This window comes from Panthera pardus, unplaced genomic scaffold (genome assembly GCF_024362965.1).
Source record: "Panthera pardus isolate Hobbes unplaced genomic scaffold, ASM2436296v1 HiC_scaffold_17, whole genome shotgun sequence".
Lineage (NCBI taxonomy): Eukaryota > Metazoa > Chordata > Mammalia > Carnivora > Felidae > Panthera > Panthera pardus.
Window position 1 is genome coordinate 100,712,617 of NW_026526732.1, and position 143,229 is coordinate 100,855,845.

Here is a 143,229-nt window from a genome sequence, read left to right on the forward strand (position 1 = left end):
TCAGAGAAAGTGATATATGTGACTCATGAATGCAAAAGATTAGTTTCACAAATGAAAAATGAGGCATTGAAATATTTTCAGAACTAGTCTATTTCATCAAACATGATGAATGCTAATTTAAGATCTCTTGGTCAATTAATTCAGATTTCTATTCTAGCTAATAAATAAAGCTTAATAAAATATACCATTTGTAACGATAAATTAAGCAGCTATTTTATTAAAATGCTGTTGTTTCAGTTACTAAATTTTCTATTTTATATCAGTATCCACTGTATCCATTAGACCTCAGATTTGTATTATCTTATACTTACAGGGTTATAATTTTCCTGACCCAAACCATTTACTAGCTCAGTGGACCCTTGTTAAAGGTAGATCAAGACTGTCTCTCTTTTTTGCTGGGTAGACTTGCTTGGACAACTGAACTTGACTAAAACGGGTAATTTTAGGTATTTTAAAAATCACTTTTCATGGGAGCAGCATACAATTTGTTAGGCTACCCTTCTTAGCCCCCTATCTTTTCATTGATAATGACTTTCAATTTTCATTTGCCATATGGTTTGGGTATTATATAGGTAAACACAAAGATAGATAAATGTTACACGTTTTCCAAGTGGCCAGTTGGGATAGGAAGTCTTGTATCTTGTGGGTTTTTCTTCAATAGGAGGAAGAAGAGAGAGGGATTCAGACCCTCTTTCTTGTATCTTCCTTTCCCAGTTGGGATAGGAAGTCTTGTATCTTGTGGGTTTTTCTTCAATAGGAGGAAGAAGAGAGAGGGATTCAGACCTTTGTTATAGATTCTATTAGGAAAAAAAAAATGCCTTGAGTTCTTAGAATTCAAACATAAAAAGAGAAAATTGATATGAAGATGAGCTGGAGAATTTAAAACTCAGAGAAAGATCCACAATGTGTAAATGGGTTATTGCTGTATTGATTAAAATTGTGTTGCTCAGGGCAGTATGGTTCCCTGGACCAGCAGCATCAGCACCAGAATTCTGGGGATGAGCCCAGCAATCTGTTTTCACAAGCCTGCCAGGTGATTCTGATGCCTCCAACTAAAGTTGCTCCCTCCTGCAGTCGACTAGTTCTGAAAAATGTAAAGTCTTGGGGCAATTATGTAACTTTAAATTGGGAAGGGGGGAGGAGAAGGCTTGAAGCAGTTTCTTTTTTCAAGTCGCGTCAGAACCAGCCTTTATATGGATGACTTAAGGTAATGTCTACAATATAATTTATGACACAAGTGACTGTGTTTAACACACAAGTGTGTTAGATTACATATAACTAGTTACATGCAGAATACAATTGTTGTATGAATCATATCTAGTGTTTCCCACCTGGATAACAATCCAGTCTTTCAAAGTAAAGTTGTTAACCGTATAAAAGCTCTCCAAGTTCAAATGAATGCTAACAAGCAACCCGTTGCGTTTTTATTTCAAAACATTTTTTATTGATGTAAAGTATAATACAATCTTCCATCTTAACCATTTTGGAGTGTACATTTCAGTGGCACTGATTTCATTCACAATGTCGTGCATCCCCGGTTATGTTTTTTTAAACCGGGCAAACGTTTTCACCATGATTACCTGTAATGAAGTGTTCTCAGAACCTCTGTCCACGGCCTTCGTTTCTAAATCTTGATCCCTGATGCACAGACGTGCAACAAGGAGAGCGTGTGGAGCTGGGGGGGACGCACGGGTGGTCAGCGGACCGCAGGGATCCCTGGGCTTGGTCCGCCCCGGCGAGGAGCGCGGCGCGGCACCTCGGCGCCCCCGGGCTGCCTGGACGCGGCGGTGCAGGGACGCGCAGGGCCAGCGAGGGGAGCTGCAGGGTAACTTTTCCCAGGGAAAGCGGCCGGTCGTCCCCACTAGAAGCCTCCCTGCCTTTTGTTTGTTTTCCAGCCGGAGGCTGGAGAGCGGCCGGGTTCCTGCTGCTCCACCATGCGCCGCGCGGCCCGTTCGACTCGCCGGACCTCCCGGGCGTCCCTATACGGACCGCTCGGGCTGTCCTAGCAGGGATCGCCCCTACCCCCAGTTCCCGATCCGGCTGCTGCGCCCCAGTCGCCGAGGAACTGCGCTCACCGCAGGGGCGGGCCCCCGCCTGTGTTCGCGGCGCCAGTAAGTGGGGCCGGGGATTTAGGGGCTTCTGCTAGGCGACCTGTCACTGGGGATGAAGGAGTGGAACTGCGGAGGGACCCCGGCGCCGGGGCCTCCGCGAGGGGCTGGAAGGAGAGGGAGAGGCTAATGGGCTGTAGTTTCTCTCCGCGGTCATGTGGCTCTTTCCCTCTTGGCATGGAAACTCCGGGTTGCTCCGACTCTGGAAGATTTTGATGGGTGTTTACCTTTCGGTGTTAAAGAGAGAAAAGACCTTGCCCGATTTTAAGCCTCTTTAGTAGGATGTGGGGGACTTGCTGTTGGAATTTTCCTGACTAGGCCTGTGGCTGTCCCACAAGGGGGTCTGAGCCAGAATCTTCACACATTTATGTGCAACCATTTTTCACCGGGTTTCTTTCTGCTCTGATTTCTTCTTACTAACCTGAGTAGATATTAGGAGAGTGATGTTGAAGGATTTTCCAGAGCAACCGTTTCTTTTGGAATATACCTTTTAAAGTCTGACTTTGACACTAACATAGAGGGCTTTTACTTTAAATATAAAAGTAGTTGAAAACGTCATTCTGCAGAAAAGAGTACTCATTTCTACTTATAATTAAGTAAAGATCTGTTTTTGCTAAAGCTGGGCCAGGCTGAGAAAATACTGCCTTGAATTTTGCATGCAAGTCTAGATTTCTCCAAGGTATTGTTTTTTTATTTTGGCCTGTAACACTCTTTGTAGCAATAGAAGTTTGATAGCTACAGTTTTCATGTCTCATTTTCCAGTGAGTAGGCTTTCAGGATGTGCCCCAACAGTGAATTGTACTCTTGCTGAATGTACAATTAAAATGAGCTTGAAATTTGTGTAGTCAACATGTAAATTATTAAGAAGAATTTGTGTCTGAACCATATGCTAGCTGTACTAGGAGTTAATGTATGCATAAATATGCACATTTGAAATAGTTTCTGGACAAAGCGCTGTGATTTGGTAAAGAATCTTTAATGCCTTCCTATCTATTTGAGGATCACTAATTGTAAAATACTAGGAAGTGGGTATAGAAATGAAAGCATTGCTGTGATCCTCTATTTAAAATGATATCCTGTACCACTGCCCCCTCCGTAAGATATATGGCCCCCTACAGTGACCTTGCCCACTTTTTGTTTTCCTCTGTCCACTTTGCCTTGCCCTCCTCCAAAGTCAGGAGTGGGCAGCCACATTTCTTAATGAGATCAGTTTCGTTTTAGATGATGGAGGGATGTGTTGGAGGGTTGATGGAGCCTGTCTGAGGAGGCAGAGGTCTCTGCTCCTTGCCAAGGGAACTCAGCATTTAGCCAGAGAAGTGGTTTTTCTCACTGAAATTTCTTACCTACAGTCAATTCATAAACGAGTTGCCAGGATAAAGAACAGGTCTTTTGGAGTTTTGTTGACTGTTCAACATCATCAAAGCTCTTTTTATACTTTCATTGTTTGTTTTATTCGTAGCACTTTTTGAGGTTCCCAGTAAAGGTGGAAATCATGTCAGTCTTGAACCTTTGGAATTATCTTTATCTTTTCCTTCATTTCCTTCAGCCTCTGTATCAATGAGTCACCAAGACCTTTGAAATATGATTTGTTCAGATCCCTCCCTCCATGTTGTTATCCAGAACCTCACCCTTCCTCTCCTGCAGACTGGAGCAGTCACTTAACTGGCAGTCCAAGCAAGCCTGGCTCTTAGTAAGTCCTCAGTAAATGTTTGCTGAATAAACCAATGAATGAATGAATGAGATGTTCCCCTTTCTGGTCTCTTCAGCGTTTGCTGTCCATCTAATTTTTTTTAACTATCACTTCAACTCTCTCCTTGGCTTGCAACCTTCAGTTCCTCTCCATTTGCTATCTCAAATAATTTGCCTGATTTTTCAAGGCTTTCATAATCAGGCCTCACCCCTCCTATCTAAATCCTATTTTCAGTTCACTGTAGATCCATGTGCTCTATGCAGTTTGGTCTTGCTGCCCTGCTAAGGGGGCCAGGCTCATTCCCACTGCAGTGTCAAGGCTCACACTGCTCTCCTAGAAACTCCCTCCCTCCTCCCCACTCTCCCACGCAAATCTTACCCACCCTCTGAGGAGGAGACCAGCTCTCCTTCTTACCTAATGTCTTCTCTAGCTACTCACTCCTCTTCTCTTTCTTTAAAGTCTTAAGATTCTTGTTTGTTAATTCTTCATTATATTGGCTGTATTGATCTCTAATTGGTTTAGGTTATTTTAAGCCTCTTTGGGGCAGAAGCCATAGTTTATGCATGGTGATGTGGTGTCCTGGGCTTTGGAGTCAGGCAGAATTGAGGTCAGGGCCTGACTCCACTTATTACTCACGTGGCCTTGTGGGATACTCCTAGCATTTGAAAGGGGAAATGCCTTCCCCAGCATGTGGTGGTGCAAAGATGCCCTATGGTGCCTCAACAGTGCCTGACATACACTTAACTAAAATCTGCCCATCCCTCACAGTGACTCAAAGGGGCCTGAACATGTAGCACCTATTTGGTAGGTATTTGTTGACTGGCTTGTAGTAGACTACAAGTCATGGCTCAGAGGACACGGCGACCACGCGGTGAATCCTCCGTGAGTGTTATCCTGCCCTTACTTAACATGGCTTGAGCTGAGGTTATCCCTGGCTGCAGCTCTGCTTCTGGGATCTGTTGCTGTTTTTCCATCTGAACCTTGCCAGGAACACTACTGCCTTCTCGTTTGTTTGTTTGTTTTTCTCTCACAGCGTCTCTTGCGGAAAGCGCCTCCGTTTCATTTTGCAGGACCTTGCTGAGTTGGAGTGTATCTAGCCCTTCTTTGTTTCTGTATGTGGGGTATGTGTGAGTGTCTCTATTTACGGCAGGACTGCTTGCATGGTGCTTTCTTGGCAGAATTCTGGGTACAGTGACCCTTCTGTGGATGTTGACCCCTCAGCCTGTGAGTAGGGTCTCACTGAACTGTAAATTCTCTCATTGGCAGGCTTTGCCAACCACAGCATCCTGAGAGGGGCCCTATGAGTAGAGAATTAGAAGGACCTCAGATGTGGTTGATGTGGTTGGCTGGGATTATGCACAGAGGTGTGCACGGGATGACTGACACGCACACACGTGTTGTTTGGGGGTACGGTGCAACTGTATCATAGGTTGTGACTGTGCTCACCTTGAAACAGTTCTGACTTTCTTATCAATACACAGGTGTTCTAGAAAGTTACCTTATAAAAACAGTTGGGTAAAGCAAACTATTTTGTGGGGCGAATTGCATTCAAATGCTGTGTGTTTATGGCAGGAAGAAATCAGAAATGTCTTTACTTGCAGCCAAAGAAATGAAAGAAGAAACACAGGTCTTCTCAAGATGGTAAGGAAAGTTGATGTGGGCATTCACGCTCAATCCCTCTGCTCCTGGTGAGGTGCTGTGTGATGCTGGGAAAATACTACTATTCATCTGATCCTAGGGAATTACTCAGTCCAAGCGGAAAGCTTCCATTCCTGATTTCCTTGCAGGGAAACTGAAATGTCCTTGCACAGTGAGTAAGTGCCTGACTCGCTGCTTTGTAAGTCGGGAACCTTCATAGAAAGAGTGCTTGTGGTGGGGCTCACCTGTGCAGGTGGAATCAAACCCTATGTGTGTTGACCTGTGAGGTTGTCTCAGAATTTGAAGAAAGTACATCTTTGGAAGTCTGCCTCCTTTTTTTAAATATGTGGTTCAGGATTAACAATATATACTTTCTACAAAAGGGGAAATGGGGAGCATTTGATATATCATTAATAAATTCTTAAAACACTTCTTATATGCACACATTAAAAAGTATGCTAGTCTGGAGCACCTGGATGAGTCAGTCAGTTGAGCATCCGACTCGATTTTGGCTTATGTCATGATCCCATGGTTGTGGGATCAAGCCCCACATCGGGCTCTGCAGTGAGCATGGAGCCTGCTGTAGATTCTCTCTCTTTCCCTTTGCCCCTGTCCCCTGCTCACTCTCTCTCTCTCTAAAATGAAGGTGAAAAAAAAAAGTTATAAAAGTATGCTACTCTGAAGATAACCAAGATTCTATTCGTAGTAATGAGGTCTCAAGATCTCATTGGTAAAGTGAGAGTATTGCATAATCATTAAGGTCCCATATAGGAAAAAGAAAATCTAATTCTGTAGTCTAAAGTTCCCTCAACCTTAAGCTGTGTCTATGATCTTAGCATTCAATCTATAGTAATTAGTATTGGGTTATATATTATCTTACTTTAAATTTTTCCTGAATTTTAAGTTTGTCACCTTAACTCAATTTTTTTAAGTGAAAGGACCATGACGGTACCTCACATTTCCTTTGATATGTTTTCCCCCACACCTGGGGCTGTGAGTAGCCACTTGATAAATGTGCAGTGATGGCCAGGAACTTGTGAGAGCCCCATATTTCTGAGGAAAGATCAATGTGAGTCATATTTTACCTTGTAGGTGTAATACGACCTGTGAGGAAGTGCTGATAACATGTGACTGCCCTCATGGTTACTATGAAAGATAATGGCCCAGAGCCAGAAGGTAAAGTATTATGGTATAACGTCCCACTACTATTTGACAATATTGTGAAAGTTACTCACTGCATGAGTAATAATAATAATAAGTAATAATTAATGATTTTGGCCTCTTGGACACTGCCTTTGCTCTGAAAGCCAATTTATTAAATTTTGATTTAACATAGGCAAAACTGAGAAAATAAAGATAACATATTTCTACGTGTTATCTTAGCTGTTAAAAAGCAAATGTTTTCTCAAATTTGTGTAAAAATTTTTAGGAGGATTCATAATTTTCATGCCCTGGCCCCCATGTTATTGTCCAATTTTTCAAAGAAGGAGGGGCACAAGGGGATGGGACAGCCGTGGACGTGGGGTTGGTGGTACAGGAAAATCACCAATAGTCACAATTACCCTTTACAGACCCATCATGGGCTCATTTCATTAATTTATTCATTCAACAAATGTTTGTTGTGAGCAGCTGTTTGTGCCAGCTGCATGCCAGGTACACGTCTTAGGTGCTGGGCATGTAGTTATGAACATAATAAAACTTCTGCCCACAAAGTGCTTATATTCTCGGATATGTGGATCTTGAGAAACTTAACAGAAGACCATGGGGGAGGGGAAGGGGAAAAATAAAGTTACAAACAGAGAGGGAGGGAGCAAACCATAAGAGACTCTTAAATACAGAGAACAAACTGAGGGTTGATGGGGGGTGGGGGAGAGGGGAAAGTGGGTGATGGGCCTTGAGGAGGGCACTTGTTGGGATGAGCACTGGGTGTTGTATGGAAACCAATCTGACAATAAATTATATTTAAAAAAATTTTTTTAATTAAAAAAAAAAGCGCTTATATTCTCAGGATGAACACAATTTGTGTGAGCCACCCTGTAATCCAAGGGTACTCGAGGCGTTATTGGGGAGAGTACTTAAAATGTTTATGTGCAGATTTCCTGTTTCAGGGATAGAGAAGCTGTGCCTTGTAGTCATAGTCTGTCTGCTGCCTATTTTTTTAAATAGACTTTACTAGAACACAGCCCATTCATTTACGTATTGTCTGTGACCGCTTTGGTGCTACCTGGGCAGAGTTGAGTGGTTGTGGCAGAGACAGCCCTCAACGCCTAAAATATTTACCAGCCCTTCACAGAAAACGTTTGCTGACCCCTGCTCTATTTTATTTTTATATTAAGCCTTTACCTCTTTCATCTGTGTTACTGATTGGTTTGTTGTGTATGACAGCGTAGCATCTTCTGTGGACTGAGGTCAGCTCCTGAGTTAAAGGTGCTGTAATATCTGCACAATACCTGACATATGTGACTTGTTCTCGTTCACTGCCCCCATCTGCTCCTCACCCTACCTCGCCCACCCTTCCATCCTGAGGTGGCAATCAGGCAGGCAGCTGGGGCCTGACTATCGCCACCCTCGATGGCCTTCTTGATTAAGCTTTGGGGACCATCCCCCAGCTCATCCACAGTGTCACACGAGTCAGGGTACAGTGATTCTTCCTCCAGCTCTTCAACATTTCACTCTTCCTTCAGTTCTTCACGGTCTGCATGAGCCACACACAACGACTTGTCCCAGTTTGAAAGTAACCTACAAGTGACTGGAGACTTTTTTTGGTTCAGGGCAGGTGCGCCCTTTGGTACCCTAGGAGAAGCAATGGGAAGTCATGGATCCTACTCGTGGTGTTAAGGACCCTGGTGCGTGAGAAGTTTTTTGCTCAGAAGTGGGATTGAAGGAGGAGACGGAGGGCGAGACTGGAATAGTTTCTGGGGAATAGCAGAGATACACCAGGTAGCTGATTTTCTTCTCCCTTCACTCCAGGTGATGCAGTAGCCAAAAGCATCTTTAATGCATTCCTTTGTCGAGGTAAAGGCAAGGCGGATTCCACGTAAAAAGGCTCTTTTGGTCTTCTGGCTGCTGTCCCCAATGCAGAAAAAAGCACTATTCCAAGAGGCAAAGTACTTAGAAGACATTTTTGCTAAAATGAATATGAGCAGAAAGATTAGGCCCCAGAAAGAAAAATATAAACACAAATGTACTATTTTTAGTACCCTTTTAAAGTAAATTGACATTAACTCTTGTGAAGTTATGACACGTTTGAATATCAATACAATGTGTAATTACCTGAAGGATGAGGTAAAATGGAATTCCAAAGTGCCATGAGAAGGGCCATTTAATGATTTTGCACGTAATTCTGTTTTCCTCTGAGGATAGAAAGTTTTGGTGTAAAACGATTAAGGCTGAGGGAGAAAAGCTGCTCGGAGGGGTCTGAATTTAACATGGCTGGTAAACCACAACTGCCAGACAAGGCCAAGTTTGTGTACCGTTTTCTGTCTTCTTTCTTAAAAGAAAAAAAATAGTAATTATTACATCAATTCAATGACTCTCAAAGTTTAAGAATAAAGAATGGACTACTATTGTCCCTGCACCTATATTGTTTTCCAGGCTGTGAATGAGCAGGGTACATGGTATGAGCTGCTGGCCACAAGCAGATGTTCTTGGCCTCCGCTGAGGATTGAAGCTGGAGGGAGGGAGGGAATTGGGGCGGATTGCAGGAAGGTTTTCCCCAATGTCACCTAACCAGAGAAACCATAACATTTGTTTCAGAGATTTGCTGGAACTCTGAAAGCAAAATAAGGCTGCATGTCTGTGTTAGTGGAGTACAGCCTTTCCCAAAGGCCGAAGGCCTGATCTGATGACACTGAGGGGGCCTTTCTGTGATTCTCTGAGAAGCAGTGATTCCAGCATTGTGGTGGGAAAGCCCTGCCTTAGCCTTTCCATGGTATTTACTATTCTCCATTTCAGAATTTCACAGCATTTGTGGTCAGGTCAATTTGATTATCATTAATTTGCACATGAAGAAATAGCACTATGTTTGGAGATACTTACCAAGGGTGGTACAGGAAATAAATAGCAAAGACTAAAATTAAACTTTTGACCAAACAATGAGTACCTACTGTATGCAAGTGGAATGTGAGGTGTGAGGCCACAGAGATGAAGGAAGCATGGTGAGTGTCCCAGCTGATGCAGAGGGCAGGCTTGCATGTCACAGATCCCAGGGAGAGGCTAGCAATGAGGTGGGGACAGGATGCTGTTGTAGCTGGGGGAAAGAGCCATTAGCTGTGTCTCTTGTTGCAGGTTGGGACAGGAGGCTCTTGAGGTGCTGTTTGAGCTGGACTGAGAGGGAAGGAAAGGAGTAGATTCTGATTTGGGGGGCCTGGCTGAGTCAGTAGAGCACTGTCTTCTGAAAGAGATGTCATGTAGCATGCAGGGTCCCTCTGGTCTACTACCTTCCCTTTGCTAGCTTTTACATGGGTGACAGGAAACATGGAAACATTGGTCATTTTTTTAAAGTTTATTTATTTTTGAGGGAGAGAGAGAGAGAGAGAGAGAGAGAGAGAGAGAGACCACAAGTGGGGGAGGGGTAAAGAGAGCGAGGGAGACAGAGGATCCAAAGCGGGCTCCATGCTGACAGCAGAGAGCCTGACACAGGGCTCTCCCGATGTGAGGCTTAAACTCATGAGAGGTGAGGTTAGGACCTAAGCCAAAGTCAGACACTCAACCAACTGAGCCACTCAGGCGCCCCAGTCCTTTTTTTTCTAAGACAAAAACTAACTTGAATCCTTACACAGAGTCACAGAATCACTGATCATTAGAGAGGGAAAACCACCTCATTTCATCATGAGTCAGTTCAACATCCCGATTTCACAGAAGGTAAACCCAAGGATCAAGAGGTACTCCAAGTCACAGGGTTGGTGCCTGTGACCCTACCCATGTGATCTGGACGAGGTGGAGGAAATCCTAACTGAGAGCACTAATCTAAGTGATTAAACAGCTGTCTTACAGATGATGTATACTTCATACACCATTCTCTTTGTGTACTCTTCTCCTTTATTATGTATTCTGTAAAAGAAAACCAAGAAATCGGACTCAGAAGATACTGGGCCTGCATCAAATAGTGTTATGGGAAAAAGACTTCTGTTTAGTGTTCATTAGAAGACTGGATGTGTTGCAAAAAAATGAGGGTGTCAAGGGCATCTCAGCTTTAGCCAGAATAATGGTTTGGGGCAATCTACAATATGTGACATAGTCACAGAAAAATTATTCTGTTTGAATTAAAAAGAGGATTTTTAAATAGAGCACTAAATGATCCCAACAACAGTGACTTTGACTAAGTGGTGTGAGCATGGTTAAGTGGTCAAGGTTTCTTATCCCAGGTGGGTCCCAAGATAAAAGCAAAGGATGACTCCTGATACCAGGTTTAAAAACCCAAGGAGGGAGTGCCTGGCTGGCTTAGTGGAGCATCTAACTCTTGATTTGGGGGTCATGAGTTCAAGCCCCATGTTTGCTGTAAAGATTACATACGTACAGCTACACATACATTCAATAATAATAATAATAAAAACCTTTCCTTAAAAAAAAACAAAAACAAGACACAAAACCCCAAGGAGAAGGTGATTATTCTGCAGGACAGGTGAAGACATTCAAACATTATTACATCATTTGCTATTTAAAAGCATTCAACAAGCCTGTGAGCCCAGAGTCTATGTGACGATGCATTTGAGTTGAAAGTGGGATCCAGTCCCTCTTTATCTGCATCCACTTTGCCTCCATTGTAGACAGTTGGTGCTGGGGAGGTCCCTGCTGGGTTCGCTGATGTTTGATTGCAGAATGAGGCCACCTAGAGCATGGCGACATCACTGGTTTCCGTATTTGGACTTTGAGCTACAAAGTACTTCTAATTCCTCCCATTCTCAGATCCTCAAAAGGTTTCATGATCTTTAGATCTTCTGCAACCTTACTTTTGAGTTTGGTACAGTCAGCCTGGGTTCCTATCTTAGTTCTATCACTTACCAGTTACATAACCTTGGACAAGTCACTTATGTCTCAGTTTCCTGATCTAGAAAATTGGGGGGAGAGAGAATGATGGTAATAGTACTATGGACAAGTTGCTTGTGCCTCAGTTTCCTTATCTGTAAAATAGGGATAATAATAATAGTGTCTGTGGATAGAGTTGTGAGATTTGAATGCATTAATATATGTAAAGCACTCATAATAGTACTATACACATGCTAAGTATTTAAATTATTATTGTTACTGCCCTTTTGGCTTCATTGATATATTAGGAGGCTAAGTGTGGCTTAGTTACAAGTGCTTTATCCAAATTAATTCTTGGAGTCCGAGCAGTATTTGGAGCACTGCTCATCATCAGGTTAGCCGATTCCCACGTTAAAGATGCGTGGCTGCATTCCTTCCACTACTACGGCAGTCAGTACTGGGAGCTGTGAATTCAAATTCCGTCAGAGGCAGAGGAAGAAATGTAGAAGACTCAGGAAAGCTGGGTATGTGCTTGTTAAACAGGAAAGGAATTGCTCTTCTCTTTTTAAAAAAAAAAACATTTTTTTCTTCTCCAGTTTTTCTTCAAACGTGGCAGTTCGGGGCGGGGTGCCGCATGTGTTTCAGGCTAGTTTTTACTTTGTCTCTTTCAATAGAGGTACAGGAACAGAGAAATATTTTTCTACCAGTAACCGAGTGGTGTGAAGTTACAAAAATATATGACAACTAAAAATATTGGCGATCTATGTGGTATCCATTTTAGGGACAACAGGCAAGATGGGGACTGTGATGAGCATGGGGACCCTTGTCAAGTCTAAAAGGATGGTGACATTTCTCTAGCTACTTATTACCATAGAAGGCTAAGGATCCCGTGTTATTAGCTCTTCAGTTTTTCCAGAGAAACCCCAAATCTCATTTTTATATTAGAATTCCTACTTTTATTATTATTTTTTAATGTTTATTTATTTGGAGAGAGAGAGAGAGAGAGTGCATGTATATGAGGTGTGGAGGGGCAGAGAAGGGGGGAGGTGAATCCCAAGCAGGCTCCAGCCCCAGCATGGAGCTCCACGTGGGGCTTAATCTCACAACCCTGGGATCCAAGATCTGAACCAAAATCAAGGGTCAGAAGTTAACCGATTGAGCCCCCAGGCGCCCGTAGAGCTCCTATTTTTATTTTTATTTTCAAAGTTTCTTTACTTTGAGAGAGACAGAGAAAGCGAAAGTACAGGATAGGGGGAGAGAGAGAAAAAGAGACTACTGTCAGCACTGAGCCTGACTCAGAGCTCAAACCCACCAACCACAAGATCCTGACCTGAGCCAAAATCAAGAATCGGACGCTTAACCAACTAGCGGCCCAGGCCCCCCCCCCCCCCATTTTTAAATGTAGCCTCAAAGCATACCTCTGAATTCAGTTCTCAGGCTGCTAGTTGGCAACCCCTGGTCCACACTTAGAAATCACCATATGCTAATGTCATATATTCAGGGATTTCAGTCAACATTGTCAAGTCTTGTCCACTGTGCAAAATTAAAGAGAAATCCTCTCTGTATTTCAAAAAGGAACTCGTTGGGTAAGTAAGCACAGATTTCTCATCCCATTCCTAAAACATTCAACTTTGAATGAATGAAAAGCACTGCTCCATAATTCAGGTGATTGTTTGAAAGGCTTGGAGACTTTTGTTGGAGAGTAGTAGACTAAATAAGATCCCCCAAAGATACCAGGTCTGTGAATGTTACCTTATATGGTAAAATAGACTGCAGATGTGTATTAAATTAAGGAATTTGAGGTGAGGGGGGTACCCTCAATGATCTGGGTGGGCGTAAATGCAAATACAAGTTCTTAAAGAAGCAGAGGGACATTTGACACCACCCAGATGAGAAGGCAACATGACCACAGACTGGAGTGATGCATCCACAGCCAAGGAAGGCCAGCAGCCACCAGAAGCTGGAAGAAACCAGGAAGGGATTTCCCCTAGAGCTTCTGAAGGAAGTGCCTACACCTTCATCTCAGCCCACTGAGAAGCCCAGTACTGGTTTCAGACTCTGACATCCAGAACTGTAAGAGAATAAATTTCTGTTGCTTTAAGCCACCAGGGTACTATTATAGTAGTTTGTTACAACAGCCATGGGAAACTAATTCAGCTGATAAGGAAGAGTTTATATATATATATATTTTTATATATATATATATTTTTTTAAACCTTTTTTAAGTTTATTTATGAGAGAGAGAGAGAGAGCATAAGCAGGGGAGGGGCAGAGAGAGAGGGAGACACAGAACCCGGAGGCTCCAGGCTCTGAGCTGTCAGCACAGAGCCTGACACCGGGCTTGAACTCACAAACCGGGAGATCATGACCTGAGCCGAAGTTGGACGCCCAACCGACCGAGCCACCCAGGCACCCCTATATATATTTTTAAAGGTTATTTTTTTGTCAGCATATGGGTAAATGGCATGTCCTCAACAAGAGAAATTAGCCATTATTTAGAGATCAGTCGCCCAAAGCCTTAAGATTCCTTACCTGTGGTTCGCAAAGTGACTTCTTGTGCACCTATAGCATTCTTGTTGTCTCCACACTCCTCCTGGGAACCTACCCCAACCGCCATGTCTCCTGGTCATTGTGTACGTTCCACCTCCTAGTTACATGGGAAGGTCCTACAGGCCAGATCCTCCTCCCACAGCTCTTTGGATCTTATGTCTCAGAACTGAGCATAGTCCCTTGTGCATAATTTTTCACATGTGTGGTATTTTGTTGCTACTTTAACTTTTTGAGCATATTTCAGATATTCCTGTATATCTGAAATATTTGTATACTTCTTTATTTCTTAAGTTTATTTATTTATTTTGATAAATAAGTTTATTTATTTTTTTATTTCATTTATTTATTTGAGAGAGAGAGGCAGAGAGAGAATCCTGAGCAGGCTGCATGCTGCCAGCACAGACCCCAATGTGGGGCTTGATCCCACAAACACTGAGGTCATGACCTGAGCTGAAACCAAGAGGTGGACACTCAACCAACTGAGCCACCCAGGGGCCCCAATATGTGTATACTTCTATAAAAATATATATCTCATATATTTCTATGTTGTGCAACATAAATGTGGGTAAACCTCACAACCATGGAAAAGACAGTACTTTGCGTTTTTATCAAGTTGTAAAAAATTGTAAAATTTTTACCAGTTGTAAAGAACTCAAAAGTAGAAACTGTCTTCTCCTTATGTACTGAGATCTCAATGGAATGACTTACAGACACTATGTTGTGGAGAGGAGCAGACATGATGGGCTTGAGGGGAACCAGAATGGTACGACCATGATTTGTTTTCATACTGAGTTGAGTCAACTTGAGTTAGCTACAGTTTAAAAACATAGAGTAGTGCATAGTGGCTTTTGTTCTAAATGAGCATTCCAAAACACTCAGTTAATAAAATACACTGAAGTACCAAACTTTTTATTTCACATATGCATTTTACACATTTGATGGTTGTCTTCTTTTTGTCACTTAATTTTTGTCAAGAACTGACTCTGTAGATGTAGCTGTCTCTCAAGCATCAAAGAGGAGTGTACAATACAAGCAGTCATTAGTATGTTGAAACTTCTTTCCTGTTAAGACTCAGACTGAGAGTTCTTGGATTTCCTTGGTTGCCTTTCACTTAAGCTCTGTTGTTCCATGCGGTAAGTTTCACTATTGGTAACATCCAGAGTGGGTCCCAAGTGGGCATCAGAACGGTGTTGTCCATTGGGCCCTTATTAGAGGATTTACAGAATCTAGGTTTAGTTGCCAGCTATAGAGAATATTTATCTGGGAGCGCCATCTACCTAACTTGGAGGGACCTTCAAGGTCCAAGAGAAGTTGGGTTTGGATAAATCCTGGGGAGAAGAATCCTCAGTCCCAGCTGGCTAGTTGTGCAGGCAACTCTGAGTGACACCCAGGGCCATGTTTGGACAGTCATGTTTGTTTCACCACAAGATTTGTAGTCATTTGTTCTTCCAGAATGGAAGCAGATCATGGTCGATGGAAAATAAACCTTAGGCTAGCAGAGAATTACTTCTTCTAATTTGTCTCCAGCTATTCCTCTTTTAGTCTTCAAAACCATCCTAGCCACAGAAGTTCAAACTGTTGATTGATTAATCTACCACCTTCTGTATAGATAGAATTTTGTATTTGGCCTCTTAAGTCAGGGTAGCCTTAGTCTACTGTATCCAGAATGCTTTCGGCTGTACTCAATAGAATATCTAACATTGGCTTCAGCAACAAAGACCTTTAATTAGGTCATATAACAAGAAATCTAAAGCTGATATTTTCAGAGATCATATCATCATGGACTCAGCCTCCTCTTTCTTTCTTTTTATCCATTCTCAGCAGATTGGATTCTCATCTTTAGAGCTGATTTTTCATAGTCACTAGAAGGCTGTCTCAGCCCTAAACATTACAGTTTTATGCAACCATGTTAAAGGCAGAAACATAGGCCAGCCTCTTTGTCAATTGTCTTTTATCTTTCCTTCTCAGAAGCCTTTCTGTTTCCCTTACCAGCTCACTTTCCTTTCCATCTTCTAAGTGGGAGCCATAGTTCCATTCCTAAACAAATTTTAGTGAGAAGTGGAACTGCTTTGCTTGGCTTAGACTGATCAGAGTTCATGCCCTGGGGCTGTGGTAGGTGGCTGCCATCCCTGATTATGTTGGATCCTGAATAAAATCAGGGTTTTGTAAATTAAGCAAGAAGGGGAACATTGCTATTGGGTAGATCAGCAATGGCATCTGCTGTCTCTCCCTTCTTTTTTCTACTGCATTGTCCATTGCCCTGTTGTTTTCCCAGAGCAGCAGTGGGGTTTTGTTTGGTTTCAGATTATGACATGAGTCATCATATTTGGGCCACCACAAAAATGGTGAACTGAAAATACTGATCTCAAATGTATTTAACCAGTTCCTGCTGGGGTGTGCTCAGAATAGACTTTGGGTTGACTGATGCTTCTTGTGTGATGCTAATTTGAATAATACCACTGCATTTTTTTTAGTATGGGAAATAATCCACTAGAGTAGAGACTAGAAGGCCAAGAGAATGGCCATGGTTCTGTTCTATGGATCCAGACATAGCGTAACTAATCCTTCTCTCTTATACCCCTTTGTACACTTGAAACTATGATCATGGCTTCCTAAGTCTCTTTCACTTCAAGTATTCTTTCTTCAACTACTCTTCTTGTGTGTTTATTTAGGCCCTTGATTGTGTTCTTCAATATCTCTCAAAGTTTGTCATCCAGAGTTGTGCAATGTATCAACCTTGTCTGAATGCTGTGCTCCTAATAAGAGCTCCAATAATGCATTGTCTTTGGAAAAAATAAAACCGCTTGTAGCTATCTATGGAGCATCTCCAGTGAGAGGTTTTGTACATACATCAAATTCAACACCTTAGAAAACAGACCCATTATTTCTGCACCTTGTCTGAGTAACACAAACACACATTCCCTACTCCAAACCTGTATCTCCTGTATCTGAGATTCATCCAGTCAGGGACCTTCGTTCAGGCCTTCAGCAGGTATCACCTGGACTACTGCAGACCCTCCAAACTAGTCTCTATGCTTCTAGTGTCTCTATCCTAACATCTGTTTGTTCTCCAGAGGGATCTTTCTCCAATCATTTCCCTGCTTGAAAGCCCTGGAGAGCTCCCCCCTACAGAGTAAAGACCAAATTCTTGCATGACAAATATACCCCTTCTCTGCTGGGTCCTACCCTGAGTTTCTAGGCATTTCCTGCCATTTCCTTTACTGCCCTCCATGGTCTTTATGTCCTAACCCTATACTTCACAGCCTAGTTCCACATTAGAATCACCTGGAGAGCTTTCTTAACTACTGAAACTCATCCCCCCCCCACCCCTGCCCCCGACCTCATTCCCTAGAGGTGGGGCCTGGGCATCAGTTATTTGTTAAAAGGTGATTCTAGGGGCGCCTGGGTGGCTCAGTCAATTGAGCGTCTGACTTCGGCTCAGGTCATGATCTTGTGGTTCGTGAGTTTGAGCCCCGCGTCAAGCTCTGTGGTGACAGCTCAGAGCCTGGAGCCTGCTTCGGATTCTGTGTCTCCCTCTCTCTCTGCCCCTACCCTGCTCGCATTCTCTCTCTCAAAAATAAACATTAATTAAAAAAATTTTTTAAAAGGTGATTCTAATGTTCAGCCAGGGATGGAACCACTAGGCATTTGCCCTCCTGTGAACACACCAAGGTCCCATACCACCGACATTTCACACATAGCTTCCGCCATCTGTAATTCCTTTTTCTCCCTTTTCTGTATAACAAAACTTTGCTCATTCTTCAATATCTCCATACTACCTCTTCTCCAAAGGGTTGTCAGATCCCTCCCTCCACCCAGGAGTTGGTTGCTCTCTGTACCATATTCTCATGGTACTTTCTACATTTTTTTGGATCGTGTCTGTTGTTATTTAAGGAAAGACCCTTATCTTATCCATAATGTGCCCCTAAAGCTTTGCATAATGCTTAGCATCTTAGTAAAGGTTCAGTAAAATTATACACTGTCAACCTGACATCAGTGCCTGAAGAGACACTAGTTTGACCCATTGTACAATCATTTATGTAATTACCTGAAATAATGTAAGATTAAAAAGCAGCTATCATGGCATGGTGAGAGTCAAATTTTGCTAGAGTAATTGAATTTTGTTCTATGATAATATGACAAACTATAACAAAGAGAAATTGTTAGGGTGGCCATGTTAAATAAATGACTCTATCTTAACTTCACTCAAGTTCTTAATTCTTTCACAAACAGCTTTCTCAACGATAATCTAGGAAAGCACTATCCCAATCATACAATTTAATTGGATGAGGAAGTAATAGGACACTAACTACCAAAGAAGGGCTTCTATGATTAATAATTTATAGATATGCATCAGTAGTATGACGCCATTGCAAAAAAAAAAGTGGGGGAGAGCCCACGTGGTACTGGAATGTACATCATTATTAAGATTGGTCACCACAACTCATCAAGGGGATGGAGAAATGTGTGAGGATTCAGAGATGAATGCCAAAGATAATTAAAGGAGTGGAAAAAGGTCCTATGAGGAAAGGTTGCATAATTAAAGCACAAGAAGGCTGAGAGACACACATTGGATTACTAATTTCATGTCCACACATATTTTTGTGAGTTTCTTTATATCTGCAAAAAAACAAAGCATGAGGAAATTAGCTTAAATTAGAACAGGCAAGTTTTAGTTGGACATTAAGAAAAATATTCTATTTAATTGGATTATAAAATACAAATCTGATCATGTTATTCTCAAGTTAAAAAAAAAAATAACTAACGCCCCACTGCCTCTAACTCAAAGCCTCCTTTTTTCTTTCTTTCTTTTTTTTAATAGAGCATGTGATTTATTAGCTGATATGTGACAAATCAAGGTACCAGTGATTTTTAGGAAGATGACATACAACAATGGTTTAGGAATTTTTATTTGTTGGAAATGAAATTATGAATGATGTAGAAATCATATATGTCATCAAAAATAGATGGAGATAAATATGAAAAAGGGGAAAACAAATGCAGAGTCAAAAATTGCCTATGTTGTGGTTCAAGTACTCTTTCTGTGTTATGTTGAGACACAGCCATGGTGTATGATAGTGTTCTAATAGGGGTTTTGTTTTTAATTTTTTTAGTGTTTATTTATTTTTGAGACAGAGAAAGACAGAGCGTGAACGGGGGAGGGTCAGAGAGAGGGAGACATAGAATCTGAAGCAGGCTCCAGGCTCCAAGCTGTCAGCACAGAGCCCAGCGCGGGGCTTGAACTCATGGAGTGTGAGATCATGCCCTGAGCCGAAGTTGGATGCTTAACCGACTGAGCCACCCAGGCGCCCCTCTAATAGTAAGTTTTATTGAATAAATCTACATTTGTATGTTTTAAGCTGAAATAAAATGATTCCCTTCCTCTACCATTTTGAAGAGCACTTTTAAGCTCCTAATGTAGAGTAATTTAAAACATACAGGAAGAAACTTGCAAGAATCGTACAAAGAAAACCCATATACCTTTACCCCAGTTTACCTATTATTCACATTTTACCCCATTTGTTCCCTCTCTATACTCACACCCTTCCCTCTCACACACATAATATTTTTGTTCTACCCAGTGGAGAAGAAATTGCATACATCGTGGTCCTTTACTTATATATCCTTCAGGATGTATTTTCTAAAACTAACACTGTTCTTATAGAACCTCAGGACAAGCATCAACTTCAGGAAATGTAATACAGATGCAGTACTTTTACCTAATCTGTCATCTGTATTCCAGTCGTTTCCACTGATCCAATGACGTCCTTTGTAGTGCTTCCTTCTCCCCTAGTACAGAATCCAGTCGAAGCCTCTGTTTTTCAAAATGGCATCTGAGGCCCTCCACAAATAAAACTCTGGGGTTCTGTCTCTCCAGTTCCAAGCTCCCCACCCCCTCCCTCCCAGGTTGAAGCCCCTATGCCTTTGTTTCAGCTCCTTGGACTGCTAGAATGTCTTACCTAACAGAACACCTACTTTTCTTGTTTTTTTTTCAAGCTCCATCTTTTATCAAGACTTTGCTTATGCCCTCCTCAGCCCAGATGGAATTGACCTAGCTGGAAGCCAGGGGCAGGCTTTCTCTTTAACCCCTCCCACGTCCTGTACCTCAAATCTAAGTGTTTTTGAAATACCTTAGTGCATATTCATGAGTATATATCTGGGCCCACCCACCAGCCTCATCCCCTGCCATGAGACTAGGATCTTTGAGAAAAGGAACGATATTGTATATTCTTTGTATCCCCAGGCTTTAACATAGGGTCTATCATACAGAAGGTGCTTTATAAATATTTATCAATCAGCAATGGAATACATCACTATAAAGAGCTGCTGCAGGAGGTTGCAGGGAGTTTGATCCTGTAGCGCTTCAAGATGAAGGAAAATGCCCCTTTAACCAGGGGCCTTAAAATGGCTCTAGAGGGAGGGAAATGAGTTTGCGATGAGGGAAGCTTAATCTCAGAAAGCTCTCCAGTTATATGATAGAGTGTGGTGAAGTCAGACATAACCTTTACATGTAAAGCTTCCTGAGGTCTTGCACAACCTTCACAAGAACATAGACTGGTTTTTTTGGTTTTTTGTTTTTTTAACCCATCCCTTCATCTACCTCCCCTCTGGCAACCACAGTTTGTTCTCTATACTTAACAGTCTTTTTTGTTTGTCTCCTTTGTTTTGTTTTGTTTCTTAAACTCCACATGTGAGTGAAATCATATGGTATTTGTCTTTCCCTGACTGACTTATTTCACTTAACATACTCTCTCGGTCCATCTATGTTGTTGCAAATGGCAAGGTTCATTCTTTTTTATGGCTGAGTACTATTCGTGTGTGTGTGTGTGTGTGTGTGTGTGTGTGTGTGTGTGTGTGTCACATCTTCTTTATCCATCAATCTATCAATGGACACTTGGGTTGCTTCCATATCTTGACTATTCTAAATAATGCTGCAATAAACATAGAGGTGCATATATGTTTTTGAATTAGTGTTTTCTTTTTCTTTGGGTAAATACCCAATAGTGCAGTTACTGGATCACATGGTAATTATATTTTTAATTTTTTGAGGAACCTCCATGCCACAGTGGCTACACCAGTTTGCATTCTCACTAATAGTGCACAGGGGTTCCTTTTTCTCCACATCCTCACTAACACTTGTTGTTTCTTTATTTTAGCCATCCTGACAGGTGTGAGGTGATATCTTGTATTTTTGACTTACAGGTCCCTGATGATGAGTGATACTGAGTATCTTTTCATGTGTCTGTTGGCCATCTGTAGGTCTTTTTTGGAAAAATGTCTATTCAGGCCCCTGCACATTTTTAATTGAATTATTTGTTTCTTTGGGGTTCAGTTGTATCAGTTCTTTATATATTTTGAACATTAACCCCTTATCAGATACATCATTTGCAAATATCTCCTCCCATTCAGTAGGTTGTAACCAGATTTATTTTTTAATATTTTATTTTATTAAAAAAAATTTTTAATGTAATCTCTACTCCCAACATAGGGCTCAAACTCACAATCCTCAGATCATGTGTCACATGCTCCACCAGCTGAGCCACCCAGGTGCCCCTGGATTTATTTTTAATTCTGAACTAATTTTAGATTTCCAGAAGAGTTGCAAAAAATACTGCAGAGAATTCCTAGAAATCCTTCACTCATCTTCCCCTGATATTAATATCTTCCATAACCATAAAACAATGATCAAAACTAGGAAATTAGCATTGGCACTATGCTATTAACTAAACTACAGACCTTATTCAAATTTCACCAACTTTTCCACTAATGTCTTTTTTCTGTTCCAGGATCCAGTTCAGGATCCCATATTGCATTTAGGTGTCATGTCTCTTTAATTGCCTCCAATCTGTGACAGTTCTTCAGCCTATCCCTGCCTTTTATGATCTTGACACTTTTGAAGACTATTAGTCATTTGTTTGTAGAATGTCCCTCATTTTGGGTTTGTCTGAAGTTTTCCTATGAATAGATTGAAGTTCTGCATTTTTGATAAGAATGCCACGGAAGCGATATGCCCTTCTCAAAGCATCATATCCAGAGTTCGTGATGTCATAAGTTTTATTAATGGTTACATTGAATTTGATCACTTGGACAAGGAAGTTTTTGCTGGATTTTTCCTTATGGAGTTAATCGTCTTTCCTTTTGGAGTTAGTGTCTTAAGAGATACTTTGAAACTATGCAAATATCCAGTTTCTCCTCAACCTTTCATTCATTAATAGTTGCATCCATCAGTGAATGTTGTCTGTAACAAATCTTACTGTGGTATTTACCTAATAGTGAATTTTTTATTTTCCTCTTTCCATCAGCATTTATTCACTGGAATTCTTCTGGAAGGAGAAGCTGCATAGACTGGATTTAGGTGCAGAATGTCACATACTTCTAATCAGTATTCTCTGATCTTTTGGCTTCTCACTAATTAGTTTGACAGCTATAGGTTTTTTTGTTTGTTTGTTTGTTTTTTAATACCTTTATTTTCAAGGTGCCTGGCTGGCTCAGTTGGTAGAGCATGTGACTCTTGATCTCAGGGTCATAAGTTCAAGCCCCATGTTGGGTGTAGAGCTTATATTAAAAAAACAACTTATTTTTATTTTGGCTTTTATATTTTATTAATGTTTACATAAAAGCATTGCAATCACTTAAGTTATTACTACATATTCTCTATTACCAGGCAGACTGAATGACTCAATTTTATAAATTGAAAAATCAGTGATTTATTAAAGAAAACACAACTGAATGACTTTTTTTTTAAGTTTATTTATTTTGAGAGAGAGAGTGAGCCAGCATGAGCAAGGGAGGGACAGAGAGAGAGGGAGGGAGAGAATCCCAAGCAGGCTCCATGCTGTCAGCACAGAGCCCTGTGCAGGGCTCTATCTCACAGACTGAGATCATGACCTGAGCTGAGATCAAGAATCAAATGCTTAACTGACTGAGCCACCCAGGTGCCCCACAACTCAATGACTTTAAAAGGGCATACCCTACATATAGACCTTAAGAAATTAGTTGTTCTTTGTTTAGCTTCTGTACGTCTAGTAGTAAAAATAATACTGTTGATGCCTAGCCACAAATAGTTCGTGGAGCACATGTAAGTTCCGTATCAGGAGAGCTTTAATTTTAGCATTTCTTGGCTTTGTTACATTGGAAATCGTAGCAGAATTACACAGAACACAGTATATTTAGTACTAAATCTGGACTAAATATACAGATTCTTGTAGCTCGGCAATTTTTGTCGACCATAGTTTTCATGCAGTGTTTGCCCACAGTGGCTGGTCAGCAGAAAAGCATTGAATTGGAACGGATTCATTTCTGAGTCAGTGACGAATTCACTTTCCAAGAATGGTATCTCTCATTTTGTAAAAATTGGAAAAGAGCATTATTTAGGCCAGAGGTTGGCAAACTTTTTCTGTAAAGGGCCAGATGATAAATACTTTAGGTTTTGTAGGCCATATGGTCTTTGTCACAACCACTCACCTCTGTTCTTGTGTGAATGCAGCTGTCGACAGTATGCAAGTAGGTGGCCATAACTGTGTTCCGATAAAACTTTATTTACAACAACAGGTGGCGGCCTGGGGGGTTATAGTTTGCTGACTCCTGATTTAGATGATAAAAATACCCAAACTTAAAATGTACCTTAGCAATTACCCTTGTCTCTCATTTTTCTCTCCAGGCAGAAGACTGATCTTTGAAAATATGTATTTGGGAGATAGTCACGTTCTGTTGAATACCTTGTGCTGGTGCTGCCATCGAAAAATCTGGTTACACTCCGGGGAGGCCTGCTGCCTCTGCAGGACTGCACCGCCTCGGCCCTGAGATGAGTGTCCGGCCTGAGCGGGCACACCATGAATAGATACACAACGATCAAGCAACTTGGGGATGGAACCTATGGTTCCGTCCTACTGGGACGAAGCATTGAGTCTGGGGAGCTGATTGCTATTAAAAAGTAAGTTTTATTCTTCACTCGCATCAATTCATCCTCAACTATACATTGTCAACATCGTTTTAACTCCACCTTCTGCATTTCTCATCATTGCAAATTTTCTAAAGGTACGTGGATGGGAGGCATGGAGGAAAGTCTTAGACACTGATTTCTGTGGGCTCGATGACTGTTGGCCCTGGAATGCTCATGTCAAAGGTCTTAAACACATTCCTACTTTAGATTTGCATATGATGTGAGTACTTTTCCAGAGTGTCTTATATTGTGACATAGTAATGAGCAGGGTAAGAAAGATTTTATTGGAAAGGAAACTGAAACCCTGAGAAGGACTTAATTTGGATCATTTACACAGGTAGCAGTCTGGGGACTACTGTCTTCACCTCCCCACCCCACTTGCCTTTTGCAATCTGAGTCCAGTCTCACTGTCTTAGTTATCTGTTGCTGCATAACAATTTACCCCAAGGATTCATGGTTTAAAACTATACACATTTATTATCTCACAGTTTCTGTGAGTCAGGAGTCTTGGCATGGTTTAGGTGAGTTCTTTAGAGTCTCTCATGAAGCTGCAATCAAGGTGTTGGCCAGTGCTGGGGTCTTATCTGAAGGCTGGGCTGGGAATGGATCCACTTCTAGGCTTACTCACTCACGTGATTACGGGCAGCATTCAATACCTACTGGGTGGTTGCACCAAGGGCCTCAGTTCCCTGCTGGCTATTGGCTAGAGGCTGTTCTCTGTCCTTTACCATGTGGGCCTCCCCAGAGAGCCGCTTACACCATGATACCTTGCTTCAAGACATGGGGGCCACAAAGGCAATGAGAGAGGCTTCTACCAAGATGGAAGTTACATCTTTTTGCTTTTGTAAACTAATCACAGAAGTGACATCCTCTCACAGATTGCTGATTCCATTGGTTAGAAGCAAGTCATTAAAGGAGAGGTGTTATGCAATACCAGGAGGTGGGAGGCTTCGGGGACAATTTTAAGGCCTTCCTGCTACACCCATCTCTATATCCAGTCACTTTCTCAACATCTCCATTTTGGATACCTGCAGATACGTCAGACTCGTTATATCCCAAACTGAGCTTATATCCGACGTTTTCCCTCTCTCGCCCCAAACCTGTTTCTCTGTCAGTGTTTCCTATCTTGATAAATGACACTGCCATCCCCTCAAAACCTGCATATCCTCCTGACTTCCCTCCATAGGCCCAGCATTGGCCGTCTAGACCCATAGATTCCAACTACCATATATTTATCTGATCCACCTACTTCTCTGTATTCTCCCTGCTAACCTCCCATTCAACCCATTATCATTTACCACCTCTGCCACTAGAGGAATTTCCCCTATAGGGATCCTGGCTTCCATTCTACCCCTTCTCTATTCCAGTCTGAAAGAATTACTTTAAACACATGAATCTAATTGTCTAAAACCATTTGTGCCAAACGCTGTGTCCCCTCCGCCCCGTAAAGTTGCCTTGTCCTACCTGAATTCAGCATGCTATGTGTACAGTTCTGTGCCTACTACCAGCACCCCCTCCCCAAGTGCACTTGAGAGACTCTCAACCAGGGCACCTTCCACACAGGTCTTTAGAAGGTCCCCAGCAGGACTGAGCCCCAGTTGCCCACCTTGTTATCAGCTCAGTAACGCACCCTTAAGTGGGTTTCCCATCCCTCCATTCCCAGTTTCTCTGTTCCTTGCCCTGGCTTTCTGGAATCTCGTCCCAAATAAACTACCTGCACCCAAGTCCTTGCCTCAGGCTCTGCTTTCAGAGGAACCCAAACTACAGCAGTTTGCAGTATCTTCCTAGCAATTTTAGGATCAAGCTCCCGGTTTTTAATGGGACCTAAAACTTGCCATATCACTTGGCCACTGCCTGATTTCTTCAGCTTTCTCTCCTGTCACTACCCCACTGTCGATTTTGTTCTAGCCACTCTGGCCTTTCAGCTTCTTGAACTCACCAAATATCTTTCTGCCCCAGTCTTCACATGATATTCCCTACCTCCCACCTTCATAGGCCAATTGATCTTTCAGGTCTTAATTGAAACATCACCTCATTCCACAAGTGCTTCCTGACACACCAGGCTAAATTAGGTCACTTTGGGGTCCACTCTCACCATGTCCTGTGCCTTTCCTTCCTAGCACTCAGCACAGAAAGTGATTAAATGCCTGCCTTCCCACTGCAATGTCAGTTCCATGAGGGATGCCCCTTTCATTATATCTCCAGTGCAGACAAAGCCCCTGCCACGTGGTTGGGGGCTAAATAATATTTGGGGCATGAACAAAGGAACTGGTTACTATGCTAGCAGACGGTATGATGCTGGGGACAGAGTATGAGAATGAGGTGGAGAGATGGAAGTTGGTTTCTTATTGGCCAACAGTGAGACCTTGAGAAAAATGACATGACTTTTCTGTTTCTTCGTTTCCTCACTTGCCCCATCTATTTCCTGGGGCTGCTGGAAGAGCCAAAGGAGACCATGTGATTGCAGTGCAATGAAAGATATAACCTTGAAACTTGGATTTCTGGTTGGCCCATAGAGTTCTCTCTCTCTCCCCTCAGGCTGTAGGCCGGGGTTGGCAAACTTTTTCTGTACACGGCTATGCAGTAAATATTTCAGGCTTTGTAGGCCATATGGTCTCTATCACAACTCAGTTCTGCTATCGTGTAAAAGCAGCCATAGGCTATGTATAAATGAATGAGTGTGGTTGTATTCCAATAAAACTCTTTATGGAAGCTGAAATTTGAATTTCATAAAATTATTACCTATCATGAGATCTTATTTTTCTTTTGATTTTTTTTTCCCCACCCATTTAAAAATATGATAAATTGGGGCACCTGGGTGGCTCAGTTGGTTGGGCGACTGACTTCGGCTCGGGTCATGATCTCACGGTTCGTGGGTTCGAGCCCCACAACGGGCTCTTTGCTGACAGCTCAGAGCCTGGAGCCTGCTTCCGATTCTGTGTCTCCCTCTCTCTGCACCTCCCCTGCTCGTGCTCTGTCTCTCTCTGACTCTCAAAAAATAAATAAATTTTAATAAAAAAAAATTTTTTTAATAAAAATATGATAAATCATTCTTAGCTCACAGGCTGCATGAAAACAGATGGTGGGGTGCAGTTGGCTCATGGGCCATCATTTGCCAACCCCTATACCAGAGGGTCTAGAACTGTGTTGTCCAACAGGGTGGCAAGTAACCAAATGGCATTTAAATTTAAATGTTATTAAAAATGAAGTTCCTATATTGTGCTAGCCATATTCCACTACACAGTACCCATATGTGTCTAGTCCAGTGGCTACCATACTGGATAGTACAGAGCATTCCCATCAGTACAGAAAGTTCTATTGGAGAGCTCTATTATAGATCAAATAAGCCTGAGGGATTTGCCTCCAGGGCAAGGTTAGCCAATTAGTGATAGAACAAGACAGCAGGTGAAGCCTCCTTGGACTGCACTGTACCATCCCTTTGGGGAAGCTTTGTGATGTAGCATCAATCGCACTGCCAAACTGTCAAATAGAATGCTGTTTTGGATAGTGTAATATTTGGTAGAAATTGAAACCAACTCTAAGCACTATTCACTGGATTTAGAATGGAAACATTTTTGAACAAGAAAGTTTAGCCTGTTACTGGGAATAAGCATGCTATTTGTTTCTTTGTTCTCTTTTAGAATGAAAAGAAAGTTTTATTCCTGGGAGGAATGCATGAACCTTCGGGAGGTTAAGGTATTTATTAATACACCAGGGGATAATTTATGTATGGTTGATTAAAATAGCTTTATACATGCTTAGATTTGTGATTGATTGGAGTTAGTCATGCTGTTTGAATTGTTTCATTGATGCCAACAAAAGGGGGCAAATGACAACATTATACAGCTAATAGCTCAAGGGAGAAGGTTGCCATGCCATTATATTGGTGAATATACTTTTTTAAACTTTGGTATTAGAGAAACCACGGATTTATTTTGATCTCACTAGTTTCCCACTAATGTCCTTTTTCTTTCAAATTGTGATGAAACACACATATGTAAAATGTACCCTATTACCAGTTTGTAAGTGTACATTTGCTGGTATCACATACGTTCATACTGCTATGCAGCCTTCACCTCCATGCACCTCTAAAACTCCCTTCATCTTGTAAACCTGAAACTCTTTACCTACAAAACAGTAACTTCTCGTGACCAATCCCCCAACCCTTGGCAACTGCCATTCTACTCTCTGTCTCTATGACTTTGACCACTCTGGGTACCTCATGTAAGTGGAATCATTACAGCATTTGTCTTTTTGTGACTGGCTTATTTCACTTAGCATAAAGTCTTCAAGCTTCTTCAAGGTTCATATCTTAGTGTGTGTCAGAATTTCCTTCCTTTTTAAGGCAGAATCATGTTCCACTGTAGGTATAGACCACATTTTGTTTATCCATTCATCCGTTGGTGGACACTTGGGTTGCTCCCCACCTTCTGGCTATTGTGAATCATCCCATTTCTTTTATTTTTTTTAAGTTTGTCTGTTTTGAGAAAGAAAGAGAAAGAGAGAGAGAAAGAGAGAGAGAGAGAGAGAGAGAGAGAGAGAGAGAGAATCTCAAGCAGGCTCCAAACTCAGCACGGATCCTGACATCGGACTCAATCCCACGACCATGAGATCATGACATGAGCTGAAATCAAGAGCCTGCTGCCTAACCGACGGAGCCACCCAAGCATCCCTGGACCTTCCCATTTCTTTAAGCTCTTCCTTTCCACTGGCTCCTTCTCTTCAGCCTATAAATAAATATATGTGCCTGCCATTCTCCCTAATCAGCCTCAGCCTTCTCTCTCCGGGAGCTTCCACCCTTTCCCTTTCCTTGCTTAGTCTTCCAGACTTTTCCCTTTGCCATCATTTCCCCACCTGCCATGGACTTTCCATGTAATTGAATCAGGCATCTGCCCCTGCAACTCTACTGAAGCTGCTGTCCTAAAAGTCACCTGTTGCCAAATCCAGTTCATTTTTTCAGACATTTTTATGCCTGTGGTGTTGGATGCTGTCCTCTCCCAGGACTGTGTAACTCTGCTTTTGTCCAGCTGTCCCACCTCTTTCTTGCCTCACCAAGTGCTCCGTGGTTCACCCTTTAAATAGTGATGATTTCTTACATTCCATCCTTAGCAATTTTCTTCTTTGCTCTGAACCTCCTCCTGAGTAATTTCATATCTTTGCCTTGCTTCAGTGGTCTCACCAAATCTCTTATCCTGTGTACGCATTAGACCAAGGGTTGATGAGTGGCCACGTCCTGTTCCTGTAAATACAATTTTATTGGAACACAGCCATGCCCACTTGTTTCTGTAGTGCCTATGGCTGATTTCACGCTTTGATGGCAAGGTTGAGTAGTTGCAGCAGGGACTACATAGCCTCGAAAGCCTAAAATATTTATTCTCAGTCCCTTTAAGGAAAGCTTGCTGACACCTGTTTCAGCCCCATATATCCAGCTGCTTAGTGGATATCAGTGCCTAAATTTTCTAGAATGTCTGCTTCCCCAGTTGTCCTGTTTTCCCCCTCTTCTGTTAATTATCATTTACTCCTTCACGCACAAACTGCAGCTCATTGCAGGTGGCCTGTGTGACCTCACTCCCTCCATATCTCACCCCTCCTGTGTGCTGCTCCCAGAAAGATCTCCGTTACATTCAGCTGTTCACACACTACGTACCGTTTACTGAGAAGCTATTATGAGCCAGGAAGCACCTTAGGTGCTTTACATGCACTGTCTTATTTTATCGTCACAACTACCCCATGAGGAAAATTTTAGTATCTTGAGTTTGCTGCTGAGAATAGCTCAGGCCCAGAGACTCAGTAACTTGGCTTGAGGTAAATACAACTCTAAGCTACAGAGCTTTGTTTCAAACCCACATTTGTTAGCTTCAGTGGGTGTATACCTGGCATCCAAACAGTGCCTTCCCTGCCCACTTCCCCAGTTGAAGTCTTCTGGGTGAGCCTCCTTCAGAACCTAACTGGGGTAGTTCTCATCCCTCAGGCATAGCCGACTGCCCCTCCACTCCCCCGCCCATACCTAAGAAGGGCTTCTTTCAGGACTCACTCTTTCCCTTCCACTGACTTCTTTATCTGGATGCTACTCTTCCTTCAAGTCACATTTCAGATGACATACTCACTGACCGCTCAGAGTTTGCTGATTACTCCTTCTTGAAGTGTTTCTGATGTTCCTTGTCTCTGTCATTCTCTTGACCCTAAGAAGATCTCCCTTATTCTGTTTTATGGATTTTGTATTCGTGTCCTCTCTTCCCTATTAGGCTGTTTGCCTCATCTGGGCAAGGACTGTGTCTTCTGCCCCAGGGTACCTTTGGGGAGCAATACATTGCAGTTTTGTTAATAGTTAAGAACCGTCACCCAAACGGGGATAAATAATCTCTATTAGGACTGCTGACCTGGGTTTAATTTGCTATTTCTGCTTCTCTGCTCTAATTGTCCTGTCTTTTCCTCTCCTTGTAAACTCTTCCTGGGCCAAAATAAGATGCCTTCTATCTGTAAAATGAGTCATATGAAATTCCCCCCACACAATTAATCCCTTTTATATTAAACTAATGTAGACTTTAACTTGCCTGTGATCCTTGCTCAGAAAAAAACTGCAAGGGGCACGGGGGTGGCTCAGTCGGTTAAGTGTCTGACTCTTGGTTTCGGCTCAGGTCATGAACTCACAGTTCGTGGGCTTGAACCCTGCATTGGGCTCTATGCTGACAGCATGGAGCCTGCTCAGGATTCTCTCATTCTCCCTCTCTCTCTGCCCCTCCTCCACTCGACCTCTCAAGCTCTCTTTCTCTCTCAAAATAAACATTAAAAGAAGAAGAAGAAACAAACAAACAAACAAACAAGAACTGCTAGCCCTTCTTAGACTTCTTAGCCAGCAATTTGTGCTCAAAACATATATCAGGCCAAGCATGGAAGGTACCCTACTCCTTGCCTAGAATCCCCTTCTCGAAAAGCTTAAAAACCTACTTCATTTTCCCCTGAATTAATTTGCCCCATTCATTCTGCTTATCCACTGGGTATCTCAGCCATTGCAGTGATGCGTTTTAAGCAAATAGGTAGAAAAGAAGGCCACAGGGTGAATACTTACAAGCCAAGCAATGTTTGTGCTTGTTACTTTTGGAGAACCTGGAAGCCAACTTAACTGAAACAGGTAATCAGCCACGTTGGGTGATTCTAGAAGGATCTGTCCTTTGGTTGAGGATTTCCTGCCAGAGGGGCTCCTTGGTGGGAGCTTGTCTTTCAGGGAAGAACCTCCTGAAGAGTTTTATTTTGTTCTCATTCACTGGCCACATTTCCTCTCCCTTCCCAGCTGCTTGAAGTTACTCTATCATATTATAGCACTCCCAACCTCTGATTCTTTGGGTGCGTTATTACTGACTGTCTTTCTAGATTTGGATATTCGCAGGGGCACCTGGGTGACTCAGTCGGTTGAGCGTCCAACTTTGGCTCAGGTCATGATCTCGCGATTTGTGAGTTTGAGCCCCCCATCGGGCTCTGTGCTGATAGTTCAGAGCCTGGAGCCTGCATCAGATTCTGTGTCTCCCTCTCTCTCTGCTGGACCCCTACTCATGCTATGTCAAACATAAGGAGGGCTTTACAGTGTATTATTATTGGAGTCACTACTGTGAGGAAAAGCCTTTTGGAATTGAAGAGCTCATCCCACTGTCCAGCGGCCCTTTGAGGCTCCCTTGAAGGAGACTGTCAATCACGTTCTGACCATCTGGTGAGCAAACCAGCAGTTTCTCTAGCTGTCGTACATGAACAGGATTGCTGCTCACAAATACAAAAGTGTACTATTTCCCCATCAACAAAATTAATAATGCAAACAGAAAATAGTTTACGCGTGGCTGTACTCACATGGATGTGCCAGGAACAGGAAAACTGCATGTGCGCCAAGATGAAGAATCAGGTCACGCCCCGTCTTCTGAGCCACCCTCTTCTTTCTCATCCCCTGCCTGACGTTTTCGCCTTTGCTGTTCTTAGAAGTGGAGCTATTTCTCCCATCTCACTTCAGGGTCTTTGCAGTGAGATTTCTCCTCCTCCTTTCTCCTTTAAAACTCACATCGTAAGGAGTGCTGTGTGCCTCATGGACACACATGAGTCAGAGGGAAATTGAGAGCCTTGGGCTATGAGCCTCTTGTCTATTTGAACAATTTCCTGTCCAAAGGGTCTGCAGACTGTTGGCTGGTCATCTCAGCCCAGAGCAGCTGCCTTCTCTAATATGAACAACCAAAGCTTCAGCTTCCAGTTGGTTCCCTTCTGGCCATTTTCATGGCATGAATTCCATCATCTGGAGGGACTGCACCTAAAATAGTTCTGGCCCCTTGCCTGGCGCAGGATGCAGCCAGAAATACCAGTAATAATCAAGTGCTTACTTTCTAGTCAGCTAATCAAAACAGTTTTCTACATAAAGTTGTTATTGACTTCAGAGAAATACCATTTGTTAAATTGTCAATAAAATAGGAATTGCGGCATTTCTGAGGTTCTGGAATTAGATGTTTCTTCCTAAGTATATGTGGGATTACTTTTCTTTCTCAACAGCAGATTTCCTCCAATTTTTTGTGTTTTCCCCCTTGCCTTTCAGTCTTTAAAGAAGCTCAACCACGCCAATGTTGTAAAATTAAAAGAAGTTATCAGGGAAAATGATCATCTTTATTTTATCTTCGAGTACATGAAGGAAAATCTTTACCAGCTCATTAAAGAAAGGTACAGTCTGGTCATCATGACTTTAGAAATAAATATTGCAAAGTGGATGGGTTTTCTTTTTGTTTTTGTTTGTTGCAGTCGTGCTACTTAGGCTTCACTGTTTAAAGCTGCCCGTTAGATGAGGGGCCCAACCCACATTCCTGCTTTGGAGGCCTCATGATAGCATCACAGAAGCTACTTTCAATGCAGCCGTTTTCATGTTTCGGTGGGTTATTCACGCAGAGAAGCTCAGATTGAACAGGTCCTCTGCAGCCCTCGTTCCCACAAGGAAACATGGGCAGAACCATTACAGGTCAGGGTGTGACAGCTTTGTTTATTTTGAGACCTCCACTGAAAACTTGTAGGTTGACTGCACTTCCTTTCTTGCTATAGTGCTCAGGGGCTTGTGTGTTGGGAAGAGGACACTAATAAAAAACTCACCTGCTATGGTCATTTTTAACTCTGAAAGTGAACCATGTAGAACCCTGGGGGTATATTTTTCTAGTGGCAAGTGAGTGCCGTTCACAGCTTCTCTGCGTGGATTCGGTGAACAAATACTATCCTCATTGTCACTAGCAACACTGAAGCTGTAAGGTTTGCCCAACCAAGGGAATATGGCAGGATCCACTATGTTTCATAAGGACTTTATCTGGAAGGCCTCAGATTGTCCCCATTAAAATTTTTGAAGTTTTGTTTTATATTATGAAGAGAGAAGATTTTTATATGATAGATTGGAGGGATTTGGGGGTGGTGGTTACTATGATTTTTAATCTTCTTTGTAACATAACTGAATATACTAATTACCAATATACCAATACACCAGTGTTTACAAGGTAGCCATCTTGTGTGGACAAATGGTTGTTTCTCTTTGGTCTTTATTATCAGAGGATCTGGTCAGATTAGTGTCTGAACAAATGTTTTCTTAAAATCTTACTATATAACCAAAAGAACATGAACACAGGGTATTCAGATTCATATGTAAATCTAGACTTACAATTTTTTTCCTCCTCTGCCCCATACAGAAATAAGTTGTTTCCTGAATCTGCTATAAGGAATATCATGTATCAGATATTACAAGGACTTGCATTTATTCACAAACACGGTAGGTGATTTGGAGTACTGTGTTTTTTAATAGCAGTGAAATGTTGTCATCAGGGAGAAGATACAGGAAGCATCAGGGCCTTTTGTAATGGACTCCCAGAAAACGCTGAAAGAGTTGAGAGGCTGACAGTGGGTTTTGGAATACATTATCTTTCATAACTTGATTTCTGAATTTCTCTCATTATTTATCATGTCTGTGTGTTCTTATTCTTTAGGCTTTAACATTAAGCTTGTCATAGATCTAAAATTTATTCCTGCTCATTATCTGGTGTATTAATGAGAAACCTAAGATTAGAATTCAGAGAAATTTCACGTGTTATGTTTAATCTGCTGTTTTGCTGTGGCTTCTCATTTTCCTAATATATTTCAGTTTGTTCAAAAGCATTAAAAAATGGTCTAACAAAATTTATTCAACACAGGAAAATAAAATCAATTAAAAATGAGCAAAGAAAGACAAAGACAAAACAAGGTGTAGATATAGCTGGGGGGAGCGGGGGAGTTAATCAGCAAAATGCACGTCAGCAAGTTCTGATTAGTAAAAGAAGCAGGCTACAGATTTAATTCTGAGCATTCTGAGCAAAATGGGAAACATGACCAACTGCATCCAACATAGTTACCCACTCCCCCCGCCCCAATCCGGTAAAAACAGTCCAGTTGCCCAAGAGAAGCGGAACTGTTCTTAGAACTAAGACCAGAGAGGTTTCTCTCGTGGATCCTTATAGACGTGACAGTATGTAATGTGACTTCATGGCAAAAATGAAGTGACAAGTTACATAGAGCAGTTTCATGTTGTATCCCTCTTTCTAGGCCAGTTACATCACCTGATCAGAGAAAACAGTTCTAATGGGGCCCAGTATGATTCATTGTAGGGATGGTCTGGATAGTTCAAGGAGAGATTTAGAATATCTAGAGGAATGGATGGCCACATGCCCTTCAGGAAATTCTCCAATAAATACTATTGTTCTTGGTTGAGCTTTTGAAAGGTATTGAGTAGCAATGACTTTGAGGCTATATTTTCTAGCAAATACCTGGGGTGTTACTACATCTCTGCCACTAACTGGACGCAGACCCACCTTCTTATAAACACAGAGCCATGGGATGGACGTGTCCATTGGTGTAGCCAAGAGTTCTGTAGGGGGTCATCTGAAGTCACTTTAACTTTATAGACAGATGCGCCAAGCGTTTGATCTTGCATAGGCAGAAAGCCACTCACCCCCAGCCTAAGGATATTGTTGCCATTGCAAATATTGCGCCAGCAGATGAGTTTCATTACCCAATAAGGAACCTGGGTGGAAGCCCTTTGATAATACAGTCGGTAGAGATTTGACACAAATTGGCAGTGAGTAGAAAAGACATTGTGTCACAGCTGGTGGCATAGGTCACCTGGGATCCTTCCCAGCCTCCCTCTTCCCCTCTAAGTAGTCCTTTGGTTAGAGACTAAATGAAACACACAGAGAGGCTATCTGTGCAAATCCATGTCAGCCTTGGCACATACTGAATAATCGAGTAATATGCAAGACTGAGTCCACTTGTGAACCAATTCCAGTGAAAAGTTTTTAGTAAAAGGTCAGCCTCCACAGGTTCACCAAAAGACTGAGACCTAATCATAGGACCCCAGAGCTTCTTCATTCTCCTCAAACCTCACCAACACATTAATAAAGGCCCATTTAGAGCACTTCCATCTACCCAGCACAACATGTCTGGCTCTGAAGAAAAAAACAGAAGGCATACTAAAAGGCAAAAAATTAAGGTTGAAGAGACAGGCAAGCATCAGAACCAGTCTCAGTATGACAGTGTTGTTGAAACTGTCAGACCAGGAATTTAAGACACCTATGATTAAAATACTCGGGGCTCTAATGGATAGAGTAGACAGCATGCAAGAACACACAGGCAATTTGAGCAGAGAGATGGAAATTCTTAGGATTAAAAAAATGCTAGAGATCTAACACATTGTAATAGAAATGAAGAATGTCATTGATGGGCTTATTGGTAGACTGGATACAGATGAGGAAAAGAATCTCTGAGCTTGAGGCTATCTCGGTAAACACCTCCAAAACTGAAAAACAAGGAGAAAAAATATGGGGGGAAAAAAAACCCAGAACAGAATACTCAAGACCTGTGGGGCAACTACATAGGTGAAACATACATGTAATGGGAATACCAGAAGGAGAAGAGAGAAAAGAACAGAACAAATATTTGAAACAATAATGACTGAGAATTTCTCACACAATGTTATAGGTTAATTATAATTGATAATACTTGGATGGACCCAAGGACATCATGTTCAAATGAAACAAGTCAGAGAAAGACAAATACAGCATGATATCACTTATGTGTGAAATCTAAAAAAGTCAAATTTGCAGAGACAGAGAATAGAAGGGTAGTTAACAGGGGCTGGGGGGTAGGGAGAGTAGGGAGATGTTGGTCAAAAAGTACAAACTTTCAGTTAGAAGATGAATAAGGATACAATGTATGGTGTTGTGATTATAACTAATAATACTGTGGTATATACTTGAAAGTTGCTAAGAGAGTAAACCTTAAATATTCTTACTACAATAGAGAAATAATTATGTGTGTGTGTGGCGGGGGGGAAGGTCAGCCTGATCTGCTGGCATTGATAGAACCTTCAGTTACCAGGATTCATGAAGGATGGCATGAATTTGCAAAACATGAAAAACTTCTGGTGTGGTGTCTGAGGGACAAATAGGGGGAGAAGGGTAACTTACGAGGTTTAAGAGCCTGGGAAAAGAATATGATGAGAGATCAAAGTTCTCACTTTGGTTCTTACTATAAATTAGATTCTCAAAAGAGAAAGGTCAACCAGAATGTTTTCACACAGGGACAGTCATAGCATCTGAGTTACTGGGCTGTTTGCTCAGTACTGGAAACTGAGAAGTAGACCTAAAAGAAAGTTAGTATTCATTGGCTTTCCCTTCTTTTCCTTTCGGTTGCTTTTCATGAGATTCAGGTATTTGTTGCCAGAAAGAACTTGTAGCCTTCTACCTGGGTCTCTATCTAATCCCATCAAATGAACACACACACACACTCACACATGCACACATCCATACCCACAAATGCCCATGAATGTGTGCACATGCAATACATATTTGTATCCTGTAATTTAGCATCCAGATACTATTGTGACACAACAGCTCTTTGAAGCTCTGCACTCTCAGTTTCTCTCACACTCCTTGGACACTTGGATTGCATATGAAGACAGTGCAAGGGAAGGCTCAGTTCATGCAGCAAGTCAGAATACCTTTGCTCTTAGCACCACTGCTGCTACCAAATATTCTTGTGGACACTTCTCCCCAGCTGTTGAGTGCCCAGTTCTAGTTTAAGCTTAATAACATTTCATCTGTCACCTTTCTTATTTCCTTGCCAACTTCTTAGAAAGGACAGATGGTAGCTATTCCTTCCAAAGAAGAAGAAACTGAGGTTCAGAGAGGTTTGAAGCCCTGTCAAAGACTCCACTGCAACAAAGCAGGGAGGAGATTAGCTCAGATATCTGTGCCCATTTGCCATGCTCCACTAGAAAAACCCATCTTCTCTCAAGGAAAACAAAGGAATAAGAGGTGAAAAAAATAACAATAATAATTGTAGGTGGGATGGATATTAATTTTACAGGTCTGATTTCATTTTTATTGATACATGATTTTCAGAAACTGTATAATGGTTTTTATGTGGTATTGACTTGACTCTGGTTAAGTGCACATGTAACTCCGTAGTATCTATCCCTTTCCTCCAGTAATGGGGAAAAAAAATCATCTAAATCAGCTGTAAGATTTGTCTTGTTAGCTTGTTCTCACTGTGAGAAGGTGCATTCTGCCCCTAGAGAGTAGACTCCTTTGAGAGGGGAGAAGAGCGCTGCAGGTAGTTGCTATGGCCATAGTTCATGTCACTGAGTACTTCCCCCCCCCCCACCCCGCCCCAGGGAATGAAAACATGACTCCACTTGGTACTGATTGAGCAATGCCAAAGCATATGTACTTTGTCAGAATTAAATAATTAATGCAAGCCTTGCTTCATCCTTGACCTGCCCTTACAAATATCCAGCTCACACTTACCTGTGCAAGCAATCAAGAATGCCTTAGCTGGCTTGGACGACAGTGTTTTGCCCTAAGAAGTGGTTCTCTGCTTCTGTGTTTCACTACTGCCTTGCATTGCATGACCTTGAGTCAGCCCTTGGCCTTTCTGTATGTTGCCGTCCTAATGGCCTTCTTGAGGAAAACATTGTAGGTTTAAATCAGTAATATCTGTGAAGCTACAACTTCCACAGCAGGAAGGCGCACTGCATAAATTCAGAGTGCTTAGGTATTCACTGGTTATTTCCATATATTCATATCAGGTTCATCATTAACAGAATGTGGCGGAGGAGAGAAAGCCTTCTTTGTGGCTGGATGTTTTCCCTTGCCCAAGGGTTGTTAATGAAAAGTAAGCACAACACAGTTTCTGCCAGGATGAAAGGGAAAAATCCCTCTTTTATTCGACTGGCATGGGGTACCCTGAAATTAAATCGAAGGTCTGTTCCTGTCTTCTGGAAGCCAAGCAGTTTTGAACAGGAAGATTCTTATCTAGATAGCACTTGGCCTTTGCATGATGTCTGAATGACCCAGCTGTAAGCGTTTCCATTGTGAATCAGAAGCCCAGAGGAAGAAGTGGGCTTATTGTTGCAAGCTCCAGTGCACACATCAGCAGAACACGTACCTGGCTAAGAACTGGATCAGAGCTTAGCACTAGCTCCTCACAGGTGAAGTGCATGACTAGCTTCATAAGCCTTCATTCTTCTGTGCAAAAAATGCAGCTGTGTCTGCCCACCCCCCTGTTGGGGGGTAAAATGAAAGGATTCATACTACTAATAATGACAAGGTCTTGTAAGGTGCCAGCGTGCCAAGCACAGCTCTAAGAGCTTTGCAAAATTAACGAATTTGGTCCTGCAAAACAAGCCCTTAAGGTAGATGCTATTTTTTCCTATTTTACAGATTAGGAAAATAAGGCACAGAGAGCCTAAGTGATCTGCCAGACAGTGAACAGAATTGGGATTTGAAACTGGGCAACCTGATTGGTCTCCACACTTAACCACTATGCTGTATTGCCTCTCATATGGAAATTATAATGTTTTGTCAAAATAGAGATGAATAATAAATGTACATGACACGAGGGTCTTATAATTTTAGTTACCAAGGAATAGAAATCATCGGTATAGGGGCGCCTGGGTGGCTCAGTCGGTTAAGCGGCCGACTTTGGCTCAGGTCATGATCTCACGGTCTGTGAGTTCGAGCCCCGCGTCGGGCTCTGTGCTGACAGCTCAGAGCCTGGAGCCTGTTTCAGATTCTGTGTCTCCCTCTCTCTGACCTTCCCCTGTTCATGCTCTGTCTCTCTCTGTCTCAAAAATAAATAAACATTAAAAAAAAAAAAAAAGAAATCATCGGTATAAGGCTAATAATAGCTAATTTAGTAATGGAAAGAACAGGAGGCTAGGTCTTCTACAGATATATTCACAAATGCTTTCTAGTTATAAAAGGCTTATACTCAAATACAGTCTAACAAACAGCATATGTCAGCTGACAAATACAGTTTTCGTTAGTCATTTTTAAAAGTCTGTTTGCAGTTAATTTTTTTCCTAGCCGTTGTTCCTCTGATTGTTTTGGGCCTGAAGTATGATCTATAGAACTTGAAGCCGCTTAGATACACGGGGGACCAGAATCTTCATGCTCCTCATTTTATTAGTGCATCTGTTCTAGTAGGATTAAAGAGGAGTTAGCAGTGAGGGACCGGATAAAGCTTGACTGATGGGAGGAGGTAGTTAGTGCTCACAGGAGCATGACCTATAGTGGAAGCAAGTTACAAGGTCCAGAGTGCAAGAGGTTAGGTGTATCCCAGTACAAGTCGATGTAATGGGATGAACTGAGCAAGGATAAGGTGCAGCTTTGTTGAGGTGGGTGTTACACGTGAGTGCAGAGGGAGCTTGCCATGGGGCTTGGAGGCTGGAGGAAAAATGACTCACTATAAGGGAAATGCCACATAAGTTTGGAAATAATAATTTCACCCAAATAGAGGAGAAACAGGGAGTCTAAGAGGAGAAACAGCGTCCATCTGGACTTGAAAGGACTAGAACCACAAACCAAGATTTAACTGTGTGGATTGAGAGGGACAGAGTAGAGCAGAGTAGTACATTAGCTCTAGTACATTCTTATAAGATTGTGAATAATTAACCACCGCCCCACCTTCACCAGCTCCGGTGACTCACTTTTCCCATCTGTTCAGTAAGAAAATGATGTTTGTTATTTCTTTTTTTCACTGGTGTGTTTTTAAGGCTCTGAATGTTTAGGAAGAGAGGACCCACAGTTCATATATTTTCAGGGTGACATAAGTCTTCCTGTGTGCACTGACGAAAGGTCACTCTCTGATAACTGCTTGTGCCTTTGCACATTCTTAAGCCGGTTCCAAGATGGGAGCATACAATCAGGCCTTCTGGGAGCTGGAGCGTGCTCTGAAGAACAGAGGGTCCGAACACGATGACTCAGTCATGCTGAGTCTTAGAAACTGCCCACTCTAGTGTGCGTTAACAATCTTTAATTTGTCTGATAAGCCATCCAAACTTATCCGCATCACAGATTGTTTTTGGGGCATCAGGGTGACTCAGTTAAGCGTCTGACTTCGGCTCAGGTCATGACCTCACAGTTCGTGGGTTTGAGCCCCGCATCAGGCTCTGTGCTGCCAGCTCAGAGCCTGGAGCCTTCTTCAGATTCTGTGTCTCTCTCTCTTTCTGTCCCTCCCCTGCTTGCACTCTCTCTCTCTCAAAAATAAATAAACATTTAAAAAAAATTGTTTTCTTCCATTTTAAAGGCCATCTTTGACAAATACTGCATTACCCTTTGAATATACTGATAGCCTCAAGTTTGGTTCTTACTATAAATTAGGTTTAATTTACTATTACTTTGGTTAGGATACTTTTTTTTTTTTTTTTTTTTTTAATTTTTTTTTTTCAACGTTTTTTTATTTATTTTTGGGACAGAGAGAGACAGAGCATGAACGGGGAGGGGCAGAGAGAGAGGGAGACACAGAATCGGAAACAGGCTCCAGGCTCCGAGCCATCAGCCCGGAGCCTGACGCGGGGCTCGAACTCACGGACCGCGAGATCGTGACCTGGCTGAAGTCGGACGCTTAACCGACTGCGCCACCCAGGCGCCCACTTTGGTTAGGATACTTAAGGAACTGGTGTGAAGAAGGCCATAAGGCATACATTGGTATAATGGCAGGATAAAGAATGAGGCAATGGAATATATACATGTATTTTTTTTTCTTCCCATACAAACAAGGCACATATGCATATGCATACACATATGCAAATAGCCAACTCCCTGTGCCTATCTCTGGTCTAACCCAGGTAGGACTCCTTTGATCTTCTCTATGCCTTGGATAATGGAAAACAGAAGCAGCCATTTGGTGCAAAAGAGGTACTTCCTCTTCTCACTTGTGGCCCTCTTGAATATATATGATCCCTTCTGCACTTTCAGCCTCTTCTGTGTGCTCTGTACTTATATTTATTTTGTGCATCTTAGCCATTTGCCTGCAGATGCATCATTATGCCATAATACCATCCATTTGGAGTGTGACCTGATACCAAGCTCTGGTGTCTTCACCAGGTGAACAGAGAGGAGTGTCTTTTGATTAAAAAACACTATTGCTTTCCATAGTGCATGACATCTAGTGCATGTTCAAGTATGACTACATCACAGTTACCCTCCCCTTCCTCTAGAGCAGAGAGGGTTTTGGAGAAATAGCCTTGACTCGTAGATTTAGTCCTGCTGGAACTCTCCCCATGCTGAGGACTTCCTGCTCTGAGCCCTCAATGTCTCCCACACTACTTCAGGGTCACTGCTCTTCTCAGTTCTCAGTTGCTATCTTGTGAGACTTCCTGCCTCCTGGTCTTCCCTCTGTTGTCCCTGTCTACTTGACCAAGATAGATTTGTCTCCGTTAAGCTCCTTCATGTTCCCTACAAACCTACTGAAGTCCTTTGTTCTGTCAATAAGACTACCTTATGAAACCATCATGCTCCTGCCACAGTGCTAGGCATTCAGAAGAAATAGATCTGTAGCCTCTACCCTTAAAGTGCTCCATCTAATTATAGAGAGATGGTCAATATACTTGAAAATGGTAGAGTCTGCTCAAGTTCAGAAGGGAGAGCCTGTCATGTCCACCAGGGCAAGAACTATGCCCATTGAAGTTGCTTCTGAATCCACGGAGCCTCACATAGTACCTGGGCTGGAGTGGGCCCTCAGTGAATATTTATTGGTAGGATGAATGAGTGAAGAAGGCTAGCATAGTTTGAATCGCTTCCTGGAAGAAGGGAAACTCAAAACAGGTCTCAAAGGATGGCAAAGATTGGGATTGACACAGATAAAAAGGAACAAGGGTACAACATTGTTAATGGGAATAGACGCAGTGACCCTGAAGGAAATGAGGGATTTTATGTGATTGGAACACACTTTACACATACTGGTGATAAGTATTAGAAAAGAAGTCTATCTCTGTAGGTAGACTGAAAGGAGTTCAAGCTTCTTAAATAACTTAAAGGAGTCATGGATGCGTGTGTGTGTGTGTGTGTGTGTGTGTGTGTCAGTGACAAGGGAAAGACAGTGTTTAAATTATCAGGAAGTGTAGTAATCCAGAGAAGCTGGAGTGAGAAAGGCTTACCAGAAAGTGGCAGTGTAGGGATGGATGAGGAAAGCAAAGATTTAGGAGGAAGGAGTATAAAGGGGCAGGAGGGGTCACATGGAGATATTTGGGTGAGAAACAGAACATATTTCCATGGCTGTTTGGAAAGGATCCAATATAACTACAAGAAACTGGGATATCTTATCGAAAGGTTTGGGAAGGAGAGATGATTGGGGAGAGGAGAAAAGTGGTTTGGAACAGGTTAATGGGGGGAGACAGTGACATACCCTGTTGGAGACGCAGGTCCAGAGAAGGGTAGGAAAGGCACATCTGAGATGTAGATCTGAGCGTTTTCAGCATAGAAGTTGTCAAGGAATAATGTGGCTCTTCCGTGCTGGCTGGTGATTACTCCCATAATGTGCTAGTTGGGATCCACCTTTCACAACATTGATAATGACAGCACAGGACAAATAACACCATCAGCGGCATTCACGGAGTTGTATTTCCAGTTTTTGTGTTCCAGTGAGATTTAGAGTCACATAGAATGATGTCTCTGTCAGTGATGCTCTGTACAAGTGGAAGGTTTTAGGTTTTCAGAGGCATTTATCACCGATCAGTGGGTGTTAGAGTGCAACAGTTGGAGGTTCGTGTGTTGAATGACCTGCCCACACCCCCAAAACTCTGCTGCAACTGAGACAGGATTCCCATTTGATGAGCTGTCTTTGCCTTTCACAATGTATGCTGCAGATACACCTTTTCTCCTTCGTTAGGCAAATAATAAGCATTTAACACTTAAACATTTGTTGCAACACACCAGAATCTCAGATATGAGTAGGTCATATTCTCAGATCTCTTGTTCCTTAATCAAAAATTGCATTTGTGGTTTTCTTGTGACATAAACTCTCAGAACTCGTAAGACTTTTGTCTTTTGAAACGGTTTTAATCTCAAATTCTTTCTGGCTGACTTGGCCAGGGTAGGCATGATTTTTTTTTTTTTCCTTGAGTGACAATTTCTTTTTGCAAAGTTCTCTCAGCCCACAACTGAGTTTTGATCATTTAAAAGTTGTTTTCTCTCTGGGAGAAAAAAAAAAGAAATTATGAAGATCAGCTTTTGAACTGTTTTACATTTTGAATTCATCAGTGGGAAATGAAAGAAGTCCTGTGCATAGAGCCTTCAGTGTCATTCCAGGCTACTTTTCAAGTTACACCTGTTACAAAAAGAGAAATACAGCTGCAAAGAGCAATGTAGGAGCAAACGTGCATTTGGATTCCTTCTCCACTGTCTCCACAGGCTTCTTTCATAGGGACTTAAAGCCTGAGAACCTCCTCTGCATGGGCCCAGAACTTGTGAAAATTGCAGACTTCGGGTTGGCCCGAGAGATCCGATCAAGACCCCCATACACAGACTATGTATCCACCAGATGGTAAATACTCTTTCCTCAAAATTATTTAATTGCACTTCTTTAAAAATATACCATTATAGGGCGCCTGGGTGGCTCATTTGGTTAAGCGTCAGACCTTGTTTGGCTCAGGTCATGATTTCACAGTTTGTGAGTTCAAGCCCCATGTCAGGCTTTGCAATGACAGCTCAGAGCCTGGAGCCTGCCTCAGATTCTGTGTCTCCCTCTTTCTCTGCCCCTCCCCTGCTCATTCTCTCTCTCTCCCTCTCCCTCTCTCTCTCTCTCTCTCAAAAATAAAAAATAAAACATTTTTTAAAAATTTAAAAAATATATACTATTATGTTGAGGATAATTTGAATGTCACAAATATTAAATCTTCACTAACAAAAACAGTACAATTTGAAACACATATTTGTAGGTATATTGGTGTTGTACCAGGTTTAAAAGCTTGTGCTGTAAGTAATTCCCCCTGATATAAATAATATTTTATATATAGCCCTTACTAAAGACTATTTCCTGGAAGAGTTGTGTAGAAGATTCTCCAAAGACCTGTCCGAAAAAAGCAGCTAATTGCTATTGTTAAAACTTTCAGACCCCAAGAATTTAAGCAGCTGGCCATGACCAGAAGTGGCCTACAGACAACAAGTTTTATGTTATCTCTTCTCTCTTCCTCACTCTTACTGTTTCTTAAGGATGCTGTACAGAAGAGTCATGGAGAGAAATGCTCAGTGAAAATACCATGAAACAGAGAAGCCCTAGTATATGACAGCATCCACAGCAGCCACCAAGTCTTCCTGAGTCCACCCAGCACACTGAGCTAGACAGAAATTAGAAACAAGGTCGGGGCGCCTGGGTGGCTCAGTCTGTTAAGTGTGTCCAACTTCAGTTCAGGTCATGATCGCTCGGTTCCTGAGTTGGAGCCCCACATCGGGCTCTGCACTGAGAATGCAGAGCCTGCTTGGAATTCTCGCTCTCCCATCTTTCTCCGCCCCTCCCCTGCTTGCACTGTCTCTCTCAAAATAAATAAATAAAGACTTAAAAAAGGAAATATAGAATGCTTTTCACTGAGAATTGATTGTAGTGTGTCATTGAACTTCTGACCTGGAGAAGCAATAACCAGCAGTTCCTTTGTCCCTCCAGGTACAGGGCTCCAGAAGTGCTCCTGAGGTCTACCAACTACAGCTCCCCCATTGACATCTGGGCAGTGGGCTGCATCATGGCAGAAGTGTACACCCTCAGGCCACTCTTCCCTGGGGCCAGTGAAATTGACACCATCTTCAAAATTTGCCAACTGTTGGGGACACCGAAAAAGGTAATGCTAGGGAACAAAGGCCTGTTGGCTAAAGCCAGCAGCTTTTCCTGCTCCTTCAACTGCACCCGGGAGAGCTCTGGCCCCGTGGATCACCTGCTGGTCTTGCAGTCTTTCCCTCCACCTCAGTGATCCTTCCCTGCCCTTGTTTGCAGAAGCAGCTGCCTCCCTCCCTCCTGCTCTTCAGTGTATGTGTTTTGGTTCCCTCTGCTCTTCTTTCCACCATCTCTTATCATCATGGCTATGACTCCTGCATCTGTTCTGAAGTCTCCTGAGTGAAATCCCTCCTTTTAGCTGCATTCACGTATTTACCCGACTGTGAGATTTCCTCCCGCCCTCGCCGTCACCTTGGACTCAACACATCCGACACAGATTGTGTTTTGCCTACTCCCGGCTATCTTCCTTCCCCCATTGACCGTTTGTGCCCGCGGTCCCACGTAATCCCAGCACGCCGGCCTTCGGTCTGAGTTTCTTTCTCTCTCTCTCTCTCTCTTACACTCCTCTTCCCCTCATGCAAGCAGCCGCCGCATAATGCCTAGCTCTCACCTGGGAGCCCCACTACCGCCAGCGCAGGCCAGCCGTGACTGCCCCACTGCCTGTGTTTGCGGCATCTTCGCCGCAAGCCCTGCCCCCAGTTTATCTTGCAGCTAGATTCCCCTAGCTAAACGTCAGCCCTGGTCCCGGCCTCCCTGCTAAAAATATCTGCTGAGTCCCCACCTCACAGCCTTCTTCACTCTTATGGCCTCTCTCCCATGTGGTACCTGTGCCCTCTGGGCTCTGCTCTTGTGGCGCCCCACTTCCGAGCTCTGCGCAGGCGCGCTCTGCACACGGGCGTGAATGTCTCACCTGACCTAATTTCACTCTTTTTTCCAGGCTCCTCAGTAACTTACGTCCTCTCTGCTGCTGTAGTCTCCTCTCCATTTCAGCTGTATTCCATGTTGTAATATCATTGTCTGTGTACATCTCTGTGCCCTGGACCATAGGCTTACCCAGGGCTAGGCTTTGCCTTGTGTTTATTTTCCCAGGTCCTAGCACCATTACTGGTACAAACCAGACCCTCAAAAATTTTTTGATCGTTTGAACAAATCATTAGTGCCACGTCTTCAAGATTTCCAGAGTCTCCTGCTAGAATCTCTCCCTTTTCTGGATGCCTGTACCTCGCTTGTGACCGTGATCACTTTTTTCTCTGAATTATTGTGTTTTTAAATAAATGTTTCATTTTCTCTTTTTGGACAGTGGCATCCTTAAGGGCAGGATTTATATTGGATTATTTTTGGATACCCAACAAGGGCTAAGCATGTAGTAAGCACCCAGTAACTATCTAAGTGAATAAATCATATAATCTAGCCTTAGTGCCACTTTACCTTACAAAAAATAAAAGCAATTATATCAGAATGTGTTTTCTAAAATAGTAGAGTGTTTGAACTAGAAGGGACCTTAAAGATTATTTGTTCATCACTTTCTGTCATATCCTCCAAAATTTAGTGTCCCATGGGAATGATGCATGATGCAGTGGAGACCTTTAGACTGAGTGAAACAGCTTTTTTTACTGTTGGACTTCTTAGCATATTTATTTTGAATCCTCAAGATGGGGATATTGTAATATGTAGGGTATCACAAATTTATTTAATTAGAGACAAGGTGTTTTGTTTTATTATCCACCCCCCCCCCCCTTGCAAAATTTCTCATTAGCAGTTTCTAAAACCTCTGTTTCATGGAACACAATTAGGAAAATACTAATTTGAACCATCTCGTGTTAAGGTTATAAAACAAGTTGGTGGCAAATTCAGTGTCTTTTCCACTGTTGTCCAGACTTCATGTTCTTTGTAGTCTCTCCATTAGCATCCCCCTGGGTTTCATCACACACAGTGCTGCACTGTATGAACATGATAATGATATGATTGCTTTTCCATTATGGCTACATGTACCGGAATGTAAACTATCACAACACGTCAGCTAAGCAACATTTTTTATCTCTTCCTTGTTTCAGACCGACTGGCCTGAAGGCTACCAACTTTCAAGTGCAATGAACTTCCGCTGGCCCCAGTGCGTACCCAATAACTTAAAGACCCTGATTCCAAATGCTAGCAGTGAAGCCATTCAACTCCTGAGAGACATGCTTCAGTGGGATCCCAAGAAACGGCCAACAGCTAGTCAGGTTTTCTTCCATTTCCTTGTTTGATGCATTTCTTATTAAGTTCGTATCTGACTCTGAATAATTCTTATCAATCTCATAGGAAATATTTTATTTGGTATTATGGGTGGAAAGTAATATTGAATGTCATTAATGATGTATAATACATAAAAACATAAAATAGTTTGAAACTCACTGTATATAGTTAATGGTTTAAGCAATATAGTGGCCTTGAAAGTTGGCATAGCTCTATGCCACATACATTCATTTTCACCACATACATGGAAATGAAAATAAACAGATATATTTACCTTTCTTTGGAGAATGTTTTCAAATATATTCTCTCTCAGTTAAGATTATGTAGCACTTTGCTTGTAAGGCAGTACTGGTCGTTGAAAGGGAATTTGAAAATATCTTGTAAAATCCAACTTGCTCCTTTTACAGATGACACAGAACAACAGATGAGATAGAGCTGGGATGATAACCACCATGAGCATTTTATAGCACTTTAGAGTTTGTGGATGCTTTAGTTTTTACGTGATTCTGACCCTATGAAGATTCCATGAAATAAGTGTTATTGTTTTCACTGTGTAAGTGAGAAAACTGAGTCTCAGAAAGTATAAGCAGTTTGCCCTAGTCACTCATCCAGTAACTAGTACAGATAGTACAACCAACTGCAGTTCCTTCATGCAGATGGTAGGTCTTGGCCTCATACCTCCTGTTTTCTCAATCTGCCTTCCCCCAGGCCACTTTGTCTTAGATTGTAAAATGCATCCAGAGGGGCGTGGTAATGCTGTGGCTTCAACCACTCCCGTGCCTCTTGCAAGGCTCAAGTTTGCTAATTGTCTCATTGGCGGGTTACATTGCTCAGAATGACGAAGGTGACCAGTTCTAATAGAGAGGATGATTTGGCCAAACAAAAGTGACAGGGACATGTGAAGATAGGACCAATGTGACAGTAGAATTCACTGGAGAGATGATAGTTGGGGGTTAAAGAATTATAGAAAAGCACATTTCCAAAGGCTCAGAAAAGAAAGAGGCATAATTTGGTACCATAAAACTTTGGGTGGCTGGGGTTGGAAAGCTCTCAGAAGTGCACTTCAGGGGATAAAATTCACAAATATTCTGAGGGCAGAAGAAAAGCTTTCTGATGAACCCAGTTTTTTAAAGCTTGTACCCAAGAGATCAAAAAATTCTGGAGCGCCTGGGTGGCTCATTTGTTAAGAATCTGACCCTTGATTTCAGCTGAGGTCATGATCTCATGGTTCGTGAGATCCAGCCCCACATCAGGCTCTCTGCACTAACAGAGCAGAGCCTTTTTGGGATTCTCTCTTTCCCCCCCTTCTCTTTCCAGGTCACTTGTGCTCACTCTCTCTCTCTCTTTCTCTCAAAATAAATAACCTTAAAAGAAAAAAGAAAAGAAATTCTGTAACAAGGAACCAAGAGAACAATGTGTACTTTTAAGAATAGTGTCATTGGCACCTGGGTGGCCCAATTGGTTGAGCTTTTTTTCAAGTTAGATGCCAGGGTTTAAGATCAGTACCAGAGTATCTGTATTATCGGCCTCTGTATCTACACTTACATATAATAATTGCAAATGTTTATAACTATGTCCCAGAGTCATCAAGAAGGGTTATGTTATGTTCAGTGATTTCCATTCAAAAAAACTAGGGCATACAGGAAATATTTCAGAAAGAATTATCAACCCCAGCACTTTAAGATTTATCCCTTGACTATCTAGAAAACTGGATTGTTCAGAAGAACAAGGTTTGTCCATGATTCTTGAGAGGCAAGTTTTAACTATATCTGTATTACATTTTTGGCATTCCTGGGGTAATGTACCTGCTTATTTTACACTTGATTCTTCAATCTTCCAGGATTATTGGCTCTCTCTGTTTTATATTATTTTTTTCTTTTTGTGAGCTGAGCAAATTGGCTCAGAAAGGTGAAACATTATATTTAAGGCACATAGTAAATAAATTACCAAGCCAGTATCTGTGTTGAGCAAGAATACTTTTCAGAAGTAGCAAAGGTAATGGCAGTATAACTGGCTGCTTTATCCAAATAATTTTAAGTGTATACATTTTATATTTTAGATAAGGAAAATCATAAAGAATGTCACACATTCGAGATGCTGTTTTCTGGTTGGGTTAGGCTAAGAAACTGTAGTAAAATGGTCCCATGAAATGTAGCTCAGTGAGCCTGATGCTGTCAGTCCTCCTGGCTAGACTTTCCTCCTAAAGCAGCCCTATGTGTTATTCCAGGCGCTTCGATATCCTTACTTCCAGATTGGGCATCCGCTGGGCAGCACCACACAGACCCTTCAGGATTCAGGAAAACCACAGAAGGATGTCCTGGAAAAGGCGGGCCCCCCTCCTCACATTAAGCCGATCCCACCTGCCCAGCCCCCAACCAAGCCACACACACGGATTTCTTCGAGACAGCATCAGGCCAGCCAGCCCCCTCAGCATCTCATGTACCCCTACAAAACAGAGGCTTCCAGGACAGACCACCTGAACCATCTTCCAGAGGACAAGCCAAGCCCGTTGCTCTTCCCATCCCTCCATACCAAGAATCCTCAGTCGGTGAGCGATTTGCTAGTGAGCCTTGTCTGGCCTGTTCCTCCTCTGACCCCATTTATTGTGTGGAAGGTTTTCTTTTTCAGCATAGAGTCTAATTATAATAAATGTATCTTTGTAATACCATGGGATAGTGAAAAGAGCTTTGGCCTTGGAGTTGAAGTTCTAAATTCAGGTTCTGGCTGTGCCTGTCAATAGCAGTGCGCGTGGTAGGCAACCGTAGCGTCAGGGTTGAGAGCCACACAGCGCACTCACACTGCCAGAGGCTCCAGTCTCCGCTCTGCTGTTTCCTAGCTCTGTGACCCTGCGCAGTTTCCTTGGCCTTCCTGCTCCTCAGTTCCTTGCCTGTGAAACAAAGATAACAATTGCTGTCTACCTGATAACAATTCTTTTGGGGACTAAATGAGTTAATACTTAAAAGAATTTAAAATCGTAGCTAGCACTTTGTTAGAACTTGATAAATGTTAGTCACTGTTATTATTAATCCCTGAGGACTCAGTTTCCTCATCTGTAAGAGGAAGATCATCATGCCTATCTTGTCCACCAGACCAGGCATGAGGATCAAATGTCCTGCTGCTTGTGAAGATGTTTTGAAAAACCACAAAGTGCTATAATAAAATTTGTATACTATTATTCCTATTAATGCCATCAAGTAATGCTGTTAATGCTGGGCTGTTAATTGAGCCCAGATCTTTCTCCTCTTGGGCTGGTGCTCAAAAGAAAACAGTTTGGGTTAGATTCAATAATAACCCAGGGCATCAGGTGATTGGTTAGCTTTATAATGCTGTCTGCCAGTCTGATTTTCTCTTTCTTTCTTTCTTTCTTTCTTTCTTTCTTTCTTTCTTTCTTTTTCTTTCTTTTTTAATGTGTATTTATTTTTGAGAATGAGAGACAGAGCATGAGCAAGAGAGGGACAGAGAGAGAGGGAGACACAGAGTCCGAAGCAGGCTCCAGGCTCCAAGCTGTCAGCACAGAGCCTGACTCGGGGCTCAAACTCACAAACTGTGAGATCATGACCTGGGCCAAAGTCAGACGCTTAACTGACTGGGCTCCCCAGGCACCCCTGCGAGTCTAATTTTCTAACCCTTTATGCAAAAGTAGTATTTTTTTCTGTTAACTAGTGTTCATTCACTGAGTGCTGGCTCCCAACCAACGCTGTGAGATACTGAGGCTGTTTGCTTTACCCCAGCCCACAACTTTGGAAGCAGCATGTATTTAGAAATTTCTTGTTGTAGCTAATTCTGTGATTAAATAGTATCCAGGTCTACTAAAAGGCAAAGAAGGCCTATTTGCAGTGTTTTCTGTTAAAGAGCAGGATGACTGATGTCTGAGCTGAGCTGTAATTCTCCTGCATCTCTAGGACAGACTAAAGCATGTTAATGCTTTCAGGGATGAGGCCCAGATGACAACCCAGCCATCTTCCCCGTGTGTGAGGAGTACCTTATATTCTTTTCTAAAATCCTTATCTTGTACAACAGTTGTCCCCCATAGGATGCAAACTGATGTGACCGGCGCAGGGTATGTGAGAGACAGAGGTCTGGGAACATGCTTTCTGTGGTTACCTTTTCAGAAGCAGTGCATGTTGGGAATGATATGCCCCCCGGATCCTCCTTTTCATAAGCGAAGAAGTTTGGAATAGGCATTCCTTATGGGTGAGCTCCATTAATGCCAAGTATTACTTTGTCCCCCCAATGCTTGGATACGCAGAAAATGCTGGCTGGCCTGGAACACAAAAATGGGGAGATCAAGCCAAAGAGTAGGAGAAGGTGGGGTCTTGTGTCCCGGTCCACAAAGGATTCCGATGACTGGGCTGACTTGGATGACTTGGATTTCAGTCCATCCCTCAGCAGGATGGACCTGAAAAACAAGAAGAGACAGAGCGAAGAGACCCTCTGCAGGCAAGTGTACACCTGACGTCTGTAAACAGATCAGATCTGGGACTTGTGAAATGATCTGTGCCTTTCTGATGATGCTGTCGATCTCATGCTGACCTAAGTCACCTTCCCTTGCTTCAGATTTGAGAGTGTTTTGGACCTGAAGCCCTCTGAGCCCATCGGTACAGGAAATAGCGCCCCCACCCAGACCTCTTATCAGAGGCGAGACACCCCGACCCTGAGGTCCGCGGCCAAGCAGCACTACTTGAAGCACTCCCGATACTTGCCCGGTAATGGAAATACTTGCCTTTGCTCTTGTCATTGCTAACAAACCATTTGCCTGGAGTCATATTCATAAAGATTCTGTTTTGGAAGGCAAGTGCTTAGGGGCTTCTAGAACCTCGGAACTGGTGGGAACATCATAAAAATACTTGCTGAGGCCTCACGTTTTTATGTTCTAGAGTTGCCTAAGATAAAAAAATGTAGTGGAAACTGGGTCCAGCCCCTGGGAGCAAGGAACTGGCGAGAGCCAGGCGGCATGCCCGAGGCCCCGGCAGCAGACCAGGTTTAGGAAAAATTTGCAGCCCTGTGTGCTCTCAGGAGACCAGAGTAAGAGCTCAGTCACACTCTCTGGCGGTATTACAGGGGGTAAGCATAAATGCTATAGTTTGATGGGTGCCCGAGCCTCTCCAGATTCTCCAGATTCCAAGCTTACAGCCTACCGTTCATTCATAAGTTCATTCTGTCAGTAAATACGTGCTGAGAACCTGATGTGTGCTAGGCACTCAGGAAATTACGGGGACCACAGTCTGCAGTGGTATCACAGTCCATGCAGTGACTGCATACAGCAGCCCTGCAGACAATACTTTCGCCCCCATGTAGGTTGTATCCTAGTGGGGGGGAGACAGACCCTAAACAAGTAGACAACCAGTAGTTCAGGTGGTGATAAGTCACATTAAGAGTGATATAAGGCAGGGAGGAGGCACAACTGTAGATAGAGGGCTCAGGAAGGGCCTCTCTGAGCAACTGGGCCCCAAAGAATGGGGAAGAAAAAATGAGCAGAACAATCCAGGCAGAGGAAGCAGCAAGTGCAAAGTCCGGGGAGGCAAGAAAGGGCGTGGCTTGTGAGGGGAAGGGCAGAGAGGCCAGTGTGGCCAGAGCATTGTAAGGGGGTGATAGTGTGAGGCATGAGGCATCTTTGGGAGTCTTGTAAGACATTTGGAATTTATTTCATAAGCAGCAAGAAGCTGTCAAAGGGTTTTAGTTGGGGAGCATGCTGGGTTTATGTCTATCTGTGTGCTGAGTGGATGAGGGCAGGCCATAGCTCTCATGCAGGTGAGGGGCATGGTGACTCGGAGCTGGGACTGTGGGTCCCAGGGACAAGAGGTGGGAACGGCAGGCCCTGCTGATGTGTTGACTCCTCACCCTTGGTTGGCCTCCCAGGATGACCTGGAAGAAGAGAGAGCAGGTGGCAGGGTCTAGCAGTGGTCCAGGTGTCAGGTGCAAAGACTCAAGCTACAGTGACCACAGGCCCAAGGGAGCAGGGAGGGAATTAGAGAGTTATTTCTTTTTGGCTCTAGGAGAGGAAAGAGGATAAAAGATGAATTCAGTCTTTCAGTTCTGAAAAATAGCTGCAGTGCTTGACATAAATGGGAAAGTGGGCGGTCTAGTGGGTGGTTTGGCTTAAAGTTGAGGTGATTGATTAAGGTCAAGGCAGCCTTGGAAACGAGGGAGTCAGTGAGGGTCACCAGTGCAGACCCGAGTCACCAGCACTTGATGGCGCTAATGGTCCAGGTCAGGGGAAAAGATGGATCTGGGGGACTGGATACAGAGAGGAGAGCAGGGGCTGCAGAGCTGGTGGGGTGGAAGGGGGTGGAAAAAAACCTTGGGAAGGTGACAGAAAGGCAGTGGCCCTTGAAGGGGTACAGGTAGGGATGTCAGGACAGCACAAGACAGGCCAGGACAGGAGACGTGAGACACGCCTGTCGGGAGAAGCTTAGGAGACCTCTCTCAGGCTGCCCACCAGTGAGACAGGATGCTAAACCCAAGGATTGCATCTTTCCTCTGCCATCTATCAGAAAACAGCCTGGTCGGTTCTTGCTCCAATTGTTGAACCACAGGAAGTTTGGACAAATTGGGTTCTGTGAGAACTTCGTCACAAAATCTGGTGCAAGATTTAAGATGTACTTTTTTTGCATTTGAAAATCATTTCTTCCCCTCTAGGAATAAATATAAGAAATGGCATACTTCCAAATCCAGGCAAGGATTTCATTCCATCTAACCCATGGTCTAGTTCTGGTTTGTCTGGAAAATCTTCAGGGACAGTATCGGTAATCAGCAAAATAAATTCAGGTGAGTAGTGATTATTACTTCCTAAATGACAAGAGGCAAATTCTCTGAATGTGGCAGGGCGGGTACAGAGAGACAAGCTGTGGAAACGAAAGTTTTCTGGTGTGGAAACCCAGGGCCCCTTTTCCAGGCCTTTAATCCTGTCTCTTTCTTGGCAGCAGGCTCTGGGGACCCAGCCAGCTGCTTCAGGGTCTGCCTTCAGGAGGGGGGGAGGGGGGGCTCGTCTGACTTCCCGAGGCCCTGCCCTGCTGGCCATCCACCTCAGCCCCATCCGCCTTGATCCAGCTCGTCCCCTCCCTCTGATGACCCAGAGCCCCCCAGCCCCTTCTGGTTGGAAGGTGGACAGCTCAGAAGGCCATCCTCATTTTTTTTTTAAATGAGTAAGTGAATTTCATAAGCCTTCCAGGCTGGCTAACCCCGTTCCCAGCAGACCAGTCCACCAAGTCATTTTCTCTCACTCAGGCAACCCTGCCACATGCTGCTTCCCTTTCCACATTGTCAGGTAAACATCTGGGCATCACTTCTCCTGGCTTTATCCGTTATGTGTTCATTTATTTTGAGAAACCCAAAAAAGAACAAAATGATGCATCAACCTCCACATACTCCCCACCAACTCAAGGAATCAAAGTTGGCAAATACACACGAAGCCCACTCTCTAGGCCTTCTTACCCTTTCTCTCTTCCCCTCTCCTGATTTGGGTGTTAATTGTTTCTATGCATTTTTAAAAGATACATGAAATACATAGTATGTTTTTGCATGTTCAAAAATTAATGTGAACATAATTCTGGATGTATATTGTGATGTAGCAATCACACATATATGTAAGATACATAACATTATATACTGTATAACATATATAATATATATAACTGTGCCACACCATGATTTTATTACTTTTACTGGATCATAATTTATTTACTCTTTTCTTCTTGATGAGTGTGTAAACTGTGAACAATCTTTGCTATTAGAGCGCCGAAGGAACCTTGTTGGACCCCATTGTTGTGCACCTGTGTGAAGGTTCCTCTGGGTATAAATGTAAACATGTTCAGTTAAAGGGTGTGCTCATCTTTGACTTTACAGATGTTGCCAAATTGCTCTCCAGCAGGGTCTGGGAGTTGTGCTGTATCCTTGATGCCACTTGGTACTGTCAAGATTGCAAAATGTGTGCTGATGTGATGGGCGTGAAATGGCATCTTGTGGCGTAAACTTGCATGCCTCGTGTACTAATGAAGTTGAGCATCTTCCCTTGTGTTTATTGGCTATACGCTTTTTCCCTTTTGGGACCTGTTCAAATTCTCTTCCCACTTTTTTTTTTTTCCATATCTATTCACCAAAAATGCAAAATGTGCTCTAGCATAATACAACTCCTCACACCTGCATTGCCACTCTGGCTTAACTAAGCAGTTGCTAGGAACACTGAGTTGTGAAGACACACAGCAACTCTACCACAAATTCCCTCTTTTCCTACTGGCTGTAACTCCCATTTGTATAATGGCCCATAATAACATTTGTCATTGTTCTGTGTGTACCTTAAGTCTTAGTGATAAGGCTTCTAGATATCCATTCATCCATCTGATGTGTATTGATTACTGGCTATCTATAAAGCATCCTGTTGAGCTCCTAGAATAACTAAGATGAGTAGCATACAGTTCCAGCCGTTAAAGCAGTCTCAATAGAAAAGCACCATAAGAAGTGAATATATTTAATATAATGTAATAATCATTAACTTTTCTGATTACAGACAATAACGTTTAGTGTAGAATTACTTGTAATTGCTAAATAATTAAGACAATCTGTGTGCCGATCAGTAAGAGGCTGGCTAAATTAATTATCGCTTAGCTGTATTCTAGAATTTGTATATACTGAGGAAGGATAACTGTTCTGTGTTATGGAATGAAAAAAACACAGATTTCAGAATAGGCTAAACTTATTATCCCAAAAGAGAAAGAAAACTTTGCATTTCCTTTTTCTTAACCGACCAGCCAACCAACTGGACTTGGTGTGGGTGCAGGCTATAGGAGAGGCACTGTCTTTGCTGTCCCTCTCCCCAGTCTTTCCAACAGTGTGCTGTGGAGGAGTGCTCTGCTCGGAATTCACTGTTCTTATCATACTTCCCCTGTAAAAGTAAGGTCCCAGTTCTGTATTGTTCCGCACCTGTTTAACCCTGTTGATGTTACATGCACGTGTCTTTGTGTAGTAATGAGCTTTTGCTTTTGTGTATCAGTTGGTTCCGGCTCTACAAGTTCTAGTGGACTGACTGGAAACTATATCCCCTCCTTTCTAAAAAAAGAAGTTGGTTCTGCTATGCAGAGGGTACACTTGGCACCTATTCCAGACCCTTCCCCTGGTAAGTTCTATTTCAGATCATTCATGACTCAATGCAGCAGGTGGTTATGGAGTAGCTGCTTTGTGCCAGGCCCGGTGTCTGCTGCCATGGTGCCAGGATCCACCAGTGAAGGAGACAGACAGGATGCCCTGTCCCATGAACTTGCACTCTACAGACAACTGAATCAGATGCTCACCAATGCTAGGGAGAAAAATAAAGTTAGGCAGGGTATAGGGAATGTGGAGGTTGGAGTGTGCATTTTTTTTTTTTTTTTTTTTTTTTTTTTTTTGAGAGAGAACATGAGCCGGGGAGAGGGGCAGAGTGGGGGAGAGAGACAGAGACAGAGAAGGAGAGAGAGAGAATGTTAAGCAGACTCCATACTCAGGGGCTCAATCCACTACCCTGGGATCATGACCCGAGCCAAAATCAAGAGTCAGACTCTCAACCAGCTGAGCCACCCTGGCACCTCTGGAGTCTGTATTTTTTAAAGAGCATAGCCCAAAGAAGACCTCACTGCAAAGGAGATGTTGAGTGAAGGTGTGAAAGAGGTGAGTGAGCCACCCAGTCAGTGAGGGTGAGATTGTCCCCAGCACGGGGTTCCTAGTGCATGGGCCTGGAGGCAGGAGAGCCCAGGCCTGTTCAAGCAAGAGCAAGGAGGCAGAGGACAGGGGTGACATGAATGATGGAGGGGAGTGGGCAAGAGAGAGGGGTGACAGGAGACCGGGTGGTATGAGGCCCTGCAGGCTACCGTAAGCGTTCTGTCATTCACCGTGAATGACATGGAAAAGCCACTGGAGGGTATCGAGCAGAGGCGTGGGATGATCGGACTTCCATCTTCCAGCCTCACTGCAGTGCTGGCTGTCACTAGACTGAAAGTGGGAAACAAGTTTGGAAGCAGGGAAGCAAACCGGCTGCTGCCATGATCCAGGCAAGGAATGGTGGGCCAGAGTGCTAGGAGCTGAGCTGGTCTGGCTCGGAGTACATATGGAAGGTAGAGCCAGGAGCATTTGCTGACCAATGACAAGTGGGATGTGAAAAAAAGGGAGGGGTCAGGATTGACACCAGTATTTTTGGCCTGACAACTATAGAGTGTTGTCGTCCTTGACTGAGAGAGGGAAGACTGTAAGACGCAGGCCGGTGCTTCTCTTGAACTCTCATTTTCCGATATTTTGTCGCCAAGATGCACTTACTTGCTTTGTTTGTTTGCATGAGTCCCCACATCAGTCAGACCTGCCTTCCTCTCTATTGCAGGCTATTCTTCCCTGAAGGCCGTGAGACCTCATCCTGGGCGACCTTTTTTCCACACCCAGCCTAGAAGCACTCCCGGGTTGATGCCCCGGCCTCCGGCTGCCCAGCCAGTGCATGGCCGGACGGACTGGGCTTCTAAGTACGCGTCTCGGCGATGACTGTGCCGAAGCTTCTGGGGGTGCAGGAAAGCAGGACACGGTCCCTCCACCAACTGGTGTTCTGCTGGCAAGAAGCTTGCGGATGGTGTAAAAGCAAACCAACACTTTATAGTTGTTCTTCTGAACGAAGACATTTCAATATTCTTTAAAAAAATTTTTTTTAAATATTGATTTGAACGCAGTACCCTTTTTTTGTACAAAATTATTTTATTCTAAAACTGGGTCCCATTATTTTCTTAAACAGCGGCATTTTGTATATATGGATTATGTTTTAGCATTTTATACAGTCAACTTTGTAATGAACTTTTTAAAAATTAATTGACTTTCCTTTGGGGTTCCAGATAATATTTTATACAGATTTTTAAAAATTTAATAATATTGATGCAGTATTGCAACAGGGGTGCAATTTAAGGCTACATGATAGAGGGTTATTTACTCAATGCGTGCAGATATTTGTGAAGTGGTTAAATTTTAAATGTGGCACATTGGCACTTCAGGCTCTCTTGGACCAGTGTCAGCCCTAGAGAAATGATCTTCTGCTTTTCTCAATATCATGTTATTCGTTTGACTTTTTTGATACCACTGTGCTGTTCTGAAAGTACCATTATGCAGTTCATTTCATTTTGTGTTTCCCAAATGAAAGAACTCTTAAGTAAATATTTTTTGAAATGTTTACAACAACGCTTTATGGTGGTTGGAGATAAGCGAATGAAACCGAGCTTTACCACGCTAGGCCGTCATACTCTATTTTTCTTCTATTTTTGAAATCAAACTGTGTAAGTTCCCACAGAAGGGAAGCTTTTCAGGCCAGCAGGTTTTTAACATAAAGGTTAACACAGTCAGTTAAACTTAGATCCCTGCCAGGATGCATGACCAAGAAGCTAAGTTTCAAAGCAGCAGAAGGGTTTTTTATTATAATAAGTGATCAGATTTTGCATTCAGCTTAGTTCTCCAGGCCTGGCTAGGAACAAACAATGAATAATCTTCTGTCCTAGCTAAACTCTCAGGGCACGTTGGGGAGCAGGAACTTACCTGGGAAGTCACGGTTACCATGATGTTAGTGTCCATAGCGTGCCACATTTGAACTCTTAACCCTTGTGTAGCTTCTTCACACAGTGGGAACTCTATTTGTTGGGCAGAGGCTGTTCCATTGAGAGGAATGTTTACAGCAATTTTGAAAATGACAAAGCTAGTTTGGAGACAGAAAAAGACAAAAGGTCCACTCTTCATCCATCTATGTAGGGCATTGTGCCTCCACCCATGGTTACCTGAAAGGCAGGAGGGAAGGTCTCCGCCGGTGAACAAGATACAAACTCAATAGCGCATTGACTCACATTCTGCCAAGCTACTCTTATTTGGTTCCAGGTTCCAACGTATAGCAAATTGAGCCACGTGAAGTTGTCATTTCTGTAGGTTAAAAAGATACATTGCAGTGAATATTGGCACTTTGATTTGATTCAACCCAATAAGTTGGTAAATGACTGCTTTGACGTATTAGTAACGTGTTGCAGCCTGAACAAATTGCCATGGCTCCCGAAGAGCCCTAATCTAAATCACGGAGTAATTTTTGCTTTGGAGAATCTGGCTCAAAAATGTACTTGACCAAGCACTATGATCCCTAGGGGCACAAGAAAAGCACATGATGGATGTGGATTTGGTAAGTAATATTTTCTGTTCACAAACTGGCAGCAAAGCTTCAGAAAACAAATATGTATATGTAAGCACAACTTGAAGCTGAATTCACTTCTGTATTATATGCTCAATTCATTATCTAAAGCAACAGAAAGTGTGTTTTCAGAGATGAGTCCTTTACTGCAATTAATATTTATTTTCCCTTTCTGTATTATGTATAAAAAGTAAGTGAATCTGTAACCTGACCCAGCTTGCTGGAAAGCTGGTTTTAAATTGTACATACCTCTTAGAGAAGCTAATGGATTGTGAATATCATATGTGTGGCCCTCTAGCTTATGTTAAGGTCATTACATTTTTTAAATTAAAAAACCTAGTTACCTGGTTGTTACACATTATAAACTTGTTTTTCTAATATTTTTGTGGGCCCAAACTCAGAAAATATCTCCGTTTTCATCCTCTTACGTTTTCCTTTATTTGTGAGTAAACAGCTCCCCTTAGGAAGCTGAACATGTTTATCCACGCGAAAGTTGAGCAGCAGATGTGCGGTTTAGAAAAACAGAAGACTGAAAAAGCAATGTGAATTCTAAAGAACTAGCAAAATCCTAGGAAGTTCTCTTTTTTTCCCCTGAAATGGATAAAGGGCAGATGTGTATACAAGCTGTTTACTATAAAAGGGAATAGTGACCATTTTTTGGTAAGTGAAAATCACATGCTACCTGGTACATCTATTTTTTTTCACTGTACCTATTCGTGACTATACCTCATTTCCAGTCAGAAAGCTTTTTGGGATGTTAGGAAATGGTACAAGGACAGCTCTCACTCCAAGCCCAAAGGTCCAGTGATGGTGGTATGCCAAGGGGTACATGTGTAAACTGCAAGGCAAGCTTCCTGGGCATAAAAACTACTCTTGGTATGATTGTTCATCTGACAATAAAATTCCATTAATCACTAAGCACTCACCCAGCTTATGTATGATAGGGTTTAAGTAGGAAGAAAATTGATTTTCAAACAGTTTTTTAAGATACATCTCATATATAAAGCCTAAAGGACTATATACTTCTAACAAATTAACACTGTGTCATCTTCTGACGTTATCAAAAATTGAATAAAATCAAGGTAATGCCTAAGTACAAACACCAGTACCACTAGAGTTCATGGGCACCACCTTTTCTCATGAAGTAGCATTTCCCTACCATCAAGCCATTGTTCTGTGCCATTTAGGAGAGAAAAAGAGTGCAGCCTGTATGTTCCAGCTCAGTGTATGACCAAAAGCAATATGTTTATAAGAAAATGTTTGACATGCTAATTATTTTATATCATTTAAAGCATACTGTAGCAAATTGTTTGTTTAATATATGTGGTTAATTTTTAGAATGATTTTTACAATATCCAACCAAAGTACTGTATTTTATATAACTTATTGTGAGGACCTTCTCATGGAAACCATTCAGAAGACAAACTGGAGGCAAGCATCGCATTAATCTGTATTATCAGTTTCTTATGGACACTGTGCTAATGTGAATTTGAGATGACCCAAACAGTCTTCTGATCTCAGATATCTTAGTACCGATAGCAGTTTAGTCACCTGATTTGATTACAAGGGAATCACTGAGAATATATTTATTTATAAAGCAAATATTCATAATGATGAGAAGATAGAAGGACAGAAAACCACTGAAACAAGCCCCTTCTGAAATAAAATGTTGCTTTTTGAATAGTTTGTCCTAAAGTGTTTAAAAATGTTAACTTTATGTAAGGAAAATTCTCCAAATAAAGTTACAGTTTAAGAAAAAAAAAATGAATGTTCTGTTTTTATTTTCGTTATTCTTCCATCAAAGGATAACATTAGGGGGCGCCTGGGTGGCTCAGTCATTTGAGCGTCCCACTCTTGATTTTGGCTCAGGTCATGATCCCAGGGTCAGGAGATTGAGCCCCAAATCGGGCTCTGCACGGAGCTTGGAGCCTGCTTGGGATTCTCTCTCTTGCTCTCTCTCTACCCCTCCCCCGCTTCTAAAATTGAAAAAAAAAAAAAAGATAAGTGTTTCCTAATGTGGAATTTTGACATTTTATAACTTCTCCTTAATGCTTAGCGCAGTGTTCCTGCCATGAAATTGGAAGCATACGCTTAGAGCAGCAGTGTGCAGAGTTATCCTACAATCTGGAGACTTTCATTTTTGTATTTATTTTTTTGGAGGCTTTTAAATTTAGCATTTAGCAAGTTAGGTGAGTAGGAATATATATATATATAAAAAAGGAGGTGGAAACAATTTCTTGTTGCCGATTTTGTCATTCAGCATGATTAATATTTACCTTGTATGATTTTAGCTTTTCACAGCATACTCCTATGTACAATATAAACCTTCCAAAGAAACTCATCACTTTGTGAATTACGTACCAGATTCCACTGGGAATTCATTTCCCAAACACTCTTTGAATCCTTGAAAGAATTTTTTAAGAACGTGGTTTACAAAACATGAATTGCTGAATCCCAGAGCGTGCCCCTCCCATCAGAACACTGCTAACCAGTGGAGCTCAACTGACACTGAGCTCAGCTGGTCCATGCCCAGGCAAGAAGCTGAATCACAGCCCTATCTGCTGTGGACCATCTCCCAGCGCCATCTGCCCAGGAGGGCTGGCAATGACTCTTGGAGGCTGTGTGGCCCAGCAGCATCCAAGCTAAGAGGTGGCTGAATAGAGCTGATCCCCTACAAGAGCAAAGCCAGTATCAGGTGCAGAGTATTATGCTAGCACAGGCAGGGGGATTGATTCACAGCCAGGGCTGAGGGTAGCTCCTGGCTCCTCCTAACCTGAGAGCCAGTTTGGGGAAATTGACTGTAGCCTGGAGCAGTCCCTCCCCCTCCCACCCAGGCACGAGAGCTGAGACCTGGCCCTACTAGCTGTAGAGAGTGTCTTCTGGCCCCATCTGACCATAAGGGCTGGCAAAAACACCTGGAAGCCAGCAGTACACAAGCCTAGAAGCAGACAGAGCCTACAGTTTACAGAGCAAAGCCAGTGGACCTGTTTGGTCAGGGAACTGGGGTGTGGGTGGGCTTGAATTGAGACGACAATAAAGAGCTTTACCAGCTTTATTTATTTGTTTTTTAATGTTTTTATTTATTTTTGAGACAGGGAGAGACAGAGCATGAACAGGGGAGGGGCAGAGAGAGGGAGACACAGAATCTGAAACAGGCTCCAGCCTCTGAGCTGTCAGCACAGAGCCCGACGCGGGGCTTGAACTCACGGACCGCAAGATCATGACCTGAGCCGAAGTCGGCCGCTCAACTGACTGAGCCACCCAGGCACCCTGAGCTTTACCAGCTTTAGATGTGCTTCTCCTTGCTGTACCCAGGCAGGGAATCTGATTCATAGTTCTGCTCATCACTGAATACAGGCTTCAGGGTATCCAATGAGGGAACATAACCAGAGCACACACGGAGAACTGTGTCGCCCATTCAACAGTCCCACGTATGGTGACACTTGAGCACAGAGCACAGCAATGGTTTTCTGCATCTGCAGAACAAAACCAATGGCCTTACTTAACCACAAAATTCAGTGCACATTCTGGCTTGATTTGGGTCCGCAAACAATGAGATATAGATCCTGGTTCTGTCCTGCTATCCTGCTAAGGCAAGGAAGTTAATTCATAGACACATCTATTACTGAATATAGTCCCCAGTCCTGACCATCTAGCAAGCCTCACCAGAGAAGTCAGGCAACTGCGGAGCCCATCCTACAGCCTCACTTAGGGAGGGAACCAAGCCAGCAGTCCTAGCCAACTGTTCACAGCCAGTGGCACATTCTCCCATCCCCATCCTCAGAGCTTGAACAGTTGCCTCACCCAAAAATAGACCATAATAGTAGGCCTCTTCTGTCCAAAGACATTACCAGCAGATACACCCAGAAACCCAAACTGAGCTGACTGGTGAAGAACTGTCTCTCCTAAGGAAAATCTATAAAGTCTAGAAGAGGAGCCCCATTACTCAAATACACAGATACCAATGTAAGGAATCAAGGGTCCCAAAAAAGTCAAGTAAATATGAAACCACCAAAGGAAACTAATAAAGCTTCGAGTACTGACCCTAAGGAAATGGAAAACTATGAACTGTCCGATGAAGAATTCAGAATAATACTCTTAAGAAATTTTAGTGAACTCTAAGAAAACACAGACAACTAAACGAAATTAGGAAAACAATACATGAAAAATAATGAGAAGTTCAACAAGGAAATAGCAACCATAAAAAAAAAAAAAAAGAAAGAAAAGAAAACCCACAAAAAAAACCCACCAAACCCTAGAAATCCTAGAGTTGAAAAATACAATAACTGAACTGAAGAATTCATCAGTTTCAAAAGTAGACTTGACCATGTAGAAGAATCAGCGACCTGGAGGATGAAACACTGGAAATAACCCAGTCAGAGGAGCAAAAGGAAAAAAAGAATGAAAGAGTGAAGAAAGCCTACCAGGATTATGGGACACCATGAGTTATGGGACACACTATGAAACAGTATTCATACTATGGGATTTCTAGAAGGAGAAGAGAAAGAGAAAGGGACAGAAAGTATATTTAAAGCAATAATGCTGGAAACTTCCCAAACCTGGGGAGAGAAGTAGACATCCAGATCCATTAGGACCAAAAGACTCTAAATAGGTTAAACCCAAAAAGGGCTACACCAAGACACATTATAATTAAATTGTCAAAAGTTAAAGACAAAGAAAGAATTAAAGAGAGGTTACATATGAGAGAACCCTGATAAGACTACTGGTGGATTTCTCAATAGAAATTCTTCAGGCTAGGAGAGAACGAGATGACATATCCAAAATATTGGAAGAAAATAACTGTCAGCCCCAAATTCTCTAGTTAGGGAAGCTGTCCTTTGGAAATGAAGGGGGGGATAAAGACTTCGCCGAACAAACTAAAGCAGAGGGATTCATTATCATCAGACCTGCCTTATGAAGGAAGCTAAGATTTCTTTGAGTGAAAGTAAAAGAACCCTAATTAACATCATAAAAACATGAAAAGATAGCATAAATCTCACTGGTAATGATAAATATGTAGTCATAGTTAGATTCTGCTATATAATCATAGTGATGCATAATTCACATAAATCTCTAGTTTAAAAGTTAAAAACAAAAACAAATGTAATCAAAATAACCGTAACTGCAATAATCTGCTATTAGTCGCACAATATAAAAAAACATGTAAATTGTAACAACAATAACCTAAAATGTGAAGGGGGGAGAAAAGTACTAGTGTAAAGCTTAAAGATTCTATTAATTAGATAATAGATAATATCTATTAATTAGATAAGCACCCAACTCTTGATTTCAGCTAAGGTTATGATCTCACAGTTCGAACTGTGAGGTTGAGCTCTGCGTCAGGCTCTGGGCTGACCTCACAGAGTTGGCTTGGGATTCTCTCTCCTCTTTCTCTCTCCAAATAAATAAATAAACTCAGGAAAAAAAGAATTCTATTGGTTAGCTGTTATCGGCTTAAGATATGTAAGTTACCAGTTTGTGTAAGCTTCCTGGTAACCACAAGGGAAAATCCTGCTGTCATTCCACAAAAGAAAAAGATAAAGAAGTCAAAACATACTGATACCAAAGACATCAAAGCACAAAAACAGACAGCAGGATAAGAAACAAGGAATAATGGATCTATAAAACAATCTGAAAACAATGAACAAAATGGCAATTAGTAAGTCCTTAACTATCAACAGCTACTTTACTGTAGAGGGGATAAATTCTCCAGTTAAAGGAGACAAAGCATGACTGAATGGGTAAACACACACACACACACACACACACACACACACACACACACACCCCAATTCAATAATACGCTGCCTGCAATAGACTTACTTCAGCCTTAAAGACACACAGAGGCTGAGAGTGAAGGGATGGAAAAAGACATTCCAAGTGAATGGTAACAACAATAAACGACAAAAATCAGAGGTAGCTACACTTATATCAGACAAAATGGACCTTGAACTAAAAATGGTAAAAAGAGAAAAAAGGTCATTATATAATAATAAAGGGGTCAATACATCAAGAAGATATAACAAATGTAAATATTTATGCACCCAGCATAGGAACACCTAAATATATAAGGCAAAAACTAATGTTGCAGGATTCTTTACCACAATACCCTGGATTCATTGTTTTGCCACTTCGAAGAATGAAGAGGTGGACACAAAATGAGCAGCAGGCAAAAGTTTATTAGAGTATAAATTAGAAAGTAAGAATAGTAGGAAAGTTCTCTTTACAGAGAGGGGACACTAGAAAGTGAATGCCTGCTGACAATAAGCTAGGGTCCTTGTTTTATAAGGTTCTGGTCGTGCCCCACCCCCCATCCCTCCCCCTTGTTCCTTCTCAGGTTCCACCCTTATTGACCTTATAGTTCTAGGTGCTGGGTTGTCCATTCCTGATTGGCTCATTTCCATTGGTGGTCTATGCCATACTTAGGTCTTTTGTCAAATTCCTGAGGGAAACCTGAGGGGAAGTGGGTGGGTCTGTTACATTCTTAAGAGGAACCTTATGCTTGAGGGGGTTTGCTGTGGTCTGACATTCCCAGCATTGTTCCAAAATAGGTTTTTTTTTCCCCACCCAGGGACCTCAGGCCCTATCCTTTCCCTCTCTGCCTATTTTATCCTATCTTTTCCTATCACTAACAAAGGTAAAAAGAGAAATAAACAGTATACAATAATAGTTGGGGACTTTAATACACCACTCTCAACAATGAGTAGATTATCCAGACAGAGAATCAATAAGGAAACAGTGGATTTGAATACTACTATAGACCAAATAGTCATATACAGAATGTTCTATCCAACAACAGCAGAATACACATTCTTCTCAAGTGCACATGGAACATTTTCTAGGATAGACCATATGTGAGGCCACCAAACAAGAAGTCTTAGCAAATTTAAGCAGACTGAAATCACACCAAGTATCTTCTCTGACCACAGTGGCATGAAACTAGAAACCGACAACAAGAGCAAAACTGGAAAATTCAAGAACACATGAAAAATAAACAACACTCTCCTAAACAACTAATGGATCAAAGGAGAAATTAAAGGAGAGATAAAAAAGATTCTTGAGACAAATGCAAATGAAAACCAGCATACTAGAACCTGTGGGATGCAGTATTAACGGTTCTAAGAGGGGAGTTCACAGCAATTAATGCCCATATTAAGATGCAAGAAAATCCCTAACAATTTAACTTTATGCCATCAGGAACTAGAAAAAGAAGAGCAAAAGCAAACTGAGCCCAAAGTTAGCAGAAGAAAGGAGATAATAAAGAGTAGGGCAGAAATAAATGAAATAAAATAAAAAACGATAGAAATTATTAACCAAACTAGGAGTTGGTTGTTTGAAAAGATGAACAAAATTGACAAACTACCTTGCTGTCAGGACAGGGTCTTGGTATCAGTCATTTACAGCTAAGGCTGAATGTAAGCCAATTGTTTCCCTCCTCCTGGAGTGTTTTACATATAAACCTTCTCTTAAACTGAGATTTAAAGCTCTATTATTTTAAAGCTCAGGGATTTTTGTTGAGGCACTTTTTTTAACCTACAACTGAGTGGGTGGGCAAAGGGTTGAGGGCTGAGGATTTCCCTGGGCACTGAAAACAAATCAGGTAGGTAGATTCTACTATCTACCACCACACTATCTACTATGTTTAAGACTTTCCCAGAATGAGAGCGACTCCAAGGGTCTCTAAGAATAGAACAATTTCGGAGGCTTCCAAGTAATAAAATGACTTAAAGTCACCTGCTGTAGAGTGGCAGAATTACTATAACAGGACTCTTTATTTCTCCACCAGCCTGTGTCATCATAGAGTCTTATGATACTGCTTTAGTTTCTCATTCAGGCAAATAAGAATGTTAGGATACTGTTATCCCTATTGTATTAGGTTGGACTTATGAAGTTGTCATTTTGTAGGTTAGAAAAAAAAAACCCATTAAACTATCAGCACTTTAGTATGTTTCAACTCATTAGAAATAAGGAAATGGAGATAAATGTTTGGTTTATCAACAAAGTTGAATAATACTTGTCCTGTCTAGTTCAGTTAAAGTGAATTCTTATAGAAAGATGGGTTAAAAAAATGAATAAAGAATGATTATTTTCAGCAGGGTTGGAAAATATGACTTCCTACCTATGTTAAACTGAGTCGTGTCTGTGTTAAGTCAGAATTAGAAAGGTGAAATTGAACATACACTATTAGTCTTATTTGTGAGTGACTATTCTGACTCTTCTGGTGCTCAGCTGTTCTTGACTTGCTTATCTTCTTTATATACTTTCTCTGGATAAGCTCATCCTTTTGCTGCCAGCTGGACCCATCTCAGTCCTCTTGTCTGAGTCTTTGCTGGCTGATTCAAGTGTCTAATGGACATTTTCAGTTGAATGGCTTAGAGAAATGAAAGACAAATCACCTCATTATTTTCCCCGAGCCTTGTCCTCCTCTACTCTTTATGGAGCAGAAACCAAAGCATTGTTCATTCATTCATTCAATCATTTTTCCAATACATATTCTCTAAACACTTACTCTGGGCTAAGCATTATTCTAGAAGCAGGATATCCAAAAATGTATTTTTTAAAACTATGAAAATCCCTAACCTCATATAATTTGCACTCTATTAAGTCTACAAGTAGATAATAAAATATGTAAACAAAATACATGGTATGTTAGATGACAATAAATGTTATGAAAAATAGAGGAGGATGGAAAAGGAAATGTGTGTGCTTGGGCGGAGGGTGGGGGGATGCATCATTCTAGACTTTTTCTCTTCCTTCCCCTACTCCTTGTTATGATAGGAAAAAATAGGATAAAATAGGCAGAGAGGGAAAGGATTAGGGCCTGAGATCCCTGGGTGGGGAAAGACAATTTTGGAACAATGCTGGGAGTGTCAGACCACAGCAAACCCCCTCAGGCTTAAGGTTCCTCTTAAGAATGTAACAGACCCCACCTACTTCCCCTCAGGTTTCCCCTCGGAATTTGACGAAAGACCTAAATCTACAATGAAAACAACCCAATACGGAATGGACAACCCAGCACCTAGAGATATCCAGCCAATAAGGGTAGAACCTGAGAAGGAACAGGGGGAAGAGATGGGGGCAGGGAGGGCACTACCAGAACCTTATAAAATAAGGATCCTTGCCTATAGTTGGTGGGCATTCATTTTCTAATGTCCCCTCTCTGTAAAGAGAGCTTTCCTACTTTCTTGCTTTCTGATTGTATACCCTAATAAACTTCTGCCTGCTGCTCATTTTGTGTCCTCCTCTTCATTCTTTGAAGTGGTGAAACAACAAATCCTGGGTTTTGAGGTAAAAAAAAAAAAAAAAAAAATCCTGCAACACTGTGACTTGATTGTTAAGTCTGTTATCTTACACCTCAATATTGCACCCTTTTCTTAACCATAGTCTTCAAATGAATGGTACTACTTTAATACACACAGATATTTAGTAGGTTTCTCTCTACTTTGCACTGTCCCAATTTATTCTCCACGCTCCTGACAGAGAAATCTATTAAAAATAAAATCTGTGTTATTTGCTATGGTTGTCAGTGCCACAGGCCTCTCCAGGCAGGTACTTTCAAGAACCCCTCATGGGGGAAACCGATAATCAACATCTATAGTCGGAGAAATAGCTGAAATAGTTTTGAAGTCCTTTTGAAGGCATATATTTTAAACTGAGATCCATGTGAGTTCTGCCTTCTACTCTGTAATATAGCCTTGATGACTTTACTATGTTGTTTTAGTTTTAACTTATTTACCAGCCAAATCACTTTTGACTGGTAAAAAGTGACACGTGACACGTCTACCCCAATGTTCTCCTTCCTCCCATCCAGGAAGGTGCTCTGTGTAGCCTGTGACTTAGAGTTACTGAAGTGAATGGTAAAGCTCGTGATGATAGTTGGGGTCAGGAAAGAAAGGGGGGAAAACACATATATGTATTTAGTATACATACACAAAATGAAATGAGAGAATTTAAGTTCTGTTTAATAACACATGGGTTCTGTTTAATAATAGTATGTTTATGTAATGCCTTTTGTTCTCTTGTAGGGTACTTTGCTTATTTTAAGAGCCTTCAAATATTAGCTATACCTATTATATGAATTTACAAGACGTTGCCCTTATTAAAAGTTTGTAGTTGCTATTTATTAAAATATTTGGTAGGGGTTGTCGTCTCAAAAGAAAGGCAGACTGCCACGTGCAGCGCCTCATTTGGATGTGTCTGGAGTCTTGGAAGCTTGACTACCCTACGTTCTCCTACAAATGGACCTTGAGAGCTTGTTTGGAGGTTCTAGCAGGGGAGCGCAGCTACTCGTATACCCTTGACCGAAGAACGGTCCTCCTCTATCGGGGAAGGTCGTCCTCTTCGACCGAGCGCGCAGCTTCGGGAGGGACGCACATGGAGCGGTGAGGGAGGAAGGGGACACCCGCCTAGCCAGCCAGATCAGCCGAATCAACCCTGGCGATCAATGGGGTGACAGATGTCGCAGCCAGATCGCCCTCACATCCGAGGCGCTGGGGGCGCGCAAGAGCTATATAAACCTAAAGAGATTTTTAACTTTACGCATAGGCCGAGTCACTCTAATGGTACCGGGCCTCTAAAAGGATTTTTTAACTAAAGTCCTAATCTAACTAACATCTTAAAGTCTACTTAATTCCTCAAAACGCTAAAATTGGCGCTAACTGTCTCGAATTTGGACTATTTTCATATTATCCAGAATGCCTTGCAGATGGGTGGAGCATGCTAAACACTGCCGTCTCTATTGGTGAGACTTCCCAGCCTCGCCCACCGGAGCGCCAGCTCGCGGCCAGCTGGTCCCGCCTCGCTGCAGACAGCTGGCAGAGCGCTTTGTGAGGCTCCGGGTGCTCCTAGCGGACTCCAGGTCTGTCTCCCTCCTGCCGCTCCCACCCGCCCATCCCCTTCGCCCTCCACTCCCTGGCCCCGAGTCTCTTCCTCCACCGTGCGTCCCAACTCTCTCCCAGCACCCATTCAGTCCTTCTCATCTCCCTCCCACCCGTCCTTTGGCGCCTCCGCCTCCTTCTGGGCAGACGTGGCCCTCTTGGCTGGGGCTGGAGTCATTCTTGGCTCAGCGTGCGTATTTTTATTAACCCGCTCTGCGGAATCCGAACCCACTGGTTTCCGTGGAAGGCTAGCTCGTGGGCTAGCTTTGGGTTTCCGTGGGCTGAGCGGGGACCGGAGTAGCCCAGTCCTAGTAGACTAGGAGTCTAGTCTCGGGTGGTCGAGTCCGTGGCCTGGGCGCATTCCCGAGGCCCGAGGCTCACCTCCCAGCTGTGGCGGGGGACGTGCGGGACCCCGGGGAAGCTACCGCAGGCTGGAAGACCGACGCACATTTTGCAGACAATAGTAATGCTCGGCCGGCCCATCTCTCAATAGCTGTAATAATCACATATGACGATGCATGTGAAAACATGAATTCTTGCAAGGGTTCCAGAGTGCATAATTAATTCTCCGCGGCCCTCCGCACCTTGCCTCACCAGACCGAATTTGAGAAAATTAAGCTTTTCAAGGTCAAAGTGTATGATGTTCTGAATCGGGGAAGTACCGTACTGCTGGCTAGGATGTCTTTACAACAAATGGCCCCAGCTTCCCAAGATCCAGAATAAGAGATCATAAATAGAAATGGTATGGAAGTCAAGTGGTTGTTTCTTTTAATATTTGAAAATGGTGGTATGTTTTCATTGAGTGAGCGAAAACGCAGTCATAAAGGAAAAAAAAAAAACGAAAACAAAAAGCAAAACCGACTTCCTTTGCCAAAATCCTGAATATTCGTTTAGCCCGTGAGCACCGGGGTTGAAGACTCGAAATAAGAGAAATAAGACTGCTGGTGTGCGAGGAGCTGCGTATTTGTTTTTTTCAGAAACCTTTTCTGAAAGGCCATCATGGCAGCAAAGCCCAAGCTCCACTATCCCAACGGAAGAGGCCGGATGGAGTCCGTAAGATGGGTTTTAGCTGCCGCTGGAGTCGAGGTACCCTCTATGCTGTTTCTTCACAGATTTGTTGTACAACTTTGAGACTTTTGAGGAAAACATAAATGGCGGAGTCCTGTTCTAGCCCTCTCCCCCACCCAACACAGACATGCTTGGTTGAGTCAGAAGATTCCTTGGTTGAGTCAAAAGGGGTTTTTCTTTATAAATGGAATGTGGTTAATGGAAATCTGTTTTACTTTCCACTTTTACTTAATCATTGGCTTCTGATCTACCACCAAGAAGTATTAATAAGGAGAAGAGGAATGAACCTGAAATTTGCCAGTTACAACTTTTCTTAATTATACAAGCTATAGGTAAATTTCCTCTTCAATGGCTTCTAACTGGCAGCCTTCCTCTGCATATGTGTAGGCTTTGGCCCACGGTGGTTTTGTCTTTTTGTTCTATTCTTTTAGTTTCTTATTTATGGAAATGTTCTAATGGGTTACAAAGGTTGGGAAACCATTGGCATAAATTTCCCTCACCCATTTTCAATTGTCATTTGCTTTGTGCTAATCTTGTTTCATCCATCTCCTCCATTTGTTTTGTGGGAGTATTGTAGTTTTTATCTCTAAAAGGTAAGGATTTTAATACATAACCACAATACCATAATATCACCCAACAAAATTAGCAGTTCTTTACTAATATCTTAACAGTCTGATTACTTCAAACAGGTCTTTTTATAGTAAGTTTATTCCAGTCTGGATCTATATCATGCCCACACATCGCATTTGCTTAGGTTTCTTTCAGGATTTTTTAAATATGTAACAATTTCCTCTGCATTTTTTAAAAATAAACTTTATACTTGGGAATAATTTTAAATTTATAGCGAAGTTATGAAGACAGTGCACAGTGTTCCATTAATAGCCACTCAGTCCCTCCTGATGATATCGTCTTACATAATCATGTCAAAACTAAGAAATTAACATTGGTGCATGACTAAACTACAGACTATTTGAATTTAATTAGTTTTGCCAATAATGTCCTTTACTCTTCCAGGATCCCACATTATACTTAGTCACTATGTTTCCTTAGTCTCAACCTGTGACAGTTTCTCAGTCTGTCTTTTATTTCACGACCTTGACAGTTTTGAAAAGTATTGGTCAGGTTTTTTGTAGAATTCTCCATAGTTTAGGTTTGTTTGAAGTTTTCTCATAGTTGGACTGGGTTTTGAGGTTTTGGGGAAGAATAGCACAGAGGAGAAATGCCTTTCTCATTGTATCATATTAGGGCTGATATTAACATGAGTATATCACTGGTGCTGTTAACCTTGGTCATTTGGCTAAGACGGTGTCTGCCAGGTTTCTTCATTGTAAAAGGATTTGTTCCCTTTATTTTTTGGAAACGAGTCATTAAGTTCAGCCCACGCTTAAAAGGATGGGAATTAAACTCTACCTCCTGGAGGGGGCGGCATCTGTGTTTAGAATTCTTACATAAGGGAGATTTGGGTTTTTTCTTGTCCATTTATCTATTCAATCATTTATTTTTATCAGTATGGACTTTAGTATTTATTTTGTGCTTTGGGTTATAATCCAATAATGTTTTCTTGCTCAAATTGTCCCACTTTGGCCATTAGCTCTTTCACGTTGGCTCCTGCGTCACAAGTGTGCACATGACTTCATCCTCCCTTTTCTTTTTTTCCCTTTAGCTCTTTCTTACTTTCTGACACTACAAGATGCTTCAGGCTCATCTTGTATTTTCCTTGCCCTGGCCTTAGAAATTGGTATTTTTCCAAGGAGCCCTGGTCCCTTTTATTAGCAAATGGTATTAGCAGCCAACAGCTGAGTGCTAAGTGTCTGCATCTGTTTTTAGTGCCATTTATTTGTGGAAGAAACTACCCTGTAGAATTTCCCCCATTCTGGATTTGACTGACTTACCCTCATTTCAACATACTCTTTTATTCTCTGTGTTTCCTGTAAACTAGTTAGACCCAGAGATATGGTCAAATCCAGGCTCCTTTTTTTCTTTCTATCTCTAAATCTTTTTTTTTTTTCCCTACCAGACTCCATCACAGGGATACTGGGTGCATATTTTTATTATACGACATCCAGGGATGCATGATGTTTGACTGTCTCCTTTTCAGCAACGCCAGCTTGATCAGTGCGTTCCGGTGACGTCAGGCTGGATCCATGCATAAAGTTTCCTCCATCACCTTCTCAACTAGTGGTTTTAGCAGCTATTTTCATCACCATTGTTAGGGATAACAAAATGGTGCTTTTTCTATTTCTGTCTATCATTTTATCTGAATTTATTAACTGTGTTTCTTTTCTGAAGAGTAATTTTTCACTTAACTATTTAATTACTTTGAACTACAGCTCATATGGGAAGAGTAAGGTAAATGCTTGATATAGTCTCTTTATCGATTTTCAGAATAATTAGACGTTACCGTAGTAACCTCCAAAGATGATACATGAGGGTTTTGGGGTTTGCGGTTTTGTGTTGTTTGGTTGGTTTTAGTTTTGGTTTCTTTGCATATCATTATAACTCACCATATAGTGTTTTACAGTTTTCTAAGTGAGTTGATATCACTTTTATATACAAATTCTGACTTCTGACTTCTCTTGAGAAATTTGAAGATCTGATTGATACTGGACCCTCATTTTCAGAGGGCAAGTAATTACTAAGTCTGACTAAGTAAGGAAGGACTGCCACCATAGATGGTCCTTTCTAGTTCATCACAGTCCCCATTATTCCCCCATTGTCTCAGGATATGTTTTCTAATTATGTTAATAAGATAGTGAAAAAAATTCTTGGTCCTGTGACCTGAACCTGGTTGGCTTATTGATGTCACCTACCTTTTCCCTGCATGCTTCTGAGTTTGCAGTTCTGTCTTATTGAATAGGTTTGCAATGGATATCTTATTTGTACCTTTAATATAATCTTTTCCCAAATCTTCTCTCTTCCAATCCTCATTCTACCTCATGCCTCCTACTCTCCTGTGTATGAGTCAAGATTCTTGGTGACAGCAGTAGAAAGCCAACCCTAATTAAGTTCTACAAAAAAGAAAGTGGGTCACGTAACCCACCTCCCCTAGACCAGTTGCAGTGGGCAGGCAGGTGAGGTAGAGGAATTAGCCCAGCAGGTCCTGAACCCACCTTCCAGCCAGTGTGGAGGGAAACCGCAAAGAAGTGTATAAAGGAGAAACTGACTCATGAACTCCCACACAACTTGGTAACCAAATTCCATCTAGAAGAATTATCAGAGGAGGGCTACCTAACTAAAGTCTAATCTCTTAAATAAAGATTTGTCCTTGGAGAATGGAGCTCACACTTTCAGTTGGGAAGTGAAAGTTAGTCTAGGAAAGGAGAGCCAGATAAGTGGTAAAGACTGCAGAGTGGGAATGGCAGAGGCGGATCCCTCGAACCTGTTCACAGATGTTGCACGCTCAGGAGAAACTTAAACACAAGCAAAACAAAAGGAAACAAGTTTTCTGTAGGTTTGAAAGAGTCTCAGCCATTTTTGTTACAGAATACCCCGCGTCCTGGATTTGCCTGATTTTCACCTTGCAGTTAGATCTGGCAGTATTTTTTACAGTGTTATTGTGCCCTTCTCACTGTCACGGCAGGAAGCACACACTGTCTCAGTGTCCCCCAATGGGGAGCTAAGTTTGACCACTTGGTTAGATAGATGGTGTGATCTCCAAATCTTTCCACCACAAAGATGCTTTTTTCCTTTGTCATAATTAACTTGTGGGCTGATACTTTAAGGTTGTTTGAATATTCTGTTCCCCGTAAGGCAGTGATTTCAGCATCCATTTTGATCCTTTTCAGAATCAGTTGTTACATTGTAGGTTACAAATTGGTGATTTTCTAATTGTATCATTAGCACTAATTCTTCTGTAAAAAAAAAAAAAAAAGAAGCTTTTCCTTCTGCCTTGTTGAATATCATCACTTAAGGACACAGGGATTTTTTTTTATTAGAGTGTGTGATGATCCTTAAGTGACATTACCTGTCTGATGCTTGAATTGTCCCTAATTTGGCTAAGGACTCCCCTTCAGGTAGGGTCCTGCCTGCCTTTGCCTTTGCCATATCTCATTGGTCTTTGAGCTCTTCCTTGCTTTCTGATGTATTAGCATCAACCTTTTCTCCCAGGAGTCCAGGTTTCTTTTAGTGATACAGGGAAACCAAGATGTGGGTGCTAAGTGTGCTCCTTCTGCTTCTGAGACAGTTTAACTTGGTATTTTCAGTCCTGATCCTGTAATGATATGTGCCTTCATGGGGGATATCTTTTTTTTTTTTTTTTTAATTTAGTTTGATGAAGAATTCTTAGAAACAAAAGAACAGTTACAGAAGTTGCAGGATGGTGAGTATGGAAGTGAAACAACTGTTTGGTAATGCTGATTTTTCTTTTAAGAACCAATATTTATGTGGAAGGTCAAAGATGCTGCTTACACTGAACTCTCAACAGTATCCTAACACCAGGGGGGAAAATAGCTGAAATTGCTCTTCTCTGAGAGCTAAAGGGAGTGAACCATCAGGTGAACAGCCTTTCTCCATCCCTTTCTCCTCTCTCTGCCCCCCTCTTATCCCGCTTTTTTTCCTCTCCTTCATACCTTCCCTCTTCATCTTCCCCACCTAGCTCCAAATTATCTGAGCCATCAGTGCCTGCTTGAGTATGCAAACAGAAGTCCTCATTTAAACTGGGCCGCATATTTGCAGTGAATACTAAACAGAAATGAATTCAATGAAAGTCCCCCCACCTTAAACTCCTGATCAGCCCCACTCCCTCTATGCCCAGGCTCCATAAGGAATACCTAGTGACTCTGTAAGTAGCCTCCCTCCCAGCCATCAGCAGGGTCTCTAGACCCAACTGAAGGCTGCCTCAAGAGGGACCAACTGTAATGTCCCTCTTCCTGTGTGACACTGGCCTCATGTCACTAGGCATGTGTTGAGTAATCATTTTCCCCAGACACTCATGTACCCCCAATCTGTGAGCTCCTTGAGGGCTAGGCTGTATCCTACATTTGCATCTCTCCCCAGGGCTTAGTATGTGGAAAGTGTTGACACAGTTTTGTTGAAAAAAGCAAGTGGTTGGTTTTTGATCCATGACAGCAGACTTGGTAGTACGTGGTCTGTGGCTGTGGAACAGAAAGCCCGGTGAGTACACATGAGTCTCAGTCGGTGACGTAGGTTTTATGATCAGATTGTTTAAAGCAGTGCAATCGATAGAACATTCTACAGTGATGGAAATGTTCTGTTCCCAGTCTGGTGTCATAGCCACTAGCCATACATGCCTACTGAGCACTTGCAATGTGTCTAGCATGCTTAAGGAATTAATTCTAAATTTGTCAAAATTTTGATTAATTTAAGTGTACGTTTAACTAGACACATGCAGCTACTGACTACTGACTGGGTTGGCCAGTGCAGCTCTGAAGAAATATCTTCCCCACATTCTCTCCTGCCCCTTGTCATGACTGTTGGGCACTTTTGCTGGTATGAACATGAAAAGGGAAGGTTTTGAACAGGGCTTGTTTTCAGGCTTCTTTGGCAGTTCAGTCTGCTACCCTGCATGAAGTTGATGTCATCTGTCATCAGGGAGCTTTCCACTGTTCCCAAGGCTCTGGCTCCACCGTCCCTTTTCATTCAATAGGGCATGTTCAGGGGTTGGGGGACAGGGAAGAGATCAGTTTTAACTCTGGGCTTCCATTCTCAGGTAACCACCTGCTGTTCCAGCAAGTGCCAATGGTTGAAATTGACGGGATGAAGTTGGTGCAGACCCGCAGCATCCTTCACTACATAGCAGAGAAGCACCACCTGTTTGGCAAGGACCTCAAGGAGAGAACTCTGTACTATGGCCCTCTCAAGTGTTCTCTATTGTCACTTACTGAGACCTCAGCCGATTAGCAGTCTCTACAGCACGCCCCGTCTCCTTTATGTCTTGTATCATTAGAGTAAACCGGGAACAAAAACCAGTTGGAAAATCAGCACAGAGAGTCTGGGCAAAACAATAGAGAAGAATTGAGTTCAGATACTAGATCCTCTATTTGGGGTGTGATTGTTTCAGGTTTCAACAGGTTTAAATGCTTTGATATTGCTTTTTACCTTTCTTGCAAATTTAATATCACAGAGTATTAAGAACAGGAGGCTGCCATGACATTCAAGGTCAGGAATACTGTACCTTGATTATAATTTGGATTATATTTTTGATATATAAATCAAAATGGCTGAGTTCCACAGTCCTGCCGAGTGTCCTGTACAATATATTAATATCATATGCCTGATAATGAAAGTCAATTAATATGGATAATGGAGTCAATGAAATATTGGGTGGAGTGTTTAGCACCATGCCTGGTACATACCAAGCATTCCATAAATGATAGCCACTGTTTTTATAAATGTGAAATTCCACCCACACCAAGCGTGGGTTCTGGAGTAAGGATACACAATTAGGGTCCCTGGAGAGGGGGATGTCATGGCTATTTGCTTTCTGATCTGTGACAGATTTTTTTGAATTACAGCTAAAATTGGCTTTGCATCTTTGCTCTTGAGCCACGTATAGATAAATGCTCCCGGGTCCTTAAGTTGCCAGAGCCTTAAGAGAAAAGCACTCTGAATTCTTAGTTGTGGAAGCCGATGAGTTCAAAGAAGGGGAAACTGAGATAACTTTTCTTTGTTGTTATTTTAAGGATTGACATGTATGTGGAGGGGACGCTAGATCTGCTGGAACTGATTATCATGCATCCTTTCCTAAAACCAGATGATCAACAAAAGGAAGTGGTTAACATGGCCCAGAAGGCTATAATTAGATACTTTCCTGTGTTTGAAAAGGTAGGTGGCGGAGCAACTCACAAACACAGCATGACCAGACTACAAGGGAGCTGTCACTGATGCCCCGCTCTGCTCTGGGCAGTGGAAAGGGGAGCCTGCTGGACTAACCTCGGGGATTCCCGAGAGCTGACAGTAGCTGTCAGAGCAAAGCCAGGGTGTCTTGAAGCCCCTCAGGCTCTACTTGGACCATGTTACTCGGAAGTCTGGAAAAAACATGGGTTCACCACATGTGTGCATTATTGTTCACCGGGTGCCCACCCTGTGTAAGATGCAGAAAAGCAGAAACTGCCTAATTCCTACCTTCTTTCATCCCATGAACATTTGAGGAAGGGCCATTGTATACCAACATCCTACCTGATAGTTTGGTATGATGAGAAGACCATTGTTTTATTTCTCTCCCGTTTGCTCTCTTTGCTTCCTGTTTTGTTATTTTCCTCATCTTGTTAATATATCTGCTTTACTGGGCTTCAGACTCCTGTTTTTCTCAACTAAGAGCAATTGTTTTAAATGTTTCGGTTAAAAAAAAGAAGAGAGTGTAAACGTACAGAATTGGCAAATCTCTGGCCATCTTTGTAGAATTAGATTTAAGAAGGAGAGGTATTCTCTGGGTTTTTCGGTCACTTGGTTTCATGATCTCTCACCCACAGGCACTTTGCAAATGTAAAATGTGATAATGTAGAAATGTGTGACAAGGGAGGAAGAGGTGCCTTGGTGAGAGGTCACTGCTGGTTCTTAAATTCCTATGGCCCAGACTGAATCAGGGCTCCTAATACATACATGAGCTAAAAATTTTTAGCTTTATTTTTTTTAATTTTTATTGTTTTTTACACATATGGAATGGAATCACAGAGAGACTGAACAACATGCCTAATGTGGGGAGCCAGGATTGGGAATCCTGGCCTCTGACTGCAATTCTGGATTCACTATGCTCTCCCACTCTGGCTCCAGTAGCTATACTTGATTTGGAGTTGTATGTAGAGCCCCTGTCTGACACCCCGCCAACCCCCCCCCCCACACACACACACACACCTTGCATGCATTCATACTCACTTATGGGCATCTAAGAGTTCACTACAAAGGAGATCCCCCCTTTTCTTTCTTTCTTATTTTTTTTTTTTTTAACTTTTATTTATTACTGAGAGAGAGACACACAGAGCGTGAGCAGGGGCAGGGTAGAGAGAGGGGGAGTCACCGAATCTGAAGTAGGCTCTGAGCTGTCACCACCGAGCCCGACGCGGTGCTCGAACTCACAAACCTAGAGATCACTACCTGAGCCGAAGTCGGTCGCCCAACCAACTTAGCCACCCAGGCGCCCCAATCCCTCCCTTTTTTACCACTGTTCCTTGCTTCCTCCTCCTCCTCATCTATCCCTATGAATCTCTGAAGCGACATGTTGCCCTCACAACGGGAATCAAGATGAGCCCTTGTGCTTTTAGTTTTCTCTGTCTTGGAAGTTGTGACAGGAAGCCTGCTTTATTAAAAAAATTTTTTTTTTCAATGTTTATTTTTGAGAGACAGAGACAGGTTGTGAGCAGGGGAGGGGCAGAGAAAGAGAGAGGGAGAAACAGAATCCGGAGCAGGCTCTAGGCTCTGAGCTGTCAACACAGAGCCTGACGTGGGGCTCGAACTCACGAACTGTGAGATCATAACCTGAGCCAAAGTCGGACAGTTAAGGGACTAATCTACCCAGGCACCTCGGAAACCTGCTTTTTTTATGGTCATGTCTAGTTGATGACTGCAGGTCCCCATGTTTGTAGAAATACGGAGTCAGCAAGTGAGATTAGAGTCCTTGGAGGGGACCTGTTGCTGACTTACATGACGTCCCCCAACCTCCTGCATCTGTCACCTCTAATCATTTCTGTAGGATACATTTATGGAATAGATGTGTCCTTTTAAAGCACTGAATGCTAAATCTAGAATTCAGATTTTCTTCCCCTTTTCAGTGTTTGATATAAAGCAAGTATTTAATGGTACTTCTGTGTCTACACCCTTTGTGTGTTCTCTCTCTCTGATATAGGGATCCTCCTCTTGGTATTACTTATATGCAGAGATACTGCACTGACTCAATAGTTTCATCAGTTTCTCTGTGTAAAGAATTGTTAGCAATGCAAAACATTTATATCCTGCAGGTTTTAAGGGATCATGGGCAAAGGTTTCTCGTTGGTAACCAGCTGAGCCTTGCGGACGTGATTCTACTCCAAACCATTTTGGCTCTAGAAGAGAAAATCCCCAATATCCTATCTGCATTTCCTCACCTCCAGGTAAATAAAACCATGTTTTAGAAGATTGGTCCAGATCTGTTAGACCTTCCTTCCTTCAATATCTGTTAGTTGGTTGGCTAGGGGTGCATGTGTCCTTTTTTAGATTCTGGTTAGTAAAATGAAATGAAAGTAGAAACTTGAAATGGTTTTTCTGGTTCCCAGATCTTACGAGCTGGAAGATAACATATCTGTGAAAGCAGTTTTACCTAAGTTTTGTCCCATAACTACGCTCTTGAAACAAATCACATACACAGTTTGCTAACAAACTTGCCTTAGGGGTAATCTCAGGGATGAGGTGTTCCTCATCTGTCCATGCCGTATATATACTGACAGGAGGGCTTCAGGGTCAACACCAAAAACAGTCTCCTTGTCAGGATGTGGCTCCCGATTTTCAGAAATAGTAGGTGCTCTTGAATTGGAAATGTCCCAGCCTGAGTTCTGAAAACAAGTAAGAGGCTCACTGAATATCACTCCAGAGAGTTCCCACCATACATTCCCCTTCTTGGAAAATCCAAGGAGAGACTTGTGTGTGTCTCCACTTATTCCTCAGTATTATTCTGGTAAGACTGATCATGGAACTTCAAAGCAGAAAAGGGCTTTAAACAACTAATCTCATCCAGCACCTTTGGTGTAGATACGAGGAAATAGAGACCCAAGGTCAGGAAGTCAGCAGCCAAGATGGCCTAGTTAGTGAGCCTCAGTTCTGTCTAGGACCTTAGCCTTTTATCTCCAGGTCCAGTGGGTTTCCTCTATATGGGGGTTTGGCAAACTGCAGCCTCCGGGTCAGATCAACCCTGCCACCTGTTTGTGTATGGTCCCTGAGCTAAGAATGGTTTTTACATTTTTTTTTAAAGTTTTATTTATTTTTAAGAAATCTCTACACCCAACATGGGGCTTGAACTCATGACCCCAAGATCAAGAGTCACACACTCCTCCGACTGAACCAACCAGGTACCCCAATTTTTACATATTTAAGTGGTTGAAAAAAAACATCAGAAGAATAGTATTTCATGACACATGAAATTATATAAAGTTTGAATTTCACAAAGCCATGCTCATTCATGCACACATTGTTTACAGCTGCTTTTGTACTACCACAAGAGTTCAGTAGTTTTTTTTTTTTAACGTTTATTTATTTTTGAGACAGAGACAGAGCATGAACGGGGGAGGGTCAGAGAAAGAGGGAGACACAGAATCTGAAACAGGCTTCAGGCTCTGAGCAGTCAGCACAGAGCCCGACGCGGGGCTTGAACCCACGGACCGCGAGATTGTGACCTGAGCTGAAGTCGGATGCTTAACCAACTGAGCCACCCAGGCGCCCCAAGAGTTCAATAGTTCTGATAGAGACCATATGGCTTGCAAAACCTAAAATATTTACTAACCGGTCCTTTATAGGAAAAGGTTGCCAATCCCTTATATACCCAAATGGGCACATATTTGACTAAGTTACCAAAAGTCAAGAGAAATACACTAGATCTCCAAAATCTCCAATGCTTCTTAAAAAATGATAATAATTTTTCCAAGCCTAGCAAATACACTTTGATATACTTATGAGGACAACAACCACTAGTTAAATACATACACCTGGAAAAGAAGAATAGAAGTCTTCAACAAGGCAGTAGCCATTATATTGTTTAGCTGCCTGTTCATTTCCTCTTGTAGACACAGGGGTGAACATTCTTTAACCTGACTTTCATACCAGTAGGTCCCTGAAATAACTCAGGGACCTGTTGGCATTTTCCATCCATGACACTAACAACTTATTTTTAAACCCCAGGTACATCTGTGTAAATGTAATTTTTTGAAACGTGGGTCAAGGTTTTTTTTTTTTCCATATTGAAGGATAGTTGACACATAATGCCATGTTAGTTTCAACACCGTGACCCAGCAGCTCCACACATCATGCTATGCTCATGACAAGTGTAGCTACCATTTGTCCCCATACAACGCTATTACAGTGTCATAGACTATATTGTCTGTGTTGTACCTTTCATTCCCATGATTTATTAATTCCATAACTAGAAGCCTTTATCTCCCACCCCACCCGTTTTGTCTATCCCGCCCCCACCCCACCACCTTCCTTCTGGCACCTGTCAGTTTGTTCTCTATTTATGTGTCTGTTTCTGTTGCTTGTTTCATTTTTTAGATCCCACATATAAGAAAAATCCTATGATACTTGTCTTTTTCTGACTTATTTCACTGAGCATAATACCTTCTAGATCCATCCATGTTGTCACAAATGGCAGAATTTCATTCTTTTGTATGGCCAAGTAGTGTTCCATTGTATATATAAACACATATCTTATATATCCACATCTTCCTTATCCATTCATCTATGGGTGGACACTTAGGTTGTTTCCATAATCTGGCTATTATAAATAATACCACAATAAGCACAGGGGTGCATATATCTTTTCAAATTAGGGTTTTAATTTTCTTTGCGTAAATACTCAGTAGTGGAATTACTGGATTGTATGGTATTTTTATTTTTAATTTTTTGAGGAACCTCCTTACTGTTTTCCATAGCAGCTGTACCTAAATACAATTTTAATCTCTGATGAGATTGGGCATCAATATTAAAACACTTTTTTTTATGTTTATTTTATTTTTTGAGAGAGAGAGAGAGAGAGAGAGAGAGGGACCAAGCATGAGCAGGGGAGGGACAGAGAGAAAGGGAAACACAGAATCTGAAGCAGGCTCCAGACCTGAGCTAAAGTCAGACACTTAACTGACTGAGTCACCCAGGGACCCCTTGGTATTAAAGGACTTTAGAATCTAACACCAGATCTAAGTTGAAATGAGTATCATTCCTGCATTGATTAAAGGGCATAAAAGTCAGATGTCACAAAAGTTTTATTATATGTGACAAATATGAATCTCAGGTAAACCTTTAAATGATAAATCCTATAGAACAAGTTTCCAAATGTTAGTATAGTATTTGAAATTAGATGATATAAAGAGTTAAAATAAGTAATAAAAAGAGAAAATTGTCATTTACATAGCTTTAATTGACATAATTATTAGCTTTTGTTAATAGTGAAATATGTATGTATGTTTCTGTATCTCTGTGTGCATGCTTAAGGCTATGCTTTGTATATTATTGACTTTTAATAAATAGTAACTTTTTGAATAAATGACCTCTTTGAAAAATTTTATTAGAATAATTATATATGATAGATATACACTTCTTCATATGGTTCAAAATTTTTATTAGATCGAATAGACTTTTCTTCTCAATTACTGAGAATTGGTAAGATTTGACTGTATGAATGGAAAATATGATTTCCGTAAATATCTGGTATCTGGGGTCTGAACCCCAGGCTGTAAAAAATGCTACTGTCCGTCTCCCATTCATAGCCATAAAGAGGATCCATTTGCTAATAGGAGTAAAACAAGTCCAAGGAAGCTGAATTTCAGTTGTGCCATATGGTGACTTTTTTAAATACTTTTATTCAAATGACTCATGCATTTTCTCTGAGTAGAATAGTATATTTAAGTTACTGATTTTTCCTTCCTTTTTTCTCTTTAAGCAAGTATTATAATCCTAATCTAAGTATCTTTTTTATTTTTCTATGTCTGAAAAGAATTCACATTTTGGTCTGAGCTGTGAGTTTGCATGAATAAGGCCTGGATAGATCCCAGCCATTGTGGGCAGAGATTGTAAATAGTCACACCAACACTTCTGCTTGGGTTTCTGTAACAAATATGTATTGCAAAAACTTTCATGGGCCATTTTGCCCAACTGTATTTTCACAGTAACTTATTACCTTTGCTGTTAACCTTGAACTGTTGTGTTTTCCTTTTTCAGGAGTTCACAGTGAAAATCAGTAATATACCTACAATTAAGAAATTCCTTGAACCTGGCAGCAAGAAGAAGCCTCCTCCAGATGACATCTACGTGAGAACCGTCTACAACATCTTTATGCCCTAAGACATCACACCCATCTGTGAGTGCGAGCTAGTCCCTAGAGATTGCTGTCTCCACAATAGCATCTTCACTGATGCTGGGCCACTGCGATCCCAGCTCTGTCATGGTGCTATGTATGATTGTTCTTCAGTTGGGTCTTTCATGTCAAGATCTCTTTTAGAATCATTGATTTTTTTTTTTTTTTTTTTTTTTTTGTGCAGTGAATAATTGTTAAGTGACCTTTTTCTGAAAACCTTTTTGAAGAGGCTGACATTTAAGTTAGATCTGATGTGGTTACTCATTTCCTGAATACCAAGGATGGGCAGGACCTCATGTTCTCTGAGCTTCTTTTCTCCTTTCCTTATCCCATTCTAAATGCCCTCCAATCTTTTCCTAATGTTTATTGTTTGATAACAACAGAATATCTAGTGAATAATTCCTCTCTGCTATAATAAGTCTGTGGTAGTAATGAAGGCAGTCAGTATTAGCCAAAATAAAGAATTTATAAATCATCGCCCTGTTGCCAGAATTTTTTTTTTAATTAAGTTGTTTGGAATTTATAACACACTCTCATGGTTCAAAAATCAAAAGAGCATAAGAGGGTATAGAGTTGGAAGTGTTCTTTTCAGCCCTGCCCCCAAGCTACCCAGTTCTGTTCCCCATAGGTAAACACACTTATCATTTGTATATCCCTCCAGTTGTATTTGATGCATGTATATGAAAATATAAATATATATTATTTATCTTCTTACTACCCAAATGGTTATTTGTAGACGGGTAACTTTTTGCATTTCAAAACTAAAAGTACTGTTTGTTAATACTCCTTTATTTTTTTTATTTTTAAGTAAACTTTTTTTTAAAGTTTATTCATTTATTTTGAGAGAGAGAGAGAGCAGGGGAAGGGCAGTGAGAGAGGGAGAGAGAGAATCCCAAGCAGGCCCCACACTGTCAGCACAGAGCCCAATGAGGGGCTTGAACTCATGAACTGTGAGATCATGACCTGAGCTGAAACCAAGAGTTGGACGCTTAACCGACTGAGCCACTCAGGTGCCCCTATTTTTAAGTAAACTTACTAATTAAAGTATAATACACACACAAAGGTAAGCATATTGTAATTTTAAAGTATAATGAATTGTCACAAAGTGAATACTCCAATGTAACCACCATTCAAATCAAGAAATAAAACATCATCAACACCTCAGAGGCACCCCCCAAATGTCTCTTCTTGATAGTTTTTGTATATATAGTGCAATCATATGATACACATTTTTCTGTTTACTTTTTATACTTAATAATTTTTATGCCAAGAACGTATACCCTTGTTATACCACTGTATTAATACCGCTTTAAACATGTGTTGGTTTATTGCTCAGATACTGAGTACCTATTATATGCCAGGGAGGGTGTCAGGAGGCAGAATCCCAAAACAGAGCCCCTGCTCTGGAAAAATCCACCACACGGTAAGGGAGATAGACATGTAAACAGCTGAAGTAACTTTGGAAAAGGAAGAGTTGCTGCTTTTAGAGTATCTGATATTTCAAGAATTAAAAAAAAATTTTTTTAACGTTTTTATTTATTTATGAGACAGAGAGAGACAGAGCATGAACGGGGGAGGGGCAGAGAGAGAGGGAGACACAGAATCGGAAGAAGGCTCCAGGCTCTGAGCCATCAGCCGAGAGCCCGACACGGGGCTTGAACTCACGGACCGCGAGATGGTCACCTGAGCTGAAGTCGGACGCTTAACTGACTGAGCCACCCAGGCGCCCCTGATATTTCAAGAATTAAAAAACTAAGGAAAAGCAAGTTTTTGATGAGAGTCTTAGGACAAACTCATTTCTTACTGGAGAGGAATTTTTTGTCCAGATGTAAAAAGCAAACAGCAGCCATGAGGTGATCATTAATGTCTATCTTAATCAATGCCAGTACCTCAGTGTTTTATTAGAGGAAAATCAAGTACAGCCATCAGGGTGATTATTTGTGTTCTCATGTACACAGTGTGGGCTTCTGTTATCACTATGATATTTAGAATTGCTGGAGGAGCAATGGCTTGGTGGCAGGCACAGTGCCGGGCAAGCCTGAGAAGTAATGATGGGCTAGGCTGCTGCTTCTGAGGGAGAGGCCCAGGCTCCCTCTAGGCTCCTGAGAGCAAGAGCAAAAGCCAGTAAGAGGAAAATGGGGGGTGTATAGTACAGTATCACCTCACCCAAAGACAGGTCTGCCCTTTGCTTCTGGGAGTTGATCTCTAAGCCCTTGGAATATCATGCCTGATGGGAACGCCTGTTTGCCTGGAGGAATTGGGCCAGCCAGATCATAACTACATGATTTAGGGTGAGACCCTTGAGTCACACCAACAATAGAGTACAGGGTGGGGTCACATGTCTACTCAACTATGGAGGGGCTGGAGACAGATCAGCCATATGGACAGTCAATCATGCCCATATGATGGAGCCCTCACACCCACTCCCAAATTCTTGACTCAAGGCTCCAGGAGCTGTCCTGGTTGATTATACTCCATTGTCACACATGGTTGTCAGGAGGAGTTAATGCTCTCCACGACTACACAGGACGAGGACATCCGGAAGCTCCATGTTGGGAACCTTCCTGGATTCTGCCCTGTGCATGTCTTCCCTTGGCTGATTTTCATTTGTATCCTGTCCTTGTAATAAACTACAGCTGTGAGTATAATAGCTCTCAATGTGTTCTGTGAGTTTGTCGGCAGATTGTGGAACTTAGGCTGGTTTGGGGGCACCCTTCAACTTGCAGCTGGTGTCAGAAGTGAGGGTGGTCTTTTGAACTGCTCCTTCTAACCTCTTCAGAGAAGAGAAACATGTTATACTCATGTGTAGATTAATTTATGCATAGGAACCAGACATTGACTTGATAACACCCAGGGTCTGTATGATTGAATTTTGTGGGATGGCAGCAAATTTGCACTATTTTGTACTATTACCGTGGTGTGATTTTACTATGCAGTGCCATTGCCTGGTGATATGTAGACCTCAAGCCTTTTTGTAACCGGTGGGTTTTAATTCTTCAACACTAGAGGGCCCTCAGGGCTCTGAGAAAACAACCAGAAAGAAAGGTTGGCTTCTGAATTAGAGGATTAGAGAAAATAAATACAAGAGACCATGCGGTGTCAAATGAAGACCGGTTCCTGTGTCTTTCCTGCTCAGGGCTACATGACCTTAAGTTGTGTGGTTCTCTTCCTGTATTGAAAACAACTTTCCCTCTTCCCCTGTTTTGCCTCAGGTGGCATTACCCATTTTGTCACAGTCCATTTTTGGTCCAGGCTCCTACCCTTTGGTCTCAGCCCACAGCACTCCACCCCCATTTTCATGAGCCACCAGACTCTGGTAATAGAGTAAGAGGTCAGGAACAAGAAATCGTTTATTCTCAACAACAGCAGTATGGTAGAGGGTTCAGGGCTGACCCCAAGCCCATGGAATAAGAGGCTCACCAACTAAAGCCTCAGCAGGTAAACGAACAAGTAAAAGTGCCTAGCCCTAAATGGGCCAGTTGCAGAGGCTCTGGTGTCTGGACAGAGGAGAAGGTGCAGCACTTAATGAGCTTGGGACCCAGCACAAGCCACTCAGAAAGTTTGCAATACAGATTTACAACTATGCAAAGACCACTTTCAAATAACACTATACTGCCCGGTGGATAGTGCAGATATCTTAGAGTATTCCCGATTCTTTCCTCTGGTCCCTTATAACATTTCTGTCATAGATGTCACTTATCCACAAGCTATAATCATCTGACATATTGTTCCTACTATTATTTTTAACGCACTACATTTACTTGTTCATAAATTTATACTGCCTGTCTTTCCCAACTAGAATGTAAGCACCACGAGTGCAGGAATTGGGGTTATCATGCCTGCCACTGTAGACTCCAGGCCTAAACCACTGACGGGCACAGAGCGGTACTCAGTAAATATTTGTTCAATGCACCAGTGGAATCTTTCTTCTTACTTGGGCAACCTGATGCGCTCTCAAATACACAAACAATGGATGTAAAGTGAAGCCCCAGAGGTGTGTACAAACTGGAATGCTCGTTGGCTAATCCCTTGAGTTGGGTGGAGCATTCAGTGGGAAAGGAAAGGGTCATAAACCCTCACTTGAACTTCCTGCAACACTCCAAGACAAGAGCCACGAAGAGGTAAGGATAGTGGTGAATTTCTTATATGATGTTCTTGGGTTTGGCTGGATAGTTCTATTTTGTGGCCAAATTTGCAGCTTACAGTCAGCAATTGTTTTAACTTTGTGGTTAATTTAATGCCTAGGATTTTAAACTTGCCTATATCAAATAAAAGGAACATTTTTTATGCAGAGTAGATCTGTACATGGAAAAGAGATAGCAAATTTTCATCTAGACAGGCCTTTTGGAGACTTTCATTGCCTATGTATGACATACATATCACACATTGAAATGCCCCCCCCCCCCCCCAAGCCCATACTGCACATTAAATGTAATTTAAAAAATAAGTATGTAAGAGTCAAGTGGTATTTCAGTTGATTGGTGGAAATAACACACTTAAGTAGAATTGAAACATTTACCAATTTTTAAGCCATTGCTTCTTTGCCCCTCAGGCAAATCTCCTACTTTTGTACACAGTTGAAAAGAACACAGGTGCCCCCCACTCTGTGCCATGGTGGCTAACAGAGTAAATCTCCTCCATCTAGGTGTCTATGTAGGCTTGGAAGATATAATCATCCAGTCTGACACGGGGGTCTTCCTCCGAGGTCCTGCATCCCTGAGGGTCTGTGCTAAGTTGAAAAACAGGTGTCTGTCTCTAGTCAACCCTGACACAGTTTTTCTAGGTCTTGCCCAGATCTTTAAACAGCAATAGGCCAGGTGGTGGCCTACTTTGTTCATTCCTTCAACAGCCTGAATCACCTGGGCAGCTGAATGTCTCTTCCTTGGCTCAGGTATGTATTTCACCAAGATAAATTTATAAACCTGGGGGGTGTAAGTCGACCTCTTGTTAGTTTTGGCAACATGAACCAATCCATTAGGCCCATTACACCCTAATGGAAAGGAAATACAGTTTCTGAAATATTTAGGAAATATATATTGCTGAAATACAGGGCTCTTTGGAGAAACTGCTTAGCATGTGAGGTTGGAATAGAGCTACCTCCCTAACCACCCTGTTACAGAAGTAACTCCCACCCCCACCCTACCCAGGAATGTGGTTTGGCGGTTCGTGTATTAAAAATGTCAGAGAAATACTTGAGCTGTTTTTCGGAGGGGCTAATTCCATGTAAGAGGCTTACCTTTTGATAACATGTCAAATTCAACCAACGTGTCAAATCAACTAATTAAATATTTTTCTAATATGTCATGTTAGGAAAATAGAAGAGAAATAATTCCTACTCAATTACAAATGGATTGTAACTTTAAGCCTATATTTAACTATACTTTAAAGCTACGCTGAAAGTCTTGGTTATGCTGTTATTATTGCTGTTTTCCAACTTTAACATATTCTTTGTCTGAAACATTGTCAACTTAAGGCTAAATTGATGCTACATCTTTCCAGTCTAGCAAATTTAAGTTCTGTGGGTGAATACAGGGTTATGTGGGAGAGATTTGGGTTTATTTTGTTTTGTTTTGTTTTTGTCTCAATGATACATTTGGATCTACTGGTTACAATGAAGATAGGCCATTCTGATGCACTGGAGAAGCCAAAATAAATGTTATGGATATTTCCATTAATAATAGATTTAGCATCAACATCTTGAATTCTGGCCCAAAACATCTGCTAAAATTGGCAGCTTCTTAAATTAACCCCTTAAAATTTTCATTATCCTGAAAATTCAATAAAAGCCTGCCTTTTGCCTAACTGTTCAAATAACTGAGAAAATCGTGTGCTGTTTTGCCCCAGTTATCCAGAATGGCTGTTAACATTGTCAGTAGAATTTCACCTCAAAAAGATTGCCTGTTTTCTCAAGGCATGTGTTCGACGGTTAGAGGAGTGTAGGGCAAAGAATGAAGACAAGTGAAGAAAAATAAGATCAGAAAGACTGTTAAAACTGAAAGAAATGAAGGAGATTATCAAATTCTAAGCCAACTCCCCGTTTGATAGTTCAGACATTTCTTCCAGACCTCCCCCAGGATTGGAGGAAAGCTACACATCTGGTGCTCCGTTAAACTTGGGGATGGAAGAAGCATTATATCTCTTCAAAGGGGGTCAATAAAAATTTATTTAGCATGGGAAATTCACTTACAATTATCCCAAACTCCCTTTGCCCTTCTTTTTCTCAATTCTTAGCCACATGCCACTCCAGCACTTCACCATTTGCTCACCCTACTTTTTAAGTATCTGTAATTTATGTCTGCACGACAGTTCCTGAAAAGAATGACCCAGGGCCACACATGGAGCCCCAGATGCAGTTGTGTTGGGTGTTCACTCCAGACCTGGCTTCTCAAAGTTCATTAAAAAAAAAATTTTTTTAATGTTTATTTATTTTTGAGACAGAGACAGGGTGTGAGCGGGGGCGGGGCAGAGAGAGAGAGGGAGACACAGGCTCCAGACTCTGAGCTGTCAGCACAGAGCCCAGCGCTGGGCTTGAACTCAGTGATTGTGAGATCATGACCTGAGCCGAAGTCGGACACTTAACCAACTGAGCCACCCAGGCGCCCCTCAAAGTTCATTTTGATATACAACTGAATTGTCTAGGTCTCTTATGAAAAACATAGACTCTGATTCAGTAGCTTTGACCCAGGAATTTAGAGTCTACATTTCTAACAAGCTCCCAGGTGAAGCTGATGCTGCCAGTCCAAAATCCCACTTGTGGAGAATGCCTTCTTTCAGAAGCAAATTTGACTTCTTTTCTCGCATGTGAATGTTACTACAATCTGGAGATAGGGAATGTGTATGTGCCTATGTGTGTGTGTGCATGCGTGTGTGCACGTCATTTTTTGAGTCCTTACTATGTTCAGCAATTTGCACACATTATCTCATTTCCCTCTCATTAACTACCCACGTGAATTAGGAACTATTTGTCTTATTGTACAAATGAGGAAACTGAGGCTCAGAGAGGTTAAACTTGCTTAAGTGAGAAACAGAGCTAAAATTTGAACTTAGGTCTTTGCTTTTATTGGTACCCAGGGCATAACTCAGATATGAGTTCTTCCACATTTTCTAAAAGATTTGGGGCATATTTTTTACCCAGGTCCACACTCTGACTATGCAAATGTTGTGATGTCATCCCATTACTGTCTTCTGCTGACCCCGTCTTAGGCATGGGCCCCCGGGGCTCTGAGTGGGGGGAGTGCATCCAACAGCTCATCTCACAGGTGAAGTTTGCGAGCCCGAAAAGGTGGCCCTCAGTTCCCAATGTAATAAGTCCTGTTTGGGAATCTTAGCTGGTGCACCAGGTTTGTTTAATTAAGGACATACATGTTGGTCAATATTAGCGGCACAAAAAGCAGACTTGAAGAGGTTTGAGTTTATGGTGAGTTCAACACCTTGGGTTCTGGGTCTTCCAGCAGCCATGTTTGCAGAATGTCTGCATTTTGGGTGAAATCCAGAACACACTGCTCCTTTGTTCCCTTTATTTCGCATGAAAGGCACAAATATTTCCATTGCACCTGTTCCTTTCAGATTTGACAATGTACTTTTACTTTTTTTTAACAATGAGAATAATTGAGTTTATTTCTTGAAGCACAAACAAACTTGGTCTTCTATATTACCAAGCTGTGGCTTATTCTAATCTTTGTCGAAATTCATTAGAGGTCAAAGGAAAAGGATTAAAAGACTTGGTTTAGGCCCTTAACCTATAATGTCATGGGACTGGAAGGGGCAGGGCTCAGAAAAACTTATATTTATATGCTCATTCTGTACGGCTCTGTCCAATTCTTATAATACCATATTGTATTTTTTTAAACACTATTTACTTCTTACAACTTGATAGTCTGGATGTTTCCATCACTAGGTATCAGATTTGTAAGGGTTTTTTTTTTCTTTTTTTTTTTTCAGTTTATTTTTTTATTTAGAGAGAGAGAGGGAGTGCAATCAGGGGAGGGGCAGAGAGAGAGAGAGAGAGAGAGAGAGAGAGAGAGAATGAGAATCCCAAGCAGGCTCTGCACTGTCAGCGTGGAGCCCAAGGCAGGGTTTGAACCCATGAACTGTGAGATCATGACCTGAGCCAAAACCAAGAGTCAGACGCTTAACTGACGGAGCCACCCAGGCGCCCTTGGTTTGTAAGGTTTTTGATTGCAGGAACTATATCTTATTTATCTTTGTATGCTTGGAGTACTTTACCTAGTACTGTATTCATAATAGGAGCTCAATAAATGTGTGATGTTGAAAGAATGAAAGATCAAACAGACATTTTGGCGAGTTTAGAAACTGGCATCTCAGAGTGGCACACTGAGGTAATACCTATATTCTGTACAACCGCCATGTGTCTGGGATAGTACTGGGTTGGTTCTCTAGGAGATGGAAGGAAGACACCCTGACCCCTGCCTTCCAAGAGTTTGCCACCTTGTTAGAGTTTTGCAGTGCAGAATCTAGGGGGAGAAGTTGGTTCTTGGCTGGGGTGGGATTGTAAGCAGTATTGGGCTCTTTCCCTGTACTCAACTCTTCCAGAAGAAACAGCTGTTCCTGGGAAGGGTTGGGGATAGGGACTGGACCCAAGAGCCCACTTTAGAACACCAGAACTGAGGCTGAGAGGTGAGGCATGGTGGCTGGTTGGCCAGAACCAGCTGTTCATGGAGTGCACAAACATCAAGATTTTTACAAGAAGTGGTAACAGGTTATCATTTGAGTGCCTGGTTATTAATAACTAGTGGAAAAAGTTTCCTTCTTTTGGACTGGAAAGGGAGGGTTGCAGGCTACAGTCCTGTTTTTCAGAGGTGGGGTCTCCATTGTAACCCTGGGCTTTTAGGGCTCCCTTGAACAACAGGGAAGGTTTGGAGGTGGTGGCAGGGAGGGGAGTGATCCTGTCCCTTGTAATTCAACTCTGGATTCCAAAGATTCATCCTTCAATCTCCCACGTGCCTTGAGAATGAGTAAGAGCCTGGCAGAAGTGAAGTGGGGGAAAGTGATGGGCACAAGGGCATCACATAAAATCCCCAAATTCTCTTCCATACAGCAGCAAACCATGAAAAAGCTCCAGTGATGCTCACAATCAAAAAATGAAGGCAAAAGTCACATCCTAATTTGCTTTTAAAATGTCTTATATTGCAATATTGAGTCAAATTTACAAAAGTCTTGTCTTAGCTCCCTTTTACAAAATATCAGTATCATTTGCAACAAAAACTTATAGATCACAAATAAAACTAATAGAGAAGCCAATCAGCATTAGAAGCTCTAAGAAAACATTAAATCTGTTTGTAATTCATTTAAAGAAGCACAGAGGACTCTGTTTATGGACCAGATACTGTAGTATGTATTCTATCCATTATTTTGTCCTCGATCCTTGCAATAGCCCTCTGAAGTGAGTAGTACAACCACCATACCCATTCTAAGGATTAGGAGACTGAGGCTTACAGGGGTGGAAAAAAGTTGCACAACATTAGTGAGGACTTGTGACTCTGCAGCCAAGAGCACCTTGCTTTGAAAGATGGGGATAGTAACACACACGCGTCATCTCTGTTTTGAGGACTGGACATAGTTGGGTACCATGCCTGGCAGAATGGGATGTAAATGAATGGTACTAGATCCACATCTGAGCCCTCAACTTTTTCAGTGTTCACTCTCTGTGAAGCTAAGGTGGCTTTTCTTTCTTTCTTTCTTTCTTTCTTTCTTTCTTTCTTTCTTTCTTTCGTTTTTTAGAGGTAGAGAATCTTAAGCAGGCTCTTTGAGGAGTCTGGAGCCCGACTCAGGGCTCATCTGGGATCATGACTTGGGTCAAAATCAAGAGTCGGATGCTCAACTGACTGAGCCAGCTAGGTGCCCCAAGGGTGGCTATTAATCCATATTCTTGATTATATACCCTAAGGAGCACAGCTTTCCCTTCTTACCCATTGACAATGCCCCTCCCAGCAGAAAACACCACATTCCATCCCTGGCACCTAGACTCCTGGACACCTGATGTTGCTGGCTCCCTTGTTTCATTCCAGCACTTCCAAAGGCTCATATGCCTGCATCTCTTTGAGTGTTGATTCTGCCCATGCCACCAAGAAGCTTGCCTTTTCTTGATCATTTTAGGAGTACATTTTGCTGCCCCTCTTTTCATCTGAGAGATTTCACCATTACTGGTACCAGGCACAGTACCAGTAATCTTACTCTGACTCTTGACTGGGTCTCTGGAACAAATACAATGTCTGGAGCCTCCACGTTATGACACTCAGTAGTTGTGTTAGGATCTGTCTCTCATGGGCAATCTGGGGCCAGAATTTTAATCTCTGTAGATTTCAAGTAACTAAGAGAATAATCAGAAGAAAGACCATCCAGCCAACATTTTAAGTGACCATTGTTGAGAAACAGCTTTTGGAGGCTACCAGAGATGACCTTTTCTGGATCCAAGGTCTAAATCAAAGGATAACTTTCAGCCTTGTCTAACTGGGGGTAGAGGGGTGGAGGGTAGGGATGTGGGGGGTAGGACAGAATCACTATAAAAGGGTGTTAGCTGGGGCATCTGGGTGGCTCAGTCGGTTAAGTGTCTGACTCTTGGTTTTGGCTCAGGTCATGATCTCATGCTTTTGTGAGTTCAAGCCCTGTGTTGGGCTCCACACTGACAGTGGGGAGCCTGCTTGGGAGTTTCTCTCTCTCGTTCTCTCTCTCTCTCTCTCTCTCTCTCTGACCTTCCCTGACTTGTGTTGTCTCTCTCTCAAAATAAATAAACTTAAAAAAAAAAAAAGGTGTTAGCAGGAGTTCCTATGTCCCATATTCTTTCACCATAAGATTTATTTCAAACAGAATTTGGACTCGTTGAAGGTTTCAAGGAGATGAAATGACAGGAATTAACCTGAGACCAGCCACAGCTAGATTCACAGCCTCATCTCCATCTCTCAGAGCAGGTATAGAGGGGTCAAACTGGTTAGAGCTCCATGCACTAAGCAGAGTGGAAAGAGGAAGCTCCCCAAGCTAGACACTGATATTTAACTTCACCAGTGTTGCTTTATTTTTGTCTGAAGGCAGCAGGACGGACAGATACTTGGAAGGGGTTCCCAGAGGGCTTGAATCATTTGTCGGTCACCCAGGGTTTGCTGTTGTTAATATTGTTGTTGTTTGTTTGCTTTGCTGCCTTCCTGACATCTGGTCAATACCTGAAAAATGGCCCATGTGGGTGTGAATTACTCTAGCGCTGACACCCACTGGGCATGTGTGTCCTGCCGTGTCTTTAGCATGCTGGTGAACTGCTATGCCTCCTCTTTCTGACTTCCAACAGCACTTGCATTGGCTCCTTAACCATCCTACGTGGGACCTGTAGGAGACCAGAGAATTCAAGAGCTATCTCACTGGGAAGAGGTTAAACAAAAAGGCACCATTTCCCTTCTCCCTCTTGCCATATTCTTTCCACGCTGATTTTGTTGTAAGGCTCATTCTAAGTTGTGTTAGTAGTAAGTTACTAGACCCAAACATGTTTCTCTAATCAGGGAATTCGGGTGCCTTTTTAATCATTGTGTTTCCCAAGACAATAAATAAGTAGGTTTTTAGGAAGCTCCTGACACTTTCAATACTCAATAGCTAAAGAGGCAACTTAAAAGAAATGAGTCTTAAAAGCAACCCAACATGGGCAGTGCCCAAGAGGTGACAAGACCACAACAAGAAAAGAATTGGTGTGGCTTTGGCAGCACATACGCTAAAATTGGAAGAATACAGGGATCAGCATGGTCCCTGTGCAAGCATGACATGCAAATTTGTGAAACGTTCCATATTACAAAAAGAAAGGGATTCAGCTTTTCCAAGAGTTAAACTGTAAATCCAACGTAGAGGAAAATAGAATGATTGAGGGCAACACGGCCTCAAAACACCTGCAAGATTTTGTGAACCTGAGTGACTTTGTTGTCATAGGATATAGGGTATTAACAGCCAAATTCTTCATCATGAACCGAGCTACTGATGTTCTGATTTTTTTTACTTTCTTGTGAATTTTCTTAGCACAGGCAGCGTCCTTGAGTGGAATCCTGGCTAGGACATGCTATTTGGCAGTCTGGGGGTTGGTGGGCAGAGGACTATGGTGAGGGCTGCCTTGGGAAGCTGAGGTCAGTCTCTCTGTCCAGGTCATCTGAGCACCCTCCCAGCCACAGCACCATGAGCACTGTGCCAGTAGTTTGGCTTTTTTTGTTGTTTCCTTGGAGCATGCATTGTTACCTATGGGGTCAGAGAGGCAGATGTGGGAGAAGGAGACCAGGCAGTTCTCTGAGTTGGTATAGAGTGTTAACATTCTCAAAGCACGTTCAATAATCCTGTGCGACAGGCAGAGGTCACTAGCATAATAGCCACTGTGGCCCTTGCAGCAGTGAGGTAGAAAGTGCTATCACATATGCCTGCGTTATCACAATACTTTTCTTGAAAAGGCTGCAGGTCACCTAGTGTAATCCTTCCCAGTTACGGATGAGGACATGCAGGTGGACAGACCTACTGAACTGGGCCTAAGGTTGCCCGGCTCCCTGGTGGTCACGCAAGGACTAGAATCCTGGTCCTGACTAGGTGTACATCTGTGCCTGTCCCAACACTCAGAAAAGCCTTGTGACAGAAATGAAAGAGTGGCCCAACTCCCAAAGAACATCTCAGTCCAAAACGGCCCAGCTCCTTGCCACTGTTAGAAAAGATTTTCTTTTGCAAGGTTGTTCATGAAACCATCATATTAACACCTGGATCCTTTCTCAAAATACCAGAGACAGTCTCTCAAATCTATGGATACCTTGATACTTTGATAAGTATAGTTTGTTCTTTTTTCTTAAATTGTGAGATAGAGCATACATACAGGAGAGTGCATTTATGTGCGGTTTAAAGACTAATTATAAAGACCGATTATTAATTCTGTTTAAGAAACAGAATATTGGGGCACCTGGGTGGTTCAGTCGGTTAAGTGTCCAACTTTGGCTCAGGTCATGATCTCACAATTCGTGAGTTCGAGCCCTGCATCGGGCTCTGTGCTGACAGCTCAGAGCCTGGAGCCTGTTTCAGATTCTGTCTCCCTCTCTCTCTGCCCCTCCCCTGCTCTCTCTCTCTCTCTCTCTCTCTCTCTCTCAAAAACAAATAAGCATTACAAAAATTAAAAAAAAAAGAAACAGAATATTAATAGCATTCCAGACTCACCCTCATTCACCCCCCGCCATCACAACCCTCATCTCCTCCTTGGAGGTAACCACAATCCTGCTTCTATGACCATTGTTTTCTTGCTTTTCTTATTTTGCCCTTCAGAAAACCCTGAGCCAGGAGTCATGACAACCAAGCCCAAGCTCTGCTACTTTCGTGGCAGAGGCAGGATGGAGTCGATCCGCTGGCTGCTGGCTGCAGCTGGAGTGGAGGTTGGTTCCTTCCTGGGAAAAGGAAGGAGGGTAATTTGGGTGGGCTGGAGTGGTCCTCTTCCCCACTTCATAATTCAGGTTGGTCTTTAGAGATGGATCCACTTTTTCCCTTTCCATCTGTCTTCCTTTGTAAGAGGTGAGGGAGGGATCATAGTCCTCTGTTTAAGCAGGGTTGGGAGGGTGGAAGTGTAGGGAGGTGTTCTGGAAACTTTGTAGGGGCAGAGAGATCATGATGACTCATAAGACAAAGGAGAGAGAGGAGACCCACATCTGCATCATTGTTTTCACTGGAACGAACTGATTTCCTGGGGTCTTTCCAGCTTTGGCCTGGCACCATGTTCTACCCATGGCTACCCACTGAAACCTTACCTCCAGCTGCAATCTGGTCTCCTCTTGAGCCCAGAAAAGTCTGCCCCACTTGGATCTGTCCTTAATTCTGAATTCCTTAACCACTGACTTTTCCATAGATTTTCACAAGTGCTTTGAAACTGTTTGGTTTCATGCAGGTGTAGACTTCCTTTTCCCTCTTTGAATGCCATCTTCTTTAAAACAAGGACTCACGTATGACCTTCTTTGTTTTGTTCACCTTATCCTACCCCCATCTCAAGTCTTAGGGACAAAAAGTCCCTCTTTCCCGCTGAAGCTTCAGAGATTCCATCAGTAAATGATAACCCCACCTGAGTAATAATCTTCAGATCCCTTTCATTGAATGTACAAGTATCGAAGAGAAATTTAATTTGACCTGATACAGAGGGAGAATGGCACAGAAGAGAGAGAAGAAGGGAAAGAGAGGAATAGGAGAAGGGAAATTATTGGGGGAAGTTAGAGAAAAGGACAAGAATTTGGAGAGAAAAAAGAGCTAATGTGAAGAAAAGGAAATAATATGAACGGGGCTGGAGATATCCTGTTAAGTAGACAAAACCCCTAAAGGGATGCCAGTCCCGTGCCCCCTACACACACACATGCTGGCAGAATTTTCAGCTGTGTCTAAATTGGTAACTTTGTGGTTCCTTTTAAAATTTTCATTCTGGGGGCACCTGGCTGGCTTAGTCAGTGGAGCTTCTGACTCTTGATCTTGGGGTTGTAAGTTCGAGCCCCACATTGGGTGTAGAGAATACTAAAAAATAAAATCTTTGTTGCTGTTGTTGTTTATTTATTTGAGAGAGAGAGAGAGAGAGAGAGAGAGAGAGAGAGAGAGAGCGCACTACCACAAGCAGGGGAGGGGCAGAGAAAGAGGGAGCCAAAGGCTGAGCTGTCAGTGCAAAGCCTGACTTGGAGCTCCAACACATGAACTGTGAGATCACGACCTGAGGCATCCAGGCACCCCTACTTAAAAGTGAAATCTTGGGGTGCCTGGGTGGCTCAGTCGGTTAAGCATCCGACTTCAGCTCAGGTCATGATCTCACAATTCGTGAGTTTGAGCCCTGCATTGGGCTCTGTGCTGACAGTTCAAAGCCTAGAGCCTGCTTCAGACCCTGTATCTCCCTCCTTCTGCCCCTCCCCTGCTCATGCTCTGTCTCTCTCTCAAAAATAAATAAACATTAAATTTTTTTAAAAAAATAAAATCTTAAAAAAAGTAAATAAAAATAAAATTTTCATTCAGGAAGCCATTGGACATTTTATACTGTGAACATTTCTCTCTCTCTCTCTCTCTCTCTCTCTCTCTCTCTCTCTCTCTGAGGACATTAAAGTTATAACAATGTTTCTTTTATCTAGTTTGAAGAAGAATTTATTGAAACAACAGAACAATATGAGAAGTTGCAGAAGGGTGAGCCTAGATTTATCCAATGCTATATTACTAGAAAAAAAATTGTTTCTGGAAATATTCATTTCAATACAGGAACACAAAACTCTACAGTGACAACTATGAGGACAAGGACTGCTAACACTGATTGAATGCTCACTATATCCCTGTCATAGAGCTAAATTTATCATCTGCATTTCTCCTTAGACTTCATAAAAGCTTATCAAGTAGACTATGACCCTGACCTCAATTAGATATGATAGCATGGCTAACTGAGCTAATTGGTTCAATACTCCCCACCCCACTAAAGAATCCTTTTAGAATTCTTAAATACTGATCCAGTGGGTTGAAGGGGAGGGAGTAAAAGGGAAGAGGAATTTGACCAAAGATATTCTTTAGTTCTCATGGCTCATATCCACTTCCTCTTAATGGTTTCAGCAGGTTAACAGACACCATTTTTTATCAGGTTACAATTATAGAACCAAGACTACAGAAAAGATCAAAATTTGATTACATTTGGAAGAAGTCCTTCATCCTTACAATGCCCTAGAAAAGTCTCTCACACCAAGACAAAAGACTAGTACTTTCACAGAGCTTCTTAAACTTCTAACCGCCACAAAGTTATTTTCCTTATCTAAGGAAACCTGGATGTTCCCATTATTGCTGATAAAGTCATGAAATGAACACAAATTATTTTTTGAAAAAATGTTCAACTAGTAATCAGCAGACCTACCATTTACAAACTGTATGACTGCAGAAGGCCTTTAACTTCTCTGCGTCCTTTCTCCTTACCATAAAATAAAAATAATCTCTGTGGTCACAGATGCAGGATGCCAGTAGATCTCATTAAATGGGGAAGGCCAGCTAACCCCTCCCCAGTTCTTGTCCAGAAACTTTAATAAATCCCTGAACCTCCTCTTCCTCGTTATTTCTGCCCTACTCCACCCCAAACAAGGCCAGTCACTGGTACGTAGTAGGGAGTAAATACATATGTATTGAATAAGTAAATGAAATGTATCTTCAGAAACTCTTCCATGATCATTCTGGCAGGAAGTCCTCCCTAACAGCCTAGGAGATCTTCCATTCCTCTCTGAGTCTGTGATGCTACTCTTGTGCTTCTGACACCCTCCTGGGCATTACTATTATTAGTGAATAAGAGGCAGAAAAGGACAGCAGAGAGGGCCCTCGGCAGAGAGTCGGGAGACCTACTTCTGTTGGTTTAGCTGTCTCCTATGAGTGTGAGCTAGTCACGTTTGCCCTCTTGGCCTCCATAGTGCCATAGTCTATAATATGAATGAACTAAATGATTGCAAAGATCCTTCCCTGCACTGTTGATGCTAGATTTTTAAAAATCCTTCTGAAGAAGATCATCAGTTCCTAGAAGCATGGATCATTTTTAATGGACTTCTGCATCCTTAAAAGCAGTAGCACAGAGACCAGTTTGGATGATCATTCAGTGTTAGACAAATGTAGCACTATCTTTAGGAAGTGGAGATTTTTCAGTCTCTCCATTAATAATTGTACTAATATTTCCAAGGCATGGTCACAAGCATGATTTTATTCCTGCTCAAGGAAACCCTACAATGGGCAAGACAATACTGCTACAGATCAGAAAATAGGTTTAGGGAAGACAGAGATTTGCCTGAATCATCCAACTAAATAGGGACACTGGCTCCCTGAAAAGTTCCTGTGGTGGTTTTCTCTCCACCATCTTCTACTGTCTCTCATTAAAGCAAGCAGCAACAATATTGGAAACTAGGGAAATTCATTATGGTCTTTGCCAATGCACTAGTGAAGTCTGGTTCCTATTCTAGATAAAGTTCCTTATTCTCAGCAATGTGCAGGTAGTAAAGGAAATTTAAAGGCTATGTATTTCTTCAAGACCCTATCCTATGAAAAGAGTACTAATTATAGTACACCTTTAAATGCACTACTTTTATAGGCAGTCACTCACAATGAAGAAAATTTAATTTTACTGAACACTGATTATTGACAGTATTCAGTGCTTTTTTAAAGCTATCTCATTTAATCTTTTCAAAAATCCTGCTTGATAGGTATTATTACTGTTTTAGAGAAAAGGAAGCTGAAGCTCAGGTAAGTCATTTGCTTAAAGACACATGGCTGGGGAGGGCTAAAGCTGGCATTTGGACCCAGTATTCCTGGGTTCTTGTTGTCACATCTGTCCTGCTGCTGTGTAGACCTGGAGTGATACCTGATGTGCTTTTCAAAGAATTCAGGCTCCCAGCCTCCAGCCCTGAATCAGAATTATCTGGGGAGTGGGTGAGTATTTTTAACAACCCATCTCCCTGAGATGATTTTCATAGTATTTATATTATAATACAGTCATAGTAAATGTATAGTGTCTTAAATAGTCGTGATTAACCAATGCACAAAAATGCATGAAACCATCAAGCGAGTCTCAGATTTTCCATAAAGCAAATGGTAGGAATTTCCTCAACAACTGGCATCGTTAGCTCACCACTTTGGATGAAAACTAAAAACTACTCAACAAAATTAGAAGGGACCCTCCTGAAGGCTTACCACAACCATGGAAGGAGAGTACCCTAACCTCTCTTTGCTCAATCCATAGATGGACGCCTGCTATTTGGCCAAGTGCCTATGGTTGAAATTGATGGAATGGTGCTGACACAGACTAGAGCTATCCTCAGCTACCTTGCTGCCAAGTACGACTTGAATGGGAAGGACCTGAAGGAGACAGTCAGGTACCACAGTGTTCATGTCTTATCCAAGCTCTGTAGTTTTGCACCAGCTGAAATTCAGTTCAGATGTAGACTTTCTGCCTGGGCTAGGAGAAGGCAAGGGGAACAAAGGGGAGATGCTCTTGCTATACCCACATGTGCTGTGCATAACTCTGAATACTCCAGGTGTCCCCTTTTACTACTCATGGTGGTCTGCATTCAACATTCGTATCCTCTCCCCACTCCTCACAGAATAGGTTCTCATAAAATGACCTAGTAAACTTCATTCTATGTAAGGTGGAAATGACTGATTCAGCAAACACTGAGCATTGTATCAATGATCTATTACCACAGATACTGTTGTAAAACATACCACAGTGACTTAAATCAGTAGGCATTTATTCTTCATCACCAGTCTATATGTCACGTGGGCATTGGCATATCTGGGCCAGGCTTGACTCCTCTTGGCTGGACTTACTCATTATGTCTGTAGTCAACCAGTAGGCAGTCAGGGGGCTCTGGTTTAGGGTGCTGACTGTCCACTGAGGGGTAAATGGGCCATGTGTCTCTCATTCTCTCATGCCAAGCTTGTTCTTGGAGCAGCTAGGGAGGGTTCTAACAGAGAGTAAAAGCGTACAAAGCTTCTTAAGTTCTAGGCTCAGAACTGGTCATCAGTTCCACCTCATTCTATTTGTCAAAGCAAGTCATGAAGTCATTCCAGAAAACAGACCACAACTAATGATGGAAGGGACTGTCAAGTTTTATCACAATTACTGAACGGTGAAGTTTTGTGTCCATTGTTTTGCACATATATACCACAAGCATCTACTCCATGCTGGGCACTGTGTGCTAGGCTTGGCTGAGGATGGCTGGATTATTACTCCCAGGAATACATAGTTCAGCTTCACATGAGATAAGTAAACTACAGACAAAACAAAGACTTATAACTATAAAGGTTTTATCTGTATTTGGGGTCAAAGGGCCATTTCAGTGGTCCTTGAAATCTTATCCCCACAAGCATGAACACTGTGGGGTGGTCCATACATATACAGAGAAGACATGGTAGGACAAAGGCCTAAGTTCAATTGTTCAGAAGAAGGAGAGAGAGTATAACATAGGAATGAAAAAGTCCATAACCAGAAGCAGCGCACCCAACTCTTCTTTAGATCCACCTTTAAAATAAATTTAGTCATCCTAACTTGCAGTCCCAAAGGTTTATGGGAAGACAAGCAATTTCAAACAGTGTATGAAAAGCATCCTTTTGTAACAATGTAAATGAGTAATACTATGCAAAAGCAATCTGTTTCTCACTGTTTTGATGCATGTGTTTGTTTTTTACAATTAAAGGTGACAGGCTAGATGACAATCGAACATGTAAGAAAAACGATTTGTAATTCAGATAGGACAACAAAGTAAATTATGCTTTTATATATGTTGAAAATAGAGATGATCACTGAACCAAATCTGTTGGGCAGTTAGCATATAGTGGGGGATACACAGACACACAACTCTTAATGTTTGCATACTGGTTGTAGAGAGAACTTGCACAGCATAACTGCACCAATAGTCTAATAAATAATGGTCATATATCTACCATTCTTAGTTTTTTTGTTGTTTTTTTAACCTTTTTTTTTTTTTTTTTTTTTTTGCGTTTGTCAATGCAAGGGAAAATTTTAGAGAATGAATCAAGGTATTTGTCTGATCTGACTAGGAAAGCAAACGTTTCCTTCTCAGTTGCCAGGTCAGGGGAAGACCTGATAAATTATGCATCTTTCCTAAACAACTGAAGAGGTTCTGGTGCTAATAGTTTCGCATTTCCGGTAAACTTCATTCAGTTGGGTTTTTAAAACCACAATAATCTATTTATTTATGGCAGATACCAACTTAGAGGCACTTACTAATTTTTTTCACACATCCCTTCACTCAGTAAACATTTCCAGAGACGCTAGTATACCCTGGTCACTAGGATGGCTCTGTTGGCAGAAATCATTCCTGAGCATGGAATCTTAAGGGAGGGGGCATGAAAAGTCATTTGCCCCAATATTGATCTGCGCCACCACTGTGGCGAATTAGGGAATCCCATACTGAAAGGGTCGCGTCGGAATAAGAGTCAACACGCTGTTTTGTCAGGATCAACATGTACGCTGACGGCACCCTGGACCTCATGATAATGACCGCGCTGGCTGCGTTCAAACCCCCTGAGGAAAAAGAGGAGAATCTTACTTTAATCGTGAAGAAAGCTAAGACCCGTTACTTCCCCGCCTTTGAAAAGGTAGGGGAGGAGCAATCCACTTTGGACCTCACTGAGGCCTTATGTTGGCGGGCCAGACGTGCCAGGGTGCTCTCGCGAGAGGCAGGGTCGCCCTTCGCGACGGCTGCGCGCGCAGGTCCTGCTAGTGGAGTAGGGGGCGGGGCTGGCATTATCAAGAGGCCTGCCGGTACCCCTTCCCACGCCAGAGGGCAACTGGGGGCGGGGCGGACGAGAACTGGGAAGCCGAGCGCGGGCAAGGCAAGTTCCCACCTGCACTTGCAGGATGCAGGCATTCCGGACTTACTTCCTGTTGCTAAGAAGACTATTTCAGGTGTGAATATCTGTTAAAAATGTTAAAAAGACAGAAGCTGTGGTAGAGCTTTACTGCACCTGGAGCAAAACTTTAATAAGGGTTACGTAATTATGGAACCTCTAACAAAACTGAATGGGAATAAGCCAAATGCAATGAAAGGTACAGCGTTTCTGTTCTGAATTTTTAAGAAGCCATCAGCCCAAGGCATCTTCACCTTAAATTTCCTGTCAGATGTTTCTTTACGTGTAATACTGGTGGGTAATCATGCCTCAGTAAAAAGATAAGGTCTCTTAAAGTTACAACTTTTCCGAAGTCATTTTGGAGTGAATCATTAGGAATGTCCTGGAAATACATCTGGTAAGGTACCATGTATGCATAGGGTTCCATAAATAAAGGCTTGTCAGACAGAAGAATTCTGTGGTATTTCTCCTCAGTCTTAGTCTTGGGGAAAGAATGATTTATTACTGATTAAACCACAATGAAGGATTCTGCCAGTACCTCAGAACTAGACAAGCAAGCTCCTCTTTATCTGGAACAATGTACAGTGTTGTTGAAATGCCTTTCATGTAAAAAACAAAACAAAACAAAACTAGTGTGATTACTTGAATTATAATGTTAAATGGACATTATCATACTTAACAGATTTTGAAATCTGTGTGGCCTAATCCAGTACTCCTCAAAACACTTAAAATAATGTATTTGTTCAAATCAGGATCAGACTCAAGTTTATCTGAAACTAATGTAACATTGTGTGTCAACTGTATTTCAATTAAAAAAAAAATAACCCCGAAAACAAAGAAACAAAAAATCCTCAAATTCATTCTCTGTCATTAGTCAATTACATTTTTAAGCTTCTTTTAATCTATAAGGTCCCTTCCTCTTTTTTTCTATTTTTTAAATATTTATTTATTTTGAGAGAGAGAGTGCACAAGGGAGGGGGGCAGAGACAAAGAGAATCCCAGGCAGGCTGCCTGCTGTCATCACAGAACCCAACTCAGGGCTGGATCTCATGAACCATGATGTCATGACCTGAGCCAAAATCAAGTTGAATTGGACACTCAACTGACTGAGCCACTCGGGCTCCCCTTTTTCTCCCCTTCTATTCCTCTTGTATTTACCTTGTCAAATTTCCCATAGCCTGGATTTTACTAAATGCAGCATACTCCTTTATTCTCTAAAATTCCTGTCAATTGGAAGTTAGAATTAGAAGCCTAATCGTGTCCAGGTGTGATTATTTTGGCCAGACTGTCATAGGTGATGTTGTGAAGGTCATTAGGAAGCAGACATTATCTGGTTTTCCCTCTTCTTACAACTAAATGTGACTGATGATTAATGCCTAGACCCACTGATTTATTGGTGAATGCAAAATACTGACACCCAAATCTGTTAACCCCTCTTCATTTATTAGCTGGAATACTTTCTATAAAATGAATCTTCCCCGTCATAATATATTTAGTTACTTTGGGGTGTGGTTTATGTTAGGAAAGGAGGATAAATCCTTGATTCTTGCTCTGTGTTCACTGCTTTTCAAAATGAGTTAGTTACCTAGCATCTTCAAAGGGGACTAATGAGTTTATTGGTTTTTTCCTTCTTGTTTTTGTTCTTTAAATAACATGATGATACTGTTTATTGCCATGAATTTGAACATTGGCTGTGCTTTGATTAATGTTAGAGCTCTTCTTCTTTTCTTTTTTTTCTTTCTTTTATTTTTTTTTTGAGTATGGGGTGCCTGAGTGGCTCAGTCAGTTAAGCATCCGACTCTTGGTTTCAGCTCAGGTCATGACCTTGTGGTTCATGGGATTGAGCCCCATATCAGGCTCTGTGCTGACAGCTGGCAGCCTGCTTGGGATTCCCTCTGTCCTCTCTCTGCCCCTCCCCCATGCATGCACATGTGCACATGCATGCCCACATGCGCGCTCTCTCTCAATAAATAAATTTTTAAAAATACATAAATAAAGTAAATTTGAGTATAGTTGACACACAATGTTACGTTAGTTTCAGTAATTATGGAAGTGATTATAGAAGCTCAAGTGTCTTATCTTTTGGACAGTGGTAGCTTGGTCAAGTTTGCTTCTGGTTTTTGACATGGTCCCAGCAATCTTTGATTCCTCCCTTTTTTTTTTTTTCGGTCTGAAGAATCTCCCTCTTTTTTTTTTTTTTTAATTTTTTAATTTTACTTAAATCCAAGTTAGTTAACAAGAATGTCCTTCTTTTTGAAAAGATTCTGGAAAATCCTCCACCAAATAATAGGGAAAATGGCTTCCTCCCTATTCTCTCTGTTCTGTCCTTCTGGGCTCCTCTTAGACTTAGGTTGGAGCTTCCTTCTATATTACATGTCTCTTAACCTCTCTCTCATATTTTCAGTATCTTTATTTCTGTGGGTTTCCTCAGATCTTTATGCCAAATTACTTATTTTTTTCAATTTCTCTATTGAATATTTTTATACCATTTATATTTTTCATTTAATAATATTTATTTCTTTTTCAAACCCATATGCTCTTTTTTTTTTTTCCACATGCCTTCCTCGCCCATTTTCTCTTGAACATTTTAAGCATTTTTAACTCCTTAAAGAGTCCACTCTTGAGGTACCTAGGTGGCTCAGTCAGTTGAACATCTGACTTTAGCTCAGGTCATGATCTCATGGTTCATGAGTTCGAGCCCTGCATCGGGCTCTGTGTTGACAGCTCAGAACCTGAAGCCCGCTTCAGATTCTGGGTTTCCCTCTCTCTCTGTTCCTCCCTTGCACTCTCTCTCTCTCTCAAAAATAAATAAAGATTAAACAAAAAATTTTAAGAGTCCACTCTTACATTTGGCTCTGTGACCCAAAATTCTTCTTTGTCAGTGTGCTGCCTCTGTCTTATAAAAGAGTTATCTCAAGTACAAATCATGTGCTTTGTAACTTGTGTCTGTGAGCTTGTCTTCTGCAGGAATCATTTTCCATATATTTGGCATATTTGATATATTCCATCAACTGTTTTTATGTTTGCCATGGCTGGAATACTCTAGAATTCACTGATTCTAGTCATTTTATTCATCCATACTAATACTTTATTTTTATTCATGTATCACAGGAAGAGATGTGGTGCCTGAATTTATCTTTGTTCCTTACCTATGGAATAAACCCATATTTTGTACATCTGCCACTCAAAGCTACACCTGAGGGATTTTTATATTCACTTTTCATTGGATAGTAAGAAGGCTCAGGTTTGGGCTTCTGATATCCCATTGATGATTTATTTCTACTTGTGGGATAGTAGCCAGATTCTAGTTAATCATGACCTTAGTGTCTCCCTATACTAGTGGGTTCAGTTTTACTTAACCAGCTCTAAGCTTATTAGAGAGAACTCCGTTCTAACACTTTACTACCCCAAATAACTTGATAATCACTGACAATTTTCCAACAATATTGTGCCAATTTGCAGCAGGTTTAAGAGTGTTTAAGAGTTGGTTTTATCTGACCATTTCTAGCATTCTTGGAGATTATCAAGAAAAAGATTCTTTAGTACATATGATCTTTACAAAAGAGTCCCTGCTTTTATAAGAGTTTAGCCAGGCAAAATAATCTTTACTTTTATATGATATTCTTTGTCATCTTTCTTTCTGCAGATTTTGAATGACCACGGAGAGGATTTTCTCGTTGGCAACAAATTCAGTTGGGCAGACATACAACTGTTGGAAGCTATTTTAATGGTGGAAGAACTCGATGCTTCTGTTCTTTCTGACTTCCCTCTACTGAAGGTAGTGTATTAATATCCACACGAAGCCTAAGAAAAAGTGAATAGAAACAAAGACTAAAACAAAATGTATCTCCAGGTCATCTTAAACGAAGACTGCTTAAAAAAAATTTTTTTTAATGTTTATGTATTTTTGAGAGAGAGACAGAGGTTGAGTAGGGGAGGGGCAGAGAGAGAGGGAGACACAGGATTGGAAGCAGGCTCTAGGCTCTGGCCTGTCAGCACAGAGCCTGATGCGGGGTTCAAATTCATGAGCTGTGAGATCATGACCTGGCCTGAACTCCGAGGCCTAACTGACTGAGCCACGCAGGGGCCCCAGGCATCCGATTCTTGATTTCAGCTCAGAGCATGATTTTGCAGTTCGTGAGATCAAGCCTCACATCGGGCTCCATGCTGCCAACTGCTAATGCTTGGGATTCTCTCTCTCCCTTTCTTTTTTTGCCCCTCCCCTTTTTTCCCTTTAAACTAAACAGCACATTCTAGAGCTCTTTCCCTGTCAATACAGGGGTCTTCCTCTTCTTCTTATATATTATATCATTTTAAATTACTGAACTATATACTTTGTAGGGATGTACCATAGTTTATATAACCAGTTTTCTGTTCTTGGAAATATAGGTTATTTCTGACTTTTCACTGTGCTAACATTCTTATCATTATTTCTTCGCTCATACGTTATGTTATTTCTTTGCTCACCCTTATAAGAAATTCCTAGAACAGGAATCAGTAGGTCAAAGAGTATGAATTTTTTAGAGTTTTTAATATGAACCTCTTTGAGACAATGATTTTTTATTTTTTCAATTTTTGAGAGAGATAGTGTGTGTGGGGAGGGAGGGGCAGAGAGAGAGAGGGACAGAGAGAATCTGAAGCAGGCTCCATGCCCAGCATGGGGCCCAACATGGAGGCTCCATCTCACGACCCTGGGTTCATGACCTGAGCCGAAATCAAGAGTCGGACACACTGACTGAGCCACACATGCACCCGAATGATTGTTTAACAAAACAGTTTATTCAGGCTAAACATACTAGCAATTGTATTACCATCCTGGGAACATCCAGCAAACAGGCCTTAAGAATTAATTCAGATTCAACACACTGAGCTCCATAAGCTGGCAGCCTAAGCACTCTCCTCCCATGACAAAGTTATGATTTTCTTAAAGGTTGTGGCTGCTATCGAGGCTTTCATTTTACTGGTTCTCATTTCAGGCATTTAAAGCAAGAATCAGCAACATCCCTACAATTAAGAAGTTCCTGCAGCCTGGGAGTCCGAGGAAGCCGCCCCCAGATAGCCACTATGTGGAGGTAGTCAGGGGCATCCTGCAGTTCTGATGAAAGTAGGTCTTACAGTGGCAAACAGCCATGATCCAGTCGCAGGATCAGTACGGGCTGCTGCAAACTGAAGCAAACTATAGATTCTAAGAGTAAAGTGTCTGAAAAGAACAAAACCATACTACTAGGAACAGGAAACACTGATTAAATGCAATACGAAACCATTCTGATGTGTGAAATTTTTTTAAGCTTGTCGATTGTGGATGATGGTTACAACCTTTATGAAATCAGTGTTGTGTGTAAATAAATAGGAGGCAGTATGGGGCGCCTGGATGTTTCAGTTGGTTGAGCATCCGACTTCGGCTCAGGTCATGATCTCGTAGTTCATGAGTTCGAGCCCTGCATCAGGCTCTGTGCTGACACCTCAGAGCCTAGAGCTTGCTTCTGAATCTGTGACTCCCTCTTTCTCTGCCCTTCTACTGCTCATACTCTGTCTCTAAAAAAATAAATAAATGTTAAAAAATGTTGTTTTTTTTTTTTTAAATAAGAGGCAGTGTGTATTTAGGGCAGCAGCCTACATAAGGCACTGTTCTCGCTGTCTGTACCAAGATCAGGACCACTGTTGGAAGAGTGAACAGAGAGATTTGGGGGCCAGGATCTCTCCAACACCCACACTGACGCTGAGTACTTGGGTTAGATAAAAAGTGGCAAATGACAAATCAGGAGTGACATGATGGCTGATGCTAGTGAATCCTAAGAGGAAGGATGGGGGACAGAGAATGTCCAGGGAACATCATTCTGTGGCCCCAAAAAGAACTTGGACAATTAGACAACCCTATTCCCCCTAACAGAGCCTCCTTAGTCTGGGTTTTGCTTTCCTAAAACAATTCCAAGTAAGACTAAGATTAAGATGTAACCGATGAATATTTGTACAAACTGACCCAAAGATTCCCTGTCCTTGATAAACATGCTTTAAGTGTATCTAATGCATTCCCAAGTTGGGTAATTTGGAACTCAGCTCCACATCAGGACCCTGTTTGGTGGGGGATGGAGCAGCTGTCCAGGGTGATCTTACAGGCACGGTGGTGCTTTCCAATGGGTGGTCTGTGGTCTGGAGCAGGGCTTCTGTCAATGCTTTGAGGTACATGACTCTACCAGCTCTAAACTGCTGCTGGGCCATCCTGCCCAAGCCACACACTTGATCAGCTTCTGAGTATGTATCCAGGTACATGTCCTTACTTGTGAAATGACTTAATGGCTCACCAGACTTCATGCCACCTGAAGGGCACCACAGGGCATCCCTACACTGTACCTCATCTCTCCATTTTACCTCCCCAACTCAGATGACAGATTGGTCAACAGAGTTATAACCACGTAGACCATTCAGCATCCCCCAGCCCAGCCTGTGTATGACCTGAGCTCTTGCTCCCAACGTAGTCAAATCCCAACCTGGGGATTCTCATTTAGCTAATTGCCCTGTCTCATTCCCCACTCTGGCAAGGCCATGGTCACTACCAGATGATGAATCAGAGTGGGAGAAAAGACTTCTCACAGGGAAACTCTGCCCTTCTCTCTGTGGGATGACTTTTTCCTCTGACCTCCGCCAAAGCCAAGAGTCTGACCTGACAGAAATTAAGTAAGGAAAGGAAAAGAACTTACTTTTTCACGATTCAAAATGGTAAGCCAATCTCTTTTTGTTATAATCACATGGTCTTGGTAAATAATTCAAATAGTTTAGAAGGCTTACACAGTGAAAAATAAAATCCTCCCCTCCCTGGATTGTTCTTAAAAACAAGCACTTCCTGGGTCCTCACTCCCTGCCCTGATGTCTCCCTTGATAACCAAGCACCATGTGGTTGAGTTCCCAAAGCCTTAAGCCTGTGTTGCCCAGGGTCCTACTTCCTGGGTTATGAAAACAAACCCTAGGTCTGACCCCAACCTGCCACATTCTCCGAGCACACCCTAAAGGCAACTAACAAAGACACATCCAACCAGTGCCAGAGAATGATTCATTATAATACGTACAAGTTGCTGTCTTTCTTGTAATAGTCTTTATCTCTTCATCCTTCCCTGTAGGGCTCTCTTTGGGCCAACTGCCTAGCTACCCAAACTAGTAGAGGTAACTCTGGGTGTCCAAGGAAGTGAGCCTCAGAGAGTCTATAGCAGCCAGCAACATTCAAGGCCCCACTTCTCTTCCATCACTAGGGAGTCGTAGCTTTGGACAGAAAAAGATGGGCAAGTGAAGACAGTCAGCTCAGTATACCTGTAGAAAGGGAGGTATAAGGCTTCAAAGGTCCTTGGTCTTCTCCTCCAAAATATTCTGGGATGAAGACCCTCTAACCATCTTTCTTTGCCCATTTCAAAACGTTAGCCCTCTGAAAGGTGAGAATTTCTTTCCTTGGTGACTATGAATCTGTCCTATTTCAGTTAAAGCCTATTTGCTTTGTTTGCTTAGACCTCAGCATACAAAGAATTAAAACCTGGGCAGTGACCCCATAATGACCCTTACTAACTGGATGTTGATCATTAATCCTCCCTTAGGACTCCAGCTTGGACTTTGCAGCATGGGATTGCTGCATGAGTTTCTCTAATAGGTCCAGAGGGCAAAAAGACACAGCCAGAGATGGTTGTTTCCATTAGCTTGTAAAATTGGGAGAAAGGGGTTTTTTTTTGGTTTTTGGATTTTTTCATTTGGGGCAGGGGCATGTCAGAGGGTGTAGTTGTAGTTTTTAAGCAAAGAAGGAGGTTTATTAGCTCATACATCTGAAAGAACAAGTATGAATCCAGAGACTTTCAGACCATCAGGATTGCCCATATTTCGCTCTGTGTTGGTCTTAGGTTCTTCCGAGGTTCTGTGATTGGCTCATCCTCATCCCAGGTGGGCCCTGGGGCTGGCGATGCTGCAGCCACAGTGGAACCACAGGGAGGAGGCAAAGGAGGTTCCTTAAAGGAGTGGGCTGGTATTGCAAGGAGGAGAGGGGAGACATGCTGGGCAGACACACCCACAAAGGTTTACTATCTCCCCAGTCTACAGAGAGGGAAAGTGAGGTTCAGCAAGTCTGTTACCCCATACACAAGGCTCCCACTGTGTTGTGCTACCAGTAGGAATTACCTTCCAGCTTTAGAGATGGGAAAAATTAGACCCACAGAGAGGAGGCAAATTCATTTAAGATCACAAGCTGATGAGTGGCTGAACTGTAGCCCAGACCATGGATCCATGGTCTTTTAAATAGACTGGCAGGAGCCTGGTGTTCATTTTGCGAGATTGAGGAGAGGTAGGAGATAGTCTTTCCTGACTGCTTAAGGAACGGCAGATTTGGACACAGTGTTCCCATGCCTCGCCCTCAGTAGCCATTACAATGCTGAGTCAGTAAATTGTACTTTCTGGTTCTTGTTTTTTTCCCATGGCCCTTTCCATCCAGTATCTATTGGACCCTCCCCAAAACCTTGCAAGGATAAAGCTTCTTTCTTTCAGATTGTAACACTACTGGAACTTGATGATTTTTTTAATTTTTTTATTTTAGAGAGAGACAGTGGATGAGTGGGAGAGAGGGACAGAGGGAAGAGAGAGAATCTTAAGGAGCCTCCAACCTCATCATGGAGCCCAAAGTGAGGCTCGATCCCATGACCATGAGATCATGACCTGAGCTAAAATCAAGAGTCAGATGCTCAACCAACTGAGCCACCCAGGCAACCGATTCTTTCTTTCTTTCTTTCTTTCTTTCTTTCTTTCTTTCTTTCTTTCTTTCTTTCTTTCTTTGTTATTATTTTTGTAAAGCTTTTTATGGAAGTAAAGCAAACAGTGAAGGAGGCAAATCTTACATTTACAGCTCAATGTCCATTGTTTTTGTTCTTACAAATGTCACATTTCTGTATTTTAATAGGAAGCAGTGCTGAGGATACTGTATATGAAATGTTCAATGAGTTTTAGTTAGCGTATATAATCTTGCAAACATCACCTCACTCTAGTCATAGAATGCTCCTATTACACAAAGTTTCTTTGTCCCAGTCAAAGGCTGCCCCCATTCCAGTGCCAGGCCATCCCTAATCTGCTTTCTGTCACAGCCCATTTGCTTCTCCAAGATAAAACTGGCATGAACCCCCAATGCCAAATGTAATAATCCTGGGTCATCTTCCTGTGGCTGTCTCTTCCTGCAGAAAGGTCCAGCAGACCTGCCCTTTTCAGTGAGAGGCTGTCCTACCCGAGTCAGTAGCTCCTTCTCTCAACAGTGAATGAAGTAAGGTAGTACAGACATCACTGGGCAAAGAGAGAATGTCAAGGTCCTGTGAGGAAACCTCAGACACTAAGTCAATTAAGGATGCTGAGGTGTAACCTCAAGGAAACAGGATTTAATGCAAAAGTGAGTTATAATTCACTTAGCAGTCTTATATAGCAGTGTGCATAGAACATGAATTCACACACTGTTCCAACACTTGAACATGACTATTCTGGGCCCCCTGGGCACAGAGCTTCCCAATCTATGTGTCCTGGATGGGTTGCAGGAAGCCAGGAATTAATCAGCTCAGTCCTTGGGGCTGCTGGAGCCATGTGGTGGTTTACCTCCAGGGCTTACAAATACCACCATTTCTTCTCTCTACTGGTTTGTGAAAGGTTGGGAAATTGCCCTGGGGAGTGCAGGTGGTGGATTCTGAGTTCATAGTGTCATGAGTCAAACCGGCTCTCAACATCAACCCACTTTCCTACCTTGGGTTATGCTTTCATCAGAGCTTCGTTTACAGACTTCTTTTCCCCCCTCTGGGTGTGGGTGTGTTGGCCAGTTATCAGGAACCTTCAGATCCTCCGGGCAATAATTTTCTTCTTGTAAAGTAACAGGTATCTCTGGTTTGTATATATGTCTCCTGTGTGTGTTTTATTGTGGTAAAATATGCATAACATAAAATTTACCATTTTAACCATTTTTAAGTGTACATTTCAGTGGCACTAAGCACGTTTACATAGTTGTATAACCATCACCATTATCCATATCTAAAATTTTTCATCATCCCGGGGAGCCTGGGTGGCACAGTTGGTTAAGCATCTGACTCTTGATCTCAGCTCAGGTCCTGATCTCACAGTTTATGAGTTTGAGCCTTGCATCGGGGTCTGCTCTGACGGTGCAGAACCTGCTTGGGATTCTGTCTCTCCTTCTCTGTGCCCCTCCCCTGCTTGTGCTTTCTTCTTTCTTTCTCTCTCTCTCTCAGAATGAATAAATAAACATAAAAATAATTAAAAAAAAAAAAGAAAATTTTCATCATGCCAAACTGAAACTGTATACCCATTAAATAATAAATTCCTATCCCCCCTCCCTCCCCGCCCCATCAGGCCAGCCCCTGTTAAACACTGTTCTATTTTCTGTCTCCATGAATTTGCCTACTCTAGGTACCTCAAATAAGTGGAGTCATACGATATTTGTCCTTTTGTGTTTGGTTTCAAGGTTCATCCATGTGTCAGAATTTCATTCTTTTATAGGCTGTCTTGTGTATTTTTCGTGAAAGGAAGTTTTCTCCTGTTGTATTACCTATGGAGGCACATTTACACGACTGTATTTTAGGACCTGAAGAGCTGATACACAGACCCTGGGCTCATGATCATACAAGACGCCGCCATCTTTGTCTGAGAAGCAGGCTGGGATCCTGTTCTTTCTGGCTTCTCTGGCCACAACACTCTTCCCCTCCACAACTAGTTCTCAGCTTTATGTAACCTCCCTCTGCACAATTTGTATGCTCTACCTCGTACTTAATTGTAAAAACTTTGTCCCTTCTAAGAGGAATTTCAGGTATCAGGAAACAGGTATGGATATATCAGGGATCAAAGGTCCTTCATAGTGAAACTACACAGCACAGAGATTGCTTTAGACAATTGTCATGAGTGAAAAGTAACATTTACTGGGCATTTTCTATGGACCAGGCTCTCTTCTATGTGCTTTACATTCATTATGTGATTTAATCCTTTAGACAACTTTTTAGGAGACATAGGATCATTTGAGATTGTACAGCGAGGAAACTGAGGCCCTGAGAAGCCAGAGAACCCAGGTTCCCAGAGACAGGACCAGGACTAGTGTGAAGAGCCAGGCCTGCCCATCCCAGGCCCAAGGTGCCTTCCTTTTCCAGGGTTGAGAGTAAATGATTATAAAATACAAGGCTTTAAAAAGATCCAGACCCTGGTTGGGGAGAGATTACTTCATCTTGTTTCCCTGCATGGCCTCTAATACCATCAAGGAATCCAGTCCTGCAGGGATACCCTTGCTCAGACAAGCCTTCTGGTGAGAGCATTCTAACAAGCCAGGTCCACCAGGCCAGTGACCCCAGAAGGGGCCAGAGAGGCAATTCTATTTTGTTTTTCTGGTAGTGATGCTACCTAACTATGGGCATCCTGGGTGGTGGGTGTATGTGGCCCCATTCTCCCTGGTGGCATCCCCCAAGACCTGCCTGGTAGACTGAGGTTGGCTTCTTGTCTAGATTTCTAACTACCTGAGACAGCAGCCATTCGAGGAGGCAATTGACTTTCCTCTCTCATCTCCACTTTTTATTTTCTCTCCTCAGTGCTTTTAAATTCTCTTCCCATAACCTCTGCTATTTATACTGATGCAGTCATCATAATGGCTACTGTCTTTGAGTGCCTTCCTTGTGTCTAGCTTCATGCAAGGCAGTTTTTATCTGTTACTTAATCTTCAAAAACACCTTATATTGTCAGTCTCACTAGCAGGGGAAGGGCAGGGGCAGGAAGAACCGCCATTGTTATTAGACTGTGCATACCAGGGAAACCAGTCCAGTGGAAAGGGGTGTGTGGAGAACTCTCAGGTTCTACTTAAAGACGGATCACCTCTTCACAGGCCTGTAATGCATACCTAGAAGTAGCTGCTATTTCCCCAAAGTCTGAAGGCCCCTGTTGTCTCTTTACAACTGCAAAAGAATTCAAGAATCTAGTTAATTTGATTGTTTTTCCTTTTGGGTCTTTGTGGCCAAATTAAAAACTATAATTTAGTTGTATTTCTTATTCCCAGAAGGCATCATAGAGAACAGCTTTATATAGTCATAAAGCATCTGGTCAAGTGTGAAAGAAGCAAACAAGAGTCAAGGTACTAGAAGAGATGCTGGAGTTAAATTGAATTGGATGATGCCTCCAGAGACAGGTCCCCTCGAATAGGCGGGCAGCCCCAGTCTCTTCTAGGGAATGGAATTGCAAAGTCTTTTTCTCATGTAAGATTATACCCTACCTGACCAATTTCCAAAATCAAATTTTCTGTTTAATCAGGACATCCACATCAACAAAAGCAAAAAGATTTGGAGAGTGTGTCCATCTGTAGACTCTAAAGATAGATATTTATTCTCACAAATGAAATGAATTCAACAAAAATTAAAAACCAGCTGCTTTCTGCCTCTTACTTTGACATGGATGTGTGTGTGTGTGTGTGTGTGTGTGTGTGTGTGTGTGTGTGTTTATATGTGTGTGAATCCAGTGACAGATTTAGGCACAATGCCTGCACATAGCAGCCCCTTGATGCATTGCAGTTTTTCTCCTTCTTTCCAAACGTAGAAAGGAGAAGTAGAGATTTTTCTGATAACCCCAAAGCCAATATCTGTTTTTGAGTTTGCCAAATATGAGGTGGGAGGCCTTGGAATCCAGAACAGAGTTACACTCTGTAGCATCATCATTGCTGATGTTGGGTGGGGAAACCTCTCTGCTCCCAGATGCTGGCTCAGTCCTGGTACAGCTGGCTTCTTACCAGCCTCTCTGGGTCTGGCCCCACAATTGGTGCCGCTCCCTATGTCAAAAACAACGAAACTTTGAAAAGTGAGATTGTGGGAAAGGAGTTCCTTTGATTTGGAAAGATTAGACCCTCCTCATCTTTTGACAAAAATAACCCCTCAAAACCCCAAGGCCAGCCCAACCACTGTAGAAACCTTTCCATTGATAGAAAAGAGATAAAACCTCCAAGGTCAACAGTTCTTGTAGGTCTTTTGCCAAAAGTAAACAATTAAGCCCACAGATGGACTGTAACAGCAGCAGAAAATAACAGACATACTCTAGACTGTTGTGTCTGAAGCAGAGATTCCGGTGGCACTTCAGTGGCTGTTCCCCAGTGCCTGTGTCCCCCATCCTAGTGTGGAAGGCTCCATCTGTAGAGGGCACTTGTGTCTGAACTCCTCGTTCAGCTTACATGGTTTACACTTCCTACTTAAAGTATGGAACCAGACTAGCACTATAGATAGCACCTGGAAACATGTTAGAAATGCAGAGTCTTGGGCCCTACCCAAGACCCACTAAATGAGAATCTGGATTTTAACCAGATCCTGGGTGATCTGTGTGCCCACTGAAGTTTTTTTTTTAATGTTTTTTTTATTTTTGAGAGACAGTGAGAGACAGAGTGCGAGCAGGGGAGGGGCAGAGAGAGAGGGAGGGAATCTGAAGCAGGCTGCAGGCTCTGAACTGTTAGCACAGAGCCTGATGCAGGGCTCGAATTCACGAGCTGTGAGATCATGACCTGAGCTGAAGTTGGATGCTTAACCAACTGAGCCACCCAGTTGGCGCCCCTGCTCACTAAAGTTTTTGACATGGCCTTGTACTAATACTTGTTTTTCCAAACAAACACAGTCTTGGCTCCACATGTAGAATGCTATCCTTCCCAGGTGTGAGAATGTTCTATTTCCTTTCATCCCCTACTTGCTGTCTATACCATGGGTCTAATCAAACATTTACTTAATAAGAACAACCTCAAGGCCTTGTCTCCAACTCAAACCAGATACAAAAGGCATTCAGAAATAGGGTTGCTAATTTACCAAATAAAAATACAAGATGTCTAGTTACATTTGTGTTGCAGATAAGCAATGAATAGTTTTTTGGTATAAGTATGTTCCAAATGTTACATATGTCCTGTATTTTATCTGGCAACACTATGCAGGAGTCAAAGTACTAGGCTGCTCTGATGGTTTCCCACCTCCTCCTCCGCCTGCTTTAGGTTTCAGACCCTCAATTGCTTCCAGTGGTGGTGGCTTTGGCTCATGTTTTCAAGCCCCAGATCATGGTTTGCTTCCTTCTTTCCACTCTGGGTGAGAGGCACATGGTGAAAATAGCATTGACTTTGGCATCAGAAAGACCTGGGGCTGGCTGTGCCACCCCATGACTAAGCAAGTTTTCTTTCTAAGCCTGTTTCCACAGAGAGAGTTTCTGGGACAGAATGCATCTGCTTGCCCAGCGTCCTTGGTTGGCTTTAGTTATCTCTTGATAACCAGAGCCTTGGCAGGCACGGCCCACCTGTCCTTGAGTCTCTACCCTTTTCCGGTATCAACTCCAGAGAATCAGATGTGAACAATTCCATGCAGACCTGGGCCATCCTCATGTGACATCCATTACTGGGCTGCCGTGAATTCAGCTCTGATTGTGGCAGTTCCCAGGTTGCAAATTTAGGATGAGATCCTTTACTCAAGTTGCTTACAAGCAAAGTGTGGTAATCATATGGTTGGTATGGGCAGCTGTGGCAACTTATTGTTTGAGAGGAAACAGTATTTAACCATCACCAATGGATGAGTTTTCATCATTTTTTTGTTTGTTTGTTTGTTTATTTAGCGCTAGTGGGGGAGGGGCAGAGAGAGAGGGAGGGAGACAGAGAATCCCAAGCAGGCTCTGCCCTGGCAGCCCAGAGCCAGACACCGGGCTCAAACTCACAAACTGTGAGATCATGACCTGAGCCAAAACCAAGAGTCAGACGCTTAACCAACTGAGCCACCTAGGCACCCCTCATTTTGGTGGTATAAATTGCATGTCTAACAAAAACATGTTTGGGGTATTATAAATTCCATGCATTCCACAAACACCTCGTACTTTTTCTCCCTTTGCATTTCCACTTTTGTTTGCTCCTTGAAGCACTACTGTTGACATCACTAGAGGTCAGCAGAAGTAAGAAGGCACATTCTGTTCAAATGATCTTTGCCTGTTGGTAGCTCAGTGAGAGGGGAAGTTGAATTTTTCTAAATGGCTGTATCCAAACAATAGTTATTTTTACTAGGTTTATTAAACAAGCTGTATGTATATCTGATATGGCTGAATAATCAAAAAGGTAAAGAAGTACCAATTTTATGAAGTGTGTTGCCTCTAAAGTTTAATAAGATTTTTTTTTTCAATGTTTATTTATTTATTTTCACAGAGAGACAGAGTGAGTCAGGGGAGGGGCAGAGAGAGAATGAGAAAGAATCCCAGGTAGGCTCCAGCTGTGAGCACAGAGTCTGACCAACTGTGAGATCATGGCCTGAGCCAAAATCAAGAGTCAGATACTTCACCGACTGAGCCACCCAGGTGCCCTGAAAGTTCACTTGGATTTTAAAGTCAAATTAGCAGCAAGCCCTAGCCCCAATCATTACTGTTGCACATGCAGTGTAGGGGTCTCATCGCAGTTAAGGAAACAATATTTCACAATAATAAGAAAGAGGAGGTGGGATTTAAAAGTTACATCTGCTATGAGCACTGGGTAATATATGGAATTATTGAATTCTGTTTGTATACCTGAGACTAATAAAAAACTGCATGTTAACTAAAATTAAAATTAAAAAAAGATAAAAATTAAAAAAATTTTTTTAAATTAAAATTAACAAAATTAAAATTATATCTGCTTGCTTTTCCTCATTTAAGGTTTTGGTTGTGGTTTTTGGCTTTCAGCTGGCTGTATTTTTGTCCACACAGATATTTGTCTCCGTAGGTTTGCATTGCTCATCATTACCAACACACTCCTTCTGTGCCAGTAGGCCACTTTTACCCTCTGTGTAATTCCAGGCATGTTCTAAGGAGGGACAGAGGCCCTCTTCACAGTGCTTCAGACCTGGTGTGCAGAGATCCGATGGTTAATCTTAACCTAAAGCCATCTGGGCTTTAACAGAGGCGCAACTTGATTGTTGATGAGTTTCAAATGGTTTGTGTTCAAAGTAGAAGGCTGTAGCAGAGGGAAGATGTATTGAAATAAACACTCGCTTCATTGAAATGAATTTGGAATTTTTGTTCCTGTTGTAATATGAGGAGACAAGTTGAATTTTAAACATAATGGGAAAAAGTGATCAAATGAGGCCATTGTTTGCTTTTGCCTTAGTATATGTCTCTAAAAATGTTGGATAAAAGTCTCCTTCATGGTAATTTGATGGCTTCCATGGTCATTTTTGTAGCTTTCCTTCTGTACTAAACTTCTACATTTCTGGAGATGACCAAACATTGAAATCAGAGATTCCAGTGACCACCTGTCAGATTCCAGGCGTGTTGAACATGATCCAAAACCTTCAGAACCTGACTGAACCAAATTTTCCTAAAGAATTTGTTTCTTGGGGCGCCTGGGTGGCGCAGTCGGTTGAGCGTCCGACTTCAGCCAGGTCACGATCTCGCGGTCCGTGAGTTCGAGCCCCGCGTCAGGCTCTGGGCTGAGTTCGAGCCCCGCGTCAGGCTCTGGGCTGATGGCTCGGAGCCTGGAGCCTGTTTCCGATTCTGTGTCTCCCTCTCTCTCTGCCCCTCCCCCGTTCGTGCTCTGTCTCTCTCTGTCCCAAAAATAAATAAAAAATAAAAAAAAAATTAAAAAAAAAAAGAATTTGTTTCTTCCCTGTAGACTAAGTCTGGACTGTCCTAGACCCACACTGTATATACTGCACAGTCTTTCCATCTGCTGACTGGAGCTCTTTCCTGGAAGCACTTTTAGATTCGAAGAACGCACTCACCTAGTCCAAAGGAAACAGGGATCACCTGGTCCAGGCTCTCATCCATTTTATGGATGTGAAAACAAAGACCCAGAGAGATTAAGAGATTTGCTCTATTGAGAGCAACACCAAGTTACCAAGTGATAAAGAGGGAAGCTGATATCCCCAAGAGCTAATCTGTATACAGAGCCAATGTTTTTATGGCTGGTGGAGTCCTCTTTGTAAGGTTGCTCCACTGTGTGGGTTCATTGGCCAGCAGCATTTCCATCAGGGAGCTTCTTAGAATGCTATTGATTGATTGACTGACTGATTGCCAAAATACATATAACATAAACTTTACTATCTTACTGATTTCTGAGTGTACAGTTGAGTGGCATTAAGCATATTCACATTGTTGTGTAACCATCACCAGCTTTCATCTCCAGAACTCCTTTTAATCTTGCAAAACTGAACCTCTGTACCTGTGAAACAACTCTCCATTCTCCTCTCCCCCACCCTGAGCAACCAGTCTCTCTGAATTTGGCTACCCTAGGCATCTCATGTAAATGGAATCATACAGTACCTGCCTTTTTTGGTGTCTGGCTTCTTTCATTTAGCATAATGTCCTCAAGGTTCATCCATGCTGTAGCATGTGTCAGAATCTCCTTCTTTTTTGAGGCTAGACGATATTCTATTGGGTGTGCACAGAATATTTTGTTTGTCCATTCATCTCTGAGTGAACATTGGGTGCTTCCACCTGTTGGCTGTTGTGAATACTGTTCCTATAAACGTGGGTGTACAAGTAGTTCTTCAAGACCCTGCTTTCAATTCTTTTGAGTATATACCCAGAGGTGGAAAGGCTGGGTAGAAGTGCAAATTCCTGGACTCCATCTGAGCCAACTAAATGAGAATCTCGCCTCAAGGAGGCCCAGGATCTGTGCTTCTACAAGTTCTCCAGGTGATCCTTTTGTCTGTTTCTTTCTTTCTTTCTTTCTTTCTTTCTTTCTTTCTTTCTTTCTTTCTTTCTTTCCTTCTCTCTCTCTCTCTCTCTCTCTCTCTCTCTCTCTCTCTCTCTTTCTTTCTTTCTTTCTTTCTTTAAATATAAAATGGAATGTAGTGATATAAATGGCCGCAGAGGCCCCTGGTGGCAACATCTGAGTTGGTCATGGCTCCCAGTGGCATAGCCCACACTGGGGCACACGCAATGTCCTGTCTGTCTCATGTGGTGAGACTGGCTTTTCTGAGATATTAAACTCATAACTAGAAGGACTCCTCAGTTCCTCCCCTCCAAAATGACATCCCCCTTCCCAATCACAACCTAATCATTGCCAATGACAACCCCATCACCAAGGGGGTGGAGGTCAATTGAACCGACAAGAATAAGCTGTTACGTGCTGCAGCCCATGCTGTTGTCTTGATGGGTCTAATCTAAATTTCCAAATGGCCATGATCATGCTCCTCTGCATTCCTGGCCACACTCAGAAATCTTACCTTCTCCATAGTATGTACCAGACAGCGCCATTCAGGTTTCAAAGTTCTATAATGTTATGGAATGAAATAACAAGAACTCGTTTACTGTTTCTGCTTTCCAGTCCAAAGAGAAATTTATAGAAACTCCAAGAAGACTTGGGTAACTTAAAGAATGGTAAGACCAGGTATCTAATTCCTCGGATGAGGGGATCAGGTAGAAGTCATAAGTTAGGGTTTGAACACCTACTTGTGAGTGTGGTGGGAGCTGGGGGTGGTGGAATGGAAGATGAGTGCCTCCAAGGTAAGGGGCGGGGCTCCTTGGGCAGATCTTCCACCTCACTCAAGGCTGGGTGGGCTTGAACTCTGAGTGTTTGCTAAAGGAACTATCCCCCCCCCCTACCCCCCCCACCATATCCTGTGAATGCCCTCCCCTTGCACTCTCAGCTTTTCTGCCCCCAAGTGAGCTGAGTTCAGGATCCCACATAGCCTGCCCACGCAAAGACTCTCAAACACATGCAGTAGAATGAAAAGAGTAGAAATAGGCCAGCAGTTATGTGAGTTCTTTTCTCTGGTGGGTTATTGCAAGCTAATATCCAATCAAATAATGCAGATTTTGAAGAGCAGGGAAAGGAACCCCTCCATAGAACTCTCTTTCAAAACTCATTTAAGTGCCATGAACACCATGAGCCTTGTTTATGAGCTCCAAGCCTGTCATTCAAAAGGCCAATACTCAAGAGGTGGGTTTTGATTGGAAAGGAATATGAGCTTTATTCAGGAGGCTGGACACATGGGGAGAAGCAGACTCTTGTCCAAAAGCCGACTCCAAGGCTTCCAAAGGAATTTTTCAGGGGGGTCAGGGTAGTTAATCAGTAAAGGGAATGCAGCGGTCTGCAACATTTCTCAATTACGCACAGACTTGATGCCAGCTGCAAATGTCATCTCACTGCTCAGAGTTGTGTGAGCGGGTCTAGTTCCTATTTCATAATACGCAGGAGTGCTCTTCTTTCTGCAGAGGAGGGTAAGGTCTACAGATACACAAAGGGAGGTTAGTAAAATCATTTGTATGACCTAAAAAAGAAAAATATTTTGCTGAAAAAAAAAATTGCTGTGTTAATCAGAAAGCCAAGGCATCTTCAAACAAACCCACTGGCTTCTGCAGCCTGGGAAAGGTCTGATCCCTCACTCCTCAAGGCCCGTGGCCAGTCTGTCACAGATCCAGGGACTTAGGTCAGCAAGGAAGGAGTGTATTCACTCGAAGCAAGTTAACCTTTAGGACGGGCTGGAGTGCTGTTGCAGACTTAACTTGGGAACTTCCCATCTGAAATGACATCTGGTTGGCAGCCTTGTAGCCCTCTTCCAACATCTTCCTAAAGTCTCCATGAAGATAAATTGTCACAAAATTGTGTGGGACTTCTCATGGACCTGGATGAGAAATCAAAAGATAAATGAAATAATAGGGTAAAGAGTAAAAGACTGAGAGGAAAAACAAGGACTCTAGGAACCTAAAAATAAAATGCCATTCTGTTAAAGTGTTAGCAGGTCATTTTAGTGTCATTTTAAAAAAAATCTCTAGTCATTTCCACAAACTTTTTTTTTTCATCCAAAAAGAGTATAATCCATAAAACATTTAACTCTGCTTTTTTTTTTCTTTTTTTCAAAAGATGGAAGTCTGTAAGTTCCAGTAAGTGCCAATGGTCGAAATCGATGGAATGAAGATGGTACAGACCAGAGCTATTCTCTTTTTTTTTTTAATTTTTTTTTTTTAACATTTATTTATTTTTGAGACAGACAGAGCATGAACAGGGGAGGGGCAGAGAGAGAGGGAGACACAGAATCTGAAACAGGCTCCAGGCTCTGAGCCGTCAGCACAGAGCCCGACACGGGGCTTGAACTCACAGACCATGAGATCGTGACCTGAGCCGAAGTCGGACGCTTAACCGACCGAGCCACCCAGGCGCCCCAGAGACCAGAGCTATTCTCAACGACATTGCCACCAAATATGACCTCTGAGGGAAAGACATAAAAGAGAGAGCCCTGTTTGGTACATTTTCTGGGTTTTCAGCAACAGTTAAGAGGAACAATCTAGTTCCTTCCCTGAATGAACAAGACTGTGCTCACAGGTTTTATGGCCAACAGCAGTAGAGGCCTTGGTGGTATAACTGAGGTCTAGCACAGGAGAGACCTACCAGGGAGAGGAAATAGTAAACCTGGCGTGGGCTCAAGTGAGTGTGGTTATATAAGGGGTTGTGTCTACAGGTACAGCAGAATGACAGAGGTTTCCAAAACTGATGAACTATGAAACCAAGAGGATGGTGCAACATGACTCATGTACTCAGGCCTTAGGAGCTGAAGATAGCCAACAACTAGAGACAAGGGACAAGTGTCTGAGTGTCTAGAGAATCAGGCTCGAGAAAGGAAGGATCCAAAGGAGGATCCTTTGGATTCTCAAGTTTCAGAAATTACAAATTAAGAAATTACAAGTTTCAGAAATTACAGAAATTATAATGACTAGGACCCTAACTTATCAGCCAGTTACATGAACTGGCCATTTGACAAAAGTTAGCAGAGGCTGGTCCTCAAGGTGCCACGGTTACTTTGAACACTTTGATACAGGACTGAAGCAGCCAGATTTAGTCAATATGCTGTCTGGGCAATCTCCTGTCTGTTGTGATGGGACCACATGATTGAAATTTAAATCTTGTAAAGGACTCTCAGCAAGTACACAAAAATTACACATAGTTGTCATATTTCAGCAATTCTGCTGCATATGCACCCAGGGGAATTTAAAAACATATTCACACAAGAACTTGTTCACAAACATTTATAGCAGCACTGTTCTTAGTAGTCACAAAGGTGAAATAAATAAAATGTCCATCAGCGATGGATGGATGAGCAAAAGGTGGAATATCCATACAATGGAATATTATTTAACCACGAAGAAAATAAATTACTGATGCCTGCTGCAACAAGGATAAGCTTTGAAAACATACCATATGAAAGAAACCAGACACAAAAGGCCACATATTGCATGATTTCAATTGTATTAAATGTCCAGATGTTTAAATCAACAGAAACAGAAAGTAGTTGAGTGGTTGCCTGGGGCTGGAGGGATGAGATTATGGCGCGTGGCTGTCACGGGCACAGAATTGTTTTGGGGGTGATAAAAATGTTCTGGAATTAGAATGTGTTGATGGTTTCATAATGTACTAAAAACTACAAAAATACATTGTAAAGGGTGACAATTATGTGAATATATTTCAGCAGAACCGGTATTTTTATAAGTAAGATAGAAAAGCCAGTTTGAAACAAAAGAAAAAGAGATCCCTTATAATATGCACTGGTTGAAACTATTAAGAATTTCACCATTTCAGGGGATATTTTAGGTGAAGACTTGAGAAATGCAAACAAGGCCAGAGTTGGGCAACTGCATATGGACAGAGTGTGGAACCATGTGCTGTGGGAAATAATTGGAAAACCTGCTGACGTTGGGCACATAAACAGGTCTGTGTGGTGTAACAGGATGAGAGAGGAAGGGAACATGACTGAGATGGCTGTTCCAGGGACTCTCTCTGGAGATCACTTAGGGGGCAGGTCATAGCCACATAGAGTCACACTCCATTTGTGCACAGAATAAGCCATGGCAGAAGTGATAGACCCTAGGTATGGTCCTAATGGGTATTTGCAGGATTTCACTGATTTGTCTGTGACTCTGTCCCTCTATTTGGTCATGAGTGTAATGACAATTTTAGACATGTATATGTACCTTGATGGCTTATTCCAGGATGAAATGGTCAAATCAAGTAAAAATCAGAGCTGAATGACTGGCATATAAAAATGAATCCAGGGGTGCCTGGGTGGCTCAGTCGGTTAAGCATCTGACTTCAGCTCAGGTCATGATCTCGCAGTCATGATCAAGCCCCACATTGGGCTCTCTGCTGTCATCACAGAGCCTGCTTCAGATCCTTTCTCCCACCTCTCTCTGCCCCTCTTCCACTTGTTCTCTCTCTCTCTCTCTCCCAAAAATAAATAAACATTAAAATTGAATCCAGTGGAGCTGATATACATTGCTACCTCCTGATGCCCGTTCTTATATGTTTTTCAACTCTAAAAACAAGGCAGAAGTCATTTGACAATTCGGTCATTTTGTCTTTCAGGACAGATATGTACATAGAAGGTATGGCAGATTTGAATGAAATGATCCTCGTTTTGCCTCTGTGTCCACCTGATCAGAAAGAGGCCAAGATTGCCCAGATCAAAGAGAAAGTAACAGATCGTTATCTCCCCGTGTTTGAAAAAGTAAGTGGACAGTCATTGAGCACTTTGGGTGCTGGACATAGAGGACAAAGAAAGACAGTGGCTGGCATTCCTTGAACCTTTACGTTCACTTCCAATGAGCCTTCCTGAATACTGACGCAGCACCCTGACTCTCAAGGCGTTTCATAAAAACTGACTGTGAGGAAGAATTGCACCAGTGATACCCAAGTTTTAATTTTCCAACAAGACTTCAACTTACCAGGAGCCAATTGAGAATTCTCTATTTGGCAGACTTTCATGGTCATAGTTAGAGCCTGGGCTGCTGAAGGCTCTGAGAGCCACACTGGACATTGGAGTAGGTCCTGCAGACAGAGCACCACATAGGGGCTTTGGTCCAAGAGGACCACAGTGAGAGCAATGCAACAGGAGATACTGTGGCAACATGCGTAGGGAGATAGGGAGACATGAGACCAGCTGCCCTTTGGGAGAAAGTGGCAGTGTCTTAGGGGTGGACAGATGAGGTGTATCTAGTCAGAGATGAGGGCAGTGTGATGAAGAGGAAGATACAGATGGAGAGATGTTAGGGAGAAAAGAATTGACCTACTCGAAGGCATGGCTCTCACACTTCAGAGGACAGCCATGCAAACTAAGGAAATAAGGTTCCATCATTATAGACAGTGCTTATCTCAGTTAATGTTTCTCCTTGGACGTAAGAGGAGAATGTTTCAAGATCCAAACTACCTGAAATCATGCTAAATGGAAACTATGGGCTGGGGCACCCGGGTGACTCAGTTGGTTAAGCATCCCACTCTTGATTTCAGCCCAGGTCCTGATCTCACAGTTGGTGAGACTGAGCCCTGTGCTGACAGCCCAGGGCCTGCTTGGGATTCTCTCTCTCCCTCTCTTTCTGCCCCTGCCCCCACTCGCTTTGAAATCAAAGCGCCCTATGGTAAGTTAAATGAAAAACATATGTTAACATATGGCATTTAAAGTGGTCTTATATTCTTTGCATAACAATTATCCATGTTTCTATATGTGTACATAGTGTGAAAGGGTATTTACCCAAAGTGCCTTAAGCTGGTGATGCCGTGGGGTTTTCTCTTCACGTTATCATTTGCATATTATTGGGATGTTTTAATAAATTTTGTGAATTTCCCCAACATTTTATTAGGAAAAGTTGCATACATCAGAATAGTTGAAAGGGATACACAGGAGCACACGTTTCAGGGAAACGGTAGCTGGGGCTTCAGCTGAGGAGCAGGGAAAGAACAGCAGAGACCTGCTGTCACACTGAGTCAGAGCGCAGCAAAGAGGGTCTGCAGCCAACACCCCCTCAGTGAGGCAGCAGAGGTGAGGAGGTTGGGTTGGAGAGTGTGGGGAGGGGCAGAGGGACCCAGCCTGACCATGCCTGTGCTCATGATGTAATTCCTCAAACCTGCCAGGTGTTAAAGAGCCACGGACAGGACTACCTTGTTGGCAACAGGCTGAGCAGGGCTGACATTCACCTGGTTGAACTTCTGTACTATGTGGAAGAGCTTGACCCCAGCCTTATGGCCAACTTCCCTCTGCTGAAGGTAATCTCTCTCACAGCCTTCAGGAGGGAAGGCTCGCATCTCCCCCTCCAGAATCTAACATTTACATTCGGGTCCCATCGTTGCCCAGGACTTGGCTGTCCCCACGTGTCCAGCATTAATTACCTCCTGGGTGCTGGTCGAGGCATGCAGAGAATCTTGTCATGCCCAGAACATTTGAGGTGGATGCTTCCCCAAGAAGAACACTTTGTCTTTACCATGAGAAGGACCCAGGGCTCGGCATCAGTCTCCCCATCCCCATTGCTTTGTGGCATTTGTCCTTGGTTTCTCTGGGATTTCCCTTATCCACCTGTGTCCTTCTCTTTCCTTCCTGTGCCTGTCTGAGGAGGTTTCCTGCCTTCTGATTTCTTCCCTCCGCACCTGCTCCTAAGGGCAGACATCATGTTTCCCTGGGCAGAGTCTCCCTCTCTCGGTCCCTCTCTCAGTGGGATGCCTGGTTTTGACCAGTCTCATGGTTCAGCTTTCTATATTTTCTGTCTCTCGTCCAGGGCAATTTTCCTACATTTTCATTGTCTGCTTGGAGACTTGATGTGTGTGGATTCTGACAGACACAATCCTCTTCCCTGTATTGCACAAAAGCAATGAAGCTACAGGATTTCGTGTAGGGAAGAAGAAACTGAATAGAAACTGAATAGAACCTGAAAGAAAGACATCTTTGGGGAAAATGGGATCGAGCTGTCTTTTCTTCCTCCCATGTTCCTGTCTCACTGGCTGTGTATTTCCCAGCCTCACACTGGTGCTGATGGAGGGCACTCAGCTGGTCCTTGTCTAGGAGGGTCTCTGGCTTGTGCCAGGAATGGGGCTGGCCCTGGCTCCGTCTGAGGCTGTGCCCTTGTGTATTGCAGGCCCTGAAGACCAGAATCAGCAATCTCCCTCCCGTGAAGAAGTTTCTGCAGCCTGGCAGCCAGAGGAAGCCTCCTATCAGTGAGGAAGATTTAGAAAAAGCAAGGAAGGTTTTCAGGATTAAATGAAGTGGGCATGGATGGCCAGCACTTGCATCTGGGGCTTCCAACAATGACGTGCGTTACCTGATGTGGATCCTGATGATTGTGAGGCTAGTAAAGTTTTCAAAAGTATATAATTTCATCTACATGAAGATTTGCAAAGCAATTTATTTTGTTTTTACCAAATATCAAATCATGATCAGCCCCTAGGACATCTCTTGGACTTAAAAATAAATAAAGGGAGAAAAAAATTTAATGGATTCTTTGATGTATTAAAAAATTGTCATAACAGCTATCATATACCTTGTCCAAAAGATTGAAGTAGAAAGTTTCATGTGGCCTATATTTAGTAACACAAAAAATGCTCTTTTTTTTCCTTTGTATTTGCTGTATTTCTTTAAAAAAATTTTTTTTTAAGTGTTCATTTATTTTTGAGAGAGAGACAGAATGCCAGCGGAGGAGGGGCAGAGAGAGGGAGACACAAGATCCAAAGCAGGCTCCAGGGTCTGAGTTATCAGCACAGACCCCAATGTGGGACTGGAACCCATGGACTGCAGACTATGAGATCATGACCAGAACCGAAGTTAGATGCTTAACTGACTGAACCACCCAGGCACCCCAAAACTGTTTACATTTTAGAGATAATGTACTAAATGTTTGATAGATGGAGTGATACACTGTCTAGGGTTTTCTTCACAATACTCCCATGATATTGGGGGGCAGTAGATGGGAGTATACAGTGGTTTTTTATGGTTGCTCTAAGAAAGTACTACAGAGGGAAGGCTTAAAACAACAGAACTCACACTTTGGGAGGCCAGAAGTCTAGAGTCAAGATGGTGGCTGGGCTGCTCTTCCTCCAGCGGCTCCTGGGGAGAATCCTTCCCTGCCTCTTCCAGCTTCTGTTGGCTTTTTGCACTCCTTGCCTTTCTTGACTCATGGCCACATCGTCTGCATCTCTGCCTCCATCTTTGTACCACCTCACCTTGTGTGTATCTGTATTTTTTCTTATGTTATAAGGACATGTGTTATTGGATTTAGGATCCACTTAGATCATCCATGATGATCTCATCTCAAGTTCCTTAACTTAATGACATCCGCAAAGACCTCTTCTCCAAATAAGATCACATTCACAGGTTCCAGAGATTTGGACACGGACCTATCTTTTTAGGAGGCCGGTATACCACCCATTACAGGGTGTTGATGAAAAAAGATTGTTGGCAGTTGCTGAAGCAGGGGGATGAGTACATCGGGATTTATTACTCTGTTCTCTCTACTTTTGCATTTGCTAGAAATTTTCCATTTAATTATTTTAAAACAGCATATTATTTATTGAGCTCTACATGCCAATATGTGTCCGATGCTGTGCCAGCCAATGGGGCCTTGACTGAAAACAAGATGAAGACTCTTTTCCAAGAGTTCGTAGTCCATGGAGGAAACTGATAGTAAACATATAATGTCAAAATACTGTTAGAAAGAACATAATTGGATAAATACAGTAGCTTTAGGTAGAGTATTCCAAACTGAACAAAGAGTAAGTGCAAAGGCCCAGAGGCTAGGAAGGCTGGTTGGAGTGTGACAGTGAGAAAAAAGCATACGAACTGGATTTCTAGATTTAGCAGAAAAAATTCAGGATACCAGTTAAATGTGAGTTTCAAGTAAACAATAATTCTTTAGTGTTAAGTATGTTCCAAACAACATTAAGGGCATACTTATACTAAATGAGTATTTATTTTTTGAAAGCTTTTATTTTTGTAATTAAAAATTTTTTTAATTCTAGCATCATTAACATACTGATATTAGGTTCAGGTGTACAGTACAGTGATTCAAAGATTTTATATATTACTCAGTGCTCATCACACTACTCATACTCTTAATCCCCCACTGACCTCCCCTCTGATCACCATCTGTGTGTTCTCTATAGTTAAGAGTCTGTTTTTTTTTGTTTTTTTGTTTCTCTTTTTACTTTTGTTTCTTATATTCCACAGATGAGTGAAATCATATGGTATTTGTCTTTCTCTGACTGACTTATTTCACTCAGCTTTATACTCTCTAGGTCAATTTGTGTTGTTGCAAATGACAAAATTTCATTCTTTTTATGATTGAGTAATATTTTTTTGTGTATATACACAGAACATCTTTGCTTTAATTATTTATTTTATTTTAGAGAGCCACACTCAGTGTGAAGCCTGATGCAGGGCTTGATCGCACAACCCTGGGATCATGACCAGAGTCCAAATCAAGAGTTGGACCCTCAATCAACTGAGACACACAGGCACCCCACACCACATCTTCTTTATCCATTTATCTGTCCAGGTACACTTGCGTTGCTTCCTATCTTGGCTATTCTAAATAATGCTGCAATAAACATTGGAGTGCATATATACATATATATATATATATATATATATATATATATATATATATATTTTTTTTTTTTTTTTTTTTTTTTTTTTTTTTTTTTGCATTGCTGTCATGTTCCTTGAGTAAATACCCAGCAGTGGAATTTCTGGCTCATACTGTAATTATAATTTTAATTTTTGAGGAAACTCTATAGTGTTTTTCACAGGGGCAGCACTATTTTGCATTCCCACCAACCACAAGGCTTCCTTTTTCTCCACATTCTCACCAACACTCATTGTTTCTTGTGTTTTTGATTTTAGCGATTCTCACAGGAGTGAGATGATATCTCATAGTGGTTTTGATTTGTATTTCCCTGACGATGAGTGACATTGAGCAGGTTTTCATGTGTCTCTTGACCATCTGGATGTCTTCTTTGGAGAAATGTCTGTTGATATCTTCTGCCCATTTTTAAATTATATTATTTGTTTTCTGGGTGTTGAGTTGTATAAATAAGTTCTTTAGATATTTTGGATATTAACCCCTCAGCAGGTATATCATTTGCAAATATCTTCTCCCATTCAGGAAGTTGCTTTTTTGTTTTGTTGATTGTTTCTGTTCTGTGCAAAGCTTTTTATTTTGATTCAGTCCCAACAGTTTATTTTTGCTTTTGTGCCCTTGCCTTATGAGACATATTTAGAAAAATGTTGCTAAGGCTGATGTCAGAGAAACTACTGCCTGTGTTCTCTTCTAGGATTTTCCTGGTTCACGTCTCACATTTAGATCTTTAATCGATTGTGAGTTAATTTTTCTGTAATGGTGTTGGAAAGTAGTCCAATTTCATTCTTTTGCATGTAGCTGTCCAGTTTTCCCAGCACCATTTGTTGAAGAGACTCTTTTTCCTATTGTATATTCTTGCCTCCTTTTTTGAAAATTAACTGACCATATAATGATGAGTTTGTTTCTGGGGCTCTCTATTCTGCTCCATGGATCTATATGTCTATTTTTGTGCCAGTACCAAAAGATAATGTATTATGTATCTGAAATTCACATTCAATTGGGTGCCCTGTATTTTATTTAAAACCCAATATAAAAGGCATTCCCGAGATCTGCTAGCCTCGTGGTAGAGGTTTTTCATCTGTCTTGGTCCTAGTATGCAATTCATGAAAACCTCACTGTAAATTTCTTCCCAAAGCCATACTTCACTGACTGGCAGAGAGAGTCCAATCAGTCAGAAATTGTTTAATCTTTGAATTGCCAACCTTGAAAAGGAACATATTAAATAGTTGTTTCATAAGAAGATGACTCGCCATTTCCTTCAAATCTGTCACAGAAGCCAAGGCCCTGAACGTTGTGGGAGTGACTTTTCCCCCACTGAACTCTACCCACCTCACAGAGGAGGAGTTACTAACTATCAAAGAGCTTATAAACGCAGGAAGGATTGGCACGCAGCTGCTGAGCCTAGTGGGAAACAGACCTCAGTAAGGTAAGTGCTGCTTTTCTAAGTTTTCAGACATTGCCTTCCATCCTCTTCTCTAGGTCACCAGAAAACTGCGTTCAAATGTGTCCTTAGCACAAGGAAAAGCCTGTTTTATACTCGCATTACATTTCTTGGTGTGTCTGGGGAACAGTTCAAGAGCTGTTTTTTTTGTTTTGTTTTGTTTTGTTTTTTGAATGTTTATTTTTGAGAGAGAGAGAGAGAGAGAACACAAGCAGGGGACAGGCAGAGAGAGAGGGAGACACAGAATCCGAAGCGGGCTCCAGCTCTGAGCTGTCAGCACAGAGTCTGAGGCGGGGCTTAAAACCATGAACTGTGAGATTATGACCTGAGCTGAAGTCAGATGCTTAACCAATTGAGCCACCCAGGTGCCCCAAGAGATGTTTATTCACTTGCTGTTGGATACATCTTTACAGAAATATAAAAATAAAGAGATTAGAAACCTAGGACGTAAGAATTTAGGTAGAAAAAACTGAATGATATAAGGGGAAAAAAGAACGATACCATTTCAGCAATCTGAGAATATGACTAGTGCAGGAGAGAGTGCGAGTGTTTTGCCAGACTTACTTTCTCTGTGGAAGCATAGTGGCCCCCTTACGTGTCGTTTGCCTTCTGCGGTTTTAGTTACCTGTGGTAACTGCAGTCTGAAAACATTAAATGGAAAATTCCAGAAAGAAAAATATTCGTATGTTATAAATTGCCCATCATTTTATTATAGCATATCATTAGAATTGTTCTATTATTTGTCATTGTTGTTCATCTGCTGTGCCTCATTTATGAATGAAATTTCATCGTATTATGTATATATAGGAAAAGAACATAGTATATGTAGAGTTTGGTACTCTCCTCGGTTTCAGGCATCCACTGGGGGTCTTGGAATGTATCTCGTGCAGACACAGAGAACCATTATAGTCAACACGCAATAGTTGTGAATTATGATACAGTGATGTGATGTAGGCTGTAAAAATTAAAAATTAAGACTTAATATAAGAGTAAAAATTAATCTGAATGTCAGCAGAACTAGATTCTAAGTCAGTCTTTGCTCTGATTAGCTGACTGGTAAGCCCCATTCTCTTTCTGGGCAACTCATGGCAAACCTAGAGAAGGGCTGGAACAGGGTTTCACAAGCTTGGCCTTCTTGACACTTTAGGCTGGCTTATTCTGTGTTGTGGGGGAGCTGTCCTGTTAATTGTTCTTTTGTTGCCATTGTTGTTTAGTTAAAAATATTTGTTATAGAAATGTGCATTTAATTAGCTTTAAAGAATGTATTTGACAATATTGTTAACATACATATTTTCTCAAATTTGTGAACTTCGACCTTTAAAATATCTACAATGAGAGCTTATTTACAAGTTTTGCAAGAAATGGTTACTTCAGCAGTACTGTTGACACAGTTAAGATTCTCATGGTTTCTTTCTGTTTCACTCAGTACTTCTAGAAAGAGCACAGTGTGGGGGTCAGGCTCTACCCTAGGGCCAGTGACAGGCAGCCTGTGGAGCAGAATAAGTACCAATGGATAATGGGAGAATTACTGCGTTTTCCCAAAATGGCAGTGCATCCTATCCTGGAAAGACTACATAGGTACAATAGCTAATTGCAATCAACCATAAGACATTTTCAACTAAGTATCCAATAAATGTGTCTGTTAGGATAACACGGTTGATGAAAATAAGCAGATAAAATGCAGAATGACTAGTAGGAGACAAAAAGCATTCGGAGGCACATCAAGCATGGTCTCATGCCATAGCAGAGGCATCTCTGATCCCTACCCAGCTGACAATGCAACACTCTCCTTTCTGGTTTTGATACCTAACAATGTCTCTAGACATTATCAGATGTCTTCCAAGGTGTGGGGAAGCAAAATCACCCCTAATTAAGAATCACTAGATCATGTGACTTCTCCAACTCCCAAACTCAAGAAATCTTGATGGGAAAAGTAGGTAATCAGCAGAACACTTAATTCACTTTTAAAGGCACAGAAATTCACCTAGCTAGAATGCACGAGTCATTGCAATCAGAATATAAGAGTCAACGATGTGCTGTCCTAAGTGTTAACATTGGTGGGGAAAGACAGGTTTGGACAGGCGAGACTGGAGTTTCAGTGACAGCACTGTAACAATCCAGAAGTTGTCCAGGCATAACAGAATCCACGGGAAAAGATATAGCATGTATGGCAGAAGATATTGAAATGACAGTGAAGAAAAGCACTTTGCAAGATGCTCAAGAGAGCATGGTTGACAAGGATAAGGCACAATCCTAATTTGAAGGGCAGGAAAACAGACAAATGGTGGTCAAAGAGGCAATGAGCATGAACATGTCATGCTGTCCTGGGAGGCAGGAGCCTTGGCTTTCAGCCTGGCAACTTTCACCTTGCTCTGAATTACTTGGGTAAGACAATCATGATTTGGGGGTTGGACCCAATTAAACTGGAGTCACCACTGGGCCTTTTGTGTGCTGCCAGTTATCTCTAAACCCTTTAGGGCAGAGACCAAATCAGGCTCCTGTCTTGTTCCTGTGAACCATCATTTCTTAGTACATGAAACTGATCAATGATGTTAGTCGAGAAAGTTTGAAGGAAACTTTTTGAAAGCAGGATATACGTTACATGTCACCAGAAACAAAGTGTTGAAGAAGGAGCAGTGAAAGGTCTGTTACCAGGTAAGAAACAGGATGTTGGGAGAGAAGGGATAATTTTCAACCCGAGTTGACAGTGAGGCCTTGTGCTAGTGCTGTGACCAGCTGCAGGGAGAAGCAGTGGCTGGAATCCATGCAAAGGGCTGGGGCAGGAAAGACTCCATAGTGCCTGGATCAGGGAGCCAGTGGCATGGGGGATGGGCCAGACATGGAAGACATAAGGGATGCACAAGGCCGGGGCAGAACCAGAAATCTGCTGATATCTTGATCAGGCAAAGTTCTCTGGTAACCTTTGCCCCAGCCTTTATCAGGCCTCTGGAGACCTCCCCTTCAGAAGGTGAACAAAGTTGCTTATCAGGGGGAGTCCTATGATAAAATATTACGTAAGGTAAATATCATTTCCTTTAGTAACCTGATCCTCAGTCCATGGGTAAGCAGTGTGAGGGTTTGAATCACAGCTCTGTGACCTGTAGTTCAAAACACACATAGAATGAGCACTATTCTTTTCATTCTGCTGAGTCATAGTACCTCTATTCCCTGTGGTAAAAAAGTACAATAAACAAAATCTCTAATTACAGATGACTTGAGTAACTATGTTTCCAAATGGTTCTTTACTTTCTAAAGATTTGACTGTTGAGTCCCAAATGAAAAATGTGGACATTAAAAACATTTTGATATCTAAAATTCTAAAATTCAAGTCACACAGTTTTTCAAAGATGTATCCACTGGGTAAGGGAGGTATATTTTTGTCCCAAACTCCACAACAAAAGTTTGCAAGACAATCTTAACGTTTTGCAAACAGAGCTTGGGATTTGCATAGAAAAGGCAACTGTTCCTTCTTAAGACCTGCCTTGGGGACTCCACCTTTTAATGAGTCCTGTGTGTTTCCATTCACACCTATGATGGCACATCCATTGTTTGAGCCACTGAGTTTTATTATCTGGTTCCCTGCTTTGTTCACTTCCTACGCAGCCTGGGATGGACCAAGGGCTTTCAAACTTCATTGACCAGATACAAGGTATCACAAAGTACCATTATACTGATCAAATGAGTGTGTACTCATGCACAGGCCGGTATACACAACAAACACATAATAGAAGCTAAGACCTCGTGAAACAAAGTTTGTGTTTCTACGTGAATGCACTCTAATATTTTCTATTTTCTCCTACTTCATTTTAAAAATTAGATTTCACAATCCACTGAAGGATGGTCACGCATTTTTTAAAAACACCAATGTAGAAAATAAAGTTTGAGTAGAGGTAGGTTTGGGTCCCAACTTCACCACTTACTTTGGGCAAGTTACTCAAGAAACCTCAGTATCCTCAACTTTAAAATGACACTAATAACAGAATGTATCTCAGGTGATTTTTGTAGGATTAATTGAAGATAAATAGGCGAGAATACCCATTATATGATAGACATGAAGAAATGTTAGTTCTGTTCCATTGACTGTAATGTTAATATGGTAATACCCCTTTTTCAGATTATAAAGTGCACTAAGTAAAGGCAGAATGTAGAATCAAAAAAAAAAAAAAAAAAAAAAAAGGAAGGGAATTGAAGGAAATTAGCAATTAGCATCCTGTGTCTATGGAAAGAACCAGGGTTGGGGCGCCTGGGTGGCTCAGTTGGTTAAGCCTCTGACTTCCACTCAGGTCATGATCTCGCGGTTCGTTGAGTCCAAGCCCCGTGTCAGGCTCTGTGCTGACAGCTCAGAGTCTGGAGCCTGCTTCGCATTCTGTGTCTCCTTCTCTCTCTGCCCCTCCCCTGCTATGCTCTGTCTCTCTCTGTCTCAAAAATAAATAAAACATTTAAAAAAAAAAATTAAAAAAAAAAAAAAAAAGAACCAGGGTCTTTTGAGCTGCAGTTAAGCGAGTCTTAGTCCTAACTTTGTTTTAAACAAAAGTAGCATAACAGTCAGGAGTGGAAGCCTGACTCTGCTCCTCATCCTGGTCTTGTCAGAGATGTCCTCTGCTTTCAGTGTCCCTCATAGGCTCCCAGCGCCAGCACTGGAGTGGATTCCAAGCCTGCTCTCTTTTTAGTCCTAGGTGTGGATTTCCATGTCCATCACTAACTAGAGAAGACTATGGACAAGGCTTTTCACCTCTGAGCCTTGGTTTCATTAAGTGAAAAATGGGTCTGATAACAAATAGTTCATGGGGCCATTATGATGATTAAAGATATAATGTATCCAAAAGGACTAGCATTGGGTCAGGATCATTAGCAGAGTTTCAAAAAATAGCAATTCTCTAATCCTTCCCCCTCCTCCTTACACCCACACCTGCATCCTTACCACACACTCTCACCTATTAGCCTGCCAAGAGAATCAGACTTTACCTAGTGGAGGTAACAAGCAGGGTTTGGAAGAGTTTCCCAGGACTGGCTAATGATGTATGAGAATTGGGCCTTGAAAGACATTCTAGGGTCTCTTCTAATTCTTCCATGAGGAAGGCATGTACTCCTTAAGCACTGTTGGTGCTATTTGACCAACATCAAAAAGTATGTTTTTGCTTCTGTGATATCGTTCATCTGTTCATTCATTCATTCATTCATTCGTTTGTTGTTCATGTTTAGAGAAATTCAGAGTCTATCATGGCAGGGAAGCCCAAGCTTCACTACTTTAATGGACGTGGCAGAATGGAGTCCATCCGGTGGCTCCTGGCTTCAGCCGGAGTAGAGGTTAGATCTGAGTTTTGTCATCCTAAGTTAGACCAAAAATTGACTCTATCAGAATACGTTTCTCACATAAGCTAGGAGATTCTTCTACTTTTATAAATGACCTGTCAAGAGTTTTATGTTAAAAGAAAAATTGTCAGCTATTAAGAGATGAACAGATTTCACCTAATATATTATTAAATTTCTTCTCATCAAAGAACTTAAACTCAGAAGCTAAGCATAATGTGTAAGCCTTATCTGGATTTTGATTTAAGCAATCTACAAAATATCATTTTTGACATTTGTGCAATAATTAGAAACATGAATCTTTTTCAAATATCAGATGATTTTAAAGAAGCATCCTTGATATTTTAGGTATGCTAATTCACTGTTTCTGCTTTCCAGTTTGAAGAGAAATTTATAGAAACTCCAGAAGACTTGGATAAGTTAAAGAATGGTAAGACCAGGTATCTAATTCCTCGGATGAGGGGATCAGGTAGAAGTCATAAGTTAGGGTTTGAACACCTACTTGTGAGTGTGGTGGGAGCTGGGGGTGGTGGAATGGAAGATGAGTGGCTCCAAGGTAAGGGGTGGGGCTCCTTGGGCAGATCTTCCACCTCACTCAAGGCTGGGTGGGCTTGAACTCTGAGTGTTTGCTAAAGGAACTATCCCCACCCCCCTACCCACCCCCCACCATGTCCTGTGAATGCCCTCCCCTTGCACTCTCCAGCTTTTCTGCCCCCAAGTGAGCTGGGTCAGTTCAGGATCCCACATAGCCTGCCCAGGCAAGGACTCTCAAACCCACGCAGTAGAATGAAAAGAGTAGAAATAGGCCAGCAGTTGTGTGAGTTCTTTTCTCTGATGGATTATTGCAAGCTTATATCCTAGCAATATCATAGACTCAGATAATAAGATGGTTTAGTTGGATTAATTGAAAGGCCAGGTGACAGTATGAAGATGGAGATGAAGAACAAAGTTCAAGCACTACTTGCATCAGCAGAGTCAGGAAACCAGGGCTTGCCCGATACACACTGTCCAGTGGTAGAACTGGGGGAGCAAGCAAAACACCCTACATAGAAATCTCCCTTCAAATTCGCCTTAATGGCATGAACCCAGAGACTTACTTTGGAATGTTTCATTTGAACTGAATGTGATGTTGGCCCTGGTGTAGCCTCTCTCAACATTTCCTAAAACACCCATGAAAGTAAATCAATCACAAAAAATACAGGAACCTACCATGTATCTGGATGATAAATAAAAAGATAAATGAGGGTCGCCTTGGTGGCTCAGTCGGTGAGCGTCTGACTTTGGCTCAGGTCATGATCTCACCGTTCGTGGGTCTGAGCCCCACATCAGGCTCTGTGTTAACAACTGAGAGTCTGGAGCCTGCTTCAGATCCTGTGTCTCCCTCTCTCTCTGCCCCTCCCCCATTCTCGCTCATCTCTCTCAAAAAAAACAAACAAACAAAAAAAAAAACATTAAAAATTTTTCCAAAAAAGATAAATGAAATAATAGGTGAAGAGTAAAATGCAGACTGAGATCAAAGAGGATTAGAGGATGCAAAAACCAAAATACAGAGATGATGAAATGTTACCAGGCAATAATTTTTGTTTCCTTTTATATCTTCAATCATGGCAACAAACGTTTTTCATGTTAAAAGAGTATGATCCATAAAATATGTCACTCTGCTTCTTCTTTCTTTTTTCAAAAGATGGAAATTTGATGTTCCAGCAAGTGCCAATGGTTGAAATTGATGGAATGAAGATGGTCCAGACCAGAGCCATTCTCAACTACATTGCCACCAAATACAACCTCTATGGGAAAGACATAAAGGAGAGAGCTCTGTACAGTACTTTTTTTTATTCTTTCATCAGCAATTAATGTAAAAATTTGGGTTCTTGGGCAGGCAGGACTGTGTTGGGGGGATCGTGGCCAGCAGCAGCACAGGACTTGGTGGTATAGATTGAGGTCCAAAACCACAGAAAGCTGTGAGGATGAGGGATTCCCCTAGGCGTGGATTCACCACGTGGGATTACAGAAAAGGAAGTGGTCCACATATAGAGCACATATGGTGACAGTCTTTTGCTAACGCTGATGAACTAGGAAGCCAGAAAGATGGTGGAGTCACTATTCTCAGTACTCAGGCCTTTAGGAGCTGGCTATCAGCCAACAGCTAGAGACAAAGGATGAGTCTGAGTGTCCGGCAGATCAGACTGGGGAACAGAAGGATCCAAAGGCGCTGATTCTGAAGGTTCAGAAATGATCAAAATGATGATCAAGAACTTCACTTATCAGCCTGTTATATGGACTGGCCGCTTGACAAGGGTTAGCAGAGCATGGTCCTCAAGATGCCAGGGTTATCACGAGCATTTTGATACAGGACCGAAGTAGCCAGATTTAGTCAATACAACCATATCTGTGGGTTCTCTCTGTGGTTATGGGACCACATGATTGAAATTTAAATCTCAGAAACAACTGTTATGAGTTGCTCAAAAGTGAACCATAGAGTTGCCATATTCCAGCAACTCCATTACTAGGTATGCAAACAAGACTAGCTGAACACATCCACGCTAGAACTTGTACACAGATGTTTATAGCAGTGGTGTTCTTAAAATTCTTAATGTGGAAATGACACAAATGTGCATCAACTGATGAGTGGTTAGTCTACTTATCAATGCAATACTGTTTGGCCATGAAAAGGAATGAAGTACTGATGCATGCTACAACATGGATAAACCTTGCAAACATCATGTTATATGAAAGAAACCAGACACAAAGGCACATACTGTGTGAATCCATTTGTATGAAATATCCAGAACATTCAAATATATAGAAACAGAAAGCAGTTTAGTGGTTTCCAGGGGCTGGAGGAGGGAAGAAATTAGAATGGGTGTAAAAACATACAGCATTTCTTTTGGGATTAGGAAAATATTCTGTAATTAGTGTGTGGTGATGGTACAGAATTCTGTGTCTTTACTATAAAAATCACAAACTTAAACACTCTTGAAGTGTACACATTATAGTATTGAATTATATGCTAATAAAGATTTATTAAAAAAAAAACAAACTCTTACAGGAAGCCCAGCTTGGAACATTCAAAACTACTCTGCTGGAATATGTGCTACTTGGAATGCACAAAGTATTTCACCATTTCAGGAGATATTTTAGGTGAAGACTTGAGAAATGCGAACAAGGCCAGAGTTGGGCAACTGTATGTGGACGGAGTGTGGAAACATGTGCTGTGGGAAATTATTGGAAAACCTGCTGACCTTGGTTTAAACAGGCCTGGGTGGTGTAACAGGATGAGAGAGGAAGGGGACATGACTGAGATGGTTGTGCCAGTGACTCTCTCTGGAGATCACTTAGGGGGCACGTCAGCCACATGGAGTCACACTCTGTTTGTGCCCAGAACAAGCCACCATGGAGGTGACAGACCCTAGGTATGGTACCAGTAGGTATTTGCAGGATTCCACCAATTTCCCTGTGACTCTGGACGGGTCACCAATGCTCTCTGTCCCTCTATTTCATCATGTGTATAATGAAAGTTTTAGACACATATCTACCTTGATGGCTTGTTCTAGGATGAAATGTTCAAATCAAGTAAAAATCAGAGCTTAATGACTGGTATATAAAAATGCATCAAATGGAGCTGAATTACTTTGCCACTTCCTGATGCCCCATTCTCATACATTTTTCAACTCTAAAATCAAGGCAGAAGACATTTGACAATTTGGTCATTTTGTCTTTCAGGATAGATATGTACATAGAAGGTATGGCAGATTTGAATGAAATGATCCTCGTTTTGCCTCTGTGTCCACCTGATCAGAAAGAGGCCAAGATTGCCCAGATCAAAGAGAAAGTAACAGATCGTTATCTCCCCGTGTTTGAAAAAGTAAGTGGACAGTCATTGAGCACTTTGGGTGCTGGACATAGAGGACAAAGAAAGACAGTGGCTGGCATTCCTTGAACCTTTACGTTCACTTCCAATGAGCCTTCCTGAATACTGACGCAGCACCCTGACTCTCAAGGCGTTTCATAAAAACTGACTGTGAGGAAGAATTGCACCAGTGATACCCAAGTTTTAATTTTCCAACAAGACTTCAACTTACCAGGAGCCAATTGAGAATTCTCTATTTGGCAGACTTTCATGGTCATAGTTAGAGCCTGGGCTGCTGAAGGCTCTGAGAGCCACACTGGACATTGGAGTAGGTCCTGCAGACAGAGCACCACATAGGGGCTTGGATCCAAGAGGACCACAGTGAGAGCAATGCAACAGGAGATACTGTGGCAACATGCGTAGGGAGATAGGGAGACATGAGACCAGCTGCCCTTCGGGAGAAAGTGGCAGTGTCTTGGGGGTGGACAGATGAGGTGTATCTAGTCAGAGATGGGGGCAGTGTGATGAAGAGGAAGATACAGATGGAGAGATGTTAGGGAGAAAAGAATTGACCTACTCGAAGGCATGGCTCTCACACTTCAGAGGACAGCCATGCAAACTAAGGA

At 42.1% G+C, this 143,229-nt stretch overlaps 5 protein-coding genes, 1 long non-coding RNA gene and 1 pseudogene across 9 annotated transcripts in view; 6 read left to right on the forward strand and 1 right to left on the reverse strand.

The window, feature by feature from the left end:
• Positions 1-6,730: 6,730 nt before the first annotated feature.
• Positions 6,731-8,803, reverse strand: LOC109271758 (uncharacterized). The gene is made up of 2 exons (XR_002082098.2): positions 8,710-8,803; positions 6,731-8,563 (listed from the first exon to the last, which is right to left on the reverse strand). It is a non-coding gene; the product is annotated as an uncharacterized LOC109271758 (long non-coding RNA).
• A 14,864-nt stretch (positions 8,804-23,667) lies between these two features.
• CILK1 (ciliogenesis associated kinase 1) lies at positions 23,668-61,131 on the forward strand. Of its 3 annotated transcripts, XR_008422993.1 has the most exons (14): positions 23,668-23,887; positions 27,538-27,592; positions 32,463-32,584; positions 33,586-33,665; positions 43,618-43,750; positions 44,867-45,038; positions 47,026-47,193; positions 49,434-49,754; positions 51,456-51,646; positions 51,764-51,912; positions 53,846-53,974; positions 55,052-55,112; positions 56,196-56,318; positions 57,549-57,661. XR_008422993.1 is itself a non-coding variant. In XM_019457414.2 (13 exons), exons 1-13 carry the CDS (start codon positions 23,787-23,789, stop codon positions 57,701-57,703), a joined length of 1,899 nt encoding a protein of 632 aa, XP_019312959.1. In that variant the 5' UTR covers positions 23,668-23,786; the 3' UTR covers positions 57,704-61,131. The 3 variants fall into 3 exon arrangements, 2 of the variants coding, with proteins under 2 accessions (XP_019312959.1, XP_019312965.1); XM_019457414.2 differs by lacking the exon at positions 55,052-55,112 and having other exon boundaries at positions 57,549-61,131; XM_019457420.2 differs by lacking the exons at positions 27,538-27,592; positions 55,052-55,112 and having other exon boundaries at positions 23,787-23,887; positions 57,549-61,131.
• Positions 61,132-70,097: 8,966 nt separating this feature from the next.
• Positions 70,098-84,779, forward strand: GSTA4 (glutathione S-transferase alpha 4). The gene is made up of 7 exons (XM_053904800.1): positions 70,098-70,227; positions 71,224-71,332; positions 75,581-75,632; positions 76,983-77,115; positions 77,956-78,097; positions 80,227-80,358; positions 84,167-84,779. Exons 2-7 carry the CDS (start codon positions 71,246-71,248, stop codon positions 84,287-84,289), a joined length of 669 nt encoding a protein of 222 aa, XP_053760775.1. The 5' UTR covers positions 70,098-70,227; positions 71,224-71,245; the 3' UTR covers positions 84,290-84,779.
• Positions 84,780-88,318: 3,539 nt separating this feature from the next.
• LOC109271754 (glutathione S-transferase A4-like) lies at positions 88,319-109,922 on the forward strand. Its single transcript, XM_019457408.2, has 7 exons — positions 88,319-88,423; positions 97,584-97,690; positions 99,407-99,458; positions 102,025-102,157; positions 104,264-104,405; positions 108,304-108,435; positions 109,634-109,922. The coding sequence occupies exons 2-7, from the start codon at positions 97,604-97,606 to the stop codon at positions 109,754-109,756; spliced, it is 669 nt and encodes a 222-aa protein (XP_019312953.1). The 5' UTR covers positions 88,319-88,423; positions 97,584-97,603; the 3' UTR covers positions 109,757-109,922.
• LOC128777870 (U6 spliceosomal RNA) lies at positions 95,995-96,095 on the forward strand (annotated as a pseudogene).
• A 13,050-nt stretch (positions 109,923-122,972) lies between the features above and the next one.
• Positions 122,973-129,903, forward strand: LOC109271755 (glutathione S-transferase A2-like). 2 transcript variants are annotated; one of them, XM_019457411.2, is made up of 5 exons: positions 122,973-122,990; positions 124,477-124,496; positions 126,970-127,111; positions 128,512-128,643; positions 129,507-129,903. In XM_019457411.2, exons 1-5 carry the CDS (start codon positions 122,988-122,990, stop codon positions 129,630-129,632), a joined length of 423 nt encoding a protein of 140 aa, XP_019312956.2. In that variant the 5' UTR covers positions 122,973-122,987; the 3' UTR covers positions 129,633-129,903. The 2 variants fall into 2 exon arrangements, with proteins under 2 accessions (XP_019312956.2, XP_019312955.2); XM_019457410.2 differs by lacking the exons at positions 122,973-122,990; positions 124,477-124,496 and adding an exon at positions 126,223-126,316.
• A 3,401-nt stretch (positions 129,904-133,304) lies between these two features.
• The window catches only part of LOC109271753 (glutathione S-transferase A2), a 12,053-nt gene continuing 2,128 nt past the window's right edge, over positions 133,305-143,229 (forward strand). The window contains exons 1-5 of the mRNA XM_019457407.2: positions 133,305-133,428; positions 138,646-138,750; positions 139,132-139,183; positions 140,438-140,570; positions 142,477-142,618. Of these exons, the coding sequence (XP_019312952.1) occupies positions 138,664-138,750; positions 139,132-139,183; positions 140,438-140,570; positions 142,477-142,618 (414 nt within the window). The 5' untranslated portion in view covers positions 133,305-133,428; positions 138,646-138,663. The remainder of the gene's footprint in view (positions 133,429-138,645; positions 138,751-139,131; positions 139,184-140,437; positions 140,571-142,476; positions 142,619-143,229) is intronic.

Coding starts and splice junctions, on each gene's coding strand:
- CILK1 (XM_019457414.2), top strand. CDS start 23,787: ATGAATAGATACACAACGATCAAGCAACTTGGGGATGGAACCTATGGT. Junction 45,039..47,025: donor TGTTGGGGACACCGAAAAAG/GTAATGCTAGGG, acceptor TCCTTGTTTCAG/ACCGACTGGCCTGAAGGCTA. Junction 47,194..49,433: donor AACGGCCAACAGCTAGTCAG/GTTTTCTTCCAT, acceptor GTGTTATTCCAG/GCGCTTCGATATCCTTACTT.
- LOC109271755 (XM_019457410.2), top strand. CDS start 126,246: ATGGACAGAGTGTGGAACCATGTGCTGTGGGAAATAATTGGAAAACCT. Junction 126,317..126,969: donor GACGTTGGGCACATAAACAG/GTCTGTGTGGTG, acceptor TTTGTCTTTCAG/GACAGATATGTACATAGAAG. Junction 127,112..128,511: donor ATCTCCCCGTGTTTGAAAAA/GTAAGTGGACAG, acceptor CAAACCTGCCAG/GTGTTAAAGAGCCACGGACA.
- LOC109271754 (XM_019457408.2), top strand. CDS start 97,604: ATGACAACCAAGCCCAAGCTCTGCTACTTTCGTGGCAGAGGCAGGATG. Junction 99,459..102,024: donor ATATGAGAAGTTGCAGAAGG/GTGAGCCTAGAT, acceptor CTCAATCCATAG/ATGGACGCCTGCTATTTGGC. Junction 104,406..108,303: donor ACTTCCCCGCCTTTGAAAAG/GTAGGGGAGGAG, acceptor TTCTTTCTGCAG/ATTTTGAATGACCACGGAGA.
- GSTA4 (XM_053904800.1), top strand. CDS start 71,246: ATGGCAGCAAAGCCCAAGCTCCACTATCCCAACGGAAGAGGCCGGATG. Junction 71,333..75,580: donor TAGCTGCCGCTGGAGTCGAG/GTACCCTCTATG, acceptor TTTTTAATTTAG/TTTGATGAAGAATTCTTAGA. Junction 75,633..76,982: donor GTTACAGAAGTTGCAGGATG/GTGAGTATGGAA, acceptor TTCCATTCTCAG/GTAACCACCTGCTGTTCCAG.